The 134,719-nt window shown below is 47.1% G+C and overlaps 1 protein-coding gene and 1 long non-coding RNA gene across 2 annotated transcripts; both read right to left on the bottom strand.

Moving 5' to 3' along the window:
• Positions 1 to 27,141: 27,141 nt before the first annotated feature.
• Positions 27,142 to 95,995, bottom strand: LOC144165104 (uncharacterized). Its single transcript, XR_013321360.1, has 3 exons — positions 95,857 to 95,995; positions 28,182 to 28,377; positions 27,142 to 27,390 (listed from the first exon to the last, which is right to left on the bottom strand). It is a non-coding gene; the product is annotated as an uncharacterized LOC144165104 (long non-coding RNA).
• Positions 35,543 to 39,922, bottom strand: LOC144165103 (uncharacterized). The gene is made up of 4 exons (XM_077695225.1): positions 39,313 to 39,922; positions 38,939 to 38,942; positions 36,906 to 37,067; positions 35,543 to 36,061 (listed from the first exon to the last, which is right to left on the bottom strand). The coding sequence occupies exons 1-4, from the start codon at positions 39,547 to 39,549 to the stop codon at positions 35,610 to 35,612; spliced, it is 855 nt and encodes a 284-aa protein (XP_077551351.1). The 5' UTR covers positions 39,550 to 39,922; the 3' UTR covers positions 35,543 to 35,609.
• Positions 95,996 to 134,719: the final 38,724 nt, after the last annotated feature.

Here is a 134,719-nt window from a genome sequence, read left to right on the forward strand (position 1 = left end):
CACGTACCAAGCTTCACAATCGCACACGATATCTTTAAAGCCTGTCCACAGTTCGTCCACGTTGTTAATTTTATCAAAATCAGGAAATGATGATTCTTAATGAGGATTCTAAATGTCCGCTAAAGTCGAAAATTACAATGTATCAATTTACGATGGTATATCCGACCACAAAATTGTTTCAGTGAACATACTGTTCTCGTCGTGCCATCATGCTACCAACCCGGGAAGTAACAAACAAGTGTCGGCCAAAGATTACAAAAAAGGGGATGATACTTCTGTTTTGGGCTACCTAGAGCTCTGATTTGATGAGTTTGAAATCTCTTCGCGGTCCGAGTCCGTCGAGGAATTGTGGCAGAGATTTAAAAGCATTGTTGCACCTTGCATCACTAGGTTTGTTCCAAGTAATTATAAAAAAAGAAAGCAGCGACATCCTTGGATAATTCGAGAGATTATCCATATGAAACGAAAAATAAAACGCCTCCGCAAAGAGCCAAAGAAACTAAATGTACTCTTACAGGTACGCACGAGCCTCAAAACGACGTTTTCAGAATAAAAAAGAAGTTCCTTAATGAAACGCTCGTCAATCTCATTAGAACCTCGCCACAACAATTTGGCGTTTTTTAGGAGCACAGAAAGTAAAAATAGACTATATAACAATAGCAGGCAACCTTGTGACAGACGCGCAACAGATAGCAGATGGTTTCAATGAGTTATTTCAGTCAGTGTTTACCCTAAGCACGCACAACCACGTCGCGGATGTGGCAAGCCATTTCTGCGCATGTCCCATGGAACCTCTTTCGTTTAGCCAGGAAGGTGTGTTTCAGCAGCTACTGAATTTAGTTTCAAAGAAGGCCAGTGGCCCTGACGAGATGCCAACGGCATTTCTAAAACGATACGTGGAGTGGATATTGTTTTATCTAGTCATTATATTTGAAAAATCCTTGCGAACTCATTCCCTTCCGGAAGATTGGCTTTGCGCTGGAGATATTCCCGTGTTCAAAAGCGGAAATCGTCGCTTCCGACCAACTATCACCCTGTTTCCTTGACATCTGTCTGCTGCAAGCTCATGGAACATGCAATCGCAAAACATATTATGCACTTTCTGGAAACAAATAAGTTACTTTATGTAAACCAACATGGGTTTAGGCGGGGCCTCTCGACGGTTACGCCATTAGTGGAGACAGTCCAAGACTTATCGGTGGCCTTTGACGAGCAACGGCAGATAGATGCAATATGCATTCATTTTAGGAAAGCGTTTGATAAGGTGCCTTATAACAAACTGCTTCACAAACTTTGTCAATTTGGTATTGCAAATGATGTTTTAGAATGGATACCAACATATTTAACAGATTGAAAGCAGGTTGTACGTGTTAGTAATTCAGTTTCGAATTTGTCGGATGTATTTTCTGGGGTACCACAGAGGCCATTCTGGGCCCGTTATTGTTTTTGATTTATATTAATGATGTCGCTACAGTTCTTCAGCTGCCAGTAGTGTTGAAGGTGTTTGCAGATGACTGCTTTCTTTATTCCCCAGTTACCGGTGAAGATGACCAAATCAAAATTAACCAGTGTCTCGAGGGTTTTTATGTATGGTGTCAAAGATGGGAAATGAAAATTATTTGTGCCAAAACCACATTTCGGCACATTACCCGACGGAAAGGTGTTTTTTTCCTTCCAGTATCACATCGGAAATGTTTTTTTGAAAAAAGTGACTGGCTTCAGATATCTCGGTGTAGTGATCGCTGATGACCTCAACTGGCGCATCCATATTGAAAATGTGTGCTCGGTAGCGTACGAAAACTGTGTTTCCTTCGGGTAAATCTACGAAACGCAACAGAAGACGTCAAGCTAACGGCATACAAAAATTTTATTCATTTATTAGCCCTGTAATAGAATACGCCGGCCAAGTTTGGATAGCCCTTAAGGAAGGTCTAAAAGCTGAAGTTGAAAGATTGCAAAGACTCGCCGCCGGATTCATATTGTCACGTAGCCAAGGACGAAGCAGTTGTTTGGAAAAGAAACAAGTTTATTGGAGCGAACTTGTGCTCCCCTAACAACTGAAAAGAATACAGAGGCGGCGAAGCAGTGGTCAACAAAGTGACGTACGTGCGTCGGCGAGCGTCGTTGCGTCGTTGGAGGGTTTCCAGTTTTTCGCCGTAGAGCAACTTCACCTCCAGAAGTTGCCGCCTTTAGTTTCCCCCGCGTGGGCTGGGGGACCTGCCACGGGCGAAGTCAGCGTTGCTACGGCGGTTCGGCGATTGGTAGGGGTAGGGCGACGGCGAACGGTTGAAACGCGCTGGGCCACGGCTGGTTTCAGATAGATACTCGTCGATCTCACGTGGTCGTTGGCCAGGGAGAGGGCGAGGTGCGTCGACGGAGAAACCACGCAGTCCGAGTCTCTTGTATGGGCAGCGACGGTAAATGTGGTCGGCCTCTCCGCAGTGGTAGCACAGAGGACGGTTATCGGGAGTTCGCCATACGTCCGTCTTCCTCGGCGTCTGGTTTCGGGCTACCGGGGGTCGGGCAGGTGACAGTGGGCGGCGGTACGGCGGGGCCTCTTGACGGCGTGTTGGAGCAGGGCGGGGTCGACGAACAGCCGCGGAGTATGTCATAGCTTGTGGCTCTCGGGGTACCTCGGATGGCGTAGAAGTTCCCAACGCTTGTTGCACTTCTTCTCTAATCACGTCGCTGAGGGAAGCGACTTGGGGCTGCGGCGGCGTTGGGAGAAGTTTCCGCAGCTCCTCTCTCACTATTGCGCGGATAGTCTCGCGTAGGCTGTCGGCCGGGATCCGCGTGCTGCCAAAGTCGTTCGCATTGGCCGCGCCAACAAAGTTGCGGTCATACTGCTTAGCACGCATTTCGAGGGCCTTCTCAATGGTGCTGGCTTCGGTCACGAATTCGGCGACGGTTTTGGGCGGATTTCGGACAAGTCCAGCAAACAGTTCCTCCTTCACTCCGCGCATTAAGAAGCGCAACTTCTTTTCTTCCGTCATTTCGGGGTCCGCGTGGCGAAATAGCTGCTTCATCTCCTCAACGAAGATCACGACACCTTCGTTGGGGTGTTGCGTGCGCGTTTCCAACAAAAGAGCGGCTCTTTCTTTCCGCACGACGGTAGTGAAGGTCTTAGTGAACTCGCTTTTGAACTGAGCCCAGTTTGTCAAGGAGCTCTCATGGTTCTCGAACCAAGTGCGAGCCGAATCTTCCAAGTAAAAGAAAACGTGCCGGAACGTTTCTGCGTCGTCCCACCTGTTGAACTTCCGGACGCGCTCCAGTTTCTCCAACCATTCTTCTGGGTCTTCTGCGGGGGCTCCTCGGAATGATGGCGGTTCCCGTGGCTGCTGCAGAACGACAGGAGGATTGGCTTGGTTGAGCATGGTGCTGGTTGCGACGTTTTTCTTCTTCGTCTTTTCCGGTAGTAGACCGAACTCGGGTGGTAAATCTTGCACGCGGAGGCTGGCTCTTGTTGGACTGGCTTGGCGGCTTCCAGAGGTTGTAGTGGGCATGAAGGGTGCGTACCCAGCACCTCCACCAGATGTCACGTAGCCAAGGACGAAGCAGTTGTTTGGAAAATAAACAAGTTTATTGGAGCGAACTTGTGCTCCCCTAACAACTGAAAAGAATACAGAGGCGGCGAAGCAGTGGTCAACAAAGTGACGTACGTGCGTCGGCGAGCGTCGCAGAATCGAATGCCCCGGCGTCCGCACTGCAGGCTTTTTATCTTTCGGCGAGCGTGGTTCTCGAAACGTCGATTCGCATCGAGAACATAGCAGATCCAAGAAGATTATTCTGGGCTGTTCACGTTAGATCGGAATGCTCTCCCTATCACAACAGATAACACATGCGGCACAGAAAGAAAGAATGAAACACGCGCTTCCCTTGGCGCAGAGATAACGTAGACCGGCGCAGCCGGGCGGTAAAAGCAAAACACAAATAAACAAACCCAATCTATGGTTCGCGGCAATATGTTCAAAATACAAGAAAACTGACTCGGTTACCGACGTGCTGAACTCATGCAATCTGGAATGGTTAGCAACGAGGCGGCAAAGGAATTGGATAAAATTATTATTTCAGGTTCTGCAAAGCCATATAAACATTGATAAAAACTTGTACTTACGTGCACCAGGCAGACATAGCAAGAGGTTAAATCATAATGCAGAAATCGTACCTTATGCCGCCCGCACGAACGACTTTCATCATTCGTTTTTTCCCGATGCCATAGAAAACTGGATTAGCCTGACTGCAGAAATTGCTAAATATATACCGATGATAAAGCCTTCCAAAGTTTTCTTGACAGTTATGTTCCTTTAAGTCACGTCGCTTGAAACTCATTCGATGTGTTAGGTTTCTTGGCCGCTATTGCATGCTCTTCTTATTTGATAATATCGATAATGTTCGATGATCTGTGTGTGCTGTTTCCTTTCTTTGTGTGCTGTGTGTGCTGTTTCCTGATTTTGTTTCCTTTCGTTACTTGAAACCGAATTGATCTAAGTTTTTATGTATTCCCTCCCTGTAATGACCCTGAAAGAAGGGTTGATAGTATGTTTAAATAAATAAACAATAAAAATGCTGCATATAAATTGGGAATTCCCCCTCGGTACACACTGGTGAGGTCCTTCTGGGACTACCCATAAGTCTTACAAATGCACCTCCGGCGAAACGACGCCTTAAGTGTTTTAAAGACGATAATCTTTTCAGGGCTACTAAAATGGGAAAATTTTATTCTATCTCTCCCTGTATTCCGGCGCCCGGACAAAGCCGAAAGATTTTGTGAGCGAGACGTTCATACAGGCGAAAAGTTGTCAATTTAATAGTTCGACAATTAGGCCCCGTTTGTCGACATTGCTCTCAAAAAGGTAATATTAGGCCAAATTACGATAAGTTATCAATACATAGCTGGTGTGTGCAGTGTTTATTATTTAAAGTAGACATGCGCTAAATTTTGCTGGAATAAAGTAAACAAACGCATTGATAGCAATGTTTAACCACAAATTACGAACAAGTCTGGAGCCAAAGCCTCGCGGTCGTGGCTCGGGCGCTAAGTCCCAAGAGTCCCCACAGACGGCGCGCCAGCGGTGTGAACGTAGCAAGAGGGAATTCCCCATATCTCCGGTGTGTGTAACAGAGTGAAAGGTGGGTGGGGGAGATTGGAGAGACAGCTACGTGGCAGGGGCGGCAGAATCAATAGTCTTTCGACAACACTTGCAGTGACGCGAGCAGATACGCGGCGATTCCTCGCTAGAGCAATGTAAAAGTTGCACGTGCTTTTCTTGTTAACGTCTGCGCAGCCTTTTGTTGGCATTATTTGAACGTATGGGGCAGTCTGTTCCTGTGGTTGCTCCTAATGACAGTGCTTTATTCATTTATTATTCATTTATTTTTATTTTTTTTTCTTTTATATTTATTTATTTATTTATTTATTTATTTATTTATTTAATACCCTAAAGGCCCGAATGGGCATTACATAAGGGGACATCACATCATCACATCACTTTAATACCTTAAAGACCCCCTGTAGGGGGTATTACATAAGGGGTGGGTAACAGATAAATGTTTACAGGTCGTCAAATGGAAATGTGCGTGGTGACCTTCTCTTTAAATGTTAATGAACACGTGATGGCCGGAACGTCACAGGGAAGGCCATTCCAGTCCACTGCTACACGGGGGAAAAAAGAGGCAGAAAAAGTAGTAGTGCGAGCATGTGGACGCGCAATTTGATACGGGTGGGCAGTGCGGTGAGATATGCGCGTCGGTGGTACGATGTAGGGTGCTTGATTAAGAGGGCTGTAGAAAAACTTGTGTAGCAAACAAAGGCTGGTGATGCGGCGGCGCACTGAAAGATTTGAAAGACCAGTTTCGCGTTTAAGGGATGATATGCTTATGTCATATGAATATGAGGAATGAATGAACCTAGTGGCGCGGTTTTGCACAGATTCTAATTCATTGATCAAGTATACCTGGTGCGGACTCCATATGGGAGCCGCATATTCTAGTTTAGTTCGGATTAGAGATTTATAGGCGAGAAGTTTGACGTCCAGTGGGGCATGACGCAGATGGCGCTTTAAGAAACCCAAAGATCGGTTTGCTGATGATATGACGTTCGTGATATGCGTGCGCCATGAAAGATCACTGGTTAAGGTGACGCCTAGGTATTTATAGGATTGAACTTGTTCAAGAGTCGAGTTAGCTATTACGTAAGAAAAATAGAAGGGATTACGCTGGCGTTGAAAAGAAACGAGTTTGCATTTAGTGGGATTAAGCTCCATTAACCACAGGTCGCACCATTGCTGTACACGGTTAAGGTCATTTTGGAGCGCAGTTTGATCAGAAGGGTTAGTAATTTTGCGGTATAGAACACAATCGTCGGCAAACATGCGGATGTGAGAAGATACATGCATGGGTAGATCGTTAATATATATTAGAAACAGAAGGGGTCCGAGGACAGACCCTTGGGGGACGCCCGATGTTACCGAGAGGGAGCTAGAATGGTTATTTTTAATATCGACAAACTGGGAACGGTTAGCAAGAAATTCTGAAATCCATGCTAGAATTTTTGGGTGCAGATTCAACTGGGCAAGTTTTAGTAAGAGGCGTTTGTGTGGTACTTTGTCAAAAGCTTTAGCGAAGTCTAGAAAGATTGCATCAGTCTGGAGGTTACGGTCAAGATTAGCATGCAAATCATGAGTAAATATCGCTAGTTGTGTTTCACAAGATAAAGATTTACGGAAGCCATGTTGGGCAGAATGAAAGAAATTGTTAGCGTCCAGGAAGTGCATTATGTGAGGGGAGGGGGGTTAGTGGGGTTATGATAAAAAGTAGAGTACATTTTTCGAGCAGAACATAACAATGAAGGCAGGGATGGTGTACATGACTATTGCATCAAGAAACTGAAAGTACACTCGAGAAACAACGCCAAGCAACAACACATTACTTTGAATGATTAAAGGGCTTCACGCAAAATACACTTAAAAACAATGAAAAAACAAAAACACGCAATCAGTACTCTCAACTGGGGCAAAAAAAGCTACAGAGAAGAGAAAAAGAACAAAGAAAGATTTATACGACGTCAAAGAACTTCAAGAAAGGTTTTGAGTGCATGTTGAAATGATGATGAATCGGACAGTTCTGCGATGTCAGCAGGTAACGAGTTAAATTCTGCGATTGCAAGAACTAAAGGAGAGTTTTTATATCTTTCTGTTTTAGCGAAAATTGGTCTAACTTTGAAAATGTGGTCTACCCGGGCGGAGATAGGCGGCGGAATGATATGAAGCTGAGAAAGCGGCGTGCTACTGTGGTACAGCGAATAAAAGAAAGATAGTCGAGCCAACTTTCGGCGCGTGGCAAGCGAGGGAAGATGAAGTGAATCACTTAAAGAAGATATGCTTTGGTAGCGCGAGTACCGGAACGTGGTTAACCGGGTTGCCTTGTTCTGAACTGATTCCAAGAGGTTAGTTGGATTTGCGCCCCGAGGATGCCATATGATTGAACCATATTCTAGTGAGGGCCGGAAAAGGCAGATATACACGAAACCTGAGTTTCCTTGGTGGCTAAATGTAGGCGCCTCTTGAGAAAGCCAAGTTTTTTAAGGGCTTTAGTTGTTATGTGTTTGATGTGGCACGTCCACTTTGAATTCGCCGTAAAGAACACACCTAAATATTTCAACGATTCAACTGAATCTGTTGGAATACCATTTATTTTGTAGTGACCAGGGATGGTTTCCTGGACAGAACTAAACAATATGTGTTTGGTTTATCTACATTAATTCCCATTTGCCAGCGCCTACACCATTCGTCTACCTTAAGGAGATCAGATTGCAAGATCATTAGGTCGGCTGCATTAGATATCTCTGTATATACTACACAGTCTTCCGCAAACAGGCGAATTGATGATTTTAGGGTGCATGTTAAGTCATTGATATAGATCACGGATAAAAGAGGACCTAACACTGACCTCGAGGGACCCCAGATGAAAGGCGTGTTTGGTTAGTAATATGATTGTTTAATTTGACTGTCTGGAAACGATTGGTTAAAAATTCTATCTATCATGTTGTGTTTTGGTCAAGTTGGAGGTGAAGAATTTTCAGTAACAGACGTTTATGTGGCACGTCATCGAAAGCTTTGAGCAGTCAATGAAAATTGCAACAACCGGACGGGACACGTTCAGAGCGGAATGGAGGTCGGTTACTAATTCAAAGACCTGTATTTGGCAAGATAGATCTTTACGAAAGCCATGTTGGTTGTTTAGGAGCAGGTTGTACAGGTTAAGGTGGTTCATTATATGCGCGAATAATTTGTGTTCGAGTAATTTACAACGGATTCTATGTTAGTGACATTGGCCTGTAGTTATTGGGGATTGTATTCTCACCCGATTTAGAAATTGGGGTCACATGCGCTGATTTCCAATCTTCCGATATGAATCCCGAATGAAGTGATTGTTGAAAAATCAAAGGAAGAAAATACAACGAAAATTGGCTTGTTAGTTTAAAGGTTTCGCGCTAGTTCTGTCTGGTCCGGGGCTAGTCTTGGGTGCCAAACGATCAATTGCGCAGGCTGCGCCCTGAGTAGTGATTACGATAGTGGAAAAGGGGTGTTGAGCGGTAAGTGACGGCAAATCGAGAGAGCTATCTAGTGGTCGCTCAACAGCGAAAACTTGAGAGAAGTAGGTGTTCAGTTTTTCAGCACATTGTGCAACAGGCAAGGTCTTGCCATCTTCACTTGTGATGGTTTGGGCAGAGTTGTTCTTCTTTGCATTATTAACATGCCAAAATTTTTTAGAGTTCGTTTTTAAAGGTTTGGGAGCATGCAATTGTACAATTCATTTTTGCCTGCTAATTGGATATACGCACACGCTGGATGCACTCTTGTATTTAAGCCAGTCGGGGGGGGGTCGCTCGTTTTAGTCGCTTCCTGGTATGCTCTTTTATTCTTGTTTAAGCTTCTTTTTATTTCTTTTGTAAGCCAAGGATCAGTTACTCTTTCGCTTATTGATAGTTTAAGTACACACAATTGTTCCACTAATTTTAGTTTATCGCGGGAAACACACCAGTTGTACTACACTGAACGATTTGCAAAGTTGAGTTCAAAGTCTTCAGAAAAGCTCTGCAAAAACGTTTAGATTTTTGATTGCCGGTTGGGCTGTAGTTCAAGATAGTTAAAGATATGTTTCTTGACTTTAGATTTGTCGGCACGTGGTAGCGGCAACGAGCAATGTACGACGTTATAGTCACTAATTTCGTGCAGTATGTTTGGTTTAGCAAGCTGTGGGTTATTTGTGAGTACAAGATCTAGTATGTGGCCACCACGCGTCGCTTCATGTACGAGTACCGCATGTACATGTACCGTAACTTGCTCTGTTTTGTTTACTTCATCACAACATGTTAAGCCGCTACATGTTGAAGCATTGCGTTGGGAACATCTTCTCGACAACACCGCCAGCATGAAAACGGAGCGTATTGTTTGCGTTCGTTACACACCCGTTCTTTTCCTCCTAGCGAGCTCAAGTCCTTCGCAGCATCGCTACTGCTCGTTCCTGGCGATGCTGGAGCCCTTGGGGCACGTGTTCGACAAAGCGGCACGCTGGAAAATGATTCCACTGGAACGTCGTCTATGCCAGAGACCTATTGTAAGCGGTTAGACTAACGTAGCACTCTGTCAGCTGCTTGAGAGAAAGACAGTGCCCTGGCCTGTCTCGTGTCTTTGTGCAGCTATACGCTTCCTTGATGCCACTCAAATATCAGGGGGGGGGGGGGGGGCATCTACGAATGCTTACGCTGCTGCTGGTCTCCTGGTGCCTTTTTGGCACAGATGAATGTAGCGACACCGCCTGAATTACCTTCGGCTAAGCCGTGAAGTTTACCGAAGCGATCGACGTACGAGATATGCACTGAGAGACCCTACCGTCTTTGCAAAACAAACTGGGGCATGTTGTGACACCCAGTCACTTGCATCCGCAGACTCCCGGAAAAGCAACTGCGACGGCCCTGACTTCGCGGAGCCCATTGCCTAAATCTCAGATTTCCAGGAGCGAAATTGTTATTAAGGCTGGACAGTGTTTTAACATGCTAAATCTTTGCTCACATATTTTGCGCATTTGGTAGGTCGGGGCTTATAATTTCAGGGGATACAGGGATTACCAAACAGGTATCACAGCTTTCTTGTGGCGTCGTGCCTGGACGCGTTGACAAATTGTGAATATAACAGTTGCTACTATACTAACTATACTATACTGACTACTACACTACTACACTAATACAATAACCATGTAGTAATACTGCACTTTGTTTCAGGCATTGGCCTCCGTTGCAATGTCGTTACTGGTGTGAACACCGGAAAAAGTCACTACAACCTTACCGGCAGAAAGAAATGGGATATTGCAGTGACAGGCCCGCAAATAGTAAATATAGAGGCAGACGAAGAAGCCGACCGAAGGCAAGGACAGTCACCCGCAAGCGGGTAGGTACAGGAAGAAATTACTGTGCTAGGAGTGCGTGAAAGAGCAGGAAGCCGTCAGAACGCGTGGTGCAACAAGACCAGCTGGAGCTCAGGGCGCGCTCGAGAAAAGGGCGAAATTCACCCACACCCAACTAGGGTGTGGGTGAATTTACCTCCACATTTATAGGCGCTCAGGCTTTTCGCCGGGCAGCGTATCCGTCGATCCTTCTTTCAGTGGCCGCCACGTGGTCTGGCGGACCACCTACTCCTCCCGAAAATCGGCGCATGCGTGTTGTGCGCCAGGGGGCCTCGGCTCACGTCGACTCCAGCTATCGAAGGCCGCATAGCTAGAAGACCCTGAAAACTAGTCTGCAGCTACTGGGTATCCCCACAACGCGAGCCATCTGGGGAAAATGCGCCTGACATTAGAGATCAAAAAATATGAGCTAGTTCCTTTTATTCTCGCTAGTGACATTTACCGTGTCTTAGAACTTATGTTGTCACTACTACAACCTCAGCATATAGGCTTGAGAGTAAAATCGTCCGTTTTGTAGATAACGTTTCCTTTGGTGCAAACTGTTCCCATTAGTAGCGCCTTGCTTTAAATGTCTCCCGCTTTTCTTGAGAACAGTATCGCTTTTTGATTATTGCCTCTCACGTGCACGTCTTGTTGTAAACCGTGCCTGCATGTCATCACAACTGGGTTCCGTTTTAATGAAATCAGGGTTCGGTTTTGAACCACGACATTCACACTTGAGGTCACTCAAGACACATGCATGAACGAAGGTGAAACGTAGAAATTTTGTTATATGAAAACGGGGTGAGAAACACGGGTTGAAAGTTGAGAGAAATAAAAGAAAAAAAATACAGAAAGGGCGGCAAAAGCGTGGGCAAGTGCCTGACTGTCCCAGTTCACTGACGATCACGTGGTTTAGGACCCACGTGAAGGAAAACCTGAACATGCACGTGGGTGTGGCCGGTAGTCATTTAAGTATCGGTCACAGGTGATGCCGCGGGTCGTTACGTCTACCGGAACGTATGAAAAGTATCTCGCCGCCCCAAAAACGGATGTGCGGTGCAGCGGCGTACATGGGCTCCCAGCACTATGGCGTGAACCCCAGCGAGCAGGCGGTGTACATGACGACGACTCGGCGCGTATCAGGGGCACCGTCGGTGGGGGAAGTCACTGTTCTTTGTCAGCGCACGAAAAGCTTCCGTCTGCCAAACTGCCCTGTCGCGTTCCCCCTCTTGGTCTCTTGTTGGTGCCTTTTCTCCGAAGGCACATACCCCCAAGCGGGTGATTGGCCTTGTACTTTTTCGTACGCTTCTTCCACTGCTGGATGCGAGTCTCATAGTAGCTCATAACAGAAATGCGTGAAGTGCTTTTTGTACGGTATATGCGATGTGCGCGCATTCGCCCCGTTACGCTCATGGGACTGCCCTTCTACAAAGGAGGTGTCTTTTGACTTTATCGATTCCAAGCAGGGTTTGTGCACTGGTAGTGCTGCTTTCCTTAAGGCCACATGACGCGATTCACCCAGTCGAAACACCAGATTTTACTGCGACGCAACGGCCTCGCTCTCCATGCAAAATTTGAGTGACCTGCGTGTCAAACTAACGATCTTGAAGTTCCGAATATTAGGTGCCCTTAGGAATAGATGAAACGCGCGCCCAACATCAGGCACGGCGGGCTCATTAGCAGTACAACCAAGGCTGCACATTATTGAATGGGGACGTTGCAGGGACATTGCCCGTGGTGCATTCAGTCGTTGGCAACTAATTTCTAAACTGTCTGTACTTCAAGAAAAATAGTACGTAAGGTCTGAGGAGAGAAACAATTGAAGCTGCGGTACCGTCAATAGCCGGAGCCGAATTGGCATTTACATTGCTTGTGGCTCATTGTAATCATTGCAGCATGCAGGCGCCGTCAGTGGTGTCTGTTGGATATATGGTTGGAGAAAACGCTTTTCGAAAGCATTGTGCGCAAGAGTGTCATCATCGCATCACTGTGAAAATTGACCCCCAAAGAAGCCTAGATGCTGTCATGTTGACCTATTCCAAGATCTTCGTGCAACTGAGATGGAGGTGACACGGAATCACTTGAAAGATGAGCTGAACAGCCCATAAAATGGTCTCGAGGTCTGCATCCGAGCATGCTTGCTATAGAGCCAGCTTTTCGATAATCGAATATTCTGTCTGTAAGTAGCGACAGACTGATGATCACCACATTTATGTTCAGCCCGCAAGTATGAATTTCTGAAATATTTGTAATTCCGTAGTAAGAGTCTCCGTGCGTACTCTTCTGTGGCTAGAACGTTGCGCTACAATATGTTATCGTAGTGGTGGTTACGCAAGCTCCCCCTCGTTTTTTAAACAGCACATTTTGCAATAAAACATGTCGAATATTGTAATTTGGTAAAGCAGTCATGTTGTATTCGTACTTTTATGCCAGATATTTTATGTACAACACTTGGCTGCTATTTCTTCAGCCCGTTGTATTGCTGCTATAGTTACACGCTTTTGTGGTCAAGTTGAGCATTTCTGGTCTAAACAATACATTCTTCTGAGAAGAAAGGGCCGGCATGTTTCGGACGTTTTAAAACGGTTAAGGGTTCCATATATGTTTTTAAAACGTAGGCACAGACAATTTTTTATTTACACACGTGCCGAGGATTGCAAATGAAAAATGTATGGAGAGCAATACCAATTGTGTTTATTTCTTTATGATCAAACACACACAGCCAGACACTCTTGCAACGGATTGGGTCTTTATTTATAAAAATATGGCGTTATGGCCATTTTCGTGAGACTTCCAATGGTGTGAGTGTTGTGGCGTAAGTAGAGAAATGAACGTAGATTTCAAGTTTCAAGTTTATTGACTTCTTTCCACTCTGTGGAAACTGAAGCAATATCTAAAGGTTATAGCCTGACAGAGGCTCTTGCCCTATGGGGCAATCCATCAGTAGAGCGAATCAACACAATAGCACTCAATTTCTTATACAAAATGCACTCAAATGGCGAGTAGGGTGAGTGGTGTGGGCATGAATACGTATATTCACAGGCTCCCGCATACAGCTGTAGAATACTTGACTACAACAATATAGTTGGCAGGTTACGGACACACAACGTATTGTTAAAGGTACATTTTGTAAACATATCATAAACGAATAATAAATGTAATAACATATTTACAGACAGAAAACAGCAATAACCGGCAGATTAAGAAAATTCCATACACCGTTCTAGAAGCATTTTTGATGAATTTCTTAGACAACCCTTCGCTAAATTCATAGTAATCGTTAATTTTATTTAAGAGCAGTGGTATCTCAAAATCAGTATGTCGTTTATCGTAGTAACTACGAATATCGGGTGTTTTTTAAAATCCACCATGCAGGCAATACCGATTCGCTTGCTTAGGTCTATAGTGGTTATAAATTTTATTGTTTTTTATGTACTATAGCATCTCTAATAATATATTTAACTAGGTTTATGCGAACCATGTTTTGAACATAAATCATGCGTTCTTAAATCCTCAATTCTTCGGTGGTAATTTTCGAAATTTCTGTGTACGTTTTTTGAATATATAAGTCTATTGTAATCACCAGTAGATATTGTACCTCATACCAAAAAAAAGTGTGATAGCCTAGAAGAAAAAAGGATATAATAAAGCATCTTTTAGCCAAAGAGGGATAATAGAAGGAATTTTCAAGAGGCAACCAACAGTTTTACTTAAATCCAAAAACAGTTTCCATACGTGTGTATTCCAAGAAAACTCAGTTCTAAACCAAATACCTATAAATGCATGGGTTTCTACTTGGTTTCTTTTGAAGTTTCGTAACAATATCGTCAATTAATATTTGTTTATTTATTAACCGGCGCAAATATAAATACTTAGTTTTACTGATATTTAATTGAAGTGTATTCATATGCAGCCAATTTGACAGAATATCCAGGTATTTTTAACGTTTATTTGCAGGTCAGGGGGTGATTTTGAGGTGAAGAACATTTTGGTATCATCGGCATACATGACTAACGGTGGGAAGGTAGGTATCGCCGCAAGTTGTTAACATATAAGTTAAATACAATGGGCAAAGTATTGTGCCTTGGAGAACGCCGGTTTCTGTCTTATGTTTAGTGGATTTTGCGGTATGTATTTACACATACTGGTATCTATTACTTCGATAGTTTTTAAGAGTTGTAATGCAATTCTACGCATTTCTTACTTGTGCAGTTTTTGTAGTAGGACTTCGTGATTTACTGATTCCAATGCTTTGCGCAGGTCTAAAAAGATACCAAGTGTGTATAGTCTTTGCTCTGTTTTGCTACGAATTTCGTGTTTTGTCATCAATAGTGTGTGTTCGGTGGATTTATTTTTTCAGAAATCATACTGTGCATCACCTAAAACTTTGTATTTAGACAGCACGTCTATTGTTACTTCCTAATTATCCAAAGATGCGTAAGGAAAACAAAACCAGGCTGGTTTTTTCCAGAACAGCCTGGAAGAAATCGTGATGGGAGGCGATATCTCAAGGAAACTCTCAGGAAGCCCATTTTTTTCATCAACAGCCAAATTGCTTCATTTTTTGATTTATTGATGGATAAAATTCAATTGAATTTTGGTTACAATGCCGAACATTGAATGTGAATGGCCACAGAGGCATTGAGACTTCCCAAGCTAAGATTCACAGGCCGGAGATCCCGTGATGACTCTAAAATAAAAAGAAATGAATAAATATCAAGCCACCGTAAACTACAATGTCAGCAAATAAGCACTCAGCATAAGTCATGGAATGATGGATACAAAAACCAAAGAAAAAATATTACACTAAGAAGGAGAAACATGCAAAAGAGCAATGAATACAACTCCAATCTATTCACAAATTGGGATATGAATGCCCCATTATCAAACACTTACAATTCAATTCAGCAGAAGTACCTCACAAGAAACTTTTAAGATTATATTTAACAATGCGTAGGGAAATAGAACGTCTATTAGGAGGGGTTAGGAAATTTAGGAGTAAAAGGGCGGAGAATTGAATCGTATGCTTGCCATAGTTTGTGTGTATACACAAAAGTAGCATATTCTGCCTGAAGCAAAGTGCGTAGAATTGAGACTAGAAGTGATGCGTTGAGGGATTATATCTAAAGCAATGTGACCGAAAAAACTGTTAAACAAAAAAATGTACACCATCTTCCTGAGAGGGCAACCATGGGGTAGATGCGACGCATCGGGGGTTGCCGTTGCGTTTCCGTTATGTTAGCGATGTCAGCGTGGGGATTGCTGTTGGGTATCCTATTTACGCAGCATGTTCACCCCCGATGCGTCACGTCTACCCCATGGTTCCCCTCGCGGGAAGATGGTGTAAATTTTTAACCGAGCGCAAGCTGCGCGCTAACGCACAGCTGGCACGGCGACAGGAGCGAGCGCAGCCGAGCATAAGCTGCCTGCTGACCGCGCCGACGCACAGATGGCGCTGCGGTGACAGCGGCGGAGCGCGCAGCTACCGCGGCGAGGAAAATGGGATAGAGATGCGGACTACGCCCCGACAACGCGGGACAAGGCGAGTTAGAGATGCGTTTCATCTAAAAATACCGATGCTGCAGGTACAAAGTTGATGTAGGGGCATAATAGAAGCTAATAGAACAACGGGGAAGATTCTGCTTGTCGATGGGAAAGTGTACTGATGGGCAGCGCTTGTTTCTGCATTATCACTAACAGTGCGCCGTGGGCGCGATATGTACCACTCTAGGAAAGAATAGTAATTTAAGCTACTGCGTGCAAAAGTGTAATACAAAGTCTGAAGAGTTTGGAAGTTGAGCTTTGGTCTAGTCCTAATCAAAACTCGAATACCGAACGTAACTTTCTTTGAAATGCAGATTACGTGCTTATAAAATTTCAGGCGAGAATCAATCATTACGCCAAGAAAATTAGTTCTACGAGGAAGTTCAATTTTATTACATAAAATATAGGAGGAAAGGATGGCGGAAATTTTTCTTTGAGGGGAACTGAAAAGCAGAAAGCAAGTTTTAAGTACGTTAATACATAACTTAGCGTTTAAACACCATTGTGCGAGGGAAAACAAGTCAGACTGGAGCATTTTTATTGAGCTACACATGTTTTTATGGACGTTAAATATGGTGGTGTTGTCTGCATACAGTGTGCATTGGGATGACGGTAAACAGAGGGGAAGATCAATAATCAGAAATCAAAAAGCAAGATACCGACGATCGAGCCTTGAAGAACTCATCTGTAACTGTGACCGGAGGTGATTTTGCTGCTGTAAACGAATTTCTTTGTTGTCAGATTAAAAGGAAGCAGCGTAACAAATGTCGTGACCTGTATTGCCACATCAAGTTTAATTATAAGAATTTCATGGTCAATGGTGTTGAATGCTTTCGAGAAATCTATAAAAACAGCAGCAGCAATGTCGCCGCGATCAACGTTTGTCTGTTAGGCACGCAGTAGCAATGTTGGTAGATAAGGTAGCACGAAAACGAATCTGAGAAGCGGTGAGTAATTTGAAATTTTTTAACGTAGCAGGAAAGGCGGTTCTGAATAAGTTTTCTGGAACCTTATCTTAGGCGAGAAGAGATGTAAGCTGATATTTATCCATAAAGTGCCTTGATAGATGGGCGGAAGCATGCTTCCATCACAGTGTCAGAATGGGGGTCGTAGCTACCTATAGCAAGTATTGTACATCCGCTAATTCATTTGTGAAGAATATGGAAATAAAATTAATTAGTCGAAGGTCAGATTACCTGAGTGCCACACGGTTTCCTGTAATTTTTAACACTCTTGTTCCGCCTAATTGCTACTACGCAGTTTCTTGAGTAATCCTGAACAAACACGGCGCTGTTTATTAATAATTTGTCATGGCTCAGTGGAATTCGTTCACCATCCTCTCGCTGGCATAGCGGAGGCGGTGCTGCCGTGCCCACGGAAGCCGACTCTCAAAGGTGGCCGCTTTATAGACAACTCTCAGGCAGCAGTCCTGATTCCATGGCATATGGGCTCCAGGCTGTCGCGGGAAAGTGTTCCAACGCTGGGATCGGCCGCGTGAGCAACCGATGTACCGAATCACGTGCCCGGGGCTCGCGCTTGACACGATACGCAAAGCAGCCGTACCTTTTCGAGGAAGAAAATGCGTTTAATAGACAGAATGGTGGTTGCGGTGCTGCCATCTGCACTGAATTCGACAGTCAAAGGTACTGAAGTCGAAAGCCCGCATTCGTGTGTCGTGTGCGAGTTTACTCTTTGGATGATATTTTACATGCGAAGTATATTTGTCATATTCTTAGCCAGCCTGGTGTTGTGTATATCGTGGTTTTACGCGCAAATACGAAGACACTCATGAGGCCTCGCACCACCGAAATTTACAAACACGTGAAATGGCGCCACTTCCACGGGAAAAAACACAGTATACGAGATTTCTACTTTCCTGGGTGGTTGTTCAGGAAAGGCAACATTAAACTGCGAGAATGTCCGAGGCAATGTTCACAAAAGCCGACGGATACGTCCACTGATCTGATGCTAGTCAAGCTTGTCATGTTGACGGGAGAGGATGTGGAAAATGTGGGTACTGAATTGCACTGGCGCAGCACACAATGCAGTGTCTTAAATTCAGTTTTTGTTTGAGACAAATGGTGCATGGGGGTGAGTGTCTGAGACGGAAGAGAAAGGAACTAACAGGCGTAGAGAGGGTACCCCAAGTGTGTGGGTATAGTAGCATATGCTGTAATTGACTCAAGATGAACTGCGCCAAGAGCGCCAAACATGACGGCTTTGCAAACGTAGTTAGGTGTGTTCTTTAGATAAAAATTTTAAAACTAGTGTAAGACCAGTTCAATAAGAGGAACATATTGGTGTAGAGGACCAGATTGCTTAGGACTAGACGTGGTGAATGGGAATATAGTTCAATGCTCTTCTGTCATTCGGACACCCTTTTGCAGACGGTATCAATGAAATGATTATGCCGATAAAAATGGCTTGCAGTAATCCGACTTTAAATAAGTACTCAAAACACGACTGCAAGCAAACAGGGGATCGTGTGCGCAGAGGTGTGCTTCGTGTATTGGCATGTCGTGTGTGTAGAGTTCAAGAAAGCATTTGCATCTGCCACCGTCATTTCCTTTACATTCTACAAGGATGCAAAGTACGTTAAGCCCTCGCCCACATTTTCAACACTGCGGTACTTGCGTGCTGTTTAAATGGTAAGGACGTGCACCGTGGGTGTGTCCTGTCTATAGCTTCCGTATGCCACTTCCGAGAATCTCGTGAATAAGTCAGTTATGTGTCGTGTCATGCGCGTATTCATTACGTGTAGTTTGTTGTCTGCCTGTTCACTTCAGTGCGCTTGCCATATATTACGAAGGTGTGGTCTGATGTGTGGCTTTATTATAGTGTAGCCCACCGTTGTTCTGTGTACTGTGTTCCTGCATGCAGCTGCAGCAGCCCTTTAAATGGCCACTTCGTTGGCAATGATTACAGCGTCGCCTGGAACCAAGCACAGGGCCAATTAAACTTTTTGTCCATACAGATACACGATAATGTTAAAAAAAGATTCATTATGTGGTTTTGCACGGCGTCCGAGATGCCAATGCGTGCATAATGCTCAAAGAATCTGTATAAATAATGGACTCAGGAAATAGATGTTGAAGAATGTGTTATAGAATAAGTCAAATGCCGCATGCATTTGCTAAGAAAATAGTGGTGTGTACGCTCATGGTTCAGCACACAATAAAGTTCGGTCCATGAGCAGCACAAGACACCGAAGCATTACTGGAAAATGATGCATATCGATACTTTCACTACAAAGACAAGGAGTGCTGCAAAATCGCAGGTCTTGGTACCCTGGGTATGCGTACTAGCAATGCAGCCATATTTTATCGTTTCATATTATGTGGATGAGAAACAAGCTGACGCTTCCATGTTGGTAAAATGTCAGCAAAAGATGATGTGTACGCGTCTGGAAGAGATACAATGAGACCCGACGTCTCCTGTCCCACTGTACGCGAGAAGGGCAGGTGAATAGATGGGCGATGGAAATATCATGCGATCCTCTGATCAACGACTACGACGGTTCAACGCAAAGGTTTCTCGTGATACATTATTTGGTTGTGCGATCCCACACTGCGAGTAAGTGCTACTCTGAAGTTAAGCACCACTTTTCTAGAATACCGACCGGCACTGTTGGGTGGGCACTCCGTGGGCCAAACATTTGTGGTTGTGGCGTACTGCGGGAATAGGTACCTGCTCCTTGGCACTCTGGCCACGTCGAAGTGGAGCAATCGGGTGGACACTAGCTTTATAGCGGGAGGGACACCGGTTCGAATGCGGCCACGGGAAGCGTGTTTTTTTCGTTCACTTAAACCGCAATAATTCATCATCATCCTCAGAGAACGTTGGCTTTCCTGCAGGGCGTATGAGCCTAGGACGGCTTGATTGAGGACGATAGAGCTTCGCTTTAATAAAGCTGGAGTAGGTATGTACTCTTAAGGAGAGGTATAGATTAAAAGGGTGTGTATTTATTGTGAGACCTTAAAAGCATACATCGAGCTTATGTACATTGGTTGATAACCTATGCACTATTTCTAGGATTCAGCCTACCGGCTCTAAGCAGGACGAGTGAGGAAGGCACGGGAGAACAGGCAAGGCCTCAAGTGCAGCACTCAATCAAGCATATTTAGGGCTGTTTTTGTAACTGGCATTGCCAAGCGGAGACGCCACCCAAGTGGCCTATACATGCAGGAGGAGTTCCTTTATCGCACCATAGGCCAGGGTTAGACGACCTTCAGAATGTGTATTGTTTCAGGCATCTGTGATAACTTGTTTTATATGTGGAATGAATGTAAGCTCTTCATGCAAAAATGCAGATAAAAGCTTGTGTTTCTTTTTTGTAGGAATTAACCATTTATCTTGAGAAAGATCAACACCTCTTGGAGAACACAAACCAGGTAATCGTAGCCAGATTAAATTTAAAACTGTTATTGTGGGAAAGCTGGCAAGTGGGTTCACGCGAAGTTGGACTTGTATTTCACATATTACATGTTACATGATTTAAAAGATACTCCGACATCGTTAACATACACAAAGCAGGAAATTTATGTTGGCAATGCATTCCGAAGCGAATGCATTTTTACTTTACACAATGGGCAGCTCAACACTACACGTTGGCGGACGCCATTTTCTTCCACGTGAACATTCGATAGTGCAATAGAAACCATAACGTGAAAAGTTCTCTCCGGAATGTACTAGCAGGGGTTCTTAACATGTTGGCGTAAACACCAAATGACATTAAATAGTACAAGTGTTGCAGGTTTGCACGTTGGAAATGCATCTTCAATGAAACCAGCACAGACGACACGGAATGAGCGACGAGCACACAGGACAGGGGCTGAACGGGACAGAGCAAACAGAACACTGGGGTGACACCAGCGCCTGTCCTGTGTGCCCGTAATTCTCTTGTCCCGTGCCGTCTGCGCCCGTTCAATTCAAGACCTCAAAGCGCTGAGGATCCCGTGAGGCCAAGCTATATCATAGACGTTATTGAGGTCAGAAACCACTGTAAAGTAAAACTGTTTATGGAGAAAACTATGTTTTATGTACGATTCACGTTCCACTAGACTTGGTCGTCCGTGGATCCCCCCACCCGGAAGCCTGCCTGGCAGCTTTCGAAAAGATGATTGTGCACCAAAAAGTACACACCTGCTCTTCATTAACTTTTTGAGAGGCTTGAAGAGGCAGCTTGTCAAGACTATATGTGGATAGCCAGCAAGAGAGGAAGGGTTCTTTCCTTCCCGCAGGAAATCCACTGCAATAACTTCCCTTCAGGGCATTGGATCGCGCCCCGGAAGCCATATTTGGTTGTATATGTGTAGGAGTGTTTCAAGATTGTCTGCGCATGGGCTTTGTATCATAGTGCAAGTAATCGTGCTGCATCTGCAGCAGAAGGCTTACATCTGGTCAGAACACCTTTTAGTTCATGAATACAAAACGGGGAATTGTCTGAAGTATGCGAGTTAGTGCTGTAACAGCAAGAAGTCTTTTAGCAAGACATTTTGTGTTGCGTGAAGTGTGTTTAGTCTGCAGACCTTAACATGTATTGTAAACTTTGCCCAAATATGTTAACCAATTTTTCAATTGTGTCCCCTTTTGCACCAACCAGGCCCTTGCCCTTGGTGAAAGGCATGGTCTTTGTTGACTTTCGTGTTTTTGGATTCGTGTCCAGAACGGGGGGTGTCTGTGTATAAATTTATTGATGAATGAAAGGGGCCCCAACTCTCGTTTTGCCTCGTGGCGCACATGCTTCCAAGAGCTTCAGCCCTTTCGAATGATATCAGGTTTTGCGGTATGGGGTACCGACAAAGAATACGCCACGACTTGTTCTGGGGCTCTCGCGCTCCCCTACTGTCCACATTTTACCAGGGCCTCCTTCGGTTTCCAGGTACAGCAGAAGCCTGGTGAAGGGACTTTTCGGCGGCGTCAAGGATGGGCACTGTGAAGAGTCTGCCTGCTTCTTCAGCGTTTAGGTGTGTTCTGCATGTGTGGTGTGGTTGGTATGTCTCTGCGAATGTATTCAAGTTTGCTTTTGATTCAGTGAACTTGCTATAGTTAGGTGAACAGATAGGGACGTTACCTATGTATGTTAGTTTGGAAGGAAAGGGGCCACTACTATGTAGGTCTGAGCCCAGAACTCCACTCAGGAGATAGAAAGAGAACTTCAGAACCAATAGCCAAGTAAAGGTGTCAGTAAGTGTTGCAATCTACATTATGGTATGTAGGCTGTTTCGTGTTGAATAGACATGTTCCCGAGGTTGTTAGAAATTTTCGATAAGGCGACATTGGGCATCAGTTTGGGCAGAGCACCAGAGTAGATGGTGCGTTTAAGGTCGTCTGTAAGAATGAGGCGTTTGGAAAGCAGGGCTCAAGAGTTGGAAGTCAGGGGGGATCTACAGAGAGGTTACCGTTATTACCCTATTGAAAATTCCTTCCCAATCGCAATAGCCTCAAGGACCATCTTTAATGCAGAAATGTAACAGGTAAAAGATTTTCCCCCAGTATTTTATACCACCGTCCCTGCAGTTCCTAAATACGACGCAATGTTTTTATACAATTTTGAGTTTGAATTTATTTGTGGTTCTTAGAGACACGTCACACTTGGCTGATTAGAAGGAAGTATTTCGTGCACATCATAAACATTTTTCCGAAGGCTTCTACAGTTTTAAGGAATGGTGTTTTCTGTTCTCAATATTTACATTTCAGGGTGGTTGTCGGACGATATTACCAGCTGTCTCGGAAGAGTAGTGTGAATTTTGGGACCGTGCGCACCTGCCTTTTTGTTCGACTGCGCATATGATTGCACAAAACAATTATTCCACCCTCGATTTTTCTCCTGATGGCCTGAAGCCCCTTCTCCCTCTATGAAAGCGGTTTGTTCATTTGTCACATGCTCACTGCCGCCATTGCCTCAGTGCCTGCCCAGGCCTACCTTATGTCATGTTTAAGTGTTTTGGAGGAAGCTTTGTTTACTCTATATAAAGACATACCACTTTGCAAAGTACACAAATCAGAATTTCGTCGTCTGAAATTACATTGGCCTTTTCATACATACAACGCACGAGTTTGAAATAGAACAAATGTGCTGATGACTTTAACGAAGTAACACCGAAAGTTGGGCGAGTTGGTGAATCATCTTGAAAGAAACACACACAGCGCGCAAAAAAACAGGACGAAAGACGGAGGGATGTACAAACACAGCGCTTGTGTTGTACATCCCTCCGTCTTTCGTCCTGTTTTTTTGCGCGCTTTGTGTGTTTCTTTCAAGACTTTAACGATGCGTGTACGCTTGACATGGCAGCTACACAATTCTAGCAAAAAGGCCTTGTTTAAATTCGGGAGTACAATTCGCAAACTGTGCCACATAGAAGGCAGAAAACAGAAAAAGAAACACCCTCCGGGCATTCGAATTTGCGAGTGCGGTTTAGCGTGCGCGAGGCTTTAGTCCATGCATCACGAATATTTTTTCCATAATGCAACGAAAATTTCGGTACCCGCACGATGCCCCATATCGACCAAAAGACAATGCAAAAGCTAACAGGCATTGATGAAGAGGTGCGAAATTTCAACAGCTGTTTGCGTGCTTCAAAAGTCACGCAAGCAGAAATATTTGGGAGAGGCCTTTGTCCTGCAGTGGGCACGACCAGGCGGGCGAGGACGACGAATACATTGATGATGAAGGATCCTATATCATTTTAACTGACCTACCATTGATCATTAGAGCCGAAACACGGCGCTCCTCCAAGACACTGGCGCGAAAATCGCGTTGTAGTTTAACAGTGTCAAGCTGGAAGTCTACGTCTTGATGAACGCGTTGAGTGGAGAGTCTTTTGAAGCTTTTAGCTGATTGCAGCCGTACCTCCCGAGATTTCCCTATCATTTCAGATTAGGCCACTCTTTGTTCCGGAATTTAGCCCCTATAAAAACTGATCAACACCGGTAGAAAGAATCTATGTCCCTTGTTGAATAACGTCTTCCTATATCTGAGCAATTTGTAGAGCTAGAGCCTCTCAAACTCGCACGCTCTTGGTAACAAATGTTGGGAGAACTTGACCTTCGTTGTTATAGCTTGCGCGGATCCGCACATCTATTACGCTGCTTGTTTTTTTTTTGCTGGACTGGCAGATGTTGCAACAATTGGAACGGTTCAATAGTACCTCGTTGGTGAAAGCAATATATCATAGTTCTGGCCAGTTCTTCAGTCTTGGGTACAGTTGGGGCATCCAAAAACGTCGGGATGGATAAATACCAAGTTTATTAATAATTTTCCGGTGTGAAAAACAGGCAGATTGGAATCATGGAATTTATAGAAAGGGGATAGCGTGCCATTGCAGGAGCCTGAGTCTATTTTTCAAAAAGATTCTTGAGAAAGAGAAAAAAATTGTGATCTTAAATTTCGGAACGCCACCTTCGACAGAAAAACCTTGGGGATAATAGCAAGATTTCTGCTTTTACACACGCCTGAAGAAAAACTCCTGATAATCCGTAGTAAAACTTTCTTAAAAGTATACAGGAACGGAAAACAAGCAAGCTCTGCAGGATGAGTATGAATGGTTATCGGCTCGCAGTGAACTGCGCCATATGATTACTACTGTGGAGAATCGTTCAAAGCATGCTACTGATTCTTTTCACCGCTATGCAGATTTTAGGGCCATCATGGCGTCAAGACAAAGCAAGGTAATCGAAGCCTTATTTTTTTCACAATTCTTCTCTGTAATTTATTGCAGCGGAGTTGTCTACGGCGGGGGTCTAGTGCATTTTTGTTTAAAGTCAACAAAACAATGCCCTCTCTAAGTCCGTGCTCCATGCCCGCCTACTTTCCTCTTGCTCGTCCAGGGTAGCGGTAGACTTATGTCCACAATGGACTAGAATCAACAGGCTCCACGTGTACAGCCCGAGACATTCAATAGTGCATGTCCGCAAGCTGGCGCGGTCGTCACCACTAATTTTCGCAATACCTCTCGCGTGCTAAGATAAAAAGGGCCGGCGTCCTTCCACGACTGGAACTCCGCTATCAGGTAAAAAAAAAATATGGTTGCCCTGCGCTCGTTTTCAAGAAAAATTTCTTGTTCCATTGTGATGGTTGCCGCTACCATGTGTGATACAAATATAACACATTGGCAAGAGTAAGTAAGCACCTAATATCTGCTTATGTCAGATTGGTAATTTATTGTTAACTATGGCTTTTGTGGGTACAAATGAGATGGTACGCAAATATGTTCAAGGTTTAATAACGCATCCACCCCCTTCGTCAAAGGCGCGGATAGCATGCCAAATAGTCAATGCTTCCTCATTGATTTTATTACATACGTCATACGCGTGACTTTAGGAAAAACTGGACACTTGGTCTCCGAAATGTTACCTTCCTTGTTCATAGGCCTAAACTAATCAAAATAGTAAACCCTTGTACCGACTTGAGTTCCATTCATTTGTGTGGGCGGCGACGTGTTCCCTCGGTGATAAGAACATACTGCTATTTAAGTAAAAGCACTGAGTAAACAATGAGCCATATCTAAACTTCTGGGCAAAAGTGTACAAATGCTACGAAAGAAAGTGCAAGTAAGCTGGCGAACATGCGTTTTGTTTTATTGTCTGTATTGAAATTATGTGGAGTTTGTAGACAAAAGAGCCAGCTAGCGTGAAAGTGCCTTTAGCACCCATGTAAGATTCTCACTTCCATGCCAATGCGTTTGGAACATATTCTGCTGTCATTGGTTGAGGCAAACCATCGAATTCATGTCAAAACTGGAGCACTAGTTGGTAGCGCTGTCCTAACGCTAACTTGGTATTTCACGCCTAGTCGCCCCAAATGCGCTTGTTAAAGGTCACTAAAGGGGGAATACAAGTTGGCCTTTATTCGGTGCCGAGAATTTAAATACACCATTCTCACTACTACCAGTTGTCTAATAAGGCATCAAACGTCAGAAACGCGAAAACGGGTGACGACGACGCGTAAGCTTTTGTGTACTACGGTTTGTGACGTTACAATCTTGCGAATGGTAAGAGCTCAAGAAAGGGGCATCTATAGATGTTTTTCTGAAATAAACAGTTCCTTGTAGCCGGCCACGTAAATTAAATGTATATCAAAGCTTTGCATGAGCCCATCTCATTTAAACACACTGACTGCAGCTTTTATACTCTGAGAGGCAGGCTGATTTCATGGCTGCTTCCCTTACTATTCAGTCAGCCTTCGTGCTTTCAGTTTCCTTTCAGAAAAACATTTATGCGCAGTTAGAGAATTCAATAACCTACGACGGTGAACGCCTGAACTTCTGCAAGCAACATCCCCGGCAGGAAGCGGCTAAATTCCCTTCATTAGAAACAGTAAAAGCAACACAATGCATTGTAGGGGTTAAGCTACCCGCCTGAGCTTCCAATCTCCCGTTCTCCGCGCACGGATGTTAATTTCGGTGAAGTGTGCCCGCGCCCGGTTCGACATTGATCGCCCCTGAAACCTACTAACTGCTCGTGCGTAGCTGACATCTGATTATGTGCTCTTGCGTTAACCCCGAGCCGCTGCTGATAATTCGTACAGCGTGCGCCTTGCTAAAACAGACCGCCCTTGTTCTGTTTGGGCAAGGGTGAGCGCAGGTAGCGACGACTACGTGACACGGCTGCCATGAAGAGAGTGTTCATTTCAAGCTAGGTTCGCGCTAGCAAAAGAAGATAACATGAGACGGCTTTGATCCACAGACGAAGTGAGGTCAGGGCGCCCGGCTGAACTACGTTGACGCTATTTGGGACGCAGCGCCTGATATTCGAAACGGCGCTTGTCTCTTCGAAAGGTGCTTCGCTGGGAGCGGTCCCGATGGGGTCTGGGAGGCTGGTATAGATGGGCACACCGGCCGTTTAGCATTTAAAACCATTTGTCCTTCCGTGGGTGAAAAATCATAAAAGTACAAGCCAGCATCCTCGGCCAGGGAAACGTTGCATTGGTCGGCCATGGCTTGCACACGTTATAGCTACTGTTGCCAGCGGAGAGCGCCCAGCGCCGACTGTTTACGTTCTAGACAGCAACGGTCCGTCGCTCCTACTTCATGACGCAATGGCTTCGTCACAAAAAATGAAATAGAACCGGAGAGAGAACTGCCAGCTTTATTTTAGTTATTTCTCAGGAACAAAGGCCGAGAGAGCTACGAGGCGTAGGATCATTTAGTTAAAATGAAATTTTATTCATCCTTCAGTGTCCTTTTAATGAACAAACCAACGGGTTGATTGGTCTGCTCAAAATACAAGAAAAAAGAAGTTTTTATCGATACAGTAACAGTACGTTTTTGTTTCTTCCAAATATTTGAGCGTGCATCGGTTATGAAACTGCACTTATGACTTCTGGGATGCTATAAAGCTGTTATTGGTCCTTTTCTTCCTTCCCTAGACCTACTGCTTTGCTTGTCTCCTTAAGTTCCACTGAAAAATAAAACCACGAAGCAGTCCTCATAAAATAGGGTTTTATTTGAAAAACTAAAAGAACTCGTGCTACCGAACATAGGGCACACTCCTTGTGAGTCCACGTGCCGTGGTAGCAAACCTTGATTCTCGCTTGATCGCTTTCTTGCTCCCTGGTTTGCTTGCCTATTATGAGGGTACACCCGCCACGTTAGCTCAGTGGCTAAGGAGTTGCGCTGCTGAGCACGAGGTCGCGGGTTCGATTTCCGGCCGTGGCGGCCGATTTTCTGATGGAGGCGAAAAGCAAAAATGCCCTTATGTACGAGATTCCGGCGCACGATAAAGATCACTAGGTGGTCAAAATTAATCCGGAGCATCCACTACTGCGCGCCTAATCGGCTGCGTTGCGTCGGTGCGTTAATCCCCACAATAAATCTATTATGAGGGTGCGTTTTCGGACTTAACGCTGTATATAGGTTTTGTTTAGAAATATTGACTGTTAATCTCAATGCAAAAGCAGGTTATAAAGGCTGCGGTTTAATGAGTATTCTGGCGCAGAATTGGACGTCACTGCGTGCTCAGTGGTCTACGCAAACCAGTTTTCTGTCAGGCTTCTGTTTCCACAAAAAAACAGGAGCTTTTTTTAACACGAAAAGGACTCCGGATGTTTCTGCGTTGCCTCCTGGTTAGAAATCTTGTCAAGATCGACATGAAATTAAAAGCTTCAACCTTACTGCTGAGTTACTCTTCAATAGAGTTAATACAAAAGGGCTCCGTGCGAAAGGGGGAATTCTCCCAAGGAGAATACTCACCAGCAGCATAACCAGCATGATATATATTCCGTGTAACCTTTGCTTGTGCATCTTTCTTCGTCCTTCACTTTAACGTGCTGACACTTCGGCTTATTTTCAACAGCGAAATACAATAAGGCCCCGGGCGTCTTCTCATCCTCAAGGCAGTCTGCAGGGCCCTGTTGACATCCGCAGCCAAAGCACAGGGCCACTAGTCCTTAGTGTATGCCAGGAGGAAGATGAGAGAAATCACAATAAGAGCTCCCAGTTCTCTGGAATAGCCGTTTTCCCCATGCAGTGAGAAAACTCTGTAGTATGTAACACTACCACTGTCACCATGTGATAGCTGGAGCCGCATCGGTGTATTCGCAGGCGAATTTCTGGCTTCACCCCTGTTACAGCGCCTTGCACTGCCTCTGACGGTACAGAGCCAGCTATATTGCGATATTGTATGTACACCAAGGACACGTTATGATTGTATTGGGTAATATCAAACATGCAAACGAGTTTTATTACAGAACGTAAAAAATGCAGAGCTGCGAAGCCTGTAAATCCACTTATTAAACTTTGTGAGCGTTTCCCATTTCCCGGTTTTGCTGAAAAAGTTTATCAGAGCGCAAAAAATATGATAAAAAAAAAGCGTTGGCTAACTGGGACGCCTTGTCAAATGATATTTTTTAGGAGCTGGGTTATAGCTCCACCAGCGATGGCAGATCGAAGACGAGCACTTTAGGGTCAGCAAAGCTGGATGGACTAAAAGATAAGAGTAGTCTGCAAGCCTCCTTTGTGTCTGGATAGACGAGCAGATGCGCTTTATTTGCAGTCCTTCTGGTTTTAAGAGCAGTCGCCCTGTTCGGATTGCCTCTGAAAAGATCGATCGTAAATATTCCTTCGTATCGTAGCGTTCCTGTAGAACTTGCCTCCGATTCATCGTTGTATGCCCGAGGCTGTTTCACTGCATTGGATTGGAAAACGTTTTTTGGGCATAAAAGTGGGTGGCTTTCTTAGTCTAGAAATCCGCGAGCTAGCGCAGCTGCTTCGGCCCGAGCCATGAGGCGTTCTTGGTCCTCGCACCGTGAGCGTCCAGCTCGCACTCACACTGCTCAGGGGATGGGTAAGAGAGGGGGTTTGGCGCGTAGGGGCATTCCCAGACCAGGTGGTAGGTAGTGTTCGGGACGGAGCAAGAGGGGCAGTGTAGGGGTAAGTGGAGGGAGAGATGTAGTGGAGTATCGAGGTGTTGTAGAATGTGTTGGTCTGCAGTCGACACCAACTTCGAGCCGCCTGTGGGCTGAGGGACGGATGAGGAGGAGGGTATTGAAGCCGCAGTTGGCGATAATGATATAGGATTTCAGGGTAGCGGGGAGGGACCGGGGATAGATGGAGGGTTCGGAAAGGTCCTCTACCGCAGACGAAAACGCCCGTGATGTAAGTGCGCGGGCAGCGGTGTGTGCTGCCTCGTTTCCCTCGAGGGAACAATGGCATGGTGTCCACACAATGTCGATGTGGGGGGATCCTTGATTGAGGATAGCATCTTCAGCTCTGAGGGAGAGATGCGGCCTGTATGGTAGTTGCGGCAAGGTTGTGGTGAATCTTATCTGTGAGGATTGCCACGTAGTTAGAGGAAGCCTTGGTCGCTGCTAGAGCGATGGCTGTCTCTTCAGCCGTCATGCTGCTTGCCTGGAGAAGGCTGAGGAAGGTAATATTCACCGATTTGGAGTCGACGACAACCAGTGCGTGAGCAGGGCGGGATGTATACGGAGCGACGTCCATGTAACGGGTGTCCGGTGTGTTGTGGTATTCGGCTCGGAGGCGGGTGACGCCGGCCTGTTTTCTGCCTTGATTGAAGGAAGGGTGCACGTTTTTGGGGATGGGAGACACGAAGATATGAGCGCGGAGTTACGGAGGGATACGCTGGGGGGTGTCTAAAGGCAGAGGAGTGGGGTAGCTTTGTTTATGCAGTACCGTGAGGCCCGTAGGGGCGAGGGCAAGGCGAGTGAGTTGCTGGACCCACTCTGCTTCGAGGAGCTCAAAAAAATAATTGTGGGTACCTAATTGCAGAAGACGGGCAGTAGGCGTGAAGGCAGGGAGGCCGAGGGTGATTTTATACGATTTCTTGATAAGAGCGTCTAATTCGGCATGTTCCTTTGGTTTGAGGTTGAGGTAAAGAGCACCATGCGGCTGATCAGTAGGGCTTGAACAAGACGGCAGGTGTCTGGTTCTTTTAGGCCATGGCGAAGGGTGCAGATTCTTCTGATGAAATGTGTGAGCTAGGTGACTGTGACATTAAGTTGTGGGAGAATCGCCGCACGAGAGCCATCTGCATGGAACGTGACACCAAGTATACGTAGTGAGGGCACTTGGGGAACGGGCGTGGAATCGATCGTGACTGACGGGTCCGGAATGGGTTTTGAAGGTCGGCCTTGGGTGCGGGCTCGAAGACCGAGTGCGGATTTATGTGGTGCACAGGACAGACCACGCTGAATATGTTTTAAATTCATGCTTTTTACACAATAGGGCTACCTTCATTTGACGCAGTATGAGCTGCAGCTGAAAACACCCCAACAACACATCTGAATATTCGGTTTGCATGATCCGGTGATCGAAGTACTCACATATATTTTTTGTATTACAGCACTGGTGGAGTGTAGTAAAATACATGAAAAACTGCCCTTCTTTTTTCTGCTTTCCTTGTATAACCTGTTTGATTGACGTTCGCTTACAAATGGCCGTAATTGTCAATACGACGTGCAAACCTTTTTGTTAGACCGGAGATTACTTTTTTGTGATGTTTCGTTTTCGCCAGGAATTGCAAAAGTTGGAACTACCCACCGCGGTGCCTTAAAGGCTAAAACTTTAAGGACTAAAGGGCTAAAGGGCTAAAAAGCTCTAGGACGCGCGTTCGATTCTAGCTGCGATGGCCATTTTTCTAGTGGAAGTGAAAATAAAAAACGCCCGGGCTGCGAAGCCAGTGACCACGGTGGCGGTCAGACCTGTGGCGCAGCTGAGGGAGCCAAGAATTCCTGGATCCGGACAGGCCGTCATTATAATCTGAACCTGGCAAAGTTCAACACGAAAACATTATCTGGCGAGGCGAGTTTAGAGGTGTTTTTCGAGAAATTAGATGGCATTAAATTTGATGTAATAAGGCTAAGCGAGATTAGGCGGACAGGTCAGGCCTTCACAGTGCTGAAAAATTGATACATCCTATGTTACCATTTTCTAGTAGACAGAAAAGAACTGGGAGTGGGATTTCTAGTCAATAAAAGCATAGCTGCAAACATAGAAGGATACTATAGCATTAACGAAACCAGGACGCCAGGGTAGTGCCGAACTGGGAACGCGCTTCCACCTCCTTTATTTACTAATGATGAAAGTATGCACGCCCCCTTCTGCCTCCTCTACTTCCACAACATCCTCCTCCGGTTTTTTGACGATTTCCAGGGGATACAACATTGTACGGGACGCGTCAAGAACTGTCCCGCCGAACGTCGAACGTTGCAGGCACGAACTGCGTTGTCACGCCCAGGAAATATTTCTTCTATGACTCCCGTTTTCCACCATCCTCTTGGGCCTGTTCCTTCAATTAAGACGACGTCTCTAATCCTGATAGGTGCAGAATGTTTTGTACGGACATAATGAAACGACGAACGCTGAAGCACGTACTCCTTCTCCCATTGCGCCCAAAATGCGTTCGTTAGAGCCTGTCGATAATACCATCTTTTTTGGTTATGTAGGTACCACGTGGTTTCAGGAAATCGAGTTTAACGGTGGGTAGAGCAGTCAGTCGTCTACCGATGAGACAGCGAGCTGGGGTCAAAACTTCAGGCTCACTGATGGAATTGCTCACACAAGTAGGCGGGCGGGAGTTAACTACCGCTTCAATTTCGCACAGGAATGTGTTCAGTTGTTCTGCATTCACGGAAGCTCTGCCGGGAACATTTCGCAGTGCTCGCTTCACGCTGCCAACAAGTCACTCCCAAAAACCTCCCCACCAGGGTACCGCTTCTGCGTTGAACTTCCAAGTTATCGTCTGTTTAGTGCTGAAGTCTTCAATTTCAGGAGAAGCGCGAACTCGGAATAGTGATCGAAGCTCTCGGTTGGCGCGTCTAAAAGTATTGCCATTGTTGGAGTAGATGATACTGGGCACTCCTCTTCGCGCTATATATCGCTTTAATGCCAAGATGTATGATTCTGTCTTAAGACTGGAAACATGCTCCAAGTGTATGGCTCTAGTCACGGCACAAGTTTCCAAAAGAATATACGCCTTTGTCGCTCTGCCTTTCACCAGCAGTGGTCCAGCAAAGTCAATGCCAACGACGTAAAACGGGCTTGACTTCCGAAGTCTGTCAGTTGGAACCGGTGGTGTAGAAGCAAAACCTGGGATCGCCTTGTATTTTCTACACGTTGCGCATCTATAACAGATATATTTGATGCACCGACGGTCTTTTGGTACCCAGAATAGTTCGCGAAGGTCTATCAGGACGTCTCTGACCCCGCTGTACAGGAGTCTACGGTGAATAGCGTTAATTATTTGGTCCGTAAAATGGCTCTTGGTAGGAAGTATCACTTGGTTTTTAGTTTCTTCGGTAAGTTCAAAATTATAAAGGCGATTTCGGGCGCGCGTCAGGCCGTAGTCGTCACTGAATGGTTGAAGCGTTATGAAAGGTGAAGTTCTGCAAATCCTCGATGTTTTTAAATCGGAGAGTTCTGGCTTGTAGTGTTTCCGTTTGCTCTCGTTTTATCAAAAACCGCTTCGCTGCCTGGAGTTTCCGTGTAGTGAGCGGACCCTTGGGACGCTCACCTGTCTTGAAACCGAACCGTAATACCCATACGATTCTTCTGATCAGCTTATGCAAGTCGATGAATTTGTGAACGTCTACGACATTGGCTTCGATGCTTCGTGTGCAACCGGTGAGTACGACGTGTACAGGGTTTGGCACAGAATAGTCTGCGTGAACGCTGCGGATATTCTGAGGCCATGCATTCGGAATCAGTCTCAGCCAGTTAGGACCTTTCCACCACAGTTGGTGTCCGAGTAGCTCTTCAGCCGAACAACTTCGCCTGATTAGATCGGCGGGGTTATTTGATCCAGGGCAGTGTTTCCATTGTGACGCATCAGTAATCGGACGACTTACGGAAACTCGGTTAGCGACAAATAGTTCCAACTTTTTGTTACCTCTTATCCATCCCAACGAGATTGACGAATCCGTCAAGTACCAAATGGTTGTGGTGCCAATGAAGACCTTCCTGTTAAGGTATTCACCCATTCTTGCGGCTACGATTGTTCCCATAAGTTCGAGTTTGGGCACTGTCAACTTTCGAATTGGTGCTACTGTCGACTTCGAAAGCAAGAACGTAGTCATTTCTGATGTGGTGTTGCTCAAAAAACGAAGGTACGCCACGGCGCCACAGGCTTGAGGACTCGCATCAGAAAAAACGTGAGCCTTGAGTTTCCAGGTGGTTCATTATGCCCATAAAACAGGTAGCGGGAAATGGATGTCTTCTAGCTTGCAGACATTGTTCGACCAATTGGACTATTCTTCCTGCATGTGCGGAAGAACACGCAAATCCCAACTGATCTTTTCTGTCCAGAGTCGCTGAAGCCGCATTTTGCCCTTGACGACGAGTCCGCATATCACTCCAAGCGGATCTAAAATCCCTGCGATTGCATGTTGTACAATCCGCTTTGTTACTGGTGTTTTGTTCAACAAAGGTATTGTTTACTTCATACTGACATGCAAGTGCATCGTCGTAATCCCAGGCAACGCCGAAAACCTTTCTATCCTTCGATGGTAGGACTTGTTCCTCTTTGCTCATTGCGGCCATTTGTTTCTCGTTGCTGTCAAATAAATTTTGTAGTTGACCGGAATTCGTTGGCCACTTCTTAAGTAGCATCCCTCCATCTGCCATGTTCTCGTTATTCTGTTTATAGATGCGTATAGCCTCCTCTTCACTTTCGGTTCCGGGCAACAAATCATCAACCTAGAACGATGATTTTAAGAGTTATGCTGCTTCTTTGTTGTCTTACAAAACATGGCTGAGGTGGTCTCAAATCGCTTCGGAGATCGTAAAGGTCCTCGATGTTGCGCCAAACGGAATACGGGTCATGCGCTACTGTTCTAGGCGATTTAAAGGAGTTCCTGTCGGTACGCTCGAATACCAAAAGAATCGGAAAGCGTTCCGGTCCTTTTCTCGTACTCTGATTTTCCGGAAGGCTTTCTGAACATCGGCGCTAAGTCCGCATTAGTGTCGTCTGAACATCAGTAAAACTTCAAGAATGTCCAGATTCAAATTCGCGCCCTTGTCCAAGCAGTCATTAAGGGAACCGCATGGTGGTCGGGACGAAAAGGAATCAAAGACCACTCGAAGTTTTGTGGTGACGTGGTCTTCTTTGAGAACCTATGGGTCATGTAGTATAGCAGCCTGTCTTCACACGTGTTACGCTTTCGCACTACTTTAGCATGCCCGTCGACCAGATACTGCCGTATAGCCTTTTCATATCTAGCTAGGAAATTTTTTGTTTTTTTCATAAGTCATCTAAATAGAAATTCAAGGGTCGCATAGCTTCGAATCGGTTCTCTTCAAGGGATTCCTTCGGATCAAACGTCCACAATAAGACCACTTCATATCGCCTGTGGACTTTGGAAATAGTAAGCTGAAAATCCTCGAATACTGTGCTTGTGTGGCGTTCTCGGTCGTCTCCCAGTATTCCCATGGCTTGAAGTTCCCAGAACTTACGTCCAAGCTTGTCTTCAGGGACTTCATGGTCTTCCGTTGTCGCATAGCTGTGCAAAACGCTAACCAAGCGTGCGGTCTTTTAAAACAAATGGTGTTGCGTCGGACCTCGAAATCTCTATCCAAACATTGTGTTGATGGCAACAAGGCTTGAGTTGGCATCTCTGGTCACCTCTGGATTCATGAATAGCCACATCTGATCAGCGCCAATCAGCAGTCCAATACCATCGTCTCCCACACTCCACCCAAATTTGTCACTGTCCGCGATGGTTTTGCCTGATTTTTTTTTAAATTTTTTGACTAATGGCAGATATGCTACAAGGAAGTAGATATCTTGGCATATTTCTGGAATTTCCAACGCGTCCAAGACACATGCAATGCTGTCGAATCGGCTTTGTAGGCTAAGGCAAACTATCCGACATTTTCGTCTTTTGGTTCTCCGAGTGTTGCCGAAGGTGTTGATTACCGAGTTTACCTCTCCGATAACCGGAAGTTTCAACTTCTTGGATGTATCTTCCCGATGAAAGCTTCTCTGACTGCCCCGTCAAGGACAGCACGCAAAAAGATCCTCTGAAACGAACAGGCCGAAACGAATAGCGCGGGTTAATGTACCGTTGTGCGAGAGGGGTTAAGAGGGAGGAGAAGGAGAAGGAGCAGTGGTGATAACGGCGGCTTCGGCTGGCGTGACGTCACAGGTACATCATTTCGCTCTCCCTACGGTGAGTAACGGTCTAGTGGTTTGCGTTGCCGGTCCGACCGACGCAACACCGGAGTTGAGGTGCTCCCGGCGATCTCGTTGCTTGTTGGCACTCGCCTCGGTGTTCCTCCTGCTGGGGGTCCGCCGGCAGTCTCCTGGCACCCGGAGTCACTTGCTTCTCCCTGGTCGTGCTCCAACTCCCGTGGCTTCACCTGGTCGCTGTGGCGCCGAATGGGTTCCCCCTCCGGACCGTCGGCATTCACTAGGCGGGCTCCGTCTGTCGATGTAATGCTGGCTGGAGTCCACGGCTCGCCTCGCCCGAAGTTCCTCACCCAGACTGGCTCACCGGGCTGCCACACATCGAGGAAGGGACGGTCAGCTGGTGAGGGTGGAATGGACACTGCGTTGTCCAGCCTGGAGCGAAGATCGTAGCCCATTAGGAGTTGCGCTGGTGTCCAGCCCCCGGCATGCGGCGTCCTGCGGTACCTGTGCAGAATCCTTGCAAGGCGGGGTTTTAGTGACCCTTGCACATTCTTCTTCAAAGAAAACTTGACAGTACGAACAGCCCGCTCCGCGAGCCCATTGGACTGGGGGTGATACGGTGCTGTTCGGAGGTGTGCTATGTTATTCAGCTTTATAAAATTGCGAAATTCCCAACTCGTAAACTGTGGGCCATTATCGGATACCAGTGTCCGGGGCAACCCGAATGTACTGAACAAGGTGCGCAGAGCTTCTATGGTGGCGTGCGGGGTGGAAGTCTTCATGGGTATCGCTTCTATCCCCTTACTGTGTCAATCCACCACAATCAGTAGCATGTGACCATCGATCGGCCCCGAAAAATCAATATGCAGCCTCGACCAACGCTCATCCGTTTCCGGCCATGCAACAGGGGGTTTCTTGGGGGGCATAGGGGCAGCTTGGATGCAAATGGGGCAGGACTTAACCATGCGCTCAATGTCATTATCGATCCGGGGGTACCACATCAAGGAGCGCCCTAGCCGCTTCATTGAGCAAATTCCTTGATGAGTATCATGCAGCAGACGTAATATTACTGCTCGGGCATTCTTAGGGACGATCACTCGATGGCCCCAGTAGAGAAACCCGCAACTCCCCGTTATCCCGTTATCTCAACCTTCCGGTTGAAGTATGGCATCAAGTGCTGGTCCTCAGGCGCCAAATTTCTTGGCCACCCCTCCTGCCCCAATCTTTTCACCTTTGCTAAGTCGTCATCGAGCTCCGTGAGAGTGCCCAGGTACTTCGCAGACATGACACCATCAGAAGGATTTCCGTGAGCAGGACATACTCACCGTCCCCAGTTTCTTCCTGCGTCCCTGGCTGGGAAGTTGCTGACGTGGGGAGCCGGCTGAGGGCATCTGCTGGAACGTTGTCTTTCCCAGGCTGGTGTATGATGACGTAATCGTATGCGCTCAGCAGCAGGGCCCATCGCTGGATTCGCGCAGCGGCCATCACGGCTACTGGCCTGTCTGGATGAAAAAGTCCCACAAGCGGCTTGTGAAAGTATTGCCCAGTAAGTATTGTAGGAATTTCAATGCACCAAACACAAGTGCCACGGCTTCACGCTCCAACTGCGAGTAATTTTTCTCAGCTTCCGTCAATAACCGAGAACGGAACCCTATGGGCCGAAGTACCCCGCCCCCGACATCGTGTGAAAGCACTGCGCCGATTCCGTCCGGGGAGGCATCGCATTCCAGGACTAGCGGCCTGTGTGGGTCAAAATGCGCCAGAAAATCTGCGGATTTGAGAAGGTCTTTCACATTGCTGAATGCCTGTTGTTGAGTGGTACCCCACTCCCACTTAGCTTCCTTCCGGAGTAGTTGATATAAGGGCGCCATGGCGGTCGATGCGTTGGGGAGAAACTTGTGGTAGTACGTCACCATGCCAAGGTAGGACCTTAATTCTGCGGGATTCCGCGGTGCCTGAACCTCCAGGATGGCGTCTATGTTCTCCGTCTTTGGTTGAAGACCTCCAGCGCTAATTCGATGTCCCAAAAAATCCACCTCTGGTGGGCGTAACTTGCACTTGTCTGCGTTCAAGCACACGCCATATTCCTGGAAACGCTTCAATACTGCGCGCAGTGTGGTGCAGTCATTGCGTTTCTCTGCCACGATGACGTCATCTAGGTAGACCTGAACACGCGGAAGCCCCTGAAAAATGGTCTCCATACGACGTTGAAACATGGCCGGCGCGGACGCCACTCCAAAAGGGAGGCGAGTGAAGCTGAACAGTCCCTTATGCGTGTTTATGGTCGTGAGTAGCATGGCATCCTCATCCAACGGAAGCTGGTTGTACGCCTCCCGCAAGTCTATCGTGGTAAAAACTTCACCGCCGTTTAATGTCGCGAGGATATCCTCCACCCGTGGCAACGGGTATTGCTCAGTGTGACAGGCTTTGTTTACCGTTAGTTTAAAATCACCACAAAGGCGGATGCAGCCATTCCGTTTCACTACCGGTACCACTGGCGCGGCCCACTTCGAATGAGGCAGTGGGACAATAATACCCGCGCCCGAAAGGCGGTCCAGTTCCACGCCGACCTTTGGACGAAAAGCATAAGGAACTTCGCGTGCTTTCCAAAATTTCGGCACCACGTTTTCTCGCGTTTCGAAGTGTACCGGAGGCCCTTTTATGAGACCTAAACCTGGCGCGAACAAATCAGCGAATTCTGCTAGCAACCGGTCCACGTTAATGTCGTCAGCACCGACTAACGGCAGTTGCTCACCTGATGTGTTCAGGTTCATGACCGGTGCTTCGAGCATGTGGAACGCTTGAATCAGGTCGCGTCCGCAGAGGTTGGGGCCGGAGCAACCAAGGAGTTGCAAAGACCCATCCGTCGACCTGTTTCCGCACGAAACCTTGAGCTTAAGTTGCTGCCGCACTGGAAGCCGTCCTAAGAAGCAGGTCAGTTTCAATGGTGAACCACGTAGCTTGGGCCACACTGCTTTGTTCCGCTCATATGTGGTCCACGTGATGACCGAAACCGGAGAGCCTGGGTCCACCTGCATGTCCACTGGAACCCCAGCACACTCCAAGGTGCGCACGATGGGTTGCGTAATGCCGACATGGCCGATATGACTGTTCGCTGCCTCCAGCGCGAACATACCGTTCGTGCCCGTGTCTTCCTCCCGCGAGGACAAGGCGTGTACTTGGCGCACTGGTGGCACCCCCCGGAAACTACTCTCACGGCGGCAATAGGCTCGGGCGATATGACCTCGGGCGATATGACCTGAAGCATGACGCCGAGCGGAAGCGGCAATCCTCGGGTCCGTGCCCTTTTGCTCCGCAGGAGTAGTACGCAACAATCTGTGACCGGCTTCTTGGGCGATAGGACTGGCCTCCCAGCGCATGTACACTTCCCTCGGTGGCAGGGCTTACTATCTCTTGCGCGTTGGCTTCGGCCATTTCGGCTGATATCACAATTTCTTCCGCTTCGCTCCTCGTCAGCTGCGGTTTCGCGAGTAGCTGCCGACGCACTCCTGCGCTTTGCAGTCCACACACGATACGATCTCGTTGCATTCTATGCAACGATGTGCCAAAATTGCAGGTGTCCGCTATCTATCGAATCGCCACGATAAAATCCTTGCCCGGTTCGCCGGGCAGCTGGCTGCGGGTGAAGAACTTGTACGACTGCGCTATCTCGTTCAGTTGCGGCGAAAAGTGCTGCTTAAGCAAGGCTACCACTTGTGGGTACGAAAGTTCATTCACCTTATCCGGAGCACAACGTCCGCTCAGCACGTCGACGGTGTGGGTGGACATTGCAGTCACCAGCAGGGCCCGCTTCTTTTTGTCTTCCGTGATGCCATTTCCCTTAAAGAAGGCTTCCAGCCGAACCTGGTAAGCGGGCCACTTGTCGCTAGTCTCGTCGAACTGCGGAGGGCTGGCGCATCCTCCCGTGGGTGCGGCGGTCATGGCGGTTGCGTCAGTTGCGGTTGCGTCGGTCATGGCGGACTGAGTTGACGCCCCGTTCTCATCCCATCCTCGTCGCCACTGAAACGAACACGCCGGGGCAGTGGCTGGGCCAAGACGAAACGTTTATTGCGATAGCGCGGGTTAATGTAGCGTTGTGCGAGAGGGGTTAAGAGGGAGGGGAAGGAGAAGGAGCAGTGGTGATAACGGCGGCTTCGGCTGGCTTGACGTCACAGATACATCATTCTCCTTTGGTCGGAAACAGCCCATACACGGATGGTCAGAAGTAGTACAGTGGGAACCTCTTTCATGCCTTGGCTTGTATCCGCAGATGTGTAGTACGCATTTTCGGCGTTAGTCTTCGTCTGTCCCGAGTTAGTACTTTGCTGCATGCAGAAAGACGTCGCGTGTCTTCATTTGCAGTGTCAGCACTCGATACGTCTCCGGCATTCGCTTGAGCGATGACCTTTGGCTGTGCAGCGAAAACAGCGCGTGTCCATGCGAAGAAGCTCTTTTTTGTCTGTGCTCGTCAGCTTGGCCGTACACTCCTTGATCACATGTCTGTTCTTGCAGAAAAGGCAAAGACTTTCTTTCAGTGGTGGCTTTCCTGCATTGTGAAAGACAGCATAAATTAGCAATTGCTGATGCAGCCTCTTCGGAAAGGTAATTCCTGAGGTAGTGAAATTTTTCCGTTATCCCCAATGTCGTGTTCCTGTCGATAGTTGCCTCAAACCTGTCCCAAAACGGTAGCCACCTGCTTATGCCACCTCGAAATGGCGTGATTTCCAATTGTGGAAGCCTGAGTGCTGTTGAACGGCTAAATGACTGAAGCGTCTCCCGTGACGAGCTGTGAAACAAAGTCGCAGATGCTGCAGCTGACGCAGTCGGGCTCTTTAAAGATTCATTGACTGTGTTGAGGCTTGATATCGCGTTAAGCGCCTCATCTTCGTACTGAGCGCAGCCTCCAGCTCAGCTTCCAGTTTTTAGACAGGTATCAAAGGTTCCATCTTGGTATTGATTGCGTGGAGTCCCACCTCGCAAGTCATCAAGCGCTCGAGCACACACTGCAAGCTCACCAAGTCTGGAGGCGTAGATTGGAGCGCAGCCTTGGCTTCGTTCACCAATTTCATCATAAGGGCCCGCCGTGCGGTTCTTTTGGGCTTCAAACGGTCCATCGTCGTCTTTCAGGCCCGATGGCTCGTCCGGACGATGCCGGGTGGTTGAAGACGGTAGATTTCGGCACCAAAGTTGTTGTGAACCGCAAGGAACCAGGACGCCACGGTAGGACAGAACTGAAAACGCACTTCCACCTCCTTTATTTACTAATTATAGTGTGCACGCTCCCTTCTGCCTCCTGTACTTTGCAACAGCTGGTCTTGTAATTAGGCTTAATAAAAGGTAAAAATTCAAGGTGGAACAAGGCTACGCGCCTATATCCAGTTACGACGACCGGATAGTTTAAAGCTTCATGAAGATGTGTAATCGGCAATGGCTGAAGTAAAAACACAGTATAGAGCAGTGGCGGTCCTAAGGGGGGGGGGGGGTGCGAACGGGGAGATCGCCCCCCCCCAAAGAGCTCCTCAGCTTCTTATTTATTGCTTTTTTATTCCACGTCATCATCATCATCATCATCACCAGCCTATCTACGCCCACTGCAGGGCAAAGGCCTCTCCCATTATTCTCCAATTATCTCGGTCCTATCTCGGTCTGGGCAGCGATGGCGTAGAGGTAGAACACCCGCCTCGCGTGCAGAAGGACCGTGGTTCGAATCCCGGTGCCGGGCAACCCCCACCGGATTAAAAAAAAAATCCGCGTATTGATGGAATTGCACAAAGGGGCTTGGGGTGCGGCCTGACCCCGGCGACCATTGCCGGTAATGCACTCCCTCACCAGAGCAGGATTGGCCACCCTGGTGTAGTAACGGCCACAACCTCCCATGAATACGCGAATTATTCAACGTGCGTGAGGCTAAATCCAACTTGCGCGAGATTGAAAATGTGTTGCTACCGCCAGAAATGTGGGCTCGAGCCAGCCGTTGTACCGCCTAAGGCAAGCAAAAAACCACTGTGTGGCTAAGTGATTTGTGTGCAAGCGGGTTACGGCGCATGCGCGTACTTGCCTGCGTGGTTATCACCTCCTCTGCAGAACTGCCGCAAGGAGGGGAGTGGTTCCTTATTGCCCCCCCCCCCCCCCCCAAAAAAAAATAAAGTTTCGCCCCCCCCCCCCCCCAAACCAATCTCTAGGACCGCTACTGGCATAGTGTAGTTACAGGGGTTCAGAATGTTGCTTTTCTTGAAAAATAAAAATTGAATTGAATTGAATTGAATGCTTAAGTAGACAAGAAGCAGACCGGAGAGAAGGCAGTTGGGAAATGTGCTCTAGTTTAAAGAAGTAATAGGGACGACTTATAATGAGTTCGCAGAACGGAATGTTCTGCTCATCATGAATACCTTTTTTTTGCAAACGGGAGAGACGGAAGTGGACGTGGAGGAGCCCGAATTGGGAGCACAAAATTGAAATAGACTTCATACTATGGGAAACCCTGGCGTCGTGCAGGATGTGGAAGTGCTCGCAAAGTGAGGTGTAGGGACCACCGCAGGGTAAATCTCGGATTAGGCTAGACTTCATGAGGAAACGTAACAAACTAGTACGAAAGAAGCCAGTCAATGGGCTAAGAGTAGTACAAAAAGTTGAACAATTCAGGATAGCGCTGCAGAAGTGATATTTAGCTCTATAGAGGACGCAGAGCGTACGACACGGAAATCCAGCGATAATCTTACATGCGCTATCACGGAATGTGCAGTAGAAGTCGGAGGTACCATCGCTAGACAGGATACTGGTAAACTTTTTCAGGAAACGAAAGATTTAATTAGTAACCCGCAAAGCATTACAACATTGTCACGAAGCCCAATACGACGAGGTTGTTTTCAAAGAAAACAAGTTTATTGGAGCGGACTTGTGCTTCCCTAACAACTCAAAAAACACACAGTCGGCGAAGCACCAGTCAATAAAGTGGCGTTCGGATGCGAGTGACGGATAGTCGAACGCCCCGACATCTGCTCTGCGAGCATTTATCACTCGCCGCGAGGGTTTCTCTAATAGTCGAATTGTATCCAGAACACTGTAGATCAGCGAAGATTATTTTAGGCTGGTGATGCTAGTTCGAAGCACTCTCCCTATGAAAGGAGATGACACGTGCTGCATAAAGAATGGAACATGCGCTTCTCTTGTAGCCCAGATAACACAGATAACATATCCTGGTGCAGCCTGTCAGCGAAAACAAAACATGAATAAACAAACCCAAAACATGGTTCGTGGCAATATCCACCCCAGCTGACGCAATAGAACTAACAGAGCTTTCGAAGTTAATCAATAGGCATAAGACAGCTGACGTACGGAAGTATAATATGGAAAGGATTGAGCATGCTGTAACACCGGAGACACCCAGAAAGCAGTGAAGACGCGTCTAGGCATGGGGAAAAATCCGATGTATGCACTTAAAGACAAGCAAGGCAATGTCGTCACAAATATAGATAAAGTGTTATAGTACGCAAGCAGTTTCATATGCACTTTCATATAGATCTGTACAGTACCTGTGACATCCAGGATAATACCTTACACAGAAGTAGTTCTGAGGGGATAGACATTCCACCAGTAACGACAGAAGAAATAAAGAAGGCTTTGAAAGAAATACAAGCAGGCAAAGCAACTGGTTAGGATCAGATAACACCAGACATCTCGAAGGCTGGCGGCAAATTGTACACGAGAAAGTGTCAAACCTTTTTACGCAATTCTCAATGACCGCAAGTGCACTGGAGTGTTGGAAGAACGCGAAAATAATCCTAATTTATAAAAAAAAGGTGACATGAAGGACTGAAAAAATTCGAAGCCCCTCAGCTTACTGTCAGTCATCTACAAGGTACTCACAAATGTAATCACTCACGGGATTTCTGCCACCCTAGATTTTAGTGAATTTAATGAACAAGCAGCGTATCGTAAATGCTATTCAACAATAGACCATATTCCCACGATCAATTAAGTGATACAGAAATGCGCAGAGTATACTCAACCCCTATATATAGCCTTCATGGATTATGAGAAAGCGTTTGACTCCGTGTAAATGTCAGGAGTCATTCAGGCATTGCGGAGTCAGAGGATAGACGAGCATTACGTAAGAATACTTGAGGATATCTACAATATGTCAACTGCTACGGTTGTCCTCCATGAGGAGAGCAGTAAAATACCTATACGGAAGTGCGTCACACAAGGAGACAAAATCTCTGCCGTGTTATTCACAGCATTTTTACAAGACGCATTCAAAACATTGCATTGGGAACAGGTGGGCATAAGGGTTGTTGGACAACACCTCAGTAAGCTCGGATTTGCTGATGAAGTTTCCTTGCTAAGTAACTGGGGGGTACGAATTGCAAAGCATGATTACTGCAAGTAAAACCGTGAGCCGGGAAATTAATATGCAGTAAACGAAAGCCAATGCTTTCTAACCTTGGCGGTTTGAGATAGGGGGCGATGCAGTGGAAGTGGTGAGCGGATATATCTTATTAGGTGAAGCAGTGAACCCGGATCCCAAACATGAGGCAGAGATAATTAGGAGGATAAGAATGGGGTGCAGTGCAGTCGACAGGCATTCTCAGATACTGAGTGGCAGCCTACCATGGTCCCTGAAAAAAAAAAGTGTATGACAGCTGCAACTTACCGGTACTCACCTACAAAACACAACCTTGGAGGCTCACTGAAAAGGTTCAACTTAAATTTAGGACGATTCAGCGAACGATGGAACGGAAGAGAATAGTTGTAAAATTATGAGACAATAAAAGCGCGGAGTGGGCCAGAAAACAAACGCGTGTTAAGGACATATTAGTAGAACTTACGGAGAAGAAATTGGCGTGGGCAGGGCATGCAATGCGAAGGCAAGATAACCGCTGGTCATTAAGGGTAACAGAGTGGATTCCTAGAGAAAGCAAGCGTTGCAGGAGGCTGCAGTAAGTTAGATGGGCAGAGGAGATCAAGAAGTTTGCGGTGATAAATTGGTGGGTCAGCACAGGACCGGAAAATTGGAGTTCCATGGGAAAGGCCTTTGCCCTGCAGTGCGCGTAGATATGGAGATCATGATGATGATGACGATGATGATGATGAAAATTAGCGAGGTTATCAAAATTGGTGGGGAGCCCTCCACTGCGGCGCGCCCCTTAGCGGTGTGGTAGCTTCATTGCGTTAACCGTTTCGGCTCTGGTGTCCTATATTTAGGAGTCCAACTAAAAGTCTGCTATCAATTTGAGAACAAAGCCAGAACAACTAGTTTTGTGGGCGATAGTTCCTCAAGGATTCCCCTGTCAACTGACATCCCCAGTATTCGTTTTTTTTTGCTAAAGCTGAACCATAGAAATGGGAGCGTATTGCACTGAAGGCCAAATTGATGTCAGGGTGACGCCAAGGACGGAAGTTCTAGGTTCGTGACATGGCTGTAAATATGACAATACTTGCACTGCCAGCTTTATCTTTTGTATGTCAGCTCAGCGTTTTCCAAAAATGCAGAAAACAAGAAAAAATGTTTCTTCTGTAATTTCACATTTTCATTACGTGCTGGTCTAATTAGACGTCATACTTGGAAATTGCTTAGTACTTATATCATACGCTCAATTTTTTGGTTGTAAGCTTATAGGGGTAAAATATTTATTAAAGAAATCACACAGAAAAAGTATTTTTATTAGAAATGTAAAATCGAGGCTGAAAGGGTTAAAACCCCCAAAATTAAAGAGAAGCTAAAACTGGTGCAGTCACATGTTAAGAAGATAGTTTAGCCTAAAGTAAACTGGTTTCAAAGGAGCGCAACTGCGACGAAACAGAATAAGAACACGGCGACGCTGTACATTCAGCTGTTCAGCAAAATAATAAATGGCACACAAGATTTGTAATTAGCGAGGTGACCAGGTCTTCCCCAAGGTGACAACATGAAGCGTGCCGAAATGCGGTGGCTCAGGCTCCACATTTGCGGCGCAATTTGGTTGCTATTTTCCTTATATACCATAGAGGACCATCACCTAGTAGAAAACGCTTTGCTCTAACATACGAGTGTTACATGCCTTAAGAATTACGCCAGCAGAAAACCTATGCCCATATTTAGCTAAAAAGAATGCCGTTGCCGCGACGTTTACGCTTCGTTTTTGAAATCTACGAAGTGGTGTGCGCTCGTCCATCATATAAGCTTCCAGCAAAACCTTAGCAGCACGGCATGGTTAACAATTGCTTTAGCTTTCAAAAGTGCAAGCAAATGACTAAGCAACAAGGTTGAAAAATGGCGGAAGCCTGCATGCAAGATTTGTCACGGTCATTTCGAGCTGTATAAAAAACGGGAGTGCGGTATGTCTGGCTTTTCATATGGGGCAACCATGGATGGCGGCTTAGATCAATCACATTGTCAAAAACGCTAATTTGCAAAGGCAAGAACTTAGAGCTAAAAAGGCAACAACTTCGAATCAACATACAATCACGTTAGAACCAATTCTCGAAATCAAAGCTATACTGAGAAAAATCATTCGAACCATTACTTGACAGCTTTGTGCCTTTTTCCCATCCCCCAAGGCTTATTTAGATGTGTTAACATCAGCTTCGTAGAATATAAAACTTCTCTTTAAGCCCTTTTAAACACGCTTATTCGGTTGGTACCGGAGGTGGTGCATGAATCATTCGTACATAAAGCCTGCGCTCAATTCCTGCCTTTGTCAATTAAATATTGTAATGTTACTTCATTCTGCGAATCATAGGGTCTCCATTGCTCAGGACCAGTGCATTAAATCATCTGAAGTGTAGCTGGTTTATCCTCGCATTTGTTGCACCGAACAACCTAACTTTATATATCAGCATCAATGCCAACAAAATGTAATGCCGTGATCGTGAAAAACAACTTCAAAGCATGTTAGTATGCACTCCAGTGGGTTCGTTCATCGCTCGGTCGTGTGGCCTCTGCGGCGTTTGAAGGAAATTAAAAAAAATACTGCAGAAAAGACAAACTAGTTGTCTCTTTTCGATATTAACCCAGGCCTCATATCTGGGTGACAGATGAGCCACCATAAATACCGTTTGGATATTACCTTCAGTGGCTTGAAACAACGGGCATAATGATAGCGCTGATAGGCTATAAGGCGCCACCACAGTGTGGCCCCAGTCACCTCTGAAGATTGAGCCGAGCTGGTTTCATAAAGCCGGGTCTCGAATTTCTGTGCGATTAGTTGGAGTGTAATTATAATCCACATTAGTCGCGTCCCGAGCAGACTAGTCCATGTCAAATGTTTGCCTTACAGTACTTCGTGAGTAACATGCATCCAACCAGGTACTACTGTTCTGCTTATATACACAAAACTAAAAAACTAAAAACGAGAAGCAATTGTCACGTCTAAATGCATCACGTGTTTAAAAAAGCCACTTCTTTATCAGTCAGCGATAAGGACGGAGTACTCACGCAGTTATCCCCTGCCTGTCAATGGCTTCTCGTTTTTAGTTTTTTTAGTTTTGTGTATATAAGCAGCATCTTTTTCAATAAATTCTAGTTGGAAGTTCGGCACCGTGTTGTGAGTTACGTGTTCCTCTCGTCCCTGTTTTAGCGCCGATTAATAATTTTTAGTAGAATGTTCGCACAAGCCCTGCGTATACATTAGTTTTGCGTAACAAATATTGCGTTTTGCGTTTTGCGTAACAAAATAACCGCCAATCCGCACAGCTGGTGGCCCGGCTGTTTTGCCCACGACTGCGGCCGAAGCGGCCATTGCGCTGGCCCTCACCCAACGTCCAACCCCGCCCAAGGTAGTCACGGACTCCAAGCTTGCTCTGCTGCATTTTGTACGGGGGACCATCTCTTCTGAAGCCCTCCGCATCATCCAGAGTAACCCGCCTCAAAAGATGGTGGAGTTGATGTGGGCCCCGGCTCACACTGGCCTGCTGGGAAACGAACTTGTCCATGCCATTGCCCGCGATCTCACACTCCGGGCTGGTGTGAGCATCGTCCCCCGACATGGCGCGCGCTCCTCCAAAGAACGCCTTATCACGTTCAACGACATCGTGGAGCACCACCGACTCTCTCGTCGTACCTTATCCCCCGCCCATTCCTCCCTCACACCTCACCAAACCCGCTATTGGCGACTCTTGCAGACAGACTCTTTCCATGCAGAGCTCGTCTGCACCACATCCACCCCTCATCATTCCCGTCTCCCAACTGTCCCCAATGCGGCCAACGTGCCACTCTGGAACATTCCATGTGGGGTTGCCCTTACGACCCCTTCCCTCAAATCTCCAGCAGCGAGCTACGGAGAGGCGTTGGGTAGCTATAGCCAGGAGATTCAGGAGGCCCTGGTATGCAGAGCTACCAAAGTCGCGGCTGGCCTCCGCCCAGCCGCCACCAACCGTCAGTAACCATGGCTCAAATAAAAGTTTTCTCTCTCTCTCTCTCTCTCTCTCTCTCAACGTCTTTGTGTCATGAACACCACAAGTGTCTCGCTATGACAGGACCTCTCCAAGGCAGTAGGGGTTTTAAATGAGCTCCGGTTTTCTGCTTGCACAACAATTAAACGGCAGATTTATTTCGCCCACCTCCACTCCAGGATATGGAACTGTGGTTTAGTATCGTCGGAAACAATGCAAACAAAACTAAATCGTATCATGACTTTAAAAAGGTCTCTGCGGGTAGTTGGCCCTGTTTTTTTTAAGAAAGCTGTAGGCCTTACTTCAGAAACAACATGATTTAAGACGTATAGAAATTACGACAGCACAGGGTGACATTAGAAACCCATCGCCAATACAAAACAGGCACCGATAAATCCACCGATAAATAACCCAAAAATTATGTCTGAATGAATTCACTAATCGACTGATAGCAAAATATCGCCGTAGGACAACGTACGGGGACCAGCAATTAGTTTCACAAATACAAGACCTGTTTAATCAGTCCTCTACAATACCTGAACTACTTCAAACTCCTATCTCGCTGCCTGGGTGTAAAATTAAAATAGATAAAAATTCTATTCCTCCTGAGTAGCACGTGTTGCTGCTTATCACTGGAGGGTTATTTTATTGTTTTTCTTTTGAAAATTGAAAATGTTTTGTTACTTTATTTGTGACTACAACCGAATTTTGTGCATTGTGTAGTTACTGTTGGTTCGGCATGTTGCATGCAATCATTTATATATCTTTGAAAATGCTTTCTTTGTGTATAGTTGCCTGATGGAAGAGATAATTGTGTAAGGAGTCTGTACTGTGTTTACCAAAAGCGCTTGTTATCAGAATATTTGTCCTGCTGTACCAATTGTTTGCTTGATTACTGCGATGTTGGTTTACTTGGTTTCGTATGCCTTGTAACGGTGGCACGGTCACGTCAGGCATTTCTTTGCTTTAGCCTTGTCACCTGAGACAGTACTTACGTAAGAATTGTCTCGAAGAAATGCAAACAATAAATAAAATACAGAAACTAATGGGTAACAATGCCCTCCAATGGGCCTTCATTTTAACTATAAAGAATGTTCAGCTCAAAACTCCGGCTGGACGCACGCCGTTTGCCTGCACATAAACACTCCAAAGTGCTGTACCAACTATTCCGTAAAGTCTTCTCTCCGACATTTAACTTGCACCAGGGCTCAACGTGTTGCTAGATACCAACAACATTTCAGGTTGGTCAAGATGCTGTAACGCCTAGCGGTTTCATATACCTTCTCGAGCTCAAAAACACCTCTAAGCAGAACTGTTAACGAATAATGGCACCCTTGATGGGGGTTCAAAAGACACGAGTTTATCGTTCATATATCGTCCTGCCATAAAACATTCCTTGCAGCCGTCGAGATGACCAGTGCACCCTAAAATGTACCCCAGTCACCCCGTCACTATTTTATCAAGCAGCCTGCAAGGGCAGCTACTCAGGACAATAGTACAATAACTTGTTGGTGAAGTTGGATTCTTTCCTTCCTTTAGAACGGCCACGACTACGCCTTCCCTTTAAAGACCTCGCAAGGCGCCGCGAAAGCAGTATTTTTTTGTGAAGGCGTAGCACCGTTTCCATATTATGTGTGTATAAGTGTTGTATCATACTGTACGTAATGTGGCCTCCTCTTTGCTCTCATGTGTAACAACTGCTCAGAGCTATCCTCAGGTGATGAAACGAAAACGGGAAGGTGTAAGATGTGTTTGAAATGTCGTCATCATGAAACTACTTCTTTTCACGGTATATTGTATGTTGCATATACGTTCGTATGGTGGGCAGAACTGGACACGTGTTGGAAGTGTTGTTCAAGTTTATTAGCCTGGTGTTCAAATGTGTCCAATCTGCACAAACCAGAGCAGTTTGTGTATCTGTGTCCCTTTGTGTTTACGTATACTTTACAAAACCTTGAGTGTGTTTGTGTATGAGTTATTAGATGACAGGGGGATACGCCAACCCTCTCATTTCACCCCACGGCACACACGCCTACCAAGTGCCGGCGCCCTTCTAAATGATACAAGGTTATCGGACGTGGGAGATCGACGAAGGATACCCCACGCCTCCTTTTGGGCCTCTCACGCTCCTGTTGTCCTCGTTCTACCACGGCCTTTGGTTGCGTTTCGTACTGAAGGCCTGCGGAATGGACGTTTCGGCGGCATTGAGGGTGTTCGCCGTGATGAGTCGGGCTGCTTCCTCCATGTGTAGGTGTGATATAGATGTGTGCTTAGATGTTTTTTTTTGTGAGTGTACTCCAGTTTGATCTGGCTTCACTGAACCTTTTATGGGAAGGTGAACAACTGTTCGGGCCTTTACATATGTATGTTAATGTTGTTGGGAACTGGTCACTACCATATGGATCTGTTCCCACCCCCGCTCAAGTGATGAAAAGAGAACTGCAGAGCCAATGGCCAACTCAAGGTATGAATACGATTTATATGCTACATTGTGTTATGTGGGCTGTTTCTGATTTGACAGGCACGTTTCCGAGGATATTGAGAATATTTCAATCAGGCGACGTCGGGCATCAATTTATGAAAAGTCCCACAGGGAAGAGTCTGCATTCAGGTCGCCTGTAACTTTGTATGGTTCTGGCAGCTGATCTACCAGCCCCTCGAAATCATAGCTCTAGGGCTGGAGGCAAGGTTGGAAGCAGAGAGAGTATACCGTTATTGACCTATCAAATACTGTTTTGCGGATTGCAAAGCTTCAAGGACATTGTTCACATTGATGGTATTGCATTAAATGGACCTCCGCCTACGATGGCCGAGTCATCCCTGTCCTTCCAAAATACCGAACAAATATTAGGTTTGTCCCTGTGCAATTAAGATGAATTTCTTGCAGAAGCACGACACGTCGCTGATTACAATGAAATATCACTTCACATCATCAACGTTTTAAAGAGGCCACTATAGTTTCATTCTACATGTTGTCTCAACGTTATTCACTGTTCAAAGCAACTGGAAATAGTGACGGAACCTTGAAGCGCTAGGCGACAGGGACAAGCGAGTGGGACACACAAGCGCCTTGTGTGTCCCACTCGCTTGTCCCTGTGTCTTAGTGCTTCAAGGTTCCGTCATGTCATACCAACAGGCCCAACACAGCACCCTCGTGAAAATAGTCGTAGTAGTAGTAGTAAGTATTGCTCAATGAGGCGGACTTAGCCTTGCATAGCTGCCGGCAATTGCTCCTCCTAATCGTCCCCAATACCATATCAGAGACTCCCAAAGTCATTACACCTCACTTAGTCCTAAAATAACAGACAAACAATGTCTCCACACCTCACTTAGTCCTGTGGACTACAAGAATCCGAGTCGGAGACGAGAAACCTCTCTTCGCACAATAAAGCGGTCCCTAGAAAAAATAATGTCCTCCGATCTAGCTGGGGCACGCCTAGCTTCTGGAGATCACGAAAAACGTTCGTCCGCTCAGGGTTGGTTTAGGAGCTGTTCATAATGAAGTGATCAATGCCACCAGTCACACTGCACGAGGGGCACAAAGGGGATGAAACAATGTTGATTATATGTAGTCAATCTGGTGCACGGGCTGAGTCTGTTCTTACTCGGTGGAGCAGGCAGGCTTCGGCTATCTTCAGACCTTTCGTCACGATTGGTTGATGTACTGGTCGCCACAGCTGCCTAAAGTACTTGCGTACGGTCTGTTTCTGTATGCGTGGGAATAAGGCGTCTTTGGCGAAGCTGACAGTATGTTCGTTTCCCATTACACCGACGTGCGACGGGATCCACTGGAATTCCACGGGGAATCATTCATGCTTGAGCCGCTTTAGTAGAACTAGGGATCGCTGGCAGGTCTTTTCAACAGGTATACCCCGCTGCAACAGGTGAAAGGCAGACTTTCAATCGCTGAATATTGTGACTTTTTCCCGTTCAAGTGATGACAGTTGGTGCAATGCAGCTTCTAGGCAACACACTGACTCCCTCTAGATGAAACCAAAGGCGTCACCCTGGCAGCCCACGAAATATTCAAAATGGGTATGAAAAAAGCCGCTGCGCACACTCCACTGTTTGCGACAACCGATCCATCACTGTATATGGGCAGAGTGTCCCCGTATTCCCGTTCCAAATGCTCCAGCACCACCGATCGTGCTTGAGCAACAGGTGTCCAACGCTTCAAGCGCATATGAGGGATGGTCAATGCACAATCTACACTTTCTTGGGACTAAGGCGGGTCCAAACCCTTTTCCCAGGCCATTGGGGACGCAGCACTCCAAGAGTATTATGGGTTCCATGAGCACCAGACTGTACCCTTAATCGTAGATGCCGCAGTAATGCTAACTCAGCACTTGTTTTTCCGAGGCGCAGCACTTTCATAAGCAAACGTTGAGACGCCGGAAGACGAACAGGTGTTGACTGCGCCTCCTGGAGGATCTTGTTGTTTCCAGCTGCTTGAGGAACGCCAAGAGACAGCCTAAGCCCTTTCCTGTGTAAGCATTCGAACCGCTCATATTGTGTGTCTGAAGGCGATATGAGAGGCAGCTGATAGAGCATGCGGTTCAAATTCAAAATCAAGGCTTTGTGCAACGTGATCATAGAGGCTGGGTGATTTCCCCACGTCACATCGGCGATTCTCCGCACTACATGAAGTCTGGGTGCCACAGGGGAAACCAATTGGCAACTGGAAATGACTGTATGCTTACACATGGTATTTCGGTGTAGTGGTTCGAAGAGGGTTTCTTTTTTCATTTTTTCTGCAGCCTTGAGCGTCACACTCCGTCACTGGCGCTGCGATGTAGGCAAGTGATGTTTGACGTTCATGTCGTCATCGCAGGTCAAAGGAGTTGCCGACAAGTCAGGCTCCTTTGACTGTGTGCCTTTTCCGTTGCCCTTATCCTTAGCCGCCATCACCGATAGCGTCGGGAGCGCCGCAGGAGACGCAGGTGGTGTGGCGAGGCTGGGAGCAGTAGCGGTCCCCTCCACGTGCACGTCCTCGGAGCTGCGAGGTGTACTGGGGGCTGGGGAAGCGAGAAGAGATGGGAGGAGCGGCAAGGTCCCTTCAGTATTTCTTGCCACCGTAGCTACAGCGGAATTCCCTGCGGTGGGATGAAGGTGTGGCTGCCGAAGCCAGCCCATCCAGGGGATGGGGGAGAGGAGGGGGGAAGGCACATAGTAGCTGGGCTGCCCTGTCTCGCCGCCGATATCAGGTGCCTCTCCGCCCTTCGGCGAGCTGCGTCGCGTACCTACCCAGGGGAAGAGGCGAACCCCTCTTGCACGTCTGGAACGGCGATGATCTCTAATAAGTCAATAAACATGGTATTTTACATTACTTGAGTGACCAAATTCCTATTCGCATTTTCACTTTGGAATGACGTTTTGGTTTGGACACGCGACCAGTGACGCGAATCATTTCCCGTTGAGGAAGATACGGTTTTTAGCTAAACGCCTTTCTGACGCTGCGGTTGTGCTTAGCGGGTCGTCGGGATGATATCGGAGCGTCAAAAACGGTCAGCTAAAACTCTCTAGTATCTCTGTTAAAGAGACCCTCAACAGGGTACCAAAGTTTCCGATTTCACGTGCGCAATCGTTCGAGTATTCAAAGAACGTCCTGCCGCAAAAATGGTTTAAAAGCGTTCAGTATTAACAGAGTTATCCCTCATTAAAAAATGTTGTAGAATTCAAATTTGGCGCCCTTCGAAGACCGCCTCATAGTCTCTACAATGGCAGAAAAAGGGCGCCAGGAGTCCGCTAGAAGTAGGAGTTCCTGTATAAACATCCCCCACGCGAGGAGCAGGATCAAATACAGAGCATTTCCGGGGGCGCACGACGTTACGTTAATGTTGTTGCACTTGTGGCAACTGCTGACGAGAAAGCGCTCGTGAGCAGTAATCTGAATGAGTCAACGATATAAGGCGCGTTGGGAGCGTCCGATTCCGTGTCGGCTTTGTGGCGTAGTGGGAAACGCACCATGTACATTGCGTTCTGCCCGCAGGGTCGAGGGATCGAAACTGGGCGCCGGATAGTATTTTCTTTTTATATAGCAGGAAGGGGTGCGGTGCGGACTACAGACGCCAACGCGGGTGACATCGTGAGTTACTGAAATGCTCTGCACTTAAAACGTTCAGAATTCTTTGCTTTTCCAGTATAAACTGTTCACACGTCTGGAAGTATACCGGGCGTGGCCCCCAGCAAATGGCACAAGTGATGCTGAGAAGTGATGCTGACAAGTTGTCAGTCCAGGGGTCATTTGCGGCCCAGTTCGCCCAGGTTATTCTGCCGCAATAGGATTTTGTGCCGTGCTCGAACTGCTGGCAATGAACCCAACTGCGTTGGTTAGATGCATACGGTAGGACGTGACATCTAATCAAACTGCATTCTTAGACTCAGGGAGGGCACAGCGGTTGAAAGTCAGGATGGGATGTTTTATGTTGATCTATGTGTCATCTGCGCGCATGATGAGCGCCTCACAGCTGTAACAACGTGATCTTTCAGGCCTTACTGTCCGTCATCAGTTTCGGTCATCAGATCTGGCTCGAAGATCATTCCCTTGGAGCTGCTCAGGCTCCGAAGGGTTGTGTCCTTAATATCAAAATTGACCAAGCGGTTTATTACAGGAGCTTCGGGGCTTGCTGATTACTGTTTATGTCGACAAGGATTTCTCGGCTCCCGAGCTTTTAGCTTGATTTGGAGCACGTACACTATTTTCAAGAAATTTTAAAATCAAGAATAGGGGCTGTGAAGCGACAGGTCTTGCGGAATCAACTGGCCCGATCACAAGGAAGCGCGAGTAATGGCCGTGCTAGGGAAATTTTAGCAGAAACATTTTTTTAAATGATCCTCCTATGCGGCCGCTTTTCAGGAGCCGATCATGGGGTCCTTAGAAAATACCTAGCTGCATAGTTTAGAGCAGGGGACTGGGGTATTTTCTTCACTAACGTTACCCTGATGGCCAGCGATGTCCCGGAGCTCCCTGCCTAGTAACCGACAGGGAGCCAATCGGCCGGAACTTGACCGTGGCCTGGAAGGCCACCATTCGAGGCTCCTGCCCTCCACCTCTGAACATGTCGCACGGTTGGTTACAGTTGATAGACGCGAAGCAATGGATGCGAAGCTGCACCAAAACATGCCCAAAACAACCATCGCTAAAAAAGACGACAAAGCCGTACCGCCGAAGCGCCCTCTGGCGAGCAGGCACCTCCGCGCGGGGAACGCTGGGTAAATTCGCCGCGCCATCTACAGTGTGCTCCGTGAGTGAAACCGTCCGCCCCGCCCCCCTCCGCTGCCGCATTCGGCGCGTTGGGAGTTTATAGTCCAGCACGCCGCGCAAGAAGCGTCGGGTGGTAGACGTAGAAAGCTTTGCTTTAAAAAATTGGCCAGCCTGAACTAGCTGTGCAAGGCTTGAGAAACAGCAGGGCTGGCGGCCCCTCTCCCTTGGTCGGAGACATGGCTGTTCCATCATCATAATCAACAGCAGCAGTCCACTGAGTCTATTGCAGGACGAAGGCCTCTATCGTCGTCCTCTAACCGCTCCTGTCCTGCGCCGCTCGAGTCAATTCTTTGTATCCGAATTTTTTTATTTTACCCTCCATAGGGTAATTAGCCTTCTTGTGTTTTTTTTACCCGTGTCTCGGTGTCGGCTCGGTCACCCTGGTAGTCCACCGATTGCCATTTCGCGTAATCAGGTGGCCAGTCCAAGTCCATTTCTCGTTTAAAGCAATGCGTTCTACCTCTACCAGCTAGCGGTTCTTTTGCGGCGTGAGGAACAATAAACTGCCATCGCGGCTGAGGCGTTGGCGGGGGAGGTGGGAAAGAGGCGGAGCAGAGGGTTTCACTCACGGTGCAGGTGTAGTTGACACGGCAAATTTACCCAGCATTCCCCGCGCGATGGTGCCTGCTCGCCGCCGGGCGCGTCTGCTTTAGCGACGGTTGTTTTTGGCCTAATTTGGCGCAGCTTCCTGTCCATTTCGCGCTTCCTTCCCACGGTTTCATTAGGTTGTTCGCTGCCAAGAACCTCGTTCAGAAACAATGGTGCTGAAGGTAACATCTAGTTTATGAGTTTTGATGAGAAGAAGACTGAGATTTTTTTTCTGAACGAGGTTCTTGGCAGCGGGTAGTGCCGGTGTTCCTACAGCGGGACCTGTCTATCCTAACCATTATTAACCCCTTTCGGGTTCCCCATTCAAGCAGAATTCTGGAATTCTTGAAGCTAGACAATCCAAGGGACTGCCGAGCGCTCAGTGTTGACGTTGAAGACCTCCTTTTTTATTCCCTGCCATATGTTCAGCTTATGAAAAACCTGAAGATGTGCATTCAATATGTCCAGCTTTCCGGCTCATGGCCAGCAGTACTGGCTTTGGCCACCCCGTGCCACACTGAGTTGTTCATAAAATTTCCCACTTCAGCGTCAAGGTTTGTTTATCAAGCATAAATGTAGAAAGAAAAGAGCCCACTTCGTGGCGACGCGATAGTCGAGCCCCGCTTAACCGACAACGAATGATAAGGCAGCTGTAGCGCAGCACTGGCTGTGACGCGTCGTGTTGATAGCGAAGCGTGGGAAGAAATGAATGGACCTCTCCCGGGGTACGTCACGCGGCGGCCGTGGCGTCACTGAAAGCGCAGGTGCTGGGTGTGGCCGGGAGGGTGGTTGGCAAAGCATTCGGCCCGGCGCGCGAGGCGTATGCAGTGAGGCTGCATTAGACGCGTGCAAAAGTGGAGTTTTTTCTATTGTGTTGGCTTTTGTAATGCCGGTGGGCTGCTGTGCTCTTGGCTACGCAAATCTTGCGAGCAAAATCAGCGGCAGCCGACTTTTCGGAGTCCCCAAAGAGCGTGTATTGTGGATGCGCGCAATGTGCCGAAGAGACTGGCAGCCAAAGCGGCGACACGGTCTGCTCTTACTCATAGCAACATTTCCCATTCTCGAACTTCTGCTGTTCTCCAAAGCGCAGTCATACCGTCTACATTGGCAGTCCGCGCTGATTCGTGCCATGAAATGATGATGTTTATCAACCATCTGCTATTATGCAGCACCAGCAGAAATTTGGTCTAGAGAAATAGTGTCGGGGGTAGGGGGCAGACGGAAATCTTCTTGCTGCGAAGTATTGTCATGTTTTGAGGAGGTAGAGTACTGTATTAAAAATACAATGAATGCCTAACCTGCTTAGGGGACGCGAAATAAATGTTTCGGCGAAGGGTCCGCGATAGCCGCCAGAGCGACAACGACAAGTTTGGTCTTACGGGGGGATCTGTTCAAGACGAACAAAATTCATTGCTTGTAAGTGCAATAAATTTTTACCTTGATCAATTATATTATGCCTTTAGGATTTGGAAAAGAGAGATTCTAGCCGTGCTCACATGTAGCATCGTGCCTTCGGCGGAAGATGGGCCGCTCATGCGACTCGAAAAAAAACTCTAAAATTGTGTTTGCCCTAAGCGCACAGACTCAGTGAATGTATTCTTTTGCTGCGGCCTCCCGACGCTGGCGTATGCAGCGGGCGTACAAGGACACTAACTTTAACTATCATGAAATAATGACTACCGAAAATTATTTCAGTGCACTGTCACAAGCTGTACGCACTAACTATATGTGGCTGCTATGTTACTCTCACAATGACGATGAAGCGGTTCGCGATTTCACTGGGGAAAATGGTAACAATACAATCGGTAAATCACGTAGAGAACGACATCCTCGCGATATTTTTATTGGAATAATTTTTGGATGTTGCTCTTCATATTTTTTTATTTCGTTGCTGCTTACTTTACTTTTCCATCCTTTCATGCTTTACCTTTCCTTTTTCCTCTCGACATGAACAGGGAGCATATACGCCGCCTGAGGCACCACGCTTAGCTTAGGCGGATCTCGAAAGCAGCAATGATATAGCTTTCTTTGGTATGTGTCCGAACACAAAGAATCTTAAAAAAACATTCTTGGAATGCGTCGCAACAGCACCAACCTTCAGAAGGACTCGTTTCGGCTGTTCTATCGCGCACTGATTATCCGAAAGCGTCGCCCTTCAGTTGACCGTGCGGTAAACGAAAGTGTTGCGGAGGTTGTAGATGCGGAAAGCTACATGGAGGTGCGCAGGCCACAGCTAGGATGGCTAGACCCCCACCTGCAATGTAGGCGGCCAGTGACGGCCCGAACCAATGGCACATCGTTCCTTTCGCGTGCCCCGCGGCCAAGCCGGGCAGTCGCGCAGGCGCGTTCTGCCAACCGCCAGCGCACTTCGCAGCCGCCAGCAGGCGCCACCCGTCGCGCACGTGCGCATCGTGACGTCAGGGTGTTTACATACAGGGAGAGGTCCATTGTTGCCTGAACGAAGAACGTTGCTTAGGCGGTAGAACTTTTCCATGTTTTTTTTTGTCAGAAGTTAAAGCCAGAGGCCACACTAGAGCCAACCTCGCATAGAAAATGCAGGCAAACAGTAAAGGGCCCCACCTTACCTGATACTGGGTTGAGCCCAGTTGAGTAGGGTTGAACCTTCTTGCTCTCGAAGTGTTTAGCATTATGTTTAGCCCTTTGAGAGCAAGATAGTTTTTGCTGTCCAACTTGCTACAGGTCGCGGGCACAGTACCAGGGAGAAGGTTAGGCCCCGGCAAGCACTTTATAAGACCCACTGAGCACTAGCTCTGTTGTCTTGTATGTGTGCTCGATATTCGTGTACATAAAGTGTACCTAATTTGGACATCAGAGTTTGCCACGTCCCTAACGGCGACAATAGACACGGCAACGCGTTCCTGGAAGAGAAGAAGTTCGTAAATCTATTATTATGTACGCCCGATGCCGGATATATGACGCATATGGTTCTTGTCCCACTAGTAACAAGGCCATTCTTCAAAGGCCAATTCCTCATAAGTAAACTCGTCAGGAATTCCAGCTTCTCATAGGGAAAATTGCAAGAGGAATACTTGTGTTTTGGGAACTCTCAGTATACGTAAAAATATCGTTAAGAGCTTCTTTTCGACAGTTAAAACATTGTTGGCGCCCGCTATCGCTTTTAGAAAAAGGTATAGGTGATTGTTTATAGCTTTTGACGTAGGTAGTTAGGTTGAATCTCCCGGCACACCTTGTTAGTTAAATTGAAATGATAATTGGATTCAAGTGTTAATTATATGACAAAAATTTTTTTAAACATAATGGTACAGATGACGCAGTAAACAAGTTGAGCATTAAATTAACAAAGATGCTTATTGCCCCCGGTAAACACGTCCGCTCAGAAGCGGTGTTCCGGGCAAAATTGCGAAGCACGTTGACTGGGGCTCCGCTGAGGGCGACAAAGGGTGACGTGGTTGTTGTTGACGTGATTTGACAATAGCCTACTCTTTCTGGCACTTTCCAGCAAGGGCTTTGTTTACTAAGGCGGTAAGTTGGGCGAGTTGGTTACTAACTAAGCAAATCATCGTCCAAGCAAACACCTGAGCGAACACCTTCTCGGCCCCTGAGAAGCTCTCGAAGATGCTGCGTAAGGTGAACAACCCGTGCACAAAGCCCCGCTGTGACACGAAGCACAAAAGTAGGTTTGTGGATTGTGCGATGGGCGTAGTCTGCAGGATCCCCCTGTAGTGCAAAAAATGCTACGTCGGCCAAACAGGCAGGTTCCTTAATGCAAAGCTGCAAGAGCACCAAGCGGCTGTGAAGGCGCAGATGGGGGCTGCAGCCTGGCTGATCACTGCCGGAGGTATAAAGATTGTACTCCAGATTTTCTGCAGGCGCGCATCCTCTACAGGTCTTCCTCGTAGAGAGAATGAGAAATTTTTGAGGCCTTCATGACTGTCAAGGTGTGACAGTTCACCATCCTTGGCACTGTCTGCAAAGGAAATCGGTTTTTTGGAGAGGGGGAGCAGGTTGTGCACGGGTGAGGGGTGATAGCCGAACACACGTGTAAGTTCAATTTACGCCGAGTGATATTGGTGGTCACTGTGAGGTGGCTCTGTTATATGAGCAAGTGTGTCGAGTGCGATACTACTTTATTTGCTTGTGTTCGCTGCTTTTTTTACCCTTTCCGCGTTTCATGTACATATAGCCTTTTTTTCCGTGTTTCTGTTGTATAAACTAAGTTGAAGTTCAAGCGTGTGTTTCGTCACCTCTTTTGCCTTTGTCTCTGTTTAGTGTTCCCTAGTACGATGATTTCCTTAGCTTTGTTGACAATGTCGCGAAAACGAAATGGAAACACCAAAAAATTACAGAGCGCCCACTAACGCGTAAGATTTGAAGTTGGTGAACCTGTTCGCAATCTTCACCAATATCACGACGGTTTAAGTGCACGATCGCCGATTTGCTTCTTCTTAGCTGCCGCAACGACCACTACTCCATTCTTGTTGCTATACGTGTGAGCTTCCTTCAGCTTTTTTGGAAGTGTTGCCGCGATTACGGTACACGCCGGAGTTTTTTGCCAATCTTGGCCAATCGTGGCCAATGCTTGGCTCGATAAACGTGGGCCCGGGACGCTGGGCGATCGCCGCCAGGCACGCGCTCACGAGCGCTCGGCATTTTATGTTTTTAATGGTCGGGTGGTTCCCGTGAGGTTAGCGGTCACGTGCGCTTGGTAGTTTTAGATGCAAAGCATCTCTTGCTCTCGTCTTCGTCGTTCGTCTTCCGTCCATCCACCGGCCCAGGAAGACACCGGCAACACTGTCGCTCCAACGTCTCATGGTCGGAGCTATGTCCCTCCTTTGTTGTGGTGCCTTCCACACCCCCACTGCGCATGTTCGGCTCATCTCGGGCCGGCCCAGGAAGACACCGGCCACACTGTCGCTCTAGGAGCCATTAAAGGGTAAGACACCACCGGGCGTTCAGTAAGCCGAGCATGCGCAGTGGAGGTGTGGACGGCGCAAAAACGACAATGGAGGGACATAGCCCCGTCGCATCTAATAAAATTACACCATCTTTTCGTAGGGGAACCCTGAGTTGTATGCGAAACAGCCATGGGCTCAACGCGATTTCCCATTTTGTACTTTCGGTAAGTGAAAAGTGTGGTAGTTACCATTGAAACCAAACTGTAAATATAACGGTAGGTACGTACCTCAACCTAACGGAAATGACGAACTTAAAACTAATGGGCACTTGAATCGACCCCATGGCTGCTTTGCATACTACTCAGGGTACCCCTACGGGAAGCTAGTGTAATTTATTTTTATTTGTCGAGGTTTACTCACGCCGGAACCCATAGATTGCCTGACAGCTTCTTTGTTAAAAACGCACTCTAGCATGAGCCCCGCTTCCAGACACACGTGCAGGATGAAACTGATTTCTTCCCCTCCCCCCTCTCTCATGGAGAGTGCTTATTTAATTTTTTATCAACACTCTAAGTCTTGCCAGGCTCTTAGAGGAAGTCGGCGATAGCGGCGCGCTAAATGCATGAATACAAAAATGGGTGCACTGCACGTCGGTACTTACTCAACAGTAAAATAAAAAACACCAGAAATCGGCCACGTCCCTGCTAAAGCACTAAAAAAAATCATATACGCTTGCTCAGCTGTGCGGTTTAGTTACCAAAAAGCTGTGGAAAAACGAAGATATTGTCACGAAGCCAAGGACGACGCAGTTGTTTGGAAAAGAAACAAGTTTATTGGAGCGAACTTGTGCTCCCCTAACAACTGAAAAGAATACAGAGGCGGCGAGGCAGCGGTCAACAAAGTGACGTACAGTCGGGGACTTAATTTTGCAGACCACGCGAGCGCGTGGCAAAAGCCACCGACGCGCGCTCTGGGGGCCCGGCGCCTGTTGTCGAGACCGGCGCGGCGCGCATGCGCGTCCTTTTTTACTCGCAGGCATGCCGATTTTCTCGCTTCCTGCAGCGGTGCTGCAATGGTCACTCAAGCACCGCATAGCGACGCCTTTGTAGCATTCCTTTCTTCCCGATGGCACAATTCGGGCATAACGTGCCGATTGCGAGGGCTTTGGCGCAAATGCTCCTCGTGTCCTGATAAACACTTGCGCGTAATGTTTTATTTCTTTGTGTCGTGCTTTATCGTTTATAGACTATGAGACTAGCGGCTTGCGAACGGCGTCCCCGAATGAAGCGCGTACGAAGCACAGTCTATCGGTACCGCGATACCGACGACGCAATGCCAGCTATATGAATAGCGAACCTTTATTCACCTTGTTCTTTGTGTAATTTGGCCACTGAACATATATTCCAGCTCACTCCCCGCTGACCATACAGTAGGCGATTCGCAAGTTATATAAAAGAAATTATTTCGGCGTTTTTGCTGCCGACTTTATTACTTAAAAATGATAGAAATACGTGCTCACGTCTGTTCGCTCTGCCCGTCGCATTCGTAAAAAGTGGCACCTCGGGCTCCCATTGAATGCCATAAAATTATTCGCTACTTTTGAGAAGCTGTTTTTCAAAGGGACATTTGCCGGCTTACTAATAGGCCAAGAGATGCTGTTAGCCGAGGAATTCACGCCTACGGAGATGAATTGCTCCAAGGCCGGAGCAATTCTTCAAGGTCGGCTTGCATTGATTGATTATGAGGTTTTTAACGCGCCGATGCTACACAGCCGATAAGGCGCGCCGTAGTTGAAAGCTCCGGATTAATTTTGATTACCTGGGAATGTGTAACATGCGCTGAAATTCCGAACACACTTGAGCATTTTCGCTTTTCGCCTCCATCAGAAAAGGGCCACCTTGCAGATGCCCAGCGGAGCGGAAGGGCAAGGTCAACAACGAAACAGGAGGACAAGCTGATTGTTTTTCAGTGGTTAAACACCCGTTCATTAGTGACAAAAACGTTCGGAAGGCCCTAAGTAGCGATTAATATTACGGCGAAAAGTAGCGAATAATGTTATGGCGTTTTTCGATGGGAACCCGAGGTGCCGTTTTGAATAATGCCGACGAGCAGAACGAACCGACAATTCATATGGGTATGTCTTTCAATCGTTTTTAAGTAAGGAAGTAGACATTAAAAATAAAACAGAGGATTTCTTTTATAAAAATTGCAAATCGCCTACTTTATGTGCAGCGGAGAGTGAGCTAGAATATATGTTCAGTGGCCCAATTACACAATTAACAAGGTGAACAACGGTTCGCTATTCATATAGCTGGCATTTCGTCGTCGGTGGCGCGGTACCGTGAGACTGCTTCGTACGCGCTTCATTCGGGGACGCCGTTCGCAAGCCGCTAGTCTCATCGTCTCTAAACGATAAAGCACGAAAAAACAAATAAACAATTACGCGCGAGCGTTTATCAGGACGCGAGGAGCATTTGTGCCAAAGCCCTCGCAATCGTCACGTTAGGCCCCAAATGTGCCATCGCGAAAAAAGGAATGCTACAAAGGCGTCGCTATGCGGTGCTTGAATGACCATTGCAGCACCGCTGCAGGAAGCGAGAAAATCGGCGTGCCCGCGAGTAAAACAGGACGCGCATGCGCGCCGCGCTGGTCTCGACAACAGGCGCCGGGCCTCCAGAGCGCGCGTCGGTGGCTTTTGCCACGCGCTCGCGTGGTCTGCAAAATTGAGTCCCCGACTGTACGTGCGTCGGCGAGCGTCGCAGAATCGAATGCCCCGGCGTCTGCTCTGCAGGCTTTTTATGTTTCGGCGCGCGTGGTTCTGGAACCGTCGATTCGCAGCGAGAACATTGTAGATGCAAGAAGATTATTCCGGGCTGTTCACGTAAATCGGAATGCTCTCCCTATCACAACAGATAACACATGCGGCACAGAAAGAAGGAATGGAACACGCGCTTCCCTTGGCACGGAGATAACACAGACCGGCGCAGCCGGGCGGTAAAAGCAAAACACAAATAAACAAACCCAATGTATGGTTCGCGGCATTACCCCCTCTCTAAGAGTGCATCGACCCGATGCTAACATAAGCGACAGTCCGAAAATAAAAATAAAAGTTCGTCATCGTCCTTAGAAAGGTTTTAAGCGAACCACGTGGACGACTTCGGGCCGCGTACGTCGTCGTGATGTGCCGGAGTCACCATCGGGGATCACTTCGTAGGTAAGTTGGCCAACACGTCGCAGAATCTGGTAGGGTCCGAAATACCGTCGCAGAAGTTTCTCACTCAGTCCGCGTCGTCGGATGGGAGTCCAAACCCACACACGATCCCCTGGTTGGTACTCGGCGTCTCGGCGTCGGAGGTTGTAGCGGCCGGCATACACCAGCTGCTGGTCCCTTATACGAACTCGAGCGAGCTGGCGGGCCTCCTCTGCACGTTGAAGGTATCCTTGGACGTCGGCGTTGAGGTCGTCGTCTTCTAGATGCGGAAGCATGGCGTCGAGCATCGTAGTCGGTCGTCTTCCGTAGACAAGCTCGAACGGTGTCATCTGCGTAGTTTCCTGCGTCGCTGTATTGTACGCAAACGTGACATACGGGAGGACTTCGTCCCAAGTCTTATGTTCAACGTCGACGTACATGGACAGCATATCCGCAATCGTCTTGTTCAGACGTTCCGTTAGTCCGTTTGTTTGGGGGTGGTACGCCGTCGTTCTTCGGTGATCCGTGTTGCTGTAGCGTAAGATTCCTTGCATCAGCTGCGCGGTAAAGGCCGTTCTGCGGTCCGTGATTAGGACTTCAGGGGCTCCATGTCGCAGCACAACTTGGTTTATAAAGAACTTGGCGACTTCTTGTGCAGTCCCCCGCGGAAGAGCGGCGGTCTCTGCGTAGCGCGTCATGTAGTCTGTCGCTACGACAATCCACTTGTTCTGCGATCGTGACGTCGGGAACGGGCCTAGGAGGTCCATTCCAATCTGTTGAAAGGGCCTCGACGGGACGGTGATCGGTTGCAGAAGTCCGGCGGGTTTTGTCGGCGGCGTTTTTCGTCGCTGGCAGTCCCGGCAACTCCGAACGTAGTGGGTGACGTCGGATGTAAGGCGGGGCCAGAAGTACTTCGCCTTAATTTTTGCAATAGTGCGAGGTGTGCCGAGATGTCCGGAAGACGGGTCGTCGTGGGACGCTTCCAAAATTTCGTCACGAAGGTCTGCGGGGATGACAAGTAGATAATTCGTTCTTGTTCCGGGGCTGAAATTCTTCTTCACGAGGACGGAGTTTTTAAGGCTGAATGCTGGTAAGTTACGCTTGAACGCTCTAGGCTCGGCGACGTTTCGTCCTTCGAGGTAGTCGATCATTACGCGCAAGTCGGGGTCGGCACGCTGCTGGGCGGCTAGGTCGCTCTCCGTAACAACCTCGAAGAACGCGCTGTCTTCATCGGAGTCTTGTGGTGGCGGGTCGACAGGGGCGCGGGACAGGCAGTCGGCGTCGGAGTGTTTCCTCCCGGATTTGTAGACGATTGTAACGTCGAACTCTTGCAGGCGCAGACGCCACCGCCCAAGACGGCCAGAGGGGTCCTTCAAATTGGCGAGCCAACACAGCGCATGATGGTCTGTTACAACCTTGAACGGTCTGCCATACACGTATGGGCGAAATTTTGAAATGGCCCATATAATAGCCAAGCACTCTTTTTCGGAGGCAGAGTAGTTTTTCTCCTCCTTCGACAGACCACGGCTGGCATTTGCGATTACGTTTTCGCACCCGCTTTGTTTTTGGACAAGGACGGCACCCAAGCCTATATCACTGGCGTCTGTGTGTATTTCCGTGTCGGCGTTTTCGTCGAAATGAGCGAGCACGGGCGGGCTTTGCAGATGTTTTTGCAGCTCGCAGAATGCCTTTTCTTGGTCGTCTTCCCAGCTGAAAGGGGTGCTGTCTTTCGTCAAGCGCGTGAGCGGCTCTGCAATGCATGCGAAGTTTGCGACGAAGCGCCGGTAGTATGCGCACAGTCCAAGAAACCTGCGCACGCCCGTCTTATCTTTCGGCCTTGGGAAGTTCGCTATGGCTGAAGTTTTCAACGGGTCAGGCAGGACTCCCGCGGCGTTGACGACATGGCCCAAAAACTTCAGTGCCTCGTTCGCGAAGCGGCACTTTTCAGGCTTCAGCGTTAACCCCGACGTACGGATGGCCTCGAGTTTAGACTGCAACCTTGCGAGGTGTTCGTCGAAAGTCCTAGAGAATACCACAACGTCGTCGAGGTATACGAGGCAGGTGTGCCACTTCAGGCCAGCTAGCACAGTGTCAATGACTCTTTGGAACGCTGCGCTTGCCGTGCATAGCCCAAACGGCATCACCTTGAACTCGTATAGGCCATCCGGGGTTATGAATGCAGTCTTCTATCGATCTCTCTCGTCCACTTCAATTTGCCAGTAGCCTGTCTTCAGATCCATCGATGAGAAGTACCTCGCATGGCAGAGGTGGTCGAGGGCGTCGTCGATTCGTGGCAGGGGGTACACGTCCTTTTTGGTGATCTTGTTCAATCGCCGGTAGTCAACGCAGAACCTCAGTTTGCCGTCTTTTTTCTTCACGAGTACGACCGGCGCAGCCCACGGACTTTTCGATGGCTGTATAATGTCGCCGTTGAGCATGTCGTCGACTTGAGTCCGGATGGCTTCACGCTCGCGTGAAGAGACGCGGTACGGTGACTGTCGGGTAGGTCGTGCTCCATCCTCGGTTATTATCCGGTGCTTCGCCAGAGGTGTTTGACGTAACTTTGAGTGCGACGAAAAACACTCGCTGTAGCGACGCAGCAAAGCCAATAACTTGTTCCTTTCATCTTGCGGTAGCGCCGGATTCACGTCGAAGGGGTGCGGAAGCTTGAAGGTATCGTCGGGTGCGCGTTCAAAGTCGGCGACTGCTAACACGTCACTTGCTTGTTGCATTTCTTCGACGAACGCAATTGCAGTGCCCTTGTTTAAATGCTGGTACTCCTCGGTGAAATTGGTGACCAAAACGTGGGCTTTGCGCTGCTTAAACCGTGCAATGCCTCTTGCGACAGACACGCCGCGGTCAAGAAGCAACCTTTGGTCACTCTCCACGATAGCGTCGACGTCGGGAGTAGCACCTTCACAGTGGACGGTGATCATCAAGCTTGCGCGGGGTGGCAGGGTGACGTGATCATCGGCGATCCTTACAGCTGCACGGTGTTCGGGGTTCGATTCCGGCGTCATGGAGTGGTCGCAGGAAAAAGTTATCGACTTCGTCTGCAGAACGATTATTGCGCCGTTGTCCGTCAAAAAGTCCATTCCGAGAATTACGTCGCGGGTGCAGTTGGGCAAAACGACGAACACCGCAGGGTACGTCGTGCCGTCTATGGTGACGCGAGATGTGCACGTTCCACTTGGCGTCACGAGGTGGCCGCCTGCTGTGCGTATGTCCGGACCATCCCATCTGGTCATAACTTTCTTCAGTTTAGACGCAAATGGTCCGCTCATTACCGAATAGTCAGCTCCCGTGTCTACGAGGGCGACTACGTCAAAGCCGTCGATGGACACCTTCACGTCAGAGGCAGTCTTCCTCGAGTTCCGGGTTCGTCGGGGCGTCGTATCTCGGCTTGTGCGTGTTGGCGGTCGGGCACTGTGCGTCTTCGTTGTCGTCGTCTTCTCAGCGGACGTCTCGGTCAGGTCGGGTACGCGTCGCGGCGTATAGCTGTCGTCGTGTTCGGGAGTCTCGTCAGGGTTAGGTCGGGTCGTCTTGATGAGGGCATGTCGTGAATCATTGTCTTCACCGCGTCCTTGCGTCGTTGGAGGGTTTCCAGTTTTTCGCCGTAGAGCAACTTCACCTCCAGAAGTTGCTGCTTTTAGTTTCCCCCGCGTGGGCTTGGGGACCTTCCACGGGCGAAGTCAGCGTTGCTACGGCGGTTCGGCGATTGGTATGGGTAGGGCGACGGCGAACGGTTGAAACGGGCTGGTCGACGGCTGGTGTTGGACAGGTACTCTTCGATCTCCGATGGGCGCTGGCCAGTTCGGGGGCGGGGTGCGTCGACGGAGAACCCTCGCAAACCGAGCCTCCTGTAGGGGCAGCGACGGTAGACGTGGTCGGCCTCTCCGCAGTGGTAGCACAGCGGACGATTGTCTGACGTTCGCCACACGTCGGTCTTCCTTGGGGCAGGGGGTTGCGCCGGAGGTGGTCGGGCCGGCGAGAGGGGACGACGGTACGGAGCCTCGTGACGATAGGGTGCAAGTGGGCGAGGGCGATGTACAGCAGCTGCGTAGGTCATGGCTTGCGGCTCGCGAGGTGCTACTGGCGTCGTTGAAGTTCCCAGCGCTTGCTGCACTTCTTCTCTAATGACGTCGGTAAGAGAAGCGACTTGTGGTTGCGGCGGCGTCGGGAGCAGTTTCCGCAGCTCCTCCCTCACTATTTCGCGGATAGTCTCGCGTAGGCTGTCGGCCGGGATCCGCGTGCTGCCAAAGTCGTTCGCATTCGCCGCGCCAACAAAGTTGCGGGCATACTGCTTAGCACGCATCTCGAGGGCTTTCTCAATGGTGCTGGCTTCGGTAACAAATTCGGCGACGGTTTTGGGCGGATTTCGGACAAGTCCGGCAAACAGTTCCTCCTTCACTCCGCGCATTAAGAACCGCAACTTCTTTTCTTCCGTCATTTCGGGATCCGCGCGGCGAAATAGCTGCTTCATCTCCTCAACGAAGATCAAGACGCCTTCATTGGGGTGTTGCGTGCGCGTTTCCAACAAAAGGGCGGCTTTTTCTTTCCGCACGACGGTAGTGAAGGTCTTAGTGAACTCGCTTTTGAACTGAGCCCAGTTCAAAACCAAGGGCGAGCCGATTCTTCCAAGTAAAAGAAAACATGCCGGAACGTTTCTGCGTCGTCCCACCTGTTGAATTTCCAGACGCGCTCCAGTTTCTCCAACCATTCCTCTGGGTCTTCTGCGGGGGCTCCTCGGAATGATGGCGGTTCCCGTGGCTGCTGCAGAACGACAGGAGGATTGTCTTGGTTGAGCATGGTGCTGGTTGCGACGTCTTTCTTCTTCGTCTTCTCCGGTAGTAGACCGCACTCGGGTGGTAAATCTTGCACGCGGAGGCTGGCTCTTGTTGGACTGGCTTGGCGGCTTCCAGAGGTTGTAGTGGGCATAAAGGGTGCGTACCCCGCACCTCCACCAGATGTCACGAAGCCAAGGACGACGCAGTTGTTTGGAAAAGAAACAACTTTATTGGAGCGAACTTGTGCTCCCCTAACAACTGAAAAGAATACAGAGGCGGCGAGGCAGCGGTCAACAAAGTGACGTACGTGCGTCGGCGAGCGTCGCAGAATCGAATGCCCCGGCGTCTGCTCTGCAGGCTTTTTATCTTTCGGCGCGCGTGGTTCTGAAACCGTCGATTCGCATCGAGAACATTGTAGATGCAAAAAGATTATTCCGGGCTGTTCACGTTAGATCGGAATGCTCTCCCTATCACAACAGATAACACATGCGGCACAGAAAGAAGGAATGGAACACGCGCTTCCCTTGGCACGGAGATAACACAGACCGGCGCAGCCGGGCGGTAAAAGCAAAACACAAATAAACAAACCCAATGTATGGTTCGCGGCAATATAATAGCATTGTACATACTATTCTAACACACATAACACAGTGAGACACTATTAAACGCTACACATTATCTGGTAAAACAAGGCGATAAAGCGTAAAATCAAAAGCCAAAAAAAGCATGCACGCAAGAACAGGTAACGGCCTGCTTGCCTTGTAATCTCGGCTGTATTAGGCACAAAAACAGGATAAAAGAAGGTACAGGAGCCACCATAAGTAACTATAGCAAGGATTTGTGATTATCACAAACCAGTGTGTCTTACTGGCTTCATGACAGCCACTACCGGTTTATAAGAAGAGTTTTCTATAGCGAGGACTTATGTAAGCGCACACAAACGCAGCCAGGCAGTTTCCGGAAGAAGACATGTTTGTAAATTCACGAGACCATGCCACAATTGCATTTGACGGCGCCTGTACACATTTTTAAACGCCTTTACTGTTCCAGGGATCAAGTAAACCACAATTCTGCCGTCTTAACAAAGCGGTCCACCCATCATGCGTTGATAACGTCGGGTGGTACTAATACGTTCCACGTTTCAATGCATCACAGAAAAAATATTCTAATGTTTTTTACGTGTAGTAAATGGCCTTTTATGTTTTTTATGATTGGTCTTTGTTGAGTGCCGATTTGGAGGTTGGATTTATTCACTTTTCAATGTGTTTATAGCTCCCTAATATAAAGCGTACATGAACTTCATAGCAGAAACACAACGACGTGACGAGGTTAGAATTCGTGCTCGAATGCGTAGTGAAGTTACACTGTCGTATCTAGAATATTTAGGGTAAATAAAAACGCTGCTGAGCGCGAGCACACGTGTTCGTATCGCGGCCGTGGCGGCCGCATTTCTGATGGAGGCGTAAAACAAAAATTCCCGTGTGTACGAGATTTCGGTGCATATGGTAAAAATTAATGCGGAGCGTCCACTACGGCGCGCCTCATCGCCTGCGTTGCATCCGCGCATTAAATCCTGAAATCAATAAATCAGAGTAAATGAAACGGTGTGTCTTAGTCTGATTTCTTTTTCTAATTTTTGTACAAGATATTGTTGGTGTGGATTCCAAACTATACCACCATAGTCGTACCCCAAGCGCTTTCCCGGAAGCAAATGATGCTTTATTCACTGAGAAATAAGGCAATTTAAGCCAAAATTTTAAATCTTCCGCTAAAATTGAACATTCTGTGACGTGTACAATGGCGTCATAGAGCCGGTCCATGAAACAAATACTTAGTATGTCGACTCCATATAGCACCCACACGCGGGAGTCGATCGAGACGGCGGCCATTTTAAAAATACTAGTAAAACCTAGTGACCCGCAGCCCTAGTCATGGAATCGCCTGATCCGGTGAACAAAACTCTCGTCGAGGAGCTCGGGCTTGCATTTAACAACCTCACACCACAAAAACGCTCAATGCTTCTAAGTGCACGAGCGGCAAGAGTTGTGGGATACACGGTGGACGGGAAAGCGACCATTCCGCGATAGCCACAACAGACGAACGCCCAGCCGTCGGCACCGCTGCCTCGTCAGCCCGTCGCGACGGAAGAATATAGACTGGTACGTATGTGCCATATTTTGATTACGGTTAATAATAGTTCAATTTCAGTAGCAGTATCACTTATGCCAGTTGGCCGGTGTCGTGTATGGAAAGCCGTTCGCGCGAGCTCTCTGCTTCGACCAGAAAGATACGAGCGTCAATGCGTGGTGTTTACAGCATTTTTTCCCCAAGGTCAGAGCGATTTGACGAAGTCGGCGACGAGCGCCAGCATGTCCCAGGAGTGAGCTAACGTAAGGGTCCCTGCCGTAATTGAACAAACTGAAGTTTTCAGTGGTTGTAAACTGGAAACGAGCTCGTAACGACAGCAGCAAGCCAACACCGTTCGAAACTTACGCGACGACTGGCACTATCTCGTCGCTTCTTGCTGTTCTTTACTCCCCTCGTTTCTATTGTTACCTTTGCTGGTTGGCGATATGACGGCCAACCTCCTGTGAAGGGATTACGATACGAAGCAAGGTCGCGGCTGTGCGTGCTGGAACGGTTCGTTGGCCCCGAAGAGCCTCGAACCCGAAAATTCGTCTGCGCGACGGCGAGATGTCGAGCTCGGCCGGCGCTAGTTTCGTACGCATTGGCGCACACGCTTGCGAGTTCGTTCGGACCTTCAACCGTTTACTCCACCGTTCTTTGTCATAAAAAGAATGTGCAGTATGTTTCACGGGCATTTAGCTCGCTATGCAAGCTGTAAGCCCTGCCTAACATGCTTTTGCTTTTGCCGGCCTCCGCCAATCGCAGAGCATTCCCAAGTGACATCACAGGTTCTGTTGCGGAAAATGAGCTGGTGGGTCGCATGATAATTTCCTTTTTTCCTAATTATGTAGCTTATTTGAGCGAAGTTTGCCTTATAAGTGGTGTTGTTATGGTTCTAACGAGGCAATCTTTCGAATGAACCAAACTTGTGTTTTCTCTTCGTGGCTCCTTTAAAGGGGTCCGACAGATATGCAGGTCGCAGCATTGCTTGCTTGCAAAGACCGCTCCACGTTTTCCACAAGCACACCTGTAACTAGAAACCAACTAGGTACTCAACCTCAAAGCCCCTGTATGACCAGCGCTTCAAACAAATGCAGGTCGTGCTTTCACAATCCACAATCCACCATCCTAAAATCAAAATACAAACTGCCAAAGTCCCCTTCAACTACGCCAAAGTCCAGAGCCAACGCATGCGCTATGAACGCAAACGAAATGCGTTGCCACTCTAGTGCGATGGTAGCGCAATCGGATAGACGCCGCTTTTTATTACGAGAGACCGTGGTTCGATTACAACTAGAGGAGGCCCTTAATTTTATTTCCATTTGGCTGCGCATGTTATTCCCAGCCGTTAGTAAACAAACCTCTCGTACATTTGGTGATGCCCCAGTGGTAAGGTATCGTTTTGAGGGTGCGGGGGTCCCGGGTTGGATTCCCTAGAACCACCCCACCCACACTTTTTTCTTTAAGCGCGCACTCTGAACACCTGCTTATGGTCTTGCCTCCTCGCCACATCCGCACGGACAGAAGAACGCTTCTACAGCTCTGCTGTTAGAAAGTGTTAGCGAGCAGTCGGCATACCCGCTTCGTACACCTAACGACATATACCCAAGTCTAGCTGGGGTGAAATGGGCCAATGATTTATTAGCAGGAGCCCTTGCTAGGGTTGTGAAATAAAAAATGCTGCGGGGGTAAAGATATGTAAAGATATCAAGGAAGAGTTGCAGAGGACATTTCGCTTCTTGAGATCTATGACTCGATAGCATTTTATTTGCGCCAAGGAAGAGTTTTAGAACGGAGTTATTGCTGCATTTATTACTTGCGCTTCACGAGCACTGTCACTAAAGAGTAAACGGCTAGCAGCAAGAGCTTTAGGGGCCAAGCCTCGTAGAGACTGTGGCTGTTGTCGTCACCTGTCGTCATTTTGATCGTCGTCTTATGTAGTCACAGTACTAAAACACTGGGAAACTTGTTTTCGTCTCGCGCTACCACGTAACGCGTACTAGAAAAAACCGCGGGACACTCGTTTACGCCTCGCGCTAGAGAGGTTCGTGCTTCTAATACAAGAGACCTTTACAGCAAAGCTGTATACCTCTACCTCCCAACGGCCTCATCTCCGTTGGCGAATATACGAAGGCGACAAGAATACACTTATACACTGCATGCTTAGCCTCTCACCAGGTTTTACGTTAGTGGAGATGGCCTGGCATTTTTAGTCTTCGCTTCCCACGAGAGCCAGACGATTTCTGCGGTTATGCGGCTTAAGGTGTGATCGCGAAAGGTTGTAGCTGCGGGGTGGTGGTCAATATAACGACAAAGTTAGGGTAGTGGTTAGTCTGAGCGAGAAAGCGAAATTCTCAGTGTTTTAAAGTTCTCTGCAATATTGTCTATGCTGGACTGAACGATGCAGTTTTGCGTAGGGACAGAGTGAAGATGTTGGTTGCGGAAGGAGTTGTTGGAACAGAGGAAAATTGGGTAAACAAATAGTAGAAAGCTCAAAAGAGTAAGTCTAGGGTACAATATGCAAAAGGTTCTTTCTATGCCCCCTCAGTCAGCTCGCTGTGATCTTGAGGTAACGCGATAGTACAAGCCGCCTTCAACATGTTGATAGAAGACGAATATACCGTATTTAAACGGTTCTAAGCACCGTCCCCTAATTTTGGGGATAAATGTGTCAAAAAAAGTTTGAATGTGAATTTAAGCACTACCTTTTCTAAGCAGCCGTCGCAAGGAGGTGGATTTCAGACACGTTGAAGAGGGCTCGAGTTGACGTTGTGGCCAAGTCATTTATGAAGCTTGCTTTCAAATACAAACCACTTCAACAGAACAGAAGACGGTCTGCTGAGATATACTGAAAGCGGTGTCCTTAGCGGCACAACTCACTCGAATGGTAGTAACGGTGTCTGGGTATCATTTAAAAGCGGTAGGATCACTGTACCTATTTTTTGGTTGAACGTTTGTTAAATGAAACATTGTTCCTTGCACCCGCCTCGGCAAGATACGGCCGCGAAAAAAAAAGAGGTGCGCGGGGGGGGGGGGGGGGGGGAGACAGAAGGTAATTTAGGTTTCTGGAATCTAAGCCCCCCCTTTTCTCCCCACTCCTCTGACTTTGAGCATCGCGATCTTGCAAAGAAAAGGGGTGCGTGGGATCGAGTAAATACGGTATGGTGTTTCAGTGGCTCTCCCCATAGAATACACTTCAAAATGGCTGTGTTGCGCGGAAGAGGATGGATGTGTTCCCGAATTTAGCAGAGCTTAAAGCTTATGTTTATGTTCCCGCCAAACATCTTCGCCTTCGTACATTTGTACATACTTGCGTTGATTTGTCATCTACAGGGTTTGCGATTCATCCGAATTGAGACTCCCTGTTTCTAGAGTAGGTGAGTGGACACTCTTAATGTTCTTCGCAAATGGCTCCCCGATGACTCAGCGATGGCTCCTCGCGACCACGATTATTGTGGTAATTGTGGTCGCGAGGATTACGGTTCGTGAGTTCACGTGCCTCTTGGTCGGTGGCTATAACGCAGCTGCATCCAGCAGATAAGATATCTTTTAACTATCTTACCCAACCAATTTCGGAGACAGATTTTGTAATATTTACATACGGCTCGCAAGAGAAAACCGACATAGGAGCAGCTTTTATTATTCTAGACAAATCCGGCAAAATAGTAGAAACGAAACAATACAAACTTCCGGAGTACAGCAATAACTTTGAGGCAGAAGGAATCGCGATTTTAAAAGCACTTGAATATCTTCAAACTAGCGTCAAAAAAGGTAATGCACAGTTGTATACTGATAGCCTGTCAACCCTAAAAGCAATGAGAAATCCAAATAATCGGAACCCAAATATATTTAGAATTAAAGAAATGCTAAACAAAATATCAAAACAGGTCAAAATAACGTTAACTTACATTAAAGGACACAGTGGCAATGTCGGTAACGAAATAGCGAACCAAATGGCTAAAAAAGCAGCAAAATATGGCGAAAAAAATTACTAGCCTATTTCACTACAATTTATCAAAAAACAGCTCAATATTAACCTAAGAAAACATTGGAATGTCGAGTGGCGACAAGAAGGAAATTAAAGCTACACATTCCAATAGATAAAGAATATTCACAAAATTCCGGACCACTTTCCCACCAACTATTACACGTCACAGTTTATCACTGAACACGGTAGATTTCCGTTTTATTTCCATAGGTTCGCCATTACAAATAATAACATATGTAAATGTTACCTACCAGCAGACAGTTTTGACCACTATTTACAAGACTGCCCAGTAACAAATAAACACAGAGAACATCTTCTCGATATCCATAGAAATTATCTCCTAAGAAGGAAACTAGAGCTAATAAAACATACAAAAACATTACAAATTTTAGAAGAAATGACAATACTAATCAACGCTAATATTCAACAATACTAACCCCTCAAATATTTTGTCACAATTTCACTCACACGCAGAAACAAAGCCATCGGCAAATAACATAATAATAGCTTTTAGATCTTTTTATTTATCATTTTTCTGCAGTGAGTCATTTTCTGTGTATATATCTTGTTTACTTACCTTTTTACATTTTTTTATTTGAAATTCAAACATCCTTTTTCAATGTATTTAATTTATCCGTTATAGCTCGGTGGAACGGGAAGGGTTTCGGGTCATGAGCCCGTTTAATAAAGTAGACCCTTCTGCCCAGTTGTCCAGATAACGTCAACTTCTCTATTGTGGATGGGAGTATCTTACAGAAGCGTTTAAGTATTCTGGCTGCAGCCTAATGCCTAATTCTGGCTTCAGGCTAGAGCCTAGTGCAGACTCTAATGCCATTTGAGAGTCATAATGATGTTCGCGCATATATTCGGTACTTGAGCTAATCGGAATGCGGAGAGGTTGCGCCAACGTTCGCTTCTTCGTTCCAGCATGTAGGAGAGTCACGCAGTGACACAAAGATTGCCAGAACAATTTACGACGATAATTGTTCCTTCGTACTTTTGCACATCCCCGAATCAGGGTTGTGCTATCATAATGTTGTAATCCTGTTCTCATACTTTTGGAGCGCTTTCACCCTATGATTTGACCTACCGGAAAGCGGAAGCCATCGTGGACATTAGCGGCCATCTTGGAACGGCCGCGTCAACTGCGATAGGAGGAGCAATACACACGTACCATTTCACCAGCGGAACAAACCAAATAGGCGGCATATCGAAATGCTCTTTTCGTCGCTAGATAAAGATGACCACAAAAGGAAATAGTTCACGATAATCACAACAAAACATGCTCATGGTGCATTGTTCATCATCATCATAATCATCATCATCATCATCATCACAGCCTATCTACGCCAACTGCGGGGCAAAGGCCTCTCGCATTATTCTCCAATTGCCTCGGTCCTGTGCCAACTGTGACCAATTTATCCCCGCAAACTTCTCGATCTCATCTGCCCATCTAACTTGTTACTTATTATTAAATCCTTTAAATCCAACCAACGTCAGTCAGTCTGTTACCCTGCTTTCTAATCAATCCTCAAATCAATTTCATTGTTCGACCCAGTACTATATACAAGGGTGTTTTAGATAAATTCAGCTGGAGTTTAAAATATGGCGGTGCACTCTATTACGACACGATCAAATGCATGTTGCTCTTTTTATGTGTACTGTGTGGCACTAGTTTTTTACATCTTGCCTAATCAGACAATCCGTCACGCCTAATTAGCCAACTTCTGGAACAACAGAGCTAGGCAAAAAATTGGTCGCGTATCTGCTCCTTTCGTTCCAAATGTCGTCAAAAGACGATAGTCTTTATCGACTTTTGCCAAGTAAATTCCTCCTTTCGCTTTACCGCTCACCTCTCATGTTGTTCCTGTTACGTCGCGCACCTCCCAAGGTAAAGACGCCAAAAGTTTGCTTAAATCATTTTAAATTTTCCGCGTTCTACTGCTCCAAACCAGGTGTCTCGATGCCAACGCTGCCGTACGCCGAAGACGTGTGTGAATCGAGGCGCCCTACTTCAACGTTTATAGAACCGCGTTTCCCTAGTCCACGTGCGTTCCAAGCAGAACGTGGATCGTATCTAGTGGAACCTTTCGTAAGTCTTGCCACTTGATGTCTTCAAATGCCGCCCGAAGCTATATGGCGCGGGTGACCGCAGGCGACGGCGGAGTGATATTTTTTTCTTCAGTTGATGAATTATTTATTGTCGCCAAAATCAAACATGTACGAGTTTTTATAAAGGAACGCTGCAAATATCACTTCTGTATTAATTTGTTGTCTTATATATGCGTAATGTCTTGTTGTTCTTTAACAATATTGACAAGTATGAACATTCCACCGGACTTAGATGGGCACATTTAGCTGTGACTATATAAGACTATTGCGCAGGCATTGTTTTACTTTGGCCGGGTGGCTGAATCGAGTCACAGACAGACAGACAGACGGACATACAGACATACAGACAGACAGACATTTAGACAGACCAAAATTTATGGGTTTAAGTAGCCCAAGAAAGACTATCGTCTTTAAAAATTTCAATTTAAAGTTGCAGAGCGATTTGCAGAATGTCCGAATAAACGGTTTTTGTCTTTCTATCTATTCACTATTAGTTTTCTTCTGCTTACTGAAAAAAAACACCACGTGACATGCCCGCTTGCGCGTTCTGATTGCAGTGCTCCCAGACGCATCGCGCTCAAACAGCCATAGGCATGCTGCTTCTTGAAATGCGATAGTTCAGCGATGTAAGCGTTAGCCACGGAGCAAGAATGTTGGTTATAGCGACAGTGAGTTATAGCGATAAGCACAGGCAACCGTCATCGTTTGCGTCGCTAACCTGTCGCTTTTTAAGCGGCAGCACGGCTTTGTTTGTTTGTGCGCGAAACGTCTAGGAGCACTGCAATCACGACGCGCAAGCGGGGATGTCACGTAGTGTTTTTGTACATCGCGGACATCATGCATGAGTAAGCTGAAAAATACTGCGGAAACTATTTGTTCGGAAGTTTTGCAAACCGCTTTCAAACTTTCCATTTGGATTTTTTTCCTAGATTTGCTGCTTTAGACGTTCGCTAAATAATCTTCACTAATTGTCTAATTAGGAAAAATACGAAAAATTGTGGCTCCAATCCGTGCTGCGACTGCAGTTGAAACTGCAAACCTGAAAAGGACACCCAAAACGATTCCAAATGTGACATCACTTAAATTCTCACACGGGCCCTACAAGGAGTGAAACCAGAGACAAGTAAAATGTACTTAACCAAACTTTCTATTACTGCACAACGACATTTACGACTACTTTATGTTCTTCTTCTTCTCGCTGTTCCATTGCTGTCTTTACTTTTCGTGGTCTATCCAACGAAGCCTGGACTGAAATTAGGGAGGTGCACGCACGCACGCACGCCCGCGCACACACGCACGCGTGTGTGCGTGTGCTTGTCCGCGCGTGCGTGGGTGTGCGTATACGTGTGCGTGAATGTGTGTCTATGTGTGTGCTTGTGCGTGTGCGTGCGTGCGCGTGTGCGTGTATGTGCGTGTGCGCGCACACGCACGCATGTACACACTCAACCACACACAAACACACAAACACGCGCGCGCGCGCACACAAACGCACACACCTACGATTTCTAACCGCACCTAGAACCCGCACCACCACTTCGCTTTAGCTCTACATTAACCGTTTCTTATTCAACGCCCTATTAACGCGCGTAGGCATAAAAAATGCGACTTCTTTGGAACCCGGACTGATACAACGACGAGGCAAAGCAACCACTGAATGTTGATGATGATATTTGGATATTAATGGCGCAAGGCCAGCTAAGGGCAAAGAGCGCCAAACAAAAGTGATTTCATGACAGCGACGTGAAAGTATAAGTAGAGAATTTCAGTAAAAATAAACAATGTAAACACAAGCTAATGAAGATGACTGGTGTAAAGGGCCAGGTGTCATGATGCATGATAAGAGATGAGATGTAAAAAATTGACATCGGTGAGAAACTTAAAAACATGCTTGGTGGAAAACATTGGCTCGTATCCTAAAAAGAACGATGGGTGAAACGGGACGTGTTGTCTGTATAGTTGTGGGAAGTGTTTGCGTCGTGTTGTGTTAAGTGCCTTGCATTGGATGAGTACGTGGATCACGGATAGACCGTCTCCACACCTGCCGCACATGGGTCTTGGAGATCCAGTGAGCAGGTGCGAGTGTGATGCATGTGTGTGGCCTATCCGTAATCTTGCCAAGGTCACTTCGGTGTGTCTGTTGTACGAGTCAGTTGTGTATCGTCCCAAGTGTGGCTTTATTACATGTAGTTTGTTGCCTGTCTGTTCACTCCAGTGTGTTTGCCATGTTTTACGTAGGTGTTGTCTGATGAGTGGCTTGAGGTCAGTGTAGGGTACTGTTGCTATGTCTAGAGTGTTTCTGAGTGCAGCAGCAGCCGCCATTTCATCAGCCAACTCATTGCCAGCGATCCCAGCGTGGCCTGGAACCCAGCAGACGGTCACACGCAGACCTGACGCATACGCTGACATCAAAGATTTAAAAACAAGATTTACAACGTAATTTTTGCAAGACCTTTGTGACGACAATGTGCGCACGACGCTAAGTGAATCTGTGAAAATGATGGACTTAGCAATGTTACGTTCGATAATGTGATTTAAAACAAGAAATATACCATATGCTTCCGCCATAAAAATGCTCGAATTCACATTCATTGTTTTGCAAGCATTGAAGTTGGGTCCGTGTGCAGCACAACACACTGCAGTGGATGTTTTTGATGCATTACTAAAAAATTCTTCCGCCCCATATTTTTTTTTCAAGTCTGCATTTATTTCACACTTTTTGGTACACAAGGAGGCGGGAGAAAAAGCTACCCAACGGTAGCTTGACGAGGCCCCTGCCTCCTGTAACATGGACAACATTGAGCACAGTACATACAAGAGCATGTTGTTGTCAACCATAGACAAAAGAATATGTTGTCAATTTCTCAACATTGTATAAATACATAGTTACGCACAGATACAGTAGATACATACATACGTAAATGTAAAATCAACTTGACATTCATGCCAAAATTCTGATGTAACCCGTCAGAAGTGTAACAAGTGTTTACACCTACATACGAGTGCAAGAAAGACCAATACAATTTTTCATACTTATACGTCGGCATCGATCTTCCAGTAAACACACAATTTATTTAATAAAATCAGGCGTATGACACAAGAAAATATTAGAAAGTTCAAAATAATTAATCATGAAGATATAGCTCAAACACTTGTTTAACAGATAAAGTATCTATGTCCTTCCCCAATCTGTGAAGGCCGTTTAGCAATACCGGTATTCTGCTTCGTAGCATATTGTCTCCGTAAGTGGTTCTATTGAAAGAGACCGACCATAACTCCGGATGTCTCGTAACACGTGCATGAACATTTTTAAATAATTTAGACATAATAACCAGGCTATTTGTACCTTTATTTCTTTCTGTAATTAGCTTCTTGCAGAGACGGTAATCATAGAAGTTTGGGTTGCTAATAGGGTGAAGTTTTTCTATCAGAGGACGCACGGGGTGGTCAGAGACGACGTTTGAAATATTTCTTATTATTCTATTCTGTAATCTAGTAAGTTTATGTATATTTGTATATTTCGCCTGGAGATACAAGAAATGCTGCAAAATGGCAGTTGTGGGCACCAAGTTTTTCTTAAATTGCGTAAACGACAAATCACACAACACAGGACGAAGATGCCGTGGGGCTATACGCCTCGAGCTTCGCGATCACTGCGCCGCCTGCCGCCGCTTCTCCGAGGCGTTGACGGGATGTGTGCTGCGTGGCTGATAGGGGCTCGTGCAGTGTTTTGGTTCTGTTTCACTTCTTTTCGCCTTTTCGCGCAATAAAAAAAACTTGTTATGGTGATGTCTATAAGCAAAAATTACGTTTATGTCACTTAAAAAAGCAGCTGCGTCTTCGTAGAGCACACGATCGCCTGCAAGAGCTACCCGGGGACACGGTTCTGCATGCTTCGTCGCCGCTCTTCCGGGTGTCGGCGACGGTACCAGCATATCACCCCTGTCACCTCCAAATACGTCAGGCACAAATGAGTTCTACTGTCGCCTCGTTTACACCTGATACTGGCACAGTGAGAGGCTTGTTTAGTTTTGCTGCGCGGACAACGAATGCGGCTTTGTTTCGAATACATACGTCGCATAAAAATATGTTTCGGGGATGTCATTTGGCAATCCCGGGCAATAACTTATGCCTTTTTTAAGAATATAAACCACGCGGAAATGTTAAGTATATTCCAAGCCTGTACGTCGTTAAATATGTGCCCACACACGCCTTATAGCAAGAACCAAGGCAATTTAATATGAAACCACGGAAAAATACATGCTGTGCAAGTGCGGAAGAAACATAATAGCCCTAAAGGAAAGGAAAAAAAACACAGTGCAGCTTCTGACACGCTAAATACGTTCGTCGAAACTTAAGCCAATTAGGGCTCACCAGACCAACTATACGCGAAATGCTCTGCTATTTCGCGAGACATAGGGGGAGGGGGGGGGTAGCGGAGGGGGACGCTCTATACAAATGCGGTGCGGAGCGGAATCAAGCCATTAACGTTTTAGTAATCACACACACAAATATCGCATTCACTGTCGTTTTGCTTTTCGACTTCAACGATCAGCTGATCGTTCGGCGGACGCATTTTTGGAAGTATACAGGTAGTTCACAAGCGATGAAAGGTGTCGGTGGAAGAGTGTGGCATGTGATAAGACCCTCTGATTTCAGTTTCTCCTTTAATCTGCAGGCTCCCTGTGCCATGTGACGATATTTCGAAGAAGCGTTTAGTCGCGGACGCCGATTATATTCTAAGCCCGTCTGCGCGCTGCTCGCAGAGGATATATGTAGCAGATGAATGTTTGCGGGCGCTCCCTTCACGACAAGACGACTCTTTGTCGTGTGCTGATCCCCGAGTATAATTCTGCATTATCCATCGCGCTTTCGTTGAATATTCCCGAAATTAACACACACTGGCTTGTGAATGGTGGCGATCAATATCTGAAGTATAATATTGGCAAAAGTAACTGGTGTGCTGTCAGGTATGAGTGTTCCGCTGGATATGTAAGCGCACAAAACTTATTTACATCGTAGTGTATACCCGTAGCATGAACATCTGAGGAACCGGTGGTTACGGAGACACTGCTAGTAAATTCAGGGCAGTGTAACTACAATCATCTTCATGCATACGCCGGTTCCGCGACGCTGGCCTGTGACACACACCTGGCGCTTATGCAGACCGAATATACCACACTAAGAATATACCACACTAAGAAACATTTACACTCTCGTAAACACACCCCATTTGCGAGCAGAGTGACTGCTCCACATAAACGTGGATTTCAAACGCCCGCAAACGCTAAATATCTGTCGTGAACATGCCGCAAAATCAGCGGCGACAGTGGGGAGTGGGACGGAGACCCCCGCCCCTGCTTTCGAAACGGGCCGCTAGGGGGATTTCAGTGGCGCCCCTACAGGCCGCGCTCGAGGCGTATACGCCTCGAGATTCGCGATCGCTGCGCCGCCTGCCGCCGCTTCTCCGCGGCGTTTGCGGGATTAGCGCTGCGCGACTGATAGGCGGTCATGCAGTGTTTTGGTTCTCTTTCGCTTCTCTTTGCCTTTCCGCGCACTAAACAACTTGTTAAGGTGACGTCTGTAAGCTAACTGCACGTTTAGGGCGCTTAAAAAAAACAGCTGCGTCTTGGTAGAGCGCTCGAACGCCAGTAAGAGCTACCCGGGGAGGCGGTTCTGCGCGCTTCTTGGCCGCTCTTGCGGGCGTCGACGACGGCAGCAGCATATCACCGCTGTCACCTTCGAACACGTCAGCACAAGTGAATTCTATTTATTGTCACCTCGTTTAGACTTGATATTGGCACTGTAAGAGAACTTGATATTGGCACTGTTGGTTCGTTTTGCAGCAGATATGTGCCCACTCATGCCTTATGCATGAACCAAGATATATGTTAATGAAACCACGGGAAAATGAATGGTCTGCAATTCAGGAATAAATAGAATAGTCGTACGGGAATAAAAAAAAACCGAGTCCAGCTTCTGAAATGCTAAAGACGTTTGTTTGAGCGAGGTAGTATTCACCAGACCAACTAGATGCGAAATGCACTGATATTTCGCTAGACATGGGGCGGGTGGGGGGGGGGAGGAGGAGGACGCTAAACTGTCGTTGTTTACAAATGCGGAGCAAAATCAACAAATGAACGTTTTATTAATCACACACACAAGCTGCGTGTTCACTTTTCGTTTGTTTTTTGCCTTCAACGAACGGCTGATCATTCGGCGGACGCATTTTTTTGAAGAATACAGGGTAAGCAGTTCACAAGAAATACGAGGTGTCGTTGAAGGAGTTGATTGATTGATTGCAGGGTTTAACGCGCCGACGCAACGGAGACGATGAGGCACGCCGTAGTGGAGGGCTCCGGATTAATTTTGACCACCTGGAGATCCTTAAGGTGCGCCGAAATCTCGTACACACGGGCTCGTTGGAAGAGTGTCGCATCTGATAAGGGTATCTGATTTCGGTTTATGCTAGATTCTGCAGTCTCCCTGTGTCATACGACGATGTTTCGAAGAAGGGTTTGGTCGCGGACGCGGATTACTCTATAAGCCCATCTTCGCGCTTCTCGTGGAGGATAAATGTAAGAGATGAATCTTATAGCGAGCGCTCACCTCGGGACAAGACGACCCAGCATTAAATTTGTCGCCGTGTGCTGACTCCGGAGTGTAATTTTGCATTATCCATCGTACTTCTTTGGTACAATGTTTGCGAAATTTATGCCGCATTGGCTTGTTCAGGGTACTGACCAATATCTGATATGTGATACTGTGATATTGGCAGGCGTAACTTGCGTGCTGTCAGGTATGAGTGCTCCGCTGGATTTTATAGTGCACAAAGTCGATTTACATCATAGTGTGTATGGCCGCAACATGACCATCGGAGGAAACACTGCTTACGGAGACACTGCCACTAAATTTCAGGGCAGCGGAATTGCAATCAGCTGCATGCAAATGCTGGCTTTGGGACGCCGGCCTGTGACACACGCCCGGCGCTCATATAGATCTCACTAAGATCGCGTCATAAACGTTTATACTCCCGTGAACACACCACGCTTGCAAACAGAGTGCCTGCTCCACGTTATTCGGTATTTCGAACGCGGACAAACGGTAAATCGCTGTCTTGAACGAGCCCCAAAAGCAACGGCGACAGGGGGGAGCGGGCCAGGGACTCCCGCGCCTGCTTTCGAAACGGGCCGCTAGGGGGATTTCAGTGGCGCCCCTACAGGCCGCGCTCGAGGCGTATAGAATCAATGAGAGATGTTTTAAAAGTGTTTAAACCCGAGACAGAAAGTTCAGAGGCCTCTTGCCTCGCCCTGAGCGAGAAAGGCGCAGAAATAGATGGACGATTTAAAAACAGTTGGGATGTAGCTGTATCGTTCATTATAGACTTAATGGGATGGTGAGACATTGATGAAACTTTAAACGCATGTAGTAAATCGACATACTCGCGCTGTTACCCTAGGCACCATCTGTCACACTCGACGTACAGACTTTGCACAGGGCTTGTCCGGAAAGCACCAGACGCAAGTCGAAGGCCCAAGTTCTGCACTGGGTCGAGCATTCTCAAAGCAGTTTCCCTTCCTGAACCATACACAACACCCCCATAGTGTAACCGCGAGCCTACCAGGCTGGTAAGCACTGGCAGCAGAAGTTGTTTGTCAGCACCGTACGAGTGATGCGACAAGACCTTGAGAATATTCACTGTTTTAAGACATTTTGGTTTCAGCTGTTTGATATGAGGGATAAAGAAAAGTTTCTCATCAAGGACTATGCCTAGGAACTTGTGTTCTTTTTTGACCGGAATCGAGACACCATTCAGTTTGATGTCTGGATCTGGCCTGATCCCACGCCTTTTGGAGAACACAACACAAGTGCTCTTAACTGGGTTTAGTTTAAAACCGTTCTGATCAGCCCAGCCAGCTAGCTTATTAACACCAAGCTAGACATGGCGTTCGCAAATTGACATATTACACGACTTGAAAGATATTTGGACATCATCTACATACATAGTACGGGAAATGGTTCGTGGCAACGCCTTTCGAAGTGAGTTCATCTTGACTTTGAACAACGTGCAGCTCAAAACGCCACCTTGAGGCACACCATTTTCCTGTACAAAAACATTTTAAAGGGCAGTACCAACTCTTACACGAAAGGTTCGTTCTGCCAGGTAGCTATAAAGAGTGTTAAACGTATTTCCCGAAACACCGAATGATTTCAGGTCGCTAAGTATCCCTATCGCCAAGCGGTGTCGTAGGCTTTCTCAAGATCAAAAAGGACCGTAGCACAAAACTATTTGTGGACAAAGGTATCCTTTATATACGACTCAAGGGCGACGAGTTGTCGTTTGTGGATAACCCCACCCTGAAGCCAGCCTGCCAGCTCTCGAGAAGACCATTGTACTCTAAGAAGTACACGAGCCTCCTGTTAATCATCTTCTCGAGAATCTTGCACAGACAGCTTGTGAGGGCGATGGGTCGATAACTGGCGGGAGAAGAAGGGTCCTTACTCTCCTTCAGGAACGCTACTACAATAGCCTCCCTCCAGGATTTTGGAATGTGCCCTGAAAGCCATATGTTGTCGTATAGGTGTAGGAGTGTTTCAAGAGTATCTGTGTGTAGGTGTTGTATTATGGTGTATGTAACCTGATCTGCGCCTGCAGCTGAAGGTTTACATGTGCTCAGGGCAGCCTTTAGCTCTTAGAGTGTAAATTCAGAATTGTAACCAGATTTTGACCTGTTATTATCATGTAAGGACTTTTTTTCACACGCGGTTTTATGTCTCAGGAAAGTGTTTGTGTAGTGTGCAGAGGTGGAAACGTGTTGGAAGTGTTGTGCAAGTGTGTTAGCCTCGTCTTCGAGTGTGTCCCCTGTTGTACTGAGCAGGGGCAGGCTATGTGTATGTTGTCCATTAAGTTTACGTATTCTTGTCCATACCTTGTGAGTGTCTGTGTATGAGTTAATGGATGGAAGGTAAGCGCGCCGACTCTCCCTTTTCGCGTCACGACGCACACGCTCTCCAAAGCCTTTGCCCGTTTAAACGAGATCAGGTTATCCGACGTGGGGTACCGGCGAAGGACACCCCACGCCTTGTTCTGGGCCTCTCGCGCCCGCCTACAGTTCTCGTTCCACCAGGGCCTCCTTGGGTTGCAGGACGCACTGGAGGCGTGGGGCATGGACTTTTCGGCGGCGTCGAGTATGTGTGCCGTGACGAGTTGGGCTGCTTCCTTCACGTGTAGGTGTTTTATGGATGTGTGGTGTAGTTGAGCTGTTTGTGTGAATGTGCTCCAGTTTGCTTTTGATTCATTAAACCTTTTATGGGAAGATGGACTGCTCGGGCCTAAACCTATATACGTTAATGAAGTGGGGAAATGGTCATTACCATATGGGTCTGTGCAGACACCCCAGTCAAGACATGGAAAGAGAAGTGCGGAACCAATAGCCAAGTCAAGAGGCCAGTATGTATTGCGTCCTAAGGTATGGTATGTAGGCTGTTTTTTTGTTTAAAAGGCATGCTCCGGAGGATGTAAGGAATTTCTCTATCAGGCGACCTCGGGCATCCGTCCTGGAGGAGCCCCAAAGAGAGTTGTGCGCATTAAGGTGTTCTGTCAGGATGTATGGTTCGGGCAGCTGGTCGACTAGCGCCTCGAAATCAGAGCTCGAAAGTGCATGATCAGGAGGAATATAAATGGAGCATACCGTTATTAACCTATTAAATATTATCGTACGGATTGCTACCGCCTCAAGGACAGTGTTCAGAGTGACAGGGTGGCAGGCTAAGGATTTCCGGGCGACAATTGCCACACCTCCTGAAGAGTGTGTGCAGCCAACACTGTCCTTTCTGAATACCATGTACCTATTTAAGAAATTTGTTTGTTTAAAATTGAGGTGGGTTTCCTGGAGACACATGATTCTTGGCTGACTGGCATGCAGAATCTCATACACGTCGTCAAGATTTTTAAGGAGGCCTCTGCAGTTCCATTGGATGATGTTTTCTGTTCCGAATATTTAAATTTAAGAATAACTGGTGTGTGTGTGTGTGTGTGTGTTCATGTGTCGTCTTTCGGGGCTGTTATTCTAGGACTTGTAGGCTTTTCTGTCGGCTTGGACATCGGAGGCCGCTCCTTGCGCTGCGTTGCAGGCAGGAACGGCGCGACATCTATCTCCTCGTCGGATGCCAGAGGGGTGCCCGGCGGACCAGGCCCCCCGGATTTGGCCCCCTTTCGGGAGCCCTTCGTTTTAGCCGCGACGGCCGAGGGCGTCCGGGGTCCAGAGGTGGCACGGGAGGTGCGGTGGCGGTGGGAGCCGATGCGGGGCCCCCGGTGTCCATCCGGTCGGCACCCTCCAACGCACTGGAGGACGGGGAGGCAGGAGCGGGAGCGGCACCTGTCCCTACAGAAGAGGTTGTCACCACAACCGCTGCTGCCTCAGCAAGCGGCGTGGCAACGGATTGGGATGCCTGAGGCACCCCAAGGGGGGGGGGCGCTGGAGGGACCAGGTCAGACTCGCTGAACTGGGTCCCTGTGGACACCAGACGCCGCTCCGCCCCCGGCGAGCCGCGTCGACGTACCTCCCCAGGGGGAAAGAGGCGAACCTCTTCCGCGCCTCTGGGAAGGTGATGTTCTCAGTGACCTTCACAGTTATGATCGCCTTCTCCTGATTAAACTTCTCGCATTTTCGAGAGTAGGCAGCGTGGGGTCCCTGGCAGCTGGCGCAAGTGAGGGTTGATGATGGACAATTGTCAGATGAATGATCATGCTGAGCGCACTTTGCGCAGGTGAGACGGCCACGGCAGGAGTTGGTTCGGTGCCCGAACCGCTGGCACTTAAAGCAGCGGCGCGGGTTCGGAATGTAAGGACAAATGGAGCATCGGATGAACCGTGCGTTGATATGGTCAGGAAGTGAGGAGCAGTTGAAGGTCAGGATAATATGTTTCTTGGGGATTATCTTATCGTCTCTACGCATCGTGAAGCGGCGCACGGCTGTAACACCCTGATCCTTTAGACCTTCCAGAATGTCGGCATCTGTCTCGTTAAGAAGATCTGCCTCAGAGATCACACCCTGCGAGCTATTCAGGCTGCGGTGGGGTGTGACCCTGATGTCCAGATCGACCATTTTCGTCTGACTAAGAAGTGTGGTTGCCTGCTGCTGGTTTTTTACTTCAACAAGGACTTCACCTGTGCGTTGTTTTTCGGCATTATAGGTCTTCCCAGTTATTCCATCAAGGTATTTTGTAATCAAAAATACTGATTGTGAAGCAAGAGGGCGGGCTGTGTCAAGAGATTCGATAACAAGGAAACGAGAGTATTTGTCTGGCTTTGAGAAGCTCATGCTTGGAAGTGGAGGGAAAGATACTTCGGTGCGGCCCCTTTTCAGGGACCGATCACGTTTGGAGGGGGGGTTTTGAATTTTCCATACAGCATAGAAAAAAAGCAGGAGACGGGGGTACTTTCTTCTCAAACCTTACCCTGATAGCCTGAGAGGTCCCAGAGCTCCCTGCCTGGTAAACAGACAGGGAGCACATCCGCCGGAGCTTGACCTGGGCTCCGACGGCCACCGTTTGAGGCTTCTACCCTTCACCTTAAAACACATCACCACGGTAGCTTACAGTTTATGTTGGGGGCTCGGGGTCCGCGGTGTCGCCAACACCATCACCATGAATACTCAAGGTGCCCCGTGCGGGGAACCGCTGAGTGTTCAACACGTTGTCTGCTCCGGGGACGACAGAAGCTTTTCCGCAGTACTCACACTTTAAACCCTTAAGGCACCTAGTGGAACCAATATACTGACGCTATAGTTTATATACTTGTAGGTTTCCCTTTCATGATAACGTGATCAGAAAAATATAGCAGAACATTTCGAAAATTATAAGTAATCGTGCTGAAAAGATCGCCGCCATATAGTTACTCTCGCTTATGAGCGCCTAGTGCCGCTGGCTGAACTAGGCGTGAGCCGGAAAGCTGGCGATGGTCGAAGATAATGAGGAACAGGTAGAGTCCTTTTTAGAACTTCTCACTTTTTGCATGCAGTCTACTTTTGTAGACTGGCGAGTATCGTTGATTGTGCAAAGATCCGGTGGTTGTATTGAATCGTGTGTTGCACCAGTACTCAGCGATATTTTTCTTAGCAGGGTTTACTGTGCCCTTGAGAGAAACCTGTCTGGCAAGTAACATTTTAAGACTTGTAGAAGATTACCTTGCCTTTGTGAACTCTGATGAACTACCAGTCATGAACTACCAGTCTCGGATGAATTACCAGTTATTGTTCCGTGAAAGTGGTTTCGTCAAAGTGGTTTCGGTTTGATGTGTACTCTTCGATCTCGCAAAACACCAAAAGCTACAGTTTCTGGACCTCCGTTTCAGGTTTGAGGTGGGCCATCTCTGTTGAATGTACTTGCCTCGTTCTGAGAAACCCGTCCTAATTTATGGCTCGGAATATTCTAAATTAGTGAAGAATGGAGTGTGGTTTTCTGTGATGCGCTCAGCTTTAACCCACTCTTGCCACCATACTGTAATGAGAGCTTCGAAGGTCAGTGAAAGAGGCTAGAGGCTTCAGGTTATCCAAGAGCAGCAGTCTGTCGTTGTGGCAATAACTTTTTCAGGCATGCCAAGATTCGTGGGAGCCCCGATAAAGGAAGCAAAAAACCGTCTGGAAATAAACTGGCCGTGATTCCCTGTGTGCACGGTACGTCGCACGGTTTGAAGAACGTTGCCAGTCAGTATGGTGCCACGGTGGTTTTTTTCACCCCGCGTAAACGGCAGGGAATGTGCGCTGCCGTACAAAGTAAGGCTTCGTTGGCAGGAAGGGCAGAAAAATCAGCGTGTGGCGAAAACCATGAGCACAGATCTGTGGAATGCCAAACCGGTGTCGTGTATCAAGTCTCTCTTTCGTGTGGTGCGTCATACAAAGGCATACTGGCAGGTGTGCTTATGTTAGATTGCAAGAGCATGTTCCCGCCTTCGACAAACACCCGCCACCGACTTTGCCCTCACACCGCAACACGTGCGGCTTCCACCCGGTGTTTGAGGAAACTGGTATTGTTATCAAGCGCCCGAAGCAGTTACACAGAGGGTTAGTTGAAGCCTATCCCATTAGCAAGAATGGCGAAAAGTTCGTGAGCCACCCGTCAGTGGTGCTTACTGATAAAGGGGTTCAGTTCATGGATAACGACAAAAAAGTCATGTTCCCTTGTTTCCTTCTTTCTTTCTTTCTGCTTTTCTTTGTTGTTCTATGCTACTTTGACCCGCGTGGTGTCGTTTGCCGTCAGTATAAATGTCTGCGGCTGGTTCTCATGAAATTCAGTTGAGAGTGAGCGCCTCTCCTGTGGTTATTCTTCTGTCTGTCCCGTCTTTCGCGCTTTGATTAGTTATGAACACATACCAACTCGCGGAACTTTCAAATGACCTACATTTTCGCTGAACGTTCTTCATCACTGGCAGGCCCGGATCGTTCCGTCCGCAGGCTTTCGCATATCTCCCAAAGTTGACTACGTTAGCACGCGCTAGAACCTGCGGCGAGTACAAAGCCAACGCGCGTGCTACGAAGCCAAAGGAATTGCTTCCCGCACTGAATACAATGATAGCTCAACCTCTCAATCAGGTAGACGCAAGTTTCACAATGTGAGGGACCAAGGTTCGGTTCTGAATAAAGGAAGTGTTTTTTTTTTTATTCGGCTGCACATGTTATTGCTCCTCGCCGCTGTTATACCGTACCCGGTGGGGCCTTTGGGGTAAACCAGTGGTTAGGCTGCCGGATTCACGGCATAAAGGTCTCCGGTTTGATTCTGGGGACCTTGCGCACATTTTTTTTAGGCTTCGAGTTTCTTGGTCCGATAGATGGATGTAGATCCTACTAAACAGCTTTGCTGTTAAAATTGCCGCCGTATGCGGGAAGGCATTTGCGCCCTTCGGATCAGCAGCGCGATGGCTGAGCCAGTGAGCCTTCGCGAAGGGCTTAGCGTTAAAAGAAGTGACCCAAACCTTGAGTAAAACGCGTCGTGAGATAAACGCAAACAGCAGCAAAAAGAAACCTAGTGGAACCTAAAGGGGTCGTACAGCGAAAATACATTTGGCTTAATTTTACCTCACTGAAGAACCTAGTCATAACGCAAATCTAGAATATTTCCCCATTAGTTGCTTCTCGAATTTAGGAGGCTTTGAAATGCAGGTTTTGAGGCGCATCTCAAGTGACCATGCGCGCATTGTCGGTCGTCAACCCAATAGCAGTGATGTCATGTTAAGAACATTCGAGGATTGAACGCTCTTAGTGTAAATAATTTTGTAAAGGTTCAAACCCGATATTTTGAAAGAAATTAATTTTTTATTCGTTGCCATAAAGAGTTTTCAATAGACCACCCTGTTGAAGAGACCGCTTCAGTTGTCGGGCAACCATAGCATAGCTTCGACGTACTCGCTGTTAGTACGATCTGTACTCGGTGTCCCCGCTGAAGTTCACATTGTTTTGCCGAGTTATCTTCGGAATCTTACATTTTTCGTATGAAGCAGCGCATGTGGCCGGCGTGCGATTCGACCTTGCGCCAACCTGGCCTGCCTGCATTGAAGTCCGAAAATTTACCCGCCCGACCACAGACGAAAAATCGCGCGCTGCCAAAACCTGTAGCACGAAGGGTCTGGTATCTGTAACCTTGCACTCTGGTTTGTTTTAATAAATGCTAATATTCCCAGAGCTTTTATCGCCTACTAACTGGTAAACGCTTCTCGAGCATGTACTAAGGAGGTATATCCACTGAATGAAACAATGCTAGCAGCATTCCTTATTGCAGGAAAGCAGAAAGGCGAAGTTCACATTCGCGTAATTCCTATTAGAGGATATGTGACGTCGACGTCAGCAAGCTCGAGCAAGAATACTGGCCAGCAGAACGGAAGTTTAGACTAGTGCAAAACAGCGTAAACAGTTTAGAAATACCCCGTTTACTTTAAACGTGGTTACGTCTGCCCGGTCCTCCTCCTGCCTGCGCCACTCGCACGCATTGTTGACTGAAGGTTCGGCCATGTTGACAGTTGTATCACAGATCAGACATCTCGCGTTTAGATGTGGGCGAGTAGCTTCAGCTGACCGTTTGCGAGCCCGCCCTATGCCGAAGTGTTGCGGAGATGAGGGGGAACTATGTGTGTCTTCTTAACATGACGACACCTCACGATTTGATGAGGAAAGCCTCAATGAAACCACAACTACATTTTTACTTTTTTTTCCGATGTCGTGCAATGAAACGGCTGTGCATAGTTTGTCACGGTTCCACAGTTGTACATACACATACAACCCATTTTTTAATTGTCTTCACGACCCCTTTAGGTGCGCTTACGTGCTTTGACGGCACCAGCCTGACGATACCTAATTACGAACTTCTTTACTCCTTCATCTTTGTCAATATTATATTTGATTTGTGCAGGAGAAAGGCTTGGTGCAAGGAGCCAGCCATTTCGTCGTAAAGGATTAACTGATTCATTGAAAATTCATTTCTTAAATCTGGACTACCTCAAGGTTCGAAACTAAGCCCCCTGCTCTTTATTATCTTTGTAATGAGCTTTGTAATACACTTTCAAACCCACTGTTTCATTACGCTGATGGCATATTGATAGCTTTCTCCGCATCACACGTTCATCAGGCCATTGCATCGTTGCAGACTGCTGCTACTCATGCAATGGACTGGTTTGCTGCTAATTTATTGATGGGTAATGCTGTTAAAACTCCCCATGTGTGCTTCCACAATCCGTAAAAAATGTAGTACTTCATTGTGCAGTAATTTCGCACGCGTCTTTATGTTTTTCTTGTACGTGCAAACCAGTGAAGTATGCTTCGACTGTAAAATATCTCGGACTAATCTTCGACAATGACCTGACATAATTATAATAATAATAATAATAATAATAATAATAATAATAATAATAATAATAATAATAATAATAATAATAATAATGCCTTTATTGTCCATTCACAACGATGTAGGAAGAGAGGGGAAAAAGCTAATCTAGTTAGCTTGACGGCGCTCCCTTCTGCTCGAATAACACATAGATAATTCAAAAGGCACTCAGCACAGCATACTCAACACAGCAATTCTCATCTAGCATACGTCTGTAAAAAGCTGCTTGCGCTTTCGTGCATTATGTACAGATTGCGTTCCTTTATGCCATTACCAGTTCGGAAGATTGTACTGCATGCGTTGGACTACAGTGTTCTTCGTTATGGTATTACAGTGTATGGACACTGCGCAGCCCAATGGCAGCAGCGGCTCAATTCACGTCTAAGCTCTCTGCTCAAAAATGTAGCCTGTAATCTATGCCTCCTTGGAAGTGCAAATGTTTTCGCAAAGTTACAATTGACAAATTTTACTATGCTGTTAATAAAAACAATCATGATAAAGTATTTTCCGACGAGTGACTACAAAGAAAAATACATTGCTACGCGTAGCCTTAGACCACGAAATGTGTATTGGATACCACGGCGTCTTACAGGGTATGGTCAAAGAATGCGGTGCTACTACGTTCCATCGTCCTGCAAAAAATTGCCACCCAGAGTATTCGAAGTGAACAATCGTTGTAAATAAAAAAAATCGCATGCGTGCATTCTGCTTTGAAGTGGCCTGACTCTGCTTGCCTTTGATACCCTCTTTGTTGGCTTATTTGCAATGTTTCCCATCACTTTGCGGCAGATTGTAGCCTGTAATAGTTTTACCGGCTACCTCGTTTTTTTTTTCTCACTCGCGTTTAAATATTACTGTCTTGAATAGATGATTCTGTTACAATTTCATGTTCGGCTATGTGCACAGATTTCCGCTGCCTGCCAGGCGTTGTCCTTAACGCCTATTGTGGCTTTAGCAGGCCTGTGCATTTGCATAGTTTTCTGTTCTGTGTAATAAAAGTAATAATACTATTGTTTAGCCTTTGATTGGGAACCCTCGACGAGCTGGGTCTCTATGGCCGGCTCGGACCTGAATAGCGCGTCTACCACTGCTCCTTTCTAGTTATATAGAGTAAAGGGTACCCTGCCTTACTGCTTTGCAGGTCATTTCTCCGGAGAGGGCAGCACTATATTATGTGATGGAGGTCAGCCCTTTACCCGCACGCCTTCCATTTATCTGAATAGAGCCCTGGGTAATATCGGCTGTAAGCCACTGGATTGGGGAAACAATCGGTCTACATGTTGTCGCCATGCCACCGAATCCCATTTGCTCAGTGTCCTGTGTTGGCATGGCAATCTTTTCCCTTTTCGCCTACAGTGGTCAATAATATCCCTGCAGCACACCAGCCTCTCCCAGCCTGACCATCGTGTTGAGTGAGCGTCTGCCTTGGGAGGTTCGACATCGGCTCAATCAGTAAAACCTCGAGCCGCGTCGTGCGCACACTCGTTCCAGGCCAGGCTAGGGTGTGCCTGTGCCAATATAAGTTGTATCTTGCCACTTCGTTCTATTCTCAACCCAGATGTCTTAGTTCTAAACGCCACAGATGAGATGCGCCCCCTCGCGTATGGTGGCCGACTGAGATCGCTCGCTAACTTTGGTATTGGGGGACGCGATCCTTGCCAGGACAATGTCCGCCTTAGCGCCAACCTCCGGTTTCGTCGTCCGGATGGATCTGGCGGCGATGCAGTCGCCCTGTCGATTTACTACCGCTGAGGCTCCAGCGTTGGGGCGGCGTCCACGTGAATCACATGCTCGGACTTCGGAAATATTTTAAACAGAGCACTGGCTCTGGCCTGTTGACGCGCCTCGTTATGTACCGGGTGCATGCTTTAGCAGAGTGGAGGTTCCCACCTCCGCTGGTATTAGGACTTTCTCACGTTGCGCACCAGTGTAATTGATATCAAGAGAACACAGAATCTGCCTCCCTGTCTAACTCTTAACGAGCGTTTTCCTAGTGCGCTTTCTGGGCTTGTGTGAGCTCACTGAGGGTGTTATGGTGGCCAAGCCTTTGGAAGCGTTCGTTCGATGCAGTTTGCTACCGAGGGCTTGTTTGTACGCTGTCCTTATGAAAGCGGTACTTTTGAACTCCTCATCCCATTTTAGGTTAAGGCAAGAGGAATGTATATGATACTACTTATGACTAAAGCTTGTACCAACCTCATTAGGTTGTTCTCTTTCATCCTGTGGTGCCTGTTGGAAATGTGCGAAATAAGCCAGATTGTTTGTCAGGCGCTTTTTTCAAGTGCGCGTGCGGCTTTTATGTCTGGCCCATTGGCCTGAATCCTGACACCGAAAACACTGATACTTTGAACCGTCGTGATACGCTGCGCACTTCCTGCGAAAATGTGAATTTTTGGAAGGACCGAGTTTGCTTTGCGTCCTCTGCTGGTCGGACGGGTTTGCAGCAGCTCTGAATTTTGTGGGGAGCAACTCAAGCCTCTCGATCCGATGTACTACTCCACAAGCTGGATAGCCCGTTGTAGAGCGCCCTGTACATGCCCCTCGCTACCCCCGCCCACCCGGAGTGTGACATGATCGGCGTGAAGGCTGTGATAGCAGGAACTGAACGAGGTTATAGTTCAAGTGGCTGTGAAGACAAAATACAGCCTAGTTTAATAAAAAGCATTTTTTTCCCAGATAGCAATTTCACGTATTTTAGCACAAGCTTTGAGCAAATAATAGAAAATCTATAAAGGAAAACAAATGGAGCAGTGGCGATTACCCAGCGACTTTCCTGTGACGCCTCAATGACGTCACATGACCTTGTTTGCGTGGTTAGCGGACTCCGACAAAATCTAATGCAAAGAAACATGACTGGGTGAAACATGACTGAGGCTCGAGTTCCATTTCACCATCTCACTTCAGTGGTGGTAACGTGGAGTTAACCCACCTACAGCTCTGAACTTTAAGAAACACATGGTAGGTATAATGCTGGGAACAAACATTTACTGCATAGCAATGTTTCAGCAACACTAGATGTTCCGCCTTAATGGAAATCGAATGTAATTTTTTAAAGCTAACATCAGAATATCCCCTCGTCCAATTTCACAAAATTGCACATTACATACCTGCCAGAGATGACACCAAAAGAAAACAGACATTAAAGGGAGGCATAATTCCTTGTGGTGGGGATACGGACTCAAGCCATCAGTACATTTAGTGTTGACGTGAAATATTTTCATGCGTGGTATCGATGTTAACTTTTTCCAGTTTGCACGTTGCACCGTTGCTTTTGTACCAGGCAAGGGTGATGAATTCACTGGGGCGGGGCTTTAACATACTTTGCTTTTTTTTGCGTATTGTAACATGTGGGCAATCGCTGCTGTTTGTCATTTGATTTGCTTTCGCTACAGATTGCTCAACTGGAATGTAAATATGTTCACAGCTGTGAACAAGTTTGTATTTTCATATTTATCATTTCCTTCACGTTCTGGATTGTTTTGTTCATGGTGTAGAGCTAACCGTACGATACATAACTGTGAGGAACTTTCAAAATGCGACCATGTAACTTTGCTTCACAAACTTTTGTGTACTTCTGCAAGACGGCGGGCACGTTTGCCACATGTACGCACGTGACAAAGTTTAACGCACTCCAAAAACGTTTCGACAACATCCCGGTTAATTAATGGCACAAAACACCTTTATTTCCTTCGAACTTTTTTGGGCAGCAACGTGTAAGACATCGACATTGCAACCGCTCGTCTGGATGCATGATGCACACCGTTTAAAAGAATGACTGCACAGCGTGGCTGCTTCACAAATGCATGAGTTATTTAACCTTTGACAGAATAGCTTTTCGAAGTGCGTCAGCACCGAATCCTTCTCCTTTGCGAACATTATGCTCGGCCAAATGCACACGTTTTACCTCGGCTTTAAGAGCTCGAAAAACATACGTTCTCGCAGGCTTTTTGTAAGCAGTGCAACTTTGCTGTGCTTTCTAAACATCTCACCCGTACCGTTTGCTTGCTTTACCAACGCCATCGGATGACTAACGCTTCTTTCTTGGTCTGCCCGCATGGGCGTTTCGTCGCCGTCAATGTCATTGCTCTTTTTCCGCCTCTTCAGCCCTGTACTCACTCCACACTCCATTTCACAGCGTGTTCAAGGGGATGCGGGATGGTGCCAGAAGTCGGACGTCAGGCACATCGGCCAGGGAAGCAATGCCAACGCAGTGCGCCGCAGGCAATGACGCTACTGCGTCGGTGCTCGGCGTTACGTTCCACTCGCTATACCCGCTCTGTTCTTGTGTCCATCTGCATAATATGTCCGTGTATGAAGACGGCGCAGAATTTTGCCGACGTGTGCCGTATTTTGCTCACGCAATGATAGATAGACATGGCTGCGCAAAACAAAATCCCCGCATATAGCAAGCGCGTAATACCTAACGGTTTAGGAATTCCCGAAAACATCCAATCCCAAAGTCAATGAAGTACACGCCGCGAGGGATCAGTGGCTAAGGCGTTATGCTGCCGAACCCACAAATGAGGGTCCGATCCCGCCCAGGCTCCCTGCTTTCAGGTAAAAGCGAGAAGCGAAAACGTCAGTGTGGCGAGATCTTGGTGCAGGTTAATCGTCCTCAAGTAGCCGAAATTAATACATAGTCCTCTACAACGGCTTCCCTTATGTCCCCCGTGTAGCTTGGGCGCATCAAACACCATAAATAAGAGAATCAATGGAGTATTTGCATTTAAAAATTCAAATAGTGGGTAGGGCGGGATGATGAGACACAACCGTTTGTAAACACCTAGATGGGTTAAAATTATGGTCGCAGGGTGAAGGCAGGATTGTTAGAACCAACAACCGTGGCCTTGAGGGAGAGGCAGACTATCAAATATAAATAGAAATAAATGAACGCTCATTTAGCTGCTGTTCGTAGTTTCTTAGCAACGTTACTCAGACTGCTGCACGTGTGCTAGGTGCCCAAGGAAATAATTACGAAGAAGCCGTGGTGAGTCCCCTAAGCCCTGTGTCAACCAAAACGCTTGTCCCGTCTATAGCAAATATTCACAGCCTAATAATGAGTGTTTCCGTGGCCAAATTTTTTATAGACGCTATACATGTGTTTCATTTCTGGCCACCTGAAGACGTTCTGATTCCTCGTCAGCGAGTTGAATTTCACGAGAATTGCACCTACGTGACTCACTGTTGATTCATGCTGGAAGGAACTCCTAAATGTTAAAAATGAAGCATCGGCCCAACAATGCAAGAAAGTGTTTTTAAAAAGGAAGAAAAGCGGGGATGGTTGGTTTTTGTATACTAAGGTCATTGCATTAGCGTTGAGGTGGGGAGTAACAAAGAAGTATTTAGAAGAAAAAGAAAAGAGTGTATTTACTTTTTGTATTCCGCCTTTCAGCGCTAATACAATGCCCTCAGTGTTTTTCTATGGCCGTGCAAAGTTTGTTTATTGAATTTTGCTGGAAGGTCTACAGAGCCTATTCGCATATTTTGCACGTACCTAGACAGTTCGCGCTGATTGTTCGGGATAGCTATTTTGTTTCAACTTGGTGGTTATGTGATGACGTCATGCATATCGTTTAAGCCAGTGCACTGTCAGGACTTATGAGAAAAGTGCATCCTTCAAAGTACTACGACGACGATTATGGGGCTTTTTTGTGTGCTTAGCAGTGAGTCGTTTTCATTTTAACGGGCTAAATTCCGTCGCCGCATCACCAATGCTGGTACCCTGCGATGCTGGTGCGCTCCGGTCACATATACGTCACGGCGGCAAACATGAGGGTGGCCTAATGACTGGCGCCCTCTTCCTAGCTCAGAGCCCTACTGTCGGCACTTACACATATCTAAGCAGTTTGTGAGCTGCATGCGAGAAAACCACCACCGCAGCTTTTCTGATACAACTTAGCAGTCACGCTTGACAGACCACCCAACTGCCAGGGGCACCTGCTGCTAGTAGTGAGGCTAGTGCTGGTCTACTGACGAAGTTCCGCCAGTCATAAAGGAAACGAAAGCGCTCCCATAACCTCTAGCTCACCGGTCGATTTCACCGAAGCGGTCGACGGACGACACGTCTGGTGAAATGCTTGAGGAAGATAGCGTACGTCTGTTGGGAAGGATTTTTGCCTCGCGCGACTCCTAGCAGCGTAAAACGCAATCTCCCGCGAAAGCATCTGCGGAGCTATTAGTAAAGCCGCTAGCGCAAGTCCCGCGCCAAACCAGGTACAAAGTTGCCATTAAGCAGCCATAACATTAGAGCAGTATCACTTTCTGCAGGAGGATCGTACAGATTTCCTTAGTCGCGACTAAGAACTCTGCTGATATGATAAGCTTCAACAACTTCTGCTGTCAACTGGTCTTTTGTGAACAAAATGTCTCATTCTTCAAAACACGTCAGGCGAACTGGATGTGTAATGCATCAGGCGAACCAGATGTGTACGCCAGCCTTCTCTAACGCTGTACGAGGAGGAAAACGTTTTTTAGATGCCACCTAACTCTGCGAGTGGTTATCAGGCATTTACGCCGCTGTATCAGAGGTTTCAAATTTTCTTCGTTTTTTACCACATCAGATTGGACGTGTCGACCATATTTTTGGGTTGCTTTCCAATAAAGTACTAGTTGCGAGTCAGCGCCCGTCTTGTGGATTTTCTTCTGTGTCCCTCGTCGTTTATTGCTCTGTGTTACATTCCATCAGTAATACGGAACTGTTTAAGGCCGAACTTTGCCGTTACACAGCGTTCTTGTCTGAGCTCTCAGCTAGGCAGTTCCCGGCAAGACAACGGGTTTCGACCGCTGAAGGATATTTAGACGGAGTTGAAAGCATAGGATAGTTAGACGGAGTTGAAACTATGCAGTGACTTTCGCGCATTTTTAGCTATAGTGTCTAACTGAAGTTTGAAGTTTTCCTTTATGTTACTGATGTATCCAGTTATTGTAATGTAAATAGTTGTATATACACTCTTCAATTCCCTTCTTAAAACGCAAACGCCTCGAGTTCGTCAATTCGGCCACCCACCAGAGAACTTCAACGCCATCGCCCTGCGAGCCTCCTGCCAAATCAACCGGAGCCCGGGCGATTGGGTTCCTCGTTGGCACCGGATTTCGAGGAAACGAACATCTTCTACCTTTACTGGTCGCATGGCTTCTCTGTTTCCTAATTATTTAGCTTATTTCCTCATTATATAACTTATGAGTGTCCGTAAAAATGGTATCACTATGATTATAACGAGGCAATATTCCGAATTAACCAAACTTGTGTTTCGTCTGCATGGCCCCTTTAAGTATTGAGAGGCAGGATTATGATCACTGTTTATAAGACACTGTAACACTTGCGTTTGGCTATGGCTGCTAATCATGGTATTGGTATGAGCCGCAGAGACCTGCATGTTTATATGGGAGGGTCCCAACACAGCCGTGAAACAATCTGCCTTACGCACGTACACACATCAGGACGCCTCATCACCAGAGGGGTACTAATCTCCATACCCCCCCCCCACCCTCCTAAGACGTATCAGATATGCCGAAAGCAGTCGACGCTGTTCAAGGATTAAACTGTTCCACACTCATCCCGTGAACTTTGCTTATGCAGCTCGTGCCTGTGTTCTTAAGGTGTGTTTCTTACATTGGTATAAAAATAGTTTTCCTACATTATAGGGTAAAACAAAATCCAGGAAGCTCTATTGCTAAAACGGTTCCAGAATCAGCATCGCGCACTAAAAGGCCACATGAATCCTTCCACAGCCATTTGCAAAGGTTACTACAACTCGGTATACGAAATACTGAATCCGATTTCGCAAGGTTCTCGGCCTGTCACTTCAAAGAATTAATCTCAAGAGCAATACACGAGTGACAGCAAAATAGTTCTCGTTGGCGGGATCAAAACGAACGTGGTAATACACTCCCCTAATTGCCAACAGACTGCTTCCCGACGACCAGAAATAGGGCCCGTCGTTAATGACGTGTTATGTGGAAAATTGTATACAAAAGTGCTATTTTTGGGACTGGTTCAATGCATCGCCCATTTTTTTTAGTGCCAAGAGGCAATATTTTGAAATCTTTATTGGTATTTAGGAAATAATAGGAAAACTAGTATCGGCATCAGTGGAAATATGTTTTCACGGCGGATTTCACAGATATTTTTTTGCATTTTTACTGGTTTATAATACTTATGAATATTAAATTTTTAATAATTTCTCATTGCAAAATGAACGGGTTAATCAGTTAAGAAACAAATGTAAATCACCTCGTAGAAAATGTATCTAATAAAAGCACAAAGATAAATTTATTACACTCAAACAAAAAGGGGAATTAATTTTGAACGCCAAACTATTGCTAAAAGAAACCTTCAGCACATATTGTTAGACTTACAGCTGTTCGTATTGTACCGAGGACGAAAATGTAGACGTCAACGTCTACGAAAACTTGAAATAGAGGAAAATTTCCTCGAACGATGTGCTTATTTATTGCTCCTGTCATATCCTGGCATAAAAATATTGGTGCTAATTGGCAATGCATTGTACCTTTCTTGTGTAAGTACTGCCAGTTCACAGAAGTGTAAAGTGCATGAACTACGGAAAACCAGACAGAGCATAGCACATGGACCAGCGTGAACTCATGACTACCGTTTATATAAGACAAGATGCAATATAAGTACGAACAAGAACTGCGCAACTAGGCACGCGCGACAAAATACGGGATCTTACAGGCTGCACAACCTGACATCACTTTTCAAAGCCTCGTATGTAGCTGTTTGGTAGAAAAACTAACTTACCGGAAACACAACTATCTCGGCTACGACACGACACCAACAACTCCGCCTAATAAACTTATTAATTGTTCGAAATGGCATGGTAAAGGGCTCGAAAAGTGGCAAATAACATACGACGATCTTCAGAACTTGCTTGCATGTTTGTTTTGGGGCTTTGTGCTACGTTTCCGCTCGCCTAAAGAGGGGTTCACAGAGCGGTAATCTTACAAAAGACGGGTATGTAAAACTAGTACAGAATTTTAACGGTTAGGTTACGAAATGGCAGTATTTTTGGCTTACTGGAAGTGGAACTCCATCCCACAGAGAAAACGTGTGACGTAAAAGCTGACACAGCTAGACTGACGGTTGTGAAAATCGAAATCCTTCGCCTCCCTTGTAGTGTAGCCGGTTAAAACTAACTGCATTGTTAAGATTGCCTGTGGAATAGTTTTTTGGACTTAGGCTGTCTTGTAGTTGAGTGGCAGTGTAAGGTTCCACTCCAAACGACTTCCATACGACCGAGACTAGTCAAGTGCAGAGGAGTATCAGAAGCACCAACAAGCCTGTGGGTTCGTGGAGCAACAGGCGATAAGGACTCCGCCAGTCTTGGTGCCTTTTTCGCGGCCGCAAAAAGTCACCCGCTCCGCCGTTTGCTGCTACTTTTCTGCTCCAGAAAGTACAGCGCTTTCGAAAAGACTGACCATTTTGGGTTTTATTTTACGTAATTTTCGTTGCTTCTTCGCATCTATACACTGTGGGCACTGACGTTATACAATACGTCATCATTGGTTATCATCACAGCTTTGCTTTCATGTCGCTAAGTATTGAGGGAATATCGTACATACGGGCCCTCTCACTTTGAAGTCTTGCCTAGATACACGCTTTCCTGTATCAGATATGTTTTAGGGAAAATATTTACCATTTCTTTCAGACGAAAGTTGAGAGAAGCACCAAGGCTTTAAGTGCGTCTAACCTTGGCTGACACTGCGTGTAATCAGTCTTCAACCTTTTAAAGGCCCAAATGCAAACGAAGAACAAGCCTATGCGACTATTATTCGCTCAAAAAGTAAACGCATCGATAAGCGTTCTAAAGGGATACCAATACTGGGTTTATCAGATAAAGATATACTATTTTACTCCTTCTTCACGATCTACGAACTGTTCCTTTTTGGCAATTTTCAAGGACCCAATTTGACACTATGGAAGCGCGGTGTCATGCACGTGCCTTGTGTGCAGATATCTTATCAGAGCTCTTCGGTCACCCAACCGGTCTATGGGCAGACGCATTAATTTTTTACAGTATGCCACTGGACCACTTAGAAAACTTTCCCTTTGAAGTGCAACTTAGATATATAAGATATAATTTCGAAGATCTGCCTACGAGTAGCACTATAAAATCACCGCCCTTCTATGCCACCCTCATCGAGCTGCATAGTAGGCAGTGCATAGACAGTTTAGTGGATTATTCGAAAGTGTCCGTTTGATGTGTTGGAACACCAAATGACTCACTTGTGATGGCGCTGGGTGATATTTCCCGAGGGTTTCAAACATAACCAGAAAAAAATTACAAATGCTCGAAGCCTCCTCGATGCCTGGCTTCAAAAAAACACGACTGGAGTGTAATTTTAATAATATTTTTGCGTTATACCGGACATTGTCGACTGCACTCTGTTCTATATTACCATATTTTACCTCTCTAAATGCTCTAAAACACCACATCCGCAAGTAAGATAACTGTGGTAAAATAATTCCTTAACATTAGTTACACGACACAGACAGATCTACTGAAAGGTAAAATTTTTATAGATTTTGGTGCACGCAACAAATCCTTTTTTTCTGCTCCACCTTCGCTGCACGCACTAAGCTGAAGTGAGGAATTTTTTATTAAGCTATAAAGGGCATTCAATCAGGCTACGACCGCACGCACGCCATGGCGGACCCAGACAGGCCATTCCTGCAATTGTTCACCTGCCCGCAGGGTATCTTTTACTGCGCCATGCGCCATGCCGCATTGTCTTCGGTTCTGGCAGGTGGCGGTTTTTCTGAAGTATTGTATACATTCGGTGTTAAGAGCAAGATGTCTTTGTAATTACCACCTGCTGCCTCTTAAGAAACACATATTAAAAGGCAAATAAACTTCGGCGGGAGCGTTTGAAGCCTACGCGAGGAGCTGCGGGGCGCGCATCGTGCAGCAGCTGGCGCCATATTCATTCCGACACATGTCGGTGGTGATGATGATGATGATGATGATTGCTATTGGTTTCCCCTTTGTAGTGGGGTGCTGACATGTCATCTTACCAAAAAGAACCAATATACCCACGTTTTACCCCCTTGGTTTAATACTAGCGCTGCTTAGGGCTGGCACAAAAAGCTTATTAGGCACAAAATACTCTTTTTGTTACAGGTGTTAACTGTCCTAGACAATGTTATCCTCTCTGCTTTTCATCCACCAGCACTCTAATTTCTTTTCGCCCCCTCGACTTCCTCTGTGCTACCCTTAAAACCTAGGGCTTTTGGAAGCCGAATATTTCCCTCATGTAGATTTCGATGGCTACCCTCACATTCCAACACTAAGTGCCGCATAGTTTTTGTTTCGTTTCCGCAGACCACGCATACCCCATCATTTTGTGAATACTTCCCCACAAAGCTCTTAGTTCGCAAGCAACCTGTTCTAGCCTCAAAAAGCAAAGCACTGCCCTGGGAATTATCGTAGAAATTTTCCTTTCTGATGTTCAATTTCTCAGCTCTGTACATCTCTAACGATGTTCTGGCTTCCATTTGTTCTCGCCATTGGTTCGTTTCAATCTGCCTTGTCTCTTTTAAATGCAGAGCATTTCAGTAACTCCCGATGTCACCCGCGTTGACGTCCGTAGTCCGCACCGCACCACTCCCTACTATATAAAAAAAAAACTATCCGGCGCCCGGTTTCGATCCCTCGACCCTGCGGGCGGAACGCAATGTACATGGTGCTCTACCCAGCGCACCACAAAGCCGACACAGATTGGGATGCTATGAACGCGCCTTATATCGTTGACTCATTCAAATTACTGCTGACGAGCGCTCTCTCGTCAGCAGTTGCCACAAGTGGAACAACACAAACGTAACGCAAACTACTTAACGTCGTGCGCCCCCGGAAATGCTCTGCATTTGATCGTGCCCTTCGCGAGGGGGATGTTTCACTGCGTCTTCTCTCGGTTGCGGGACCCGTGGCGCCATCTGGCGGAGGCGCGGCACAACTCGTAGCACTTTGTTTGAAAAAGCGCCTCGAAAGCGCGGCAAATATAAAATAGGGATGACGCGCTTTCGAGGCAATCTGCCGACGCGGCTGCTTTGTGTACAGACTCGGCGGCGAGCGTCCCGGTATTCTGGTGCCGACTTTCTTTGAAAAAGCGCCTCGAAAGCGCGGCAAATATGAAATAGGGATGACGCGCTTTCGAGGCAATCCGCCGACGCGGCTGCTTTGTGTACAGACTCGGCGGCGAGCGGCCAGGGATTCTGGTGCCGACTTTTATTTTGCTTCCTTCCTCTGCCTCTCTTTCTCTGAATTTTCTCACTCGCTCTATCTCGGCTCCTCGTGCCAGAGGCCCTCAACGTAGATTTCAGAATGCGCGTAGCTTTCATTATGGCTCTCTTGTGTGATGGCGCATACGACTCCTGGTTCTTAGGCTTGTGAGTGGAAGGTTTTATTTTGGTTACCCTGGCTGTTTTGGATTCTCCACTGTTTCTGGATTTCATGGTTAGCTTTCTAGTCTTCCGTAACCTCTGCGTGCGCATGCTTTTCAAGTATAGGTACCTAAACATCCCCCTCGCGAGGGGCACGATCAAATGCAGATCATTTCCGCGGGGGGCGCGCCTGCAAGTCGTATGGGTTACGTATTGGTTGTTGTTGTTAAAATTGATGTCTTCCAGCGTAGACATTGTCGATGAAGTCGATGGTGAAACGTGATACGTGCCGTGAACCCCCTGCCATGGCTATGACGCAACGTGGAGCGGCTGTGACGCAACGTGGCGCGGCTATGACGCAACACAATTCAACACAATCCACTTTAATCCAATCCAATCCAAATCCAAACCAATCCAAGCCGAGCCAAGCCAAGCCAAGCCAAGCCAAGCCAAGCCACGCCAAGCCAATTCAAGCTAATCCAATCGAATCCAATCCAATGCTCCTCACGAAAGAGTGTTATAGCGCCGAAATCGCGCCACCACACGAACGCGTGATGTTGACGTCACGATCACGCTACAGATGTTAGCGACCGGAGCGCGCTCGAACGACATATGTGGTTTAAGCGCGAACCGACCACGGCGAGAGAGCGCGATGCGAGCGCCCCCACCTGTTCTTGCGCGCGAACCGGCTGTTGCTCAGCGCGAACCCAAGGGTGTTGCGCACGTCCCCACCTGTTGTGCGCGCGAACCGAACGCGGCGAGAGAGGGTGTTGAGCGGAGAGAAGGAGAGGAGGACGCGGGGGAGAGGGCGCACCTGTGGCCGACGGTTGAATGAGTCAAGGATACAAGGCGCGTTCATAACCTTCCATTCTGTGTCGGCTTTGTGGCGGAGTGGGTAGAGCACCATGTACCTTCCGTTCGGCCCGCAGAATCGTGGGATCGAAACCTGGCGCCGGTAAGTATTATTTTTTTATATAGTGCAGGGGGAGCGATGTGGACTACGGACGTCAACGCGGGTGACATCGTGAGTTACTGAAATGCTCTGCATTTAAAACCTTAGCTGTACACCTTCGTTGATCCATTCCTCTCTACCTCATCTCAAAACATATTTTACTCTGTGCTTCTCGGCCTTCAAACGACGCCCAGCCTATATCTCCCTGTTCTGCTTCGTTAGTTGTTTTTCCATGCGCGTCAAAGGCCAAACGTCCTACCGTGCTTCAGTGAACAAGCCAGCTCTTCCCGACGACGCGAGTAGTGGGCACTGGGGAGCTTCTCTCACATTTTAGCCTAGAAACTGCAGAGTCATAAATCCCCATATTCGTAAACCAATCGAACATTATTCCTTAAGTACTGGTTGGTAATTGTGGAATAAAATTCTTCCGGTGCTTTATTGGCGAACACATACTGGAAGTGCGATTTCTGTAACTGTTTCAGAGAAATATGTTCGAGATTCTTTAGTGCAGTGCCTATTTACACCTCCCGAACCAAATTATCACATTGTGCCAAGAAGCATTTTTGTGCGCTTCCTTCAGGATCTTCACTTCCTGTTTAGTAACTACCGCTTCGTTACCAGCAAAATAACTGTTGGTATACATAAGCACCAGCGCCACTTTTGGCACACTTCAGGGATTCATTTTGAGCCACAGGAGGTGCATAAGAAAGCGCCGCATTGCTTCTTTCGTAAAATTGTACCACGAGCGATGCCACATAAAACTGAGGATTAGTCCACAGCAGAAGTGAAGTTAAAGTGCGTGACTTTTCTACATTAAAATTTCTGCTAACATGTAATTTGGAAAATACTAAAGAAGATCGGAACAAGACATGTTTTACAATCATGAAAGACAGGAAAGTTCCAGAGAGAATATACCTCTACTTCAAGACCAGACAACTCGGACCAATGAGAGCGCGTTGCAATGGCTTTAGAAACCCACCATACAGCCTTGGGGCAATACGTTTAACAAAATTTCGTAAGTACTAAAAAACGAAGCCTATACGAAAAAACGAAGCCTAAAAAACGAAGCTTATACTTACGTCATCTCAACCCGCAGAGATGACGTAAACAGCGGCAGACCTGATGTTCCCATTGATTGATTGATTGTAGGGTTTAACGCGCCGACGCAACGCAGGCGATGAAGCGCGCCGTAGTGGAGGGCTCCGGATTAATTTGGACCACCTGGGGATCTTTATCGTGCGCCGAAAGCTCGTACACACGGGCGTTTTTGCCTTTCGCCTCCATCAGAAAAGCGGCCGCCGCGCTGATGTTCCAACAGTCACCTGAAGAACAAAACGACAACCGCCCACACAAGCAATCAAAGAAACCCGTAAAACCTTTCTTTATACATTAACTGTCAGAGGTCAAAAATAAAAATTAATTTAAGGAATGTTTTAAGCTCTATCTACATTAGGAAGCCCGCAAGCCGAAGCGCCTCTGGCGATTGCGATAGTTGTTGCAAGTTGGTCGTAGCCACTCTGGCTCCTGCGGCCGCGATGCTCCATTTGTGTAATTTAGTGTTCCTGCTAGACGAAACCATTGCCCCACTCGACTGAGGTCGCTGTTTGCGAAACATGAAACATCATGAAGTGGTGCAAGAAAAATGAGAGACAGAAACTCGTCTTTTGGCTACTTTCTCCGCAACTAAAGCATCGTTCGCCTCAGAATAAACGCTAAGACGGGTACGGGACAATTGAACTTTCGTCTGAACCTAACTTCCTAGTTGCCTTCAGCGCCCATTCGAAACACGCCGAAGCTGCTTCTTACGTGGACGATTTCAGCCTTTATGATTTCCAGTCAAACATGTCCAGAATCAGAGCTGCTTGCTAATCAGGAGCTCTGCAACACAAAATTGTGGTTCAAAACTGATAAGCTTGTATTAAACTCTGAATCAAACACACTTTATATAAAACCAACTTAGCCTGGCCTATGCAGCTTGAACGTTGGATGAATAAAAGTACCAGGTTCCTACACATCACTACTGAGGTGTAACATTGGATTCGTCTTTGCACTGGGCTCTTCATATCGTACAAATAACAAAGAAATTAACATTTGGCTGCTTCACGCTGGAAATGACACGCAAGCACTTTTTCCCTGCTGTTTTAAGCCGCGTTTACTTTACAGTTTTTTACAGTGTTTCATTGACATTTGAATTATTGCCTAGAGTCATGGAGGTTCACCTACGTGTTTTACTGCAAATAGCACAATGGTTTCAGAACTCAGAAATGAGCTAACTGTACTATTCGCCGAAATAAAGATATTGCCGTTTGAGAGAGCCAGGAGCTCTAATGCTGCCATAATTATTCACAAAATCATTCACCAAACACAAACCATACCACTCACTAACCCTCATTACACGCAAACAAGGTACAAGCCATGCTGAACATGCTGAGCAGCCGATATTACTTAATGTATATAGCCAGCGCCTATTATCTTCCATGGGAGCGAAAATATGAAATAACATACCAAACTCTATCACAATATTTTCAAATATTTCGTTGTCCCTAAAACATTCCTTCACAATTCAAGTACAATAACCCAGAACTTTTAATTTGCACGTAAGAATCATTGCCGTGAGAACAGGCAGACCGTGAGAACCTGATGACAATTATTTTCCAAAATACAATTTTCAAAAACCACCCGTGAAATTGGTGATATATCCTTTGCTGCAACAGCTACCTATTGTACATGAACGTGGTTTTGTTGGATAAAAGCCCTATTTCGCAGCAACATCGTTATTCCAATGCATTGCAACAGTTCGCATACTAGCACGAAAATAGAATGTCCTCCCCATTTTTAAGTTCCGAGTTGCAACACTGCCCTTCCTTCAATAATTCCCGAGTAGGGCAGTGGCTAAAAATAGAAAAATACCTAAATTTTTAAAATACCTCCTCCGGTCTTGCTCTTGGCTTAGACGTGCTCTTAGCTTTCAGGCTAACATAGCAAATTCAGGAGTTTTTCAATAGTTTGTCACCTTCCTTTCGCGGCAGCAATCAGGCCTCAGCAAGCCTTCGCTGCTTTACCACTTTAGCTTGTGCAAAGACACGCGAGTTCCATACAGAAACAGTCCCCAGTATGGAACTACAATAAAAATAAAAAAAACCATCATGAAACGAGCATTGATTTCCTAAGTTACGTTGATTGAACGCTTTTATTTTTGGCTAGAAACTTTGAAAGTTTCGTACTTGCGTCAATATCATATTTCAAGCAGCAAAATGTTAAGCGTTGCTTCTGCGAATCATGGTCTTTTTGTCTCATCCCGAATGTTCAGGCCATTTCGCAGTTCAACTAACGTCTGGATTCGAACACGTGATCAGTAGAGACCGAAACTTTAGGCACAAAACATTGAGGTTATAGGCGCCTATATAAGGTACCGGAACGTGACATTTAGGCAAATATAGGCCCAAAATACTGTCATGTGGGCACATATAGGCTCAAGAAGTGTTTACTTCAGCAGCGTATTTTACAAAAAAACTTTGTACTTGCCGTAAAAAGTCTTGGGTTGTGGAAAATTAATTTTATTTTCTTCGTGAGAATGAGCCAAGCATGAGTTGCTATTTTAACAGATATACGTGAAAAGTTTGGTGCTTCGGCAACAAATGACGAGCTCAAAAGCCATGACAAATGAGACCCATCTCAAAAATTTGCTGCTTAAAGTTTTACCTCCTTTCAGTAGTAATTGTGTTCGAAAAAACAACGCACTATGTTCACTGATATTTTGGGAGCGTGCTGATACTTAGGGAAGCTCCATGACCTGAATCAATCTGGAATATCATGTTTCCTGCTCCGAACCTTCGGCAGTTCTTTTAGCACAGAGAATCCAAGAATTTTATGTCACACGGAATAGCAAAATGTCATACAGGAGTGGCTTTATCAAGAATCGGTCCTTCGGAATAGTGGCTGGCCTGTGCTGGACCTTCGGAATGAGCTCAGCATTCCCAGTCAGAATGGTGCCCAAGCTCTCAGCTGCGGAAGTGCTTTCTGTTAAGAACGTGAAATGAGCACACGAATGTGCTAAGTCACGTTCAGGTGAATCAAGGGGTGGATAATTATGAGCTGCGAAACATTGGTCAGTTGCAAAGCAGTTAATACCACCGGCAGGTGTTTTTGTACTAGTTTTCCGCCCTTACTCAGGTAGAAGACGTTCAATTGGTAACGGCTACTTCAAAACACAACTGCACCTTGAAGAAAGATCTTAAAGGCAGGTATTTATTCGTTGACAGAGCAGAACGACCTCTTCAGCTCTTCACAATTCCGATGAATCTCCATGGTTAGTGCAGGGCAGTGCAATCATTCCGTACCAAATTACGGAGCTCTTCGGTTCAGCCGGGGCAGATGAAAAGCGTAGCTGCGGGAATAACACCATTTGGTAAACGTGCACTATATGTATGCCGGTTGTCAATATTAGAATGCAAGAAAGATTCTTTGCAACCAACTGTCTTATTGGAAGGCTTCCATATGCCCTTCAGGGTTACGCGGAACGGAAAATAGCGACTGTCACGACTAGAGTACTGAAAAGCGGCTAGATGTTCCCTCCTAGAAGCTCCGACCACCGTTCCTTTTTCGTCCTACACCTGCCTTGTCTTGCCAACTGGCGGTGTACCCGTGATTTTAGGTTGACTCATGACGCTGCCGTGGCGTCACCTTACAAATATGGTGTGTCAGATTTCAACATGACTTTCACCTCAGAGGCGTCTTTGATCTTGAGCTGCATGTTCACGGTTGTGTCGCGTTCATTTCCTGCATTGGTTGCTTTTTATTGTATAAGCAATAGATAGGGCCCATCGGCAAAAGCTTTCGCCCTTGGTCCGCGAACCCAGTGCGTCAGAAAGACATTGAAAAACACAGGTCGTGTGGACGGGGGGAAGGGGGGGGGGACGTCGATAGCGTTGGCTGCGGTGTCGCTGCGTACGCCCGGTGTGGCTCGGCCGGTGTAGCGAGGTCGAAGTGTCGGCGGCTCGAGCACGGTTTGCGTTTCTCTATGTGTTTGGCACGGCCCGCGGATATTTCTCGCAAACGGCGTGCGACAAGCACTGATTTGCGCGGATCTGAAGCGAGACCAGTTTTTTCAGGCTGTTGACTCAAAAAATAAAAAGGTACATTTACCACAAGAAGGCATTTAGGCTTTAAAAAGCCCTGTTGAGCCAAGGCGTGGTGGGAACAGAAAAATAAAGCTCGTCGTGGAACAGGGGAAGAGGATTAATTTTCGTGGAACCCAGGACGGGCGTTGGATGTTTGACCGGGCGAGGGGCGAGCGTCGTGCAGCCAGAGGCGAGCTCTGAGCGTGATCTGTGCGCTCAGCATCTCCGTCGCGTCGAGATTTCTTCGTCGTCATCTTCATGCATGCTCTGGAGAGCCATGGCGACGATATTTTCCACAAATTCCGGGCAGTGAGAACATGGCTAGGCGCGAATTTCAAGAAGTTAACGTCTTTGTATGAGTCTGGTTGTCATAAGTCCATCTTGCAGCTTGATCTTGCAAGAACGGATGACACCATCGGTTTTTTTTTTGTAGACCTTCTGAAGTCAAGCTAGTTTCCACATTTGTAGCGGCGCCTTTTCTTGGTACACTAACACCAATTCCCCTACTTTGACTTCAGTGGCCGCTTTCTCCGCTCTGAGGTGTGCTGACCGAAGCTGCAAATGGTATTCTATCATCCACCTTGCCGAGAAGTGTTCTGTCAAACATTCACAATAGTGATACCGCCGCACAGACTCTTTGCGCGAACATGTGGTTGTGGTGTTTCCCGAGTCGTTCTTGGTAGGCACACGTATGAGTCTGCAACCAATGAGGAGATCGTCAGTAGTGAGCATACCTCGGCAAAGTTGGCGCGGCTCACTCAAACTCACTCACAATTTTTTTCCGAATCACCACTCACTCAAACTCAGACTCAATGCTGAGCAGCACATCTGCGCTCACTCAAACTCATACTCACATTGAGCGCAAAACTCAGAACTCACTCGGACTCAAAACTCAAAATGTACTCAGAACTCAAAATGTACTCAAACTCAAAATGTAATCAAAACTCAAAATGTACTGAAACACAAAATGTACTCAATCTCAGTATGGACTCAAAACTCAAAATGTACTCAAAACTCAAAATGTACTCAAACTCAAAGTGTACTCAAACTCAAAATGGACTCAAAACTCAAAATGGACTCAAAACTCCAAATGTACTCAAAATTCAAAATGCACTCAAAACTCAAAATATACTCAAAACTCAGAATGTACTCTAACTCAAAATGGACTCAAAACTCAAAATGTACTAAAACTCAAAATGTACTCAAAACTCAAAATGTACTCAAACTCAAAATGTACTCAAAACTCAAAATATACTCCAAACTCAAAATGTACTCAAACTCAAAATGTACTCAAAACTCAAAGTGTACTCAAACTCAAAATGTACTCAAAGCTCAAAATGTACTCAAAACTCAAAATGTACTCACACTCAAAATGGACTCAAAACTCAAAATGCACTCAAAACTCAAAATGAACTCAGAACTCAAAATGGGCTGAGAACTCAAAATGAATTCAGAACTCAAATGGCATCACAGAGATTGAGACAGTGAGAGAGTGAGAGTGTGAGAGTGAGAGTGTGAGAGTTAGAGTGAGAGTGAGAGTGACTGTGAGAGAGTGAGAGTGTCAGAGTGAGAGTGTGAGTTGGAGTGTGAGTGAGAGTGAGTGAGAGTGTGAGTGTGAGTGTGAGTGTGAGTGAGAGTGCGAGTGTGAGTGAGAGCGCGAGTGTGAGTGAGAGTGGGAGTGAGAGTGGGAGTGAGAGTGGGAGTGTGAGTGAGAGTGGGAGTGTGAGTGAGAGTGACTGAGAGTGTGAGTGTGAGTGAGAGTGTGAGTGTGTGACTTAGAGTGAAAGTGAGAGTGAGTGAGAGTGAGTGAGAGTGTGAGTGTGGGTGTGAGTGAGAGTGAGAGTGTGTGTGTGAGTGTGAGTGGGAGTGCGAGTGAGAGTGAGAGTGAGAGTGTGAGTGAGAGTGTGAGTGGAGTGAGAGTGAGAGTGTGAGTGAGAGTATGAGTGTGCCTGTGAGTGAGAGTGTGAGTGTGAGTAAGAGTAAGAGTGAGAGTGAGAGTGTGAGTGTGAGAGTGACAGTGAGAGCGTGAGTGAGAGTGAGTGTGAGTGTGAGTCTGGGTGTGAGTGTGACTGAGAGTGAGAGTGTGAGTGAGAGTGTGAGTGAGAGTGAGGGTGTGAGTGAGGGTGTGAGTGAGAGTGAGTGTGAGTGTGAGTGTGAGTGTGAGTGTGAGAGTGAGAGTGAGAGTGAGAGTGTGAGTGTGAGTGAGAGTGATTGTGAGATTGTGAGTGTGAGTGGAGTGAGTGTGAGTGTGAGTGAGATTGTGAGTGAGTGTGTGAGAGTGTGAGTGTGAGTGTAAGTGTAAGTGAGAGTGTGAGTGTGAGTGAGAGTGTGAGTGTGAGTGAGGATGAGGGTGTGAGTGTGAGTGAGAGTGAGAGGGAGAGGGAGAGGGAGATTGAGAGTGAGAGTGTGAGTGTGAGTGAGAGTGAGAGTGAGATTGAGAGTGAGAGTGTGAGTGAGAGTGAGAGTGCCAGTGTGAGGGTGAGTGAGAGTAAGAGTGTGAGTGTGAGTGAGAGTGAGAGCGTGAGTGTGAGTGAGAGTGACAGTGTGAGTGTGTGTGAGAGTATGAGTGTGGGTGTGAGTGTGACTGTGAGTGAGAGTGTGAGAGTGTGAGAGTGAGAGGGTGAGAGGGTGAGAGTGACAGTGTGAGTATGAGTTGAGTGTGAGTTGAGTGTGAGTGAGAGTGTGAGTGTGAGTGAGTGGAGAGGGGGTGAGAGTGAGAGTGTGAGTGTGAGTGTGTGAGAGTGTGAGAGTGTGAGTGTGTGAGAGTGAGAGTGTGAGTGTGAGTGAGAGTGAGAGTGAGAGTATAAGTAAGAGTGTGAGTGTGAGTGTGAGTATGAGTGAGAGTGAGAATGAGAGTGTGAGTGTGAGTGTGAGTGTGAATGAGAGTAAGAGTAAGAGTGTGAATGTGAGAGTGAGAGTGTGAGTGTGAGTGTAAGTGAGAGTGTGAGTGTAAGTGAGAGTGTGAGTGTGAGTGAGAGTGTGAATGAGAGTGAGCGTGAGAGTGTGAGTGAGTGTGAGTGAGAGTGAGAGTGAGAGTGAGTGTGAGAGTGTGAGTGTGAGTGAGAGTGTGAGTGTGAGTGAGTGGAGAGAGGGTGAGAGTGAGAGTGTGAGTGTGAGTGTGAGTGTGTGAGAGTGAGAGTGTGAGTGTGAGTGAGAGTGAGAGTATGAGTATGAGTATGAGTGTGAGTGTGAGTGAGAGTGAGAGTGAGAATGCGAGTGTGAGTGTGAGTGTGATTGAGAGTAAGAGTAAGAGTGTGAATGTGAGAGTGAGAGTGCGAGTGAGAGTGTGAGTGTGAGTGTAAGTGAGAGTATGAGTATGAGTATGAGTGTGAGTGTGAGTATGAGTGAGAGTGAGAATGAGAATGTGAGTGTGAGTGTGAATGAGAGTAAGAGTAAGAGTGTGAATGTGAGAGTGAGAGTGTGAGTGTGAGTGTAAGTGAGAGTGTGAGTGTGAGAGTGTGAGTGTGAGTGAGAGTGTGAGTGGAGTGAGAGTGAGAGTGTGAGTGAGAGTGAGAGTATGAGTGCGCCTGTGAGTGAGAGTGTGAGTGTGAGTAAGAGTAAGAGTAAGAGTGAGAGTGAGAGTGTGAGTGTGAGAGTGACAGTGAGAGCGTGAGTGAGAGTGAGTGTGAGTGTGAGTCTGGGTGTGAGGGAGAGTGAGAGTGTGAGTGTGACTGAGAGTGAGAGTGTGAGTGTGAGTGAGAGTGAGGGGGTGAGTGAGAGTGAGTGTGAGTGTGAGTGTGAGAGTGAGAGTGAGAGTGTGAGTGGGAGTGAGAGTGATTTTGAGATTGTGAGTGTGAGTGGAGTGAGTGTGAGTGTGAGTGAGATTGTGAGTGAGTGTGTGAGAGTGTAAGTGTGAGTGTAAGTGTGAGAGTGAGTGTGAGTGTGAGTGTGAGTGAGGATGAGGGTGTGAGTGTGAGTGAGAGTGAGAGTGAGAGTGAGAGTGAGAGGGAGATTGAGAGTGAGAGTGTGAGTGTGAGTGTGAGTGTGAGTGAGAGTGAGATTGAGAGTGAGAGTGTGAGTGAGAGTGAGAGTGAGAGTGACAGTGTGAGTGTGAGTGAGAGTGAGAGTGTGAGTGAGAGTGACAGTGTGAGTGTGTGTGAGTATGAGTGTGGGTGCGGGTGTGAGTGTGAGTGAGAGTGTGAGAGTGTGAGAGTGAGAGGGTGAGAGGGTGAGAGTGAGCGTGTGAGTGTGAGTTGAGTGTGAGTTGAGTGTGAGTGAGAGTGTCAGTGTGAGTGAGTGGAGAGAGGGTGAGAGTGAGAGTGTGAGTGTGAGTGTGTGAGAGTGTGAGTGTGTGAGAGTGAGAGTGTGAGTGTGAGTGGGAGTGAGAGTGAGAGTGAGAGTATAAGTAAGAGTGTGAGTGTGAGTGTGAGTATGAGTGAGAGTGAGAATGAGAGTGTGAGTGTGAGTGTGAATGAGAGTAAGAGTAAGAGTGTGAATGTGAGAGTGAGAGTGTGAGTGTGAGTGTGAGTGTAAGTGAGAGTGTGAGTGTAAGTGAGAGTGTGAGTGTGAGTGAAAGTGTGAGTGAGAGTGAGCGTGAGAGTGTGAGTGAGTGTGAGTGAGAGTGAGAGTGAGTGTGAGAGTGTGAGTGTGAGTGAGAGTGTGAGTGAGTGGAGAGAGGGTTAGAGTGAGAGCGTGAGTGTGAGTGTGAGTGTGTGAGAGTGAGAGTGTGAGTGCCAGTGAGAGTGAGAGTGAGAGTATGAGTATGAGTATGAGTGTGAGTGTGAGTATGAGTGAGAGTGAGAATGCGAGTGTGAGTGTGAGTATGGATGAGAGTAAGAGTAAGAGTGTGAATGTGAGAGTGAGAGTGCGAGTGAGAGTGTGAGTGTGAGTGTGAGTGTGAGTGTAAGTGAGAGTATGAGTATGAGTGTGAGTGTGAGTATGAGTGAGAGTGAGAATGAGAGTGTGAGTGTGAGTGTGAATGAGAGTAAGAGTAAGAGTGTGAATGTGAGAGTGAGAGTGTGAGTGTGAGTGTAAGTGAGAGTGTGAGTGTAAGTGAGAGTGTGAGTGAGAGTGAGAGTGTGAGTGAGAGTGAGAGTGTGAGTGTGAGTGAGAGTGTGAGTGTGAGTGAGAGTGTGAGTGAGTGGAGAGAGGGTGAGAGTGAGAGTGTGAGTATGAGGGTGAGTGTGTGAGAGTGTGTGTGTGAGAGTGAGAGTGTGAGTGAGTGAGAGTGAGAGTGAGAGTATGAGTGTGAGTGTGAGAGTGAGAGTGTGAGTGAGAGTGAGAGTGTGAGTGTGAGTGAGTGGAGAGAGGTGAGAGTGAGAGTGTGAGTGTGAGTGTGTGAGAGTTAGAGTGAGAGTATGAGTATGAGTGTGAGTGTGAGTGTGAGTATGAGTGAGAGTGAGAATGTGAGTGTGTGAGTGTGAGTGTGAATGAGAGTAAGAGTAAGAGTGTGAATGTGAGAGTGAGAGTGCGACTGAGAGTGTGAGTGTGAGTGTGAGTGAGAGTGTGAGTGAGAGTGAGCGTGAGAGTGTGAGTGAGAGTGAGTGTGAGTGTGAGTGAGAGTGAGAGTGAGAGTGTGAGAGTGAGAGTGTGAGTGAGAGTGAGAGTGAGAGTGTGAGTGAGAGTGAGAGTGAGTGTGAGTGTGAGTGTGAGTTGAGTGTGAGTGAGAGTGTGAGTGACACTGTGAGTGTTTGAGAGTGAGAGTGTGAGAGTGACTGTGAGAGTGGGAGTGTGAGTGGGAGTATGAGTGAGAGTGTGAGTGTGAGCGAGAGTGTGAGTGTGAGTGAGAGTGAAAGTGTGAGTGTGAGTCTGAGTGAGTCAGTGAGTGTGAGTGTGAGTGAGTGAGTGAGCATGTGAGTGTGAGTGTGAGTGTGTACCTTTTTCTATATACCTTTTGCTATATCCTCATAATTATAACCAGAAAGCATTTTTATATTTGTTTAACGTGATCCCCCTCAACCAGGCCCTTAATTTGATACCCCACACAATCTAGCAGGGTCATATGGTATTATTACCAGTCAAAATAACCATGACTCTCACAACTGTAACCAGGACGCATTATTGAGGTGTCCGACGTGATTCCCCTAACTAGAACCTTCAATTTGACACCCCACATGCTTCAGCGGCCTCACCTTGAATTTAACGCAATCTATGACTCATAATGACTCCCTCATGATTCGAACTACGAAGCCTTTTTTTATTTGTACTATGTGATTCCCCTCGTCAAGACCGTAAATTTGATACCCTACACGCCCTAGTGGGGTCACTTCGCATTTTACCCCAATATAAGACTCACCATGACAATCTAATAGTTATAACCAGGAAGCATTTTGGTATTTCTCCCACGTGATTCCGCTCATCAAGGCCATTAATTTGATACCCATCACATCCTAGCGGAATCAATTTGAAATTAAACCAATCAATGACTAACCATGACTATCTCACGATATAGCCCTACCACATTTTTGTCCCACGTGATTTCCCTTATCGGAACCTTCAAATTGATGCCCCGGACACCCAGTGGCATCATTGTGAATTGTAACCTTATTTATGACCCATTTTGACTATGTCATCAAATAATCAGGAAGCACGTGATTACCCTCATCGAGACCTTTAATTTGATACGCCACACGCCCTAGCGTCATGAACTTGAATTTTAACCGTAGCTATGAATTACCACGACTACGTTCCATAACTCATTTTCGTCCCGAATGATTCCTCACATCGAGACCTTGAATTTGATTCCCCACATGCCCTCGCAGCGTCATTTTGAGTTTTAACCCAATCTATGACTCATTATGACTGCCTGATGACTACAATCAGGAAGCATTTTTTTAAGTGCGAAGCACTTCTTAGTCGGGCCTACTCCTGCTTCCACCGCCGTCCTCCGTCCGCAGCTTAGCAACGGAGCTAGCTACCGTGCCTAGCAACGGCGCCGGATTTCCGACGCGTGAGGGCGCTCGCATAGCGCCTCTTCTCCCCCCTCGCCTACTCTCCTAAAGCCCCTTTACTACTCTCCAGCTCGCAACACCCTCTCTCAGCGTGCCAGCCAGGCCACTACACTATATAAAAAAAACAGCATCCGGCGACAGGTTTCGATCCGAGGGCTTTACGGCCGCAGCGCGACGCTCTCCCGACTAAGCCACGGACGCGACGCTGATATGAGTGTTAGTAACGCGCCTTATATCTTTAACGCATTCAAACTACGTCGTCAGCGGCGTGCGTTGGCGACTCAGCGGCGTAAGGCTGTCCTGCAACAACCCTTAACGGTCCACTTTAGCGACCACAAGGCGGTCGTAATGACCGTCGCATACAACGACAACACAAACAAGTGCTGAAATAAATACTGCCGTTTCACTTTACTTTGCGTGTGTGTGTGTGTGTGTGTGTGTGTGCGTGATTGCATTCCCTCTCGAACATCTCTCGAACATACACGTAATTCACCAAGATTTCCGCAGAGGGACAAACGAGGCGTGTTAAGCCGAACGTGATCACGAGGTTGTGTTAATGTAACTAACGGGCAAAATGCCACCAAACTTCAACAATCTCCCCCTCATAGCATGACCCCGTGCTTCGCACTTCCTCATACTCCCCTTCGGGGAAATGCGGGGGAATTTTTTATTTACCCCTGTTGATTCCGTTAATCCGGACCTTTCATTTGATACCGTAACGCCTTAGCCTCATCAGTTTCACTTTTCACCCAATCTAATGTGGTCATTATTCTGTCTTAAGGGGCGCTGCCCAGTGAATTCAGCTAATTCATTTGAAACAGCAGAAACGATAGCCCTCGCCCCCATTTCCCCCCGGCTCTCACCTCTTCATTTGTGACCCCTAGTATATCAAGCCGTTAACAGTAGCAGGCGAACAACCAGCACGCCAGCGCCGCCGTGTGCTTTCCCACCACCCTTTCCCACGCTCTTAGTGGATCCGTCAGGAGGAAAAGTTAAGACAACCCTTTTTTATAACCTCACCAGTCAATTATCACTCACGCGCCCAGCCGCAAAAATTAGGTACACAGCAAGTGCTTATGGCCATGAAAATTCAACAAGAAATTTAAAAAAATCAGACAACCCCTCCCGCCCACCCGATCATGCAGATCGCGATTGGTGCCGTACCTGCAGGTAACCTGAATTCTGAGCCCACAGTGAAGCATGAAACTTAACAGCCAACCATAGCTGCCTGCTAGGCTACTCATATGTACTCAAACTCAAAATGGACTCAAAACTCATATGATCTCAGAGCTCAAAATGTACTCAAAACTCAATATGTAATAACTCAAAATGTACTCAAACTCAAAAGGTACTCAGAACTCAAAATGGACTCAAACTCAAATTGTACTCAGAACTCAAAATGGACTCAAACTCAAAGTGTACTCACAACTCAAAATGGACTCAAACTCAAAATGTACTCAGAACTCAAAACGGACTCAAACTCAAAATGTACTCAGAACTCAAAATGAACTCAGAATTCACTAGGTCTCAGGTGTAGTCAAACTCAATCGGACTCAAACTCAGTCGGAATCACTCGGCTCAAACTCACTCAAGCTCAAACTCACCATGCCACACTAGCCTCGCGCTCACTCAAACTCAAACTCACGCGTGAGTTTTAGTCCAAATGAGTTTGAGTGAGTGGACTCATGAGTGAGTTCGCCGACCTCTGGTAGTGAGGGCGCACGACTCACCTATGTCCGAGTCGACAAAAGTAAGAGGCCTGGAGTTCACAACGGCTTTCACTTCGGTGATGACGGAAGACAATTCTTCAAACCAGAGCTTCGCTGTCCCCAGTACATCTCTGAGTTCTTGCTTAATTGTCCTAACCAGCCGCTTTCACCAACCACCCCACCACGGGGCATTAGGCACAATGAACTTCCACATGATCCCTGCATTGCCTAAATGCTCAGCGACTCCTTGATCGGACAGGAGTCGGCAGACTCTTTTACCGAGGTTTTCGTAAAAGTTCTGGTGTTGTCTGTGTGCGTGACCCTGGGTAAACCCCTGCGCGCCACGAATCTCCGAAAGCTCAACAAGAAGTCTTCTGCTGTGGTCGAAGCGACTAACTCCAAGTGGAGCGCTCGTGATGCGCCGCACGTGAAGAGGGCAATGTAGCACTTGGAGTCGCCCCTGAGTCATCGTAGGTAGAAAGGCCCAGCGAAGTCCACACCTACAACCTCAAAGGCGTTTGTAGAAGATAGGCGGTCGTTCAATATCGAGGCAGCTAGAGCACCTGCGGGCCTGATTCGGAATCTCTTGCACGAAAGGCAGCCGCTGACCACTCGCTTTAACAACGATCTTGCTTGGCAAATCAGTTCTTCTGTGTTGCGTCATCGTGTCTCCTACGCCACCTTGTAGAACTTCAGTGTGGCTTAAGCTGCCTGCAAAGAAAAACCAGTTGATTTGCAGGCAATATGGTTCGGTGTTACTGACTTTTTGCAGCTTTCAAATGTGGTAAGCGTCCACCAAACCGAGGAATACCGTCCGCATCCAAGACAGGGTTGAGACCGCTTAGACTTGAAGCATCAAGATCCCCGGCACCCGTCACAGAGTTCATTTCTGTCGCGAAACTTTCGGATTGCACGTGCGTGATCCGGACTTCTCAGCATTACATAGTTCTTCCGCCGTTATAGAACCGGTGCGACTTCCAGCACGTCGGCAATTCCTGATGAACCTTATCACCCATGCCGTCACTCTGAGGGGCTTCTGTAGTTTACAGCACCGCCCGACACTCATTACCGGGCTCGTGGTTTCTATGGTGACTGTAACACGTACCGCGATCATTTCTGGTTTCAGGTCTTCCTGAGATTCTGATAAGTACTGATTTGTTCGCCACAACTCCCTCCGCTGGCGAATCCGATCAGGCTCATTAGACCATATGAGATTTGAAAAATTCTTTCCAATTTATGCACAACGAGTTAGATCTGCTGGATTGTCCTAGCCAGTGCAGTACCGCCAGCGTGACGGCTCTGTCCTTTCTGTAATTTCGATGCCTCGGTTTGACACAAATTGCCTCCACTTCGTCATACCATCTTGTATTCATGACAAGGTGACTTCGAGTCTGTTCACACGTTCGGGAACCTGGTAGTCGCATATCTTAGACGTCTTGCGCCAATTAAAGCTCCTCGACGCTCCAACCGCGGTAAAGTCATTTCCTTGAGTAGGGCCACACGGGACTTCAATATCACCAGGCTACACTTGCTGTTAATCCCTGTAACGACGCACACCGCTGCTTGATACGCTTGCGGTCTTGCATTGCAAAAGACGTGCAGTTCCAGTATACTGGGAAACGTATCCTCTCCGAATATTCATGGGTCAACCGCGATTTCATGCAGGTTGGGCAGCTATAGTACCCACTGGTCCCATTCATTCTGTAGACCTTGAGGTATCTGCTCGTCCCAACTTAGTCCTCGAGACCAAAGCTTTTGGAACAGCAGCCTTGCCGACATGGTGTATGGTTTAATAAAACCTAGTGGCTCAAATGTCATTGAAGTCGGTTGGCAAATTAATCTATTAGTGTCAGTCATAGCTTGTAGGAAGGCTGGAAGACTAGACATCTGAAACCGAAACGTTTCTTTCAGGCTCCCAAGCAATGGCTAGCACTTTCACCATAGATTCGTGAAGTATGACCATTTCTTCGCAGACTCCATGATCTTCATTTCTAGATGATGCCTTTACTAGTCTGAGTTTGTGGTCAATTTTAAGAGGGTCACGCCTGCGGCCTACATGATTCCGCGTTCTCAGAGCACAACCCTGTCACTTCTTCTACGGAGTCGGCACCCGTAACAAGTTGGTCGAGACTAAACGACTCGCTCAGAAGTTTATCCGTGTGAGCTTGTCCTCCAACCACCAATTTCAAATGAAGTATCGTTGTGGTTCGTAGAAAGGGGCTGCTGGTAGCTCCGAAAGGTACGTCTGTCATCCTCCATTCTTTAAATGGAGAACATATTCCTTACGTCAAAAGTCACCGTTTTCTGGGAGTTATCGTGGACCGGGATTTATCATGGACTCCTCAAGTTTCATACCTGAAAAAAAGGCTAACTGCAGTCGTCCAGCTATTCAAGTTTCTGGCCGGAAAGACGTGGGGTGTCTCCGTGCACTCAATGTTACGCCTGTACGATGCCCTGTTTCTCGGTGTTTTGCGTTACAGCCTGCCTGTATTAACCAACACATGTAAAACCAACCTACAGGCAATTCAGGCCATACAGGCCCAGGGTCTCCGTACATGTCTCGGTCTCCCGCGTTGCGCCTCAACTGTGGCCACAATTTGCGTCGCAAGGGATCACCCGATCACAACCCACATGACAGTGGAGACACTGAGGGCACACATTAGGCAACTCACCCGGTTGCCCCATCACCACCTTGCATCCCTGCCTTCAACACGACCGCAGGCATTTTTTTGTTGCCGCTCACAGTGGGAGCTTGCCATCGAGCTATACACCTCCGTCTCGGCCCTCGTCGCCACTTTGGTGCCTGTCACAGCCACAACTTCACTTAAACATCCCGGGAATAAAAAAGAAAGCGGACCTTCCACCTAGCGGTCTTCAACAGCTATCCCTACGCATTCTACATGAGGCAAACAGAGACCGGGTCCATGTCTACACGGATGGGTCGGTCACCAGGTCCAGTTCTGCCGGCGCTGTTTGATACCACAGAAGTCGACCGAAATTTATTTTAAGCTTTCAAACTCGACGACGTCAACCGCTTCTGAATTGGCAGCTATTCGGGAGGCCCTTCTATTCATCCAGCAGGAATCGCCAGAAAAATGGGTTGTGCTATGCGACTCGAGGTCCGCTCTTCAGTGCATCCAATCTGCCCTCCGCCGCGGCCCATACGAACAACTTGTGGCTGAAATCCGGTGCTTATATGACACATTCGTCAGGCATAAACATGATATCGTTTTCCAGTGGCTCCCAAGCCACTGCGGCATTACTGGGAACGAACAGGCGGATAGAGCGGCTCATGGCGCCCACACAAGTGCAAGATTGACCCGCGTCCCTCTATCACGCACTGATGCTGCAAGGTCGCTGCGGTCCATTGCCCGGGAAATCACTCTTGCTAAGTGGAATACACCCGAGTTCTCTAACGCTCGTCTTTACTCGCTCGACCCAGATTTGCAGCGCCACCTACCTAATAACGTGCCACGCTCGGACGTCACCTTACTTTGTCGCCTGTGGCTAGGTGTTGCCTTCACCGGTGCTTACTCCTACACCATTGGAATGGCCAACAGCCCTGCTTGTGATGCGTGCGCCACCGACGAGACGATTGAACACCTTCTGTGCCATTGTGACCGCTTCATAACGCCGAGGCAACAGCTCTCCACCACACTTTGCCGACTCGACGACCTCCCCTTTACGGCGCAGACAATTTTGTGCCATAGGCGCTGTCCGACACAGGCCGAAAAGGCTATAAAAGCCCTACTGCTCTTTTTGAAGGACACGGGCCTGTCTGAACGATTGTAGGGACATTACTATAGTGCAGTGCCCTTAGTTCGCCCATTTTATCAGTGGACCGTATTAGTTTTGTGCATTTTCTGGTTGTGTGCGTTGTTTGTACCGCCTTTATAGTTGCCTGGTCACGCCTTGTGTTTTTTCTACTTTTATTTCTCTCATTTTCTCCTTTAATATGTACCGCTGTCCTTTCTTTCCCTTTCATTTCCCGTATCCCCTCCCCTCGGAGTAGGGTAGCCAACCGGACAGTATTCTGGTTAACCTCCCTGCCTTTCCTGGACTATTCCTTCCTTCCTTCCTCCATTCCTGTAGTTGGCTTACACAAAAATCCAGAAGGTTTCCTTCTTTGGTTCAGATAAACAAAAAGCATCTCTGTCTTCCTGTTTGATTGAGATTTAGAGGAATGCTTTTTTGATGTCTGCCAATATGACGAAACGATGCTTCCTAAAACGGAGGTGTATCTTTTCTAGGTCCTGGTACAAATTGGCACCCTGTTAGAGACACCTGTTCAGTGACTTGCATCCTTTCGCGTGTGAGGAAGCGTTAAAGACAATCCTCAGTTTTGTTGTCAAGGCTTATTCTCTTATGACTTCTTTGAGAGGTATATAAAGTGATTTACTTGGATTGGATGGAGGTTTTTTTTATTATTTCGGCATGCCCTACTCGTAGATATGCTCGGATCGTGGTGTCATAGGTGCGCAGAAGCCCTTCTTTCTTCGCAAGTCGATAAAGAAGTTTCTGAAGCCTTATAATAGCTTTTAAAGAATCCTGCGTTTTTGCTTGTCTTATTGTCCGAAACCTTGACGCTAGCCTTCTATGGTAGTACCACTTCGTATCTTACCGATGTCGGATGGAGACGTTCTCGAAGTGCTTCAACGCTGCGCTCTTTGAGGTGCCACTGCTCGTCGGACCCAAGATGCGTGTGCTTTCAACTTGCGAAAACAATTGAAAGATCCTCGAAAGACGATCGCACTGGGTTACGCCGGCCATTAGAACGCCGACCGTCGTGCTTGAAGTATTTGCGGTCGCTGTCTCCTCGGTGCTGCTACCTTAAAACGCCCATCCAAGTTTCGTAATCATAGCAATCAAAGCCCGGTTTTCGTGGGACCTCACCAATTCGCCAGACATTATGGGCCACATCTGGTCCGATACAATAAGAATGCTTATGCCTCCGCAAGTCATGACTTCAGGGTGAAGCAGCTCACCGGCAATGTCCTTTCCCGATGTTTTGCCAGCCACAACAAAAAACGAATTCATCGTCGAGCCCTCAATGTCCTGGCAGATGTGCGGTATTTCTATGGCGCTCAGGACAACTTCTGTGTAGGAAAATTAGTTTTTCAATCGAAGCTCGACGATCCGACGCCTCGCGACCGGTTGACGTTGGGCGATGGTAAACGTGTTCAGAGCAATATCGATGAATCCGATGCATTTCAACTTGAGGTGCTTGCCAAGATCTTGGGTCGCAAACGTATGCTGGCTGCACTGTCCAATATGCGTCTGACGTAGCAGCAGGCGTTGTCGCTCACTGCCCAGGCTTGAAAAGTTTGAAGGAACACGCTTTCACTTGTATCAACTCCAGACTTCTTTCTGACTGATGCACAGACCGTCGTGCGTGGGTTCTTGCCTTCCTTAAGTACACAAATCCCGTGCATTGCTTTTTCTTGGGCAGCACATGCTTGAGGCATGTCTTCCGACGCCCTCATTGCAAGTTATCTTCCGGAGATAGTCTCATGTTCGGTGTCCTTTCAGCGTGCAGCGAAAGCATCGCATCTCCTTCGATAAAAATTGCGTTTTCTGTTTTAAGGGTATATCCACGGGACAAGATTTCGTAATGTGACCTTCGGGCATCCAGAATGCGCATCCGTCACCTGACTTCAGCGAATTGCTGTGGAGAAAACACTACGTGAATTTGCAATCTCTGAGGCAGAAGTTCTCTGTCTTATATTCAGGCGTGGTGTCTCGTCCTCTCTGACTCTTGAAGTCGCTATTTTCAAGTTTCTCCAGCTCGGTGCTGAGGAACTTCAGAAGACTGTCTAGGTATGTCGGAACTTCCTCAGATGTGTCCTCTTGCGGTAGAGACATTTTGCAGCGCGCGTGTGGTGATACTGAGAACGATGTCGTGTGGTGGCCAGGCAGTAAAAACATACAATAAATAAACAAACTTATACATGGTTCGCGGCAATATGAATTCACTATAATTTACAACTCTCCAAAATACTCCCAAACTCAGCAATAATACGAGCCACCCACTCAATCATATTCTCAGCGATAATTCGGACTCCCACACCAAAAAAACGTTTCTGACTCAAAAATTGCAATTACAAATTTCGCCAGTGCCCCACTGTCGGGAGAATGGAACTGATAATTAAAGAAAACTTTCCACCCGTATTCCCAGAGCACACAATACACATCATGTGACATCCCCGCACTCTCTGGCTTTGAAGGAAACGATTGGATTGATTGATTGCAGGGTTTAACGCGCCGAAACAACGCAGTTGGTGAGGGGCACCGTAGTGGAGGGCTCCGGATTACTTTCGACCACCTGGGGATCTTTAACGTGCCTCAAAATCTGGTACACACAGAATTCTGGCTTTTCACCTCCATCAGAAAAGCGGCCGCCGCGGCCTGGAATCAAACCCGCGTCCTCGTTCTCAGAAGCGACACGCCTTAGCCACTGAGCCACCACGGCGTGTTCGAAGGAAACGATACGGCCCATGAACACGCCGGAGGGCTCACGTTGTGGACGGGGCCTAATCATTATCCCTATGTCAGGGCATTTTTTGCAACGGGTTGCCTTGTCACATTTATTTAAATAACTGCACACTAGCACGCCTTTTGCCGGATCCATTCAACAGGGGATCAGCAAGTGCATAACACGAAAGCTCACATTTGATGCTTACTGAAAACATACACCCCAACGTACACCGTCTGAACCAAATGCGCGCACGCCTCTACCCAAGCGCGGCCTGCCACCTGTGAAGCGAATACGCCACCCTACCTCACACAAAATTGGCATACACGAGATCTGTTTTCACAAATGAACTCTGAGAAGGTCTGGCGGACGGCGATCCGCAACTGAGAACCACAACTTCTGATCAGTTTAATCGGCTGGGCAGCTGGGGGCGCCGATGCATGGATGCCACTGTCTACAAAAGCGACCTGAGTACCACTACCCAGACTAATGTTTTATCTCTGTCTCACACTATTTTGTGAATTGAACATTGACTGAATTGCCAGTGTGTGGCCTATTTACATAAACATTCTGTGTATAGTTGCGACGCACACTAGTCGGTCGGTGTTTTAAAATATACTCTCAGACATCCTTTTTCGGGTGTCCCAGAAATATCAATCCTGACTGATCTTATCGGGCACATTGTGAGAGCGGTAGATATCTAGGGGAAAAAACGCACGTAATAACAGGAATTATATCTACCAGACGACACAAAAAGAATGCTACAAGATTTATTCACAAAACAACGCAATTTTATGCACTGATTTTAAATTAACCACTACACTTTTTTAAAGGGGTCCTGAAATACCTTCCGCCGATGCATGGATGTACATGTACCCAAATAAAGCAATGTATTTGCAATCTCCTCCCGCAAGAATTTTGTTAAAGCGATGAGTATTAGCTGAGAAATCGTAAATCAAAAACCGCGCATTATCGTCGCTCCGCGTTTCCTCCTCCTTTCGACTTACTCTCCGCTGTTGACGGCGCGCGAGCTTTGCCTCCCATCATGCTGCGCTCCGCAGCGGTGACGTACTTCCGCTATTGCGCTGCTCAGACTGTCGTCTGCTACGGGCAAGCTTTGTTGACACCATGAATCCCGCACTCCGCTCAAGGCTCGAAAAGCGAACGAAAAATCTGGCTGCATGCATGCGGCGGCCTGGCCTTGCCCTTTCGCGGTGTACGTTGCTGGCGGCACATGTCTTTTTATCGGCGGCGAACTCGCAGCCGCACGGGGTGGGTCGTGCGCTCGTTCCCTTGATGTACCGCGCACTGTTTATCGAAAAAGCGCCGTATCAGATGTGGCCCCGCTGGTGCAGGGTCTCATTTTGCGGCGGTGGTAATTCCTGCCGGCGGCATGTGAAAAAGTCATATTAAACCGATACAGAACCCGTGCACAAAACGCTTCAATCATGTGACCAGTTCAGCTTGGGGCGACGCGTGGTGGAGAGCGGCAACGTTGGCAAAACAGCTCCGCCGCGGCTCTGAGCTAAAGCACTTTTTCTGAGCTTTCTAGCGCTGGAGCGAGCACTATTTCTTTGACAATCTCTAGAAGTCAGTTACGGTTCCGTGATCCCGGTTCAGCTCGGGGCCCCACCTCGCGACATGTGGGCACTGCAGGCGTACCATTCACTCCCATTGGGAAGTGCGAGATGCGTTTGGCATTACAGGAGGCGATGATGTGTGTGTTGTGGCCACCTTTGTTTCGCGATGAAATGCGACGTTGTGCTTCTGCGGGTGGATAGTGCTTCCCATGGTCTGCATTATCTTTCACGAGAGACGTACGACTCAACCTCGCATGGGGTATGTGCAGTGTGCGTGGCTAAAAGCCATCGGCTTGTGCGCCAGAGTTATGTGACTTGCTGTTCGTCCCCGCAAAGCGCGCGCGAGGTGTGTACCGAATTTACGACGGGCAGGAGGCAACCCATCCTCTGTCAATCGTGGTTCAGACTTTCAACGCATGTTGTGACATTGTGTTCGTTAGAAACGCATCTCTGGATTGTTTTGAAGTGGAATAAAATGTATGCCTTAAACCCGGGCATTCGGCTCAGGGCGTTCTCTGTGATTACACGAAAGAAGTGCCACGGGGCTTCAACGCTTTCTTTATGGAACGTACTCAGGTAACAGAATATCCATGTCGTGTTATGGCCGTGTTGCATTCAATACAAACGATTAAGCGTTTGTTTTACACTTGTTTCGTTTGTCGTAAAATGCCCAAGCACTCCGGCACTCCGCTGGCAGATCAGCCGGCGAGCCGATGCTGAGCAGACGACTCATCTCTTTGCCAGAAGTGCGTGAAAAAGCCGCCCAATAGCAGGATGTCTAGCTCATCATGAACATCTGGGAATCGATGATGTAGACATATGAAGATGGCGGCGTCCAAAAACACCAAGGGAAGGGTGAGAAAAAAGCGACAAACTTTGCATCAAAAGTCTGAGCTTTCCGCTGCGCGTAAAAGAGTAATACTTGGCACAGAGGACGTTGACGACCCAATCTAACGGTTGCGCTAGTTCATTTAGAGTGGTCAAAATGCCTTTCAGGGCCCCTTTAATTTATTTATTTTTCTTGCAACGCTGACAGCCAGACGTTTCTTGCTATGATTCTGGTGGTCACTCAGCCTACATCGTTAGCGGCAACGTGTATTATTGCCGGCATTGATGCACGAACTGCAAACGCAAAGACTGTTTGGGCTTGGATGACAATAGTCCGATGAGAATTGGTCCGAACAGTGGAAGAGAAATGCACACAGTACAAAACAGACCCAATCATGATAGGAACATCGCGGAAAGCGTGCACCTATATCAAAACTCGTTTCCACATGCGCACTTTTATATTAGGTGAACAATTTTGTTTTAACATGCTCTGCCATGGCCAACGTTAACTGCACCAAAAAACTTCAAACCTTGAAGTAAACATTCACCGAAACGATGTTGAGAAGAAATTAGTTTTCGGCCATATTTCTATTGCTGTTCACCCGTCAAGGTGAGATCGTGAATGACATACAAGCGGTTACTGAGTGAAATATTTTTCATTACCGAGGCATATCGTGGTAACGCCGTTTCCTCTACAATAAGAATAATACCCTCAAGTTTTTTTCCTAATAGAACCGCATCGCTTTGTCTTTTAATATTTCGCGATAACTTTGGTAGGGCCCAGGACTGCGACTATTGGGTGCAACAGATGGTCGTGGTGCTGCAACATCTACTAAAACTGCGCAAGGTGTAGCTGAAGTATTTTATCTTATAACAATACAACAGCAACGTCAAAAATCAGGAATTTAAATGCTTAAAAGGCTTTTCAAAGAAACCAAAATTTCCGACATTCAACCCATGGCGAGAATAGGCGCATGATTACTTCCGCCAACAATCTCTGGAAAATGGTAGCTTCTTTCAGCAGAGCTGCAAAAACCTTGAAATGTTTTGTGAACGTTTAAATAATTCCAAAATGTTTCAATTGGTAAATGTAATAGTTGTTATTTGTAAAAAATGGAGAAGTTACGTAGTGCCAAGAAATGCAATAACTTGTTGCAATACACTTTAAAACGTTGCTCTGTACCTTTTACACGACATTCTCAAATATGCTCACATATTGATGAACGTATATGAAGATTGAAACTCATGTGAAATTTCTGTCGCAAAATCTTTTAAAATGTGCCTGAATTTGAAGCATACAGAGGCTCGACATTAACTCGAAGGCACTGCGCCAGTATATGATGCGTTCAAGCGTGGTACCCTCACGCCGAGGATGTGGCAGTGGACTTTACCAAACAAGTTTTTGTAAAAAAATTGGGGGACCCCACACAGTAGTGGCAGTGGACGTAAATTAAAGCTTTTATCACTTTTGGTTGCACGCACATCTTCACTGACGTGTTTTATTGTGTACGTAGGTACATTTGTTGTCGCAGACGTCGCATAGATAGGTTGTAAAATTTTGGTAAATTTTGACCGTGACGTTCTTCGCTCACCGAAGATCTCTTTGCTGGCCAGTGTAACGGAAGAACGACGGCACCGAGAACGTTGCATGGCTGCCCTAAACGGGGATCATTACTTTAAAGCGTCAAAGCAGAGAAAATACAAGTTTGTTTCGATCGAAAGATATCGTGTTTTATAGGGCCCCCATGGCTTGTCCGGAAGCAAACGATGCCATATTCACTGAGAAATTAATAAATTTAGGTAAAATTTTGATTATTTTGCCTAATCGTATGTTTTAGGAACGTCTGGAATAAAGTCATAAGACCGGGTATTCAAACGAACTTCCAGTGCGTCATTACGCTCTGCAGCCTTGCTTACCACCAGTCCCCCAAGATGGCGCTGCACACTGAACCGTAGACCGTTGTCTGCCGTTGCTTTTGTCGACCGTATATGCACCTGGCTTGTTTTTATTACGGTAGACGGTAATCTTTTCGTGAAGTCCCTGGAATGCTCGACAAACCGGGTCACGTAAGACCACATTGCTTACGCCAATCACCCAGTGTCGTGTAAGACAACTCCGAAGCGACGGACTGATGTGCACCTAAAACAAGCATAGTGCGCCTAGTACCAACAGCATTGCGCATGGGTGCTTCTATGTTTACGTGTATTTTCGTAACTTTGATAGTTTACTCCACCATTCTTACTGCTGTAAAATGAATGTTTTACATTTAGGCGCAAACAGCTCGTTCGCAAGCTTATAAGCAATGCCTAATTGGCGTTTGGTTTTGCCAACCTCCTCCAATCGCACAGCTAGGCATGTGACATCTAGGTTTCGTTGTAGGAAATGAGCTAGTGGGCCGCAAGGCCGTTCCATTTTTTTTGTAATTATATAACTTATTTGAGTGAAAGGTGCACTAAAACTAATGTCAGTATGATTCGAACATGGCAATTGTTCCAAGGAACCAAACTTGTGGTTTATCTGCATGGCCCCTTTATGGCCCAGTGAGTTTGTTCGTGATGATAATAATGACCGGCGCATAACCCACGGGAAAGTTAACATCCTGCCTAGCCCGAGATAATCGGTTGATGAATAATTTATCCGCAATCGTGACTTTTTGTTTTTCTGTCCATAACGTCAGTCCTTTGAAAGTAGTCGTCGAGGTTGACCCCGCCTCCGTTTCCATCGCTGCACATGTCGTGCCGCCTTAATCACATCCTGGCTCCGCCAAGGTGAAGCAGACGGTAGCGAAACTGAGAGCATAGGTCGGTGAAAGCTTCGAGTCCCTTCATTTTATAGAAACTTTAGTATAAGCAGGGTCTCAAAATTCACAAATTTTCAGTGTTGTGTTAGCCCTTTTACAGAGAGTCTAGCAATGTTCCCACTTCGGGCTTGTGCCTGCCTCGGGTTTGATTCTCGGTAGCTCCCTGTACAAGCGACATCGTTTTCCTGCTGCTTGTCAGCTCAGTGTACGGTCCTGTTGGTTCTCGACACGGCAGACGTTATGAGCAGGGGTTGATGATGATGATTGGGTTTTAGATGCGATGCATCTAAACTCGGGGCTATGTCCCCTCCTTGTTGCTGTTGCGCCGTCCACACACCCACTGCGCATGCTCGGCTTGCTGAACGCTCGGTGGAGTCTTACCCTTTAATGGCTCCTGGAGCGACAGTGTTGCCTGTGTCTTCCTGGGCCGCCACGACACGAGCACGCCTCCGTCTCCTCCTCACAGCCGTATAAACCAGGTGTGCACACGCGCTGCGTGCTACTCCACTGCGCATGCGCGTCTCTCCCCCGTTCTCCCGGTGTGCATACTCGCTGCGCGCTACTCCACTGCGCATGCGCTTCTCTACTCGATTCGCGTCCTTACAGCCGTATAAACAGCCGTATAAACCACGTGTGCACACGCGCTGCGCGCCGTTCAGTTTGCTTCCAACCCCCGTCTTCGCCAGTTCTGCAACGCTGCTGCCAAACCAACCAACCCCCGCTGCTGCTTCGCATCCTCCTCAGGGTTCCCCCCACGGGAACATGGCGTAATGTTTTTTATGGCGCAAGGCCGACTAAGGGCAAAGAGCTCCAAGAGAAGTTGTTTTATGAGAACGAAGTGATACTAAATGTACAACATTTAGCTAAAGATATACGTGAGATGACACAAAAGACAATGTAGATGACTGGTGTAACGGGCCAGGGTGTCACTATGCATGGTAAGCAATGAAGTATAAAAACTGGACATCGCTAAGAAACTTAAAAGTACACTTCTGGGTAATTATGGCGTCGTCTCCTAAGAAGTACGATGCGTGTAGCGGAATGTATTGTTTGTAGAGTTGCGCAAAGTGTTTGTCGTGTTGTTTCTGGGGTCCTGCATTCTATGAGGACGTCGATCACGGATAGGGCCTCTCCGCACCTGCTGCACATAGGTCTTGGAAATTCAGTGAGAAGGTGCGAGTGCGTTGCATGTGTGTGCCCTATCCCTAATCTAGCCAAGGCCACTTCGCGGAATCACCCAATCTAGATTCAAAGGGAGGAATACTCAGACTAAAGTCAGACGCAAGCCAAACTACAGTTCACATCAGCACCTTCTCCACACCATGTAACAACTAAAGCGTTGCGATAGGTCAGTCGCAACAGTCACACCTATTTACGAATGCTAGCCGACTGGCACAACACCCAAGTCGTCCAAGCACAACAAAGCAAATCCGATTCCGAAGGCGAGTAAAAAACACGAATCGGAACACCTTCGTAATACCTCCCTGACGTGGTGCCTCCGTAAGCGCATGAATGATGTCTGCAGCGCACCATTCATACAACATGAAACTAACACCAATTAATTTCTTGTAACCACAGTAGTCCTTGGCAAATAAAATACTTCATAAAAAATGCATGTATACAAGATAAGTCATGCTCCGATAAACCATCTTATTACATAACCCAGTGTAAATATTCATCACTTCACCGCAATTGTGACTATCGACCTGGGCAAAGGTATTGTTAATACCCCCCATGACGCAATTCTTAAAGTCTCTACGGCAGTGAACCACAAAACCCGTAACCAGCCGAGCCAAACTTTACGTTACGCATTCAAGAACACCGTTTCTAAGAGGTTTAGGGCTGTCGAATACTTGGATTGTTTAATCAGTCACCGATAAAATGAAGAATTTGCAAGTATCATTGAACATAAAGCCGCACAAACAGCCAAATTATTCTGCACATCTCTTTTTAAAGGCCTAAAAAAATAAAAGCTTGCATTCTTTAGCTGATCGTTTTCACTCGGCTTCTACACACACTTCCTGACCTTGCCTAACTCGGCAAGGTGTGGAACGAATCAATGCGCTCATTCCATTAACGGATAAACTGACTTTCTCCTAGTCCAAGGCACATCCACTGGAAGCATCGAGGACTCCGGTATCCATATTACAAACCGAGACCTCATAACGGCCCACAGAGCGAGCAACTACAAAAAAACCGCACGATCACTCATGGGGGAACCTGTAACAAGGTTCTGTGAGACACCACAGTAACTTTGCTCAGCTCTTGAGTATACCAACACGCACCATCTCACGCCAAACTTAAAACCTATACCACACAACATGCACTCCTAACATCACATAACCGGGAAAAAGAAACGGGGTGAAGCTTTCCACAAAGTGCGAAAAATAATCTGAACAAGAACTATCTGGATGCAGCAGAATGCATGCACCGAGAAGCGTATGCATTTGCTATAATTCCCGTTTTTCCAAAAGTCTCCGAAATTCAGCGACAATTCCAGCAACCCACTAGGAAATGGCAGAAGAGGCGCTCATATTCTCAGTGATAATTGGGACTCCCACACCAAAAAAAACATTTCTGATCGAAAAAGTGCAATTTTAAATTTCGCCAGTGGCCGATTGTCCGGCGTGGTACTAAAAAGTAAAGAAAACTTTCCATCCGCATTCCCAGAGCCCACAATACACATGACCTGACACCCCGCGCACGGTCATCAAAAGAAACGATACGACCAGTGAACACGCCGGCGGACTCACGTTCCGGACGGTTCCTAATCATTATCCCAATGGCGGGGCGTTGTCTGCGAGGGATCGCCTTGGCACATAGCTACACACTAGCGCGCCTTGCGCCGGATCCACCTACCGATGAAACAGCAGGTTGATAACATGATAGGTCCCGTTTTAAGTTCACTGTGTACGAACAAACAACCCAGCCCACACCGTATGACCCAGGTGCGCGCACGCCTGTACCGCAGCGACGTCTACCACTTGTGCAGTGAACACGCCACCGTACCTCACACAACATGGGCATGCCACGGGATCAGTTCTCACAAATTAACTCTGAGAAGCTCTGGTAGACGCCGCTCCGCTACTGAAAACCGGACCGTCTGGTCAGAATAATTGATCGGGCAGTGGAGGTCGCCGTTGAATGCATGCCACTGTCTACAAACGCAACCTGACTGGCACTACCCAGACTAAAGTTTTCTCTCGCTGTCTCACACA

The sequence above is a fragment of the Haemaphysalis longicornis genome, unplaced genomic scaffold (assembly GCF_048455015.1).
Source record: "Haemaphysalis longicornis isolate Haplotype H1 unplaced genomic scaffold, Haemaphysalis longicornis Haplotype H1 scaffold_14, whole genome shotgun sequence".
NCBI lineage: Eukaryota > Metazoa > Arthropoda > Arachnida > Ixodida > Ixodidae > Haemaphysalis > Haemaphysalis longicornis.

Bases quoted from the DNA above. Each gene is read 5' to 3' on its own strand.
- LOC144165103 (XM_077695225.1), bottom strand. From the start codon at position 39,549: ATGACCGACGCAACCGCAACTGACGCAACCGCCATGACCGCCGCACCC. The intron at 36,062-36,905 runs GGGACGGTGAGT...GCAGGACGCCGC, and splicing joins AGGGACGCAGGAAGAAACTG to ATGCCGGGGGCTGGACACCA.